Genomic DNA, 144,179 nt, shown 5'->3' with positions numbered 1-144,179 from the left:
CCCTACCTCCCCCCGTGCGGGGTACAATATTGATATGATATTAAAAAAATACCATTAATAAATAACATAATAAAAGACCACCACTTTCATACAGACATAACGCCACATAATTATAAAAAGTATAGTGTGTGGATCTAATCAACCACCACTGGCACCAGACCCTCAATGCCCTTAAATTTTATCTCGTTAAAATATTTAAAGTGTACTCATTCCGATTGCGAGACCTCGTAAGAGTCCCGTATCGTTATTTTTCGTCACTACCTACCCGTACCTCCCCCCTGTGCGGGGTACAATATTGATATGATATTAAAATAATACCATTAATAAATAACATAATAAAAGACCACCACTTTTATAGAGACATAACGCCACTGTGTGGCGCCGCCATCAGTCTCCTTAGACTCGGTACTTTGTCGTCGCCGTCGACTTCGCACCTTCGCCCCATATAGTAGTGGCGCGGCGCGACGGGCCTAATGTGTAATTGAAAAAAAAAAAAAAAAAAATTAAATGAATTGTTATTTTACAATATCTTCTAATATGAATTAGAGTACTTTGTATTGGTACGTTTTGTTTTTTGTTTTTTTTTTTAAACGGAACTGAACCTAAGCGACCGGCCTGCGGCCGGGCACCCGTCTTATTCATGTTCTAACCTAACCTAACCTATCCAAACCTTTTAAAACTAGTTTGGATTCCTTTAGACCTCAGCCCACCGGCAACTACGACTAACTAAACACTGATCTAGCTATCTGGCTTTCATCAGTGCATCAACAGCAGCATAACCAGTATTAAAATAGTAATGAGTTTTATTAATGCATATATTCACATTAAATCTTGAATCTAAAGTCTAAAGGTGTCAAAACTAGATTTAGGTTAGGTTAGGTTAGAACATGAATACGAGGGGTGCCCGGCTACAGGCCGGGCACTTGGGTTCAGTTCAGTCAAAAATTATATATTATTTACTATTATTTATATTTGAATGAGAATGAAAAATAGCAATTATTTTGAATAGTTTTCAGAATGAGACAGACGGGTGTGGTAGGGTAAAATCTCCAATTTAAAGTTCCCTTATTGAGTATATGTTATGTGTGTTTGCATAGTGGTTTACTATAATAGTAAGCGGTTCGTGTAACGATCTTGCACGTCTATATTTACAAGTGTGTGGGCAGTTCGTGTATTGATTATTCGATGACGAGACCTCGTAAGAGTCCCGTATCGTTATTTTTCGTCACTACCTACCCGTACCTCCCCCCTGTGCGGGGTACAATATTGATATGATATTAAAATAATACCATTAATAAATAACATAATAAAAGACCACCACTTTTATAGAGACATAACGCCACTGTGTGGCGCCGCCATCAGTCTCCTTAGACTCGGTACTTTGTCGTCGCCGTCGACTTCGCACCTTCGCCCCATATAGTAGTGGCGCGGCGCGACGGGCCTAATGTGTAAGTGAAAAAAAAAAAAAAAAATTAAATTAATTGTTATTTTACAATATCTTCTAATATGAATAAGAATACTTTGTATTGGTCCGTTTTGTTTTTTGTTTTTTTTTTTTTTAAACGGAACTGAACCTAAGTGACCGGCCTGCGGCCGGGCACCCGTCTTATTCATGTTCTAACCTAACCTAACCTATCCAAACCTTTTAAAACTAGTTTGGATTCCTTTAGACCTCAGCCCACCGGCAACTACGACTAACTAAACACTGATCTAGCTATCTGGCTTTCATCAGTGCATCAACAGCAGCATAACCAGTATTAAAATAGTAATGAGTTTTATTAATGCATATATTCACATTAAATCTTGAATCTAAAGTCTAAAGGTGTCAAAACTAGATTTAGGTTAGGTTAGGTTAGAACATGAATACGAGGGGTGCCCGGCTACAGGCCGGGCACTTGGTTTCAGTTCAGTCAAAAATTATATATTATTTACTATTATTTATATTTGAATGAGAATGAAAAATAGCAATTATTTTGAATAGTTTTCAGAATGAGACAGACGGGTGTGGTAGGGTAAAATCTCCAATTTAAAGTTCCCTTATTGCGTATATGTTATGTGTGTTTGCATAGTAGTTTACTATAATGGTAAGCGGTTCGTGTAACGATCTTGCGCGTTTATATTTACAAGTGACGATTTCGATGACGAGACCTCGTAAGAGTCCCGTATCGTTATTTTTCGTCACTACCTACCCGTACCTCCCCCCCCGTGCAGGGAGTGGGTAATTTGCGCGCCTGCTGCCTTCCTTGGATGTGGCAGCAGTTTCTCAGGCTCCAAAAATATTGATATGATATTAAAATAATACCATTAATAAATAACATAATAAAAGATCACCACTTTTATAGAGACATAACGCCACTGTGTGGCGCCGCCATCAGTCTCCTTAGACTCGGTACTTTGTCGTCGCCGTCGACTTCGCACCTTCGCCCCATACAGTAGTGGCGCGGCGCGACGGGCCTAATGTGTAAGTGAAAAAAAAAAAAAAATTAAATTAAATGTTATTTTACAATATCTTCTAATATGAATAAGAATACTTTGTATTGGTCCGTTTTGTTTTTTGTTTTTTTTTTTTTTAAACGGAACTGAACCTAAGTGACCGGCCTGCGGCCGGGCACCCGTCTTATTCATGTTCTAACCTAACCTAACCTATCCAAACCTTTTAAAACTAGTTTGGATTCCTTTAGACCTCAGCCCACCGGCAACTACGACTAACTAAACACTGATCTAGCTATCTGGCTTTCATCAGTGCATCAACAGCAGCATAACTAGTATTAAAATAGTAATGAGTTTTTATTAATGCATATATTCACATTAAATCTTGAATCTAAAGTCTAAAGGTGTCAAAACTAGATTTAGGTTAGGTTAGGTTAGAACATGAATACGAGGGGTGCCCGGCTACAGGCCGGGCACTTGGGTTCAGTTCAGTCAAAAATTATATATTATTTACTATTATTTATATTTGAATGAGAATGAAAAATAGCAATTATTTTGAATAGTCTTCAGAATGAGACAGACGGGTGTGGTAGGGTAAAATCTCCAATTTAAAGTTCCCTTATTGCGTATATGTTATGTGTGTTTGCATAGTAGTTTACTATAATGGTAAGCGGTTCGTGTAACGATCTTGCGCGTTTATATTTACAAGTGACGATTTCGATGACGAGACCTCGTAAGAGTCCCGTATCGTTATTTTTCGTCACTACCTACCCGTACCTCCCCCCCTGTGCAGGGAGTGGGTAATTTGCGCGCCTGCTGCCTTCTTTGGATGTGGTAGCAGTTTCTCAGGCTCCCTCACTGGAATCGAACCCTGATTCCCCGTTACCCGCGACAAACAATGGTAGTCGCAGAAACTCATTCCGATTACGAGACCTCGTAAGAGTCCCGTATCGTTATTTTTCGTCACTACCTACCCCCCTACCTCCCCCCGTGCGGGGTACAATATTGATATGATATTAAAAAAATACCATTAATAAATAACATAATAAAAGACCACCACTTTCATACAGACATAACGCCACATAATTATAAAAAGTATAGTGTGTGGATCTAATCAACCACCACTGGCACCAGACCCTCAATGCCCTTAAATTTTATCTCGTTAAAATATTTAAAGTGTACTCATTCCGATTGCGAGACCTCGTAAGAGTCCCGTATCGTTATTTTTCGTCACTACCTACCCGTACCTCCCCCCTGTGCGGGGTACAATATTGATATGATATTAAAATAATACCATTAATAAATAACATAATAAAAGACCACCACTTTTATAGAGACATAACGCCACTGTGTGGCGCCGCCATCAGTCTCCTTAGACTCGGTACTTTGTCATCGCCGTCGACTTCGCACCTTCGCCCCATATAGTAGTGGCGCGGCGCGACGGGCCTAATGTGTAAGTGAAAAAAAAAAAAAAAAAAATTAAATTAATTGTTATTTTACAATATCTTCTAATATGAATAAGAATACTTTGTATTGGTCCGTTTTGTTTTTTGTTTTTTTTTTTTTAAACGGAACTGAACCTAAGTGACCGGCCTGCGGCCGGGCACCCGTCTTATTCATGTTCTAACCTAACCTAACCTATCCAAACCTTTTAAAACTAGTTTGGATTCCTTTAGACCTCAGCCCACCGGCAACTACGACTAACTAAACACTGATCTAGCTATCTGGCTTTCATCAGTGCATCAACAGCAGCATAACTAGTATTAAAATAGTAATGAGTTTTTATTAATGCATATATTCACATTAAATCTTGAATCTAAAGTCTAAAGGTGTCAAAACTAGATTTAGGTTAGGTTAGGTTAGAACATGAATACGAGGGGTGCCCGGCTACAGGCCGGGCACTTGGGTTCAGTTCAGTCAAAAATTATATATTATTTACTATTATTTATATTTGAATGAGAATGAAAAATAGCAATTATTTTGAATAGTTTTCAGAATGAGACAGACGGGTGTGGTAGGGTAAAATCTCCAATTTAAAGTTCCCTTATTGCGTATATGTTATGTGTGTTTGCATAGTAGTTTACTATAATGGTAAGCGGTTCGTGTAACGATCTTGCGCGTTTATATTTACAAGTGACGATTTCGATGACGAGACCTCGTAAGAGTCCCGTATCGTTATTTTTCGTCACTACCTACCCGTACCTCCCCCCCCGTGCAGGGAGTGGGTAATTTGCGCGCCTGCTGCCTTCCTTGGATGTGGTAGCAGTTTCTCAGGCTCCCTCACCGGAATCGAACCCTGATTCCCCGTTACCCGCGACAAACAATGGTAGTCGCAGAAACTCATTCCGATTACGAGACCTCGTAAGAGTCCCGTATCGTTATTTTTCGTCACTACCTACCCCCCTACCTCCCCCCGTGCGGGGTACAATATTGATATGATATTAAAAAAATACCATTAATAAATAACATAATAAAAGACCACCACTTTCATACAGACATAACGCCACATAATTATAAAAAGTATAGTGTGTGGATCTAATCAACCACCACTGGCACCAGACCCTCAATGCCCTTAAATTTTATCTCGTTAAAATATTTAAAGTGTACTCATTCCGATTGCGAGACCTCGTAAGAGTCCCGTATCGTTATTTTTCGTCACTACCTACCCGTACCTCCCCCCTGTGCGGGGTACAATATTGATATGATATTAAAATAATACCATTAATAAATAACATAATAAAAGACCACCACTTTTATAGAGACATAACGCCACTGTGTGGCGCCGCCATCAGTCTCCTTAGACTCGGTACTTTGTCGTCGCCGTCGACTTCGCACCTTCGCCCCATATAGTAGTGGCGCGGCGCGACGGGCCTAATGTGTAAGTGAAAAAAAAAAAAAAAAATTAAATTAATTGTTATTTTACAATATCTTCTAATATGAATAAGAATACTTTGTATTGGTCCGTTTTGTTTTTTGTTTTTTTTTTTTTAAACGGAACTGAACCTAAGTGACCGGCCTGCGGCCGGGCACCCGTCTTATTCATGTTCTAACCTAACCTAACCTATCCAAACCTTTTAAAACTAGTTTGGATTCCTTTAGACCTCAGCCCACCGGCAACTACGACTAACTAAACACTGATCTAGCTATCTGGCTTTCATCAGTGCATCAACAGCAGCATAACTAGTATTAAAATAGTAATGAGTTTTTATTAATGCATATATTCACATTAAATCTTGAATCTAAAGTCTAAAGGTGTCAAAACTAGATTTAGGTGAAGTTAGGTTAGAACATGAATACGAGGGGTGCCCGGCTACAGGCCGGGCACTTGGGTTCAGTTCAGTCAAAAATTATATATTATTTACTATTATTTATATTTGAATGAGAATGAAAAATAGCAATTATTTTGAATAGTTTTCAGAATGAGACAGACGGGTGTGGTAGGGTAAAATCTCCAATTTAAAGTTCCCTTATTGAGTATATGTTATGTGTGTTTGCATAGTGGTTTACTATAATAGTAAGCGGTTCGTGTAACGATCTTGCACGTCTATATTTACAAGTGTGTGGGCAGTTCGTGTATTGATTATTCGATGACGAGACCTCGTAAGAGTCCCGTATCGTTATTTTTCGTCACTACCTACCCGTACCTCCCCCCCCGTGCAGGGAGTAGGTAATTTGCGCGCCTGCTGCCTTCCTTGGATGTGGCAGCAGTTTCTCAGGCTCCCTCACCGGAATCGAACCCTGATTCCCCGTTACCCACGACAAACAATGGTAGTCGCAGAAACTCATTCCGATTACGAGACCTCGTAAGAGTCCCGTATCGTTATTTTTCGTCACTACCTACCCCCCTACTTCCCCCCGTGCGGGGTACAATATTGATATGATATTAAAAAAATACCATTAATAAATAACATAATAAAAGACCACCACTTTCATACAGACATAACGCCACATAATTATAAAAAGTATAGTGGATCTAATCAACCACCACTGGCACCAGACCCTTAATGCCCTTAAATTTTACCTCGTTAAAATATTTAAAGTGTACTCATTCCGATTGCGAGACCTCGTAAGAGTCCCGTATCGTTATTTTTCGTCACTACCTACCCGTACCTCCCCCCTGTGCGGGGTACAATATTGATATGATATTAAAATAATACCATTAATAAATAACATAATAAAAGACCACCACTTTTATAGAGACATAACGCCACTGTGTGGTGCCGCCATCAGTCTCCTTAGACTCGGTACTTTGTCGTCGCCGTCGACTTCGCACCTTCGCCCCATATAGTAGTGGCGCGGCGCGACGGGCCTAATGTGTAAGTGAAAAAAAAAAAAAAAAAAATTAAATTAATTGTTATTTTACAATATCTTCTAATATGAATAAGAGTACTTCGTATTGGTACGTTTTGTTTTTTGTTTTTTTTTTTTTAATCGGAACTGAACCTAAGTGACCGGCCTGCGGCCGGGCACCCGTCTTATTCATGTTCTAACCTAACCTAACCTATCCAAACCTTTTAAAACTAGTTTGGATTCCCTTAGACCTCAGCCCACCGGCAACTACGACTAACTAAACACTGATCTAGCTATCTGGCTTTCATCGGTGCATCAACAGCAGCATAACTAGTATTAAAATAGTAATGACTTTTTATTAATGCATATATTCACATTAAATCTTGAATCTAAAGTCTAAAGGTGTCAAAACTAGATTTAGGTTAGGTTAGGTTAGAACATGAATACGAGGGGTGCCCGGCTACAGGCCGGGCACTTGGGTTCAGTTCAGTCAAAAATTATATATTATTTACTATTATTTATATTTGAATGAGAATGAAAAATAGCAATTATTTTGAATAGTCTTCAGAATGAGACAGACGGGTGTGGTAGGGTAAAATCTCCAATTTAAAGTTCCCTTATTGCGTATATGTTATGTGTGTTTGCATAGTAGTTTACTATAATGGTAAGCGGTTCGTGTAACGATCTTGCGCGTTTATATTTACAAGTGACGATTTCGATGACGAGACCTCGTAAGAGTCCCGTATCGTTATTTTTCGTCACTACCTACCCGTACCTCCCCCCCCGTGCAGGGAGTGGGTAATTTGCGCGCCTGCTGCCTTCCTTGGATGTGGTAGCAGTTTCTCAGGCTCCCTCACCGGAATCGAACCCTGATTCCCCGTTACCCGCGACAAACAATGGTAGTCGCAGAAACTCATTCCGATTACGAGACCTCGTAAGAGTCCCGTATCGTTATTTTTCGTCACTACCTACCCCCCTACCTCCCCCAGTGCGGGGTACAATATTGATATGATATTAAAAAAATACCATTAATAAATAACATAATAAAAGACCACCACTTTCATACAGACATAACGCCACATAATTATAAAAAGTATAGTGTGTGGATCTAATCAACCACCACTGGCACCAGACCCTCAATGCCCTTAAATTTTATCTCGTTAAAATATTTAAAGTGTACTCATTCCGATTGCGAGACCTCGTAAGAGTCCCGTATCGTTATTTTTCGTCACTACCTACCCGTACCTCCCCCCTGTGCGGGGTACAATATTGATATGATATTAAAATAATACCATTAATAAATAACATAATAAAAGACCACCACTTTTATAGAGACATAACGCCACTGTGTGGCGCCGCCATCAGTCTCCTTAGACTCGGTACTTTGTCGTCGCCGTCGACTTCGCACCTTCGCCCCATATAGTAGTGGCGCGGCGCGACGGGCCTAATGTGTAAGTGAAAAAAAAAAAAAAAAAATTAAATTAATTGTTATTTTACAATATCTTCTAATATGAATAAGAGTACTTCGTATTGGTACGTTTTGTTTTTTGTTTTTTTTTTTTTAAACGGAACTGAACCTAAGTGACCGGCCTGCGGCCGGGCACCCGTCTTATTCATGTTCTAACCTAACCTAACCTATCCAAACCTTTTAAAACTAGTTTGGATTCCTTTAGACCTCAGCCCACCGGCAACTACGACTAACTAAACACTGATCTAGCTATCTGGCTTTCATCAGTGCATCAACAGCAGCATAACTAGTATTAAAATAGTAATGAGTTTTTATTAATGCATATATTCACATTAAATCTTGAATCTAAAGTCTAAAGGTGTCAAAACTAGATTTAGGTTAGGTTAGGTTAGAACATGAATACGAGGGGTGCCCGGCTACAGGCCGGGCACTTGGGTTCAGTTCAGTCAAAAATTATATATTATTTACTATTATTTATATTTGAATGAGAATGAAAAATAGCAATTATTTTGAATAGTTTTCAGAATGAGACAGACGGGTGTGGTAGGGTAAAATCTCCAATTTAAAGTTCCCTTATTGCGTATATGTTATGTGTGTTTACATAGTAGTTTACTATAATGGTAAGCGGTTCGTGTAACGATCTTGCGCGTTTATATTTACAAGTGACGATTTCGATGACGAGACCTCGTAAGAGTCCCGTATCGTTATTTTTCGTCACTACCTACCCGTACCTCCCCCCCCGTGCAGGGAGTGGGTAATTTGCGCGCCTGCTGCCTTCCTTGGATGTGGTAGCAGTTTCTCAGGCTCCCTCACCGGAATCGAACCCTGATTCCCCGTTACCCGCGACAAACAATGGTAGTCGCAGAAACTCATTCCGATTACGAGACCTCGTAAGAGTCCCGTATCGTTATTTTTCGTCACTACCTACCCCCCTACCTCCCCCCGTGCGGGGTACAATATTGATATGATATTAAAAAAATACCATTAATAAATAACATAATAAAAGACCACCACTTTCATACAGACATAACGCCACATAATTATAAAAAGTATAGTGTGTGGATCTAATCAACCACCACTGGCACCAGACCCTCAATGCCCTTAAATTTTATCTCGTTAAAATATTTAAAGTGTACTCATTCCGATTGCGAGACCTCGTAAGAGTCCCGTATCGTTATTTTTCGTCACTACCTACCCGTACCTCCCCCCTGTGCGGGGTACAATATTGATATGATATTAAAATAATACCATTAATAAATAACATAATAAAAGACCACCACTTTTATAGAGACATAACGCCACTGTGTGGCGCCGCCATCAGTCTCCTTAGACTCGGTACTTTGTCGTCGCCGTCGACTTCGCACCTTCGCCCCATATAGTAGTGGCGCGGCGCGACGGGCCTAATGTGTAATTGAAAAAAAAAAAAAAAAAAATTAAATGAATTGTTATTTTACAATATCTTCTAATATGAATTAGAGTACTTTGTATTGGTACGTTTTGTTTTTTGTTTTTTTTTTTAAACGGAACTGAACCTAAGCGACCGGCCTGCGGCCGGGCACCCGTCTTATTCATGTTCTAACCTAACCTAACCTATCCAAACCTTTTAAAACTAGTTTGGATTCCTTTAGACCTCAGCCCACCGGCAACTACGACTAACTAAACACTGATCTAGCTATCTGGCTTTCATCAGTGCATCAACAGCAGCATAACTAGTATTAAAATAGTAATGAGTTTTTATTAATGCATATATTCACATTAAATCTTGAATCTAAAGTCTAAAGGTGTCAAAACTAGATTTAGGTTAGGTTAGGTTAGGTTAGAACATGAATACGAGGGGTGCCCGGCTACAGGCCGGGCACTTGGGTTCAGTTCAGTCAAAAATTATATATTATTTACTATTATTTATATTTGAATGAGAATGAAAAATAGCAATTATTTTGAATAGTTTTCAGAATGAGACAGACGGGTGTGGTAGGGTAAAATCTCCAATTTAAAGTTCCCTTATTGCGTATATGTTATGTGTGTTTGCATAGTAGTTTACTATAATGGTAAGCGGTTCGTGTAACGATCTTGCGCGTTTATATTTACAAGTGACGATTTCGATGACGAGACCTCGTAAGAGTCCCGTATCGTTATTTTTCGTCACTACCTACCCGTACCTCCCCCCCCGTGCAGGGAGTGGGTAATTTGCGCGCCTGCTGCCTTCCTTGGATGTGGTAGCAGTTTCTCAGGCTCCAAAAATATTGATATGATATTAAAATAATACCATTAATAAATAACATAATAAAAGATCACCACTTTTATAGAGACATAACGCCACTGTGTGGCGCCGCCATCAGTCTCCTTAGACTCGGTACTTTGTCGTCGCCGTCGACTTCGCACCTTCGCCCCATACAGTAGTGGCGCGGCGCGACGGGCCTAATGTGTAAGTGAAAAAAAAAAAAAAAAATTAAATTAAATGTTATTTTACAATATCTTCTAATATGAATAAGAATACTTTGTATTGGTCCGTTTTGTTTTTTGTTTTTTTTTTTTTTAAACGGAACTGAACCTAAGTGACCGGCCTGCGGCCGGGCACCCGTCTTATTCATGTTCTAACCTAACCTAACCTATCCAAACCTTTTAAAACTAGTTTGGATTCCTTTAGACCTCAGCCCACCGGCAACTACGACTAACTAAACACTGATCTAGCTATCTGGCTTTCATCAGTGCATCAACAGCAGCATAACTAGTATTAAAATAGTAATGAGTTTTATTAATGCATATATTCACATTAAATCTTGAATCTAAAGTCTAAAGGTGTCAAAACTAGATTTAGGTTAGGTTAGGTTAGAACATGAATACGAGGGGTGCCCGGCTACAGGCCGGGCACTTGGGTTCAGTTCAGTCAAAAATTATATATTATTTACTATTATTTATATTTGAATGAGAATGAAAAATAGCAATTATTTTGAATAGTCTTCAGAATGAGACAGACGGGTGTGGTAGGGTAAAATCTCCAATTTAAAGTTCCCTTATTGCGTATATGTTATGTGTGTTTGCATAGTAGTTTACTATAATGGTAAGCGGTTCGTGTAACGATCTTGCGCGTTTATATTTACAAGTGACGATTTCGATGACGAGACCTCGTAAGAGTCCCGTATCGTTATTTTTCGTCACTACCTACCCGTACCTCCCCCCCCGTGCAGGGAGTGGGTAATTTGCGCGCCTGCTGCCTTCCTTGGATGTGGTAGCAGTTTCTCAGGCTCCCTCACCGGAATCGAACCCTGATTCCCCGTTACCCGCGACAAACAATGGTAGTCGCAGAAACTCATTCCGATTACGAGACCTCGTAAGAGTCCCGTATCGTTATTTTTCGTCACTACCTACCCCCCTACCTCCCCCCGTGCGGGGTACAATATTGATATGATATTAAAAAAATACCATTAATAAATAACATAATAAAAGACCACCACTTTCATACAGACATAACGCCACATAATTATAAAAAGTATAGTGTGTGGATCTAATCAACCACCACTGGCACCAGACCCTCAATGCCCTTAAATTTTATCTCGTTAAAATATTTAAAGTGTACTCATTCCGATTGCGAGACCTCGTAAGAGTCCCGTATCGTTATTTTTCGTCACTACCTACCCGTACCTCCCCCCTGTGCGGGGTACAATATTGATATGATATTAAAATAATACCATTAATAAATAACATAATAAAAGACCACCACTTTTATAGAGACATAACGCCACTGTGTGGCGCCGCCATCAGTCTCCTTAGACTCGGTACTTTGTCGTCGCCGTCGACTTCGCACCTTCGCCCCATATAGTAGTGGCGCGGCGCGACGGGCCTAATGTGTAAGTGAAAAAAAAAAAAAAAAATTAAATTAATTGTTATTTTACAATATCTTCTAATATGAATAAAAATACTTTGTATTGGTCCGTTTTGTTTTTTGTTTTTTTTTTTTTAAACGGAACTGAACCTAAGTGACCGGCCTGCGGCCGGGCACCCGTCTTATTCATGTTCTAACCTAACCTAACCTATCCAAACCTTTTAAAACTAGTTTGGATTCCTTTAGACCTCAGCCCACCGGCAACTACGACTAACTAAACACTGATCTAGCTATCTGGCTTTCATCAGTGCATCAACAGCAGCATAACTAGTATTAAAATAGTAATGAGTTTTTATTAATGCATATATTCACATTAAATCTTGAATCTAAAGTCTAAAGGTGTCAAAACTAGATTTAGGTTAGGTTAGGTTAGAACATGAATACGAGGGGTGCCCGGCTACAGGCCGGGCACTTGGGTTCAGTTCAGTCAAAAATTATATATTATTTACTATTATTTATATTTGAATGAGAATGAAAAATAGCAATTATTTTGAATAGTTTTCAGAATGAGACAGACGGGTGTGGTAGGGTAAAATCTCCAATTTAAAGTTCCCTTATTGCGTATATGTTATGTGTGTTTGCATAGTAGTTTACTATAATGGTAAGCGGTTCGTGTAACGATCTTGCGCGTTTATATTTACAAGTGACGATTTCGATGACGAGACCTCGTAAGAGTCCCGTATCGTTATTTTTCGTCACTACCTACCCGTACCTCCCCCCCCGTGCAGGGAGTGGGTAATTTGCGCGCCTGCTGCCTTCCTTGGATGTGGCAGCAGTTTCTCAGGCTCCAAAAATATTGATATGATATTAAAATAATACCATTAATAAATAACATAATAAAAGATCACCACTTTTATAGAGACATAACGCCACTGTGTGGCGCCGCCATCAGTCTCCTTAGACTCGGTACTTTGTCGTCGCCGTCGACTTCGCACCTTCGCCCCATATAGTAGTGGCGCGGCGCGACGGGCCTAATGTGTAAGTGAAAAAAAAAAAAAAAAATTAAATTAATTGTTATTTTACAATATCTTCTAATATGAATAAGAATACTTTGTATTGGTCCGTTTTGTTTTTTGTTTTTTTTTTTTTAAACGGAACTGAACCTAAGTGACCGGCCTGCGGCCGGGCACCCGTCTTATTCATGTTCTAACCTAACCTAACCTATCCAAACCTTTTAAAACTAGTTTGGATTCCTTTAGACCTCAGCCCACCGGCAACTACGACTAACTAAACACTGATCTAGCTATCTGGCTTTCATCAGTGCATCAACAGCAGCATAACTAGTATTAAAATAGTAATGAGTTTTTATTAATGCATATATTCACATTAAATCTTGAATCTAAAGTCTAAAGGTGTCAAAACTAGATTTAGGTTAGGTTAGGTTAGAACATGAATACGAGGGGTGCCCGGCTACAGGCCGGGCACTTGGGTTCAGTTCAGTCAAAAATTATATATTATTTACTATTATTTATATTTGAATGAGAATGAAAAATAGCAATTATTTTGAATAGTTTTCAGAATGAGACAGACGGGTGTGGTAGGGTAAAATCTCCAATTTAAAGTTCCCTTATTGCGTATATGTTATGTGTGTTTGCATAGTAGTTTACTATAATGGTAAGCGGTTCGTGTAACGATCTTGCGCGTTTATATTTACAAGTGACGATTTCGATGACGAGACCTCGTAAGAGTCCCGTATCGTTATTTTTCGTCACTACCTACCCGTACCTCCCCCCCCGTGCAGGGAGTGGGTAATTTGCGCGCCTGCTGCCTTCCTTGGATGTGGCAGCAGTTTCTCAGGCTCCAAAAATATTGATATGATATTAAAATAATACCATTAATAAATAACATAATAAAAGATCACCACTTTTATAGAGACATAACGCCACTGTGTGGCGCCGCCATCAGTCTCCTTAGACTCGGTACTTTGTCGTCGCCGTCGACTTCGCACCTTCGCCCCATACAGTAGTGGCGCGGCGCGACGGGCCTAATGTGTAAGTGAAAAAAAAAAAAAAAAATTAAATTAAATGTTATTTTACAATATCTTCTAATATGAATAAGAATACTTTGTATTGGTCCGTTTTGTTTTTTGTTTTTTTTTTTTTTAAACGGAACTGAACCTAAGTGACCGGCCTGCGGCCGGGCACCCGTCTTATTCATGTTCTAACCTAACCTAACCTATCCAAACCTTTTAAAACTAGTTTGGATTCCTTTAGACCTCAGCCCACCGGCAACTACGACTAACTAAACACTGATCTAGCTATCTGGCTTTCATCAGTGCATCAACAGCAGCATAACCAGTATTAAAATAGTAATGAGTTTTATTAATGCATATATTCACATTAAATCTTGAATCTAAAGTCTAAAGGTGTCAAAACTAGATTTAGGTTAGGTTAGGTTAGAACATGAATACGAGGGGTGCCCGGCTACAGGCCGGGCACTTGGGTTCAGTTCAGTCAAAAATTATATATTATTTACTATTATTTATATTTGAATGAGAATGAAAAATAGCAATTATTTTGAATAGTTTTCAGAATGAGACAGACGGGTGTGGTAGGGTAAAATCTCCAATTTAAAGTTCCCTTATTGCGTATATGTTATGTGTGTTTGCATAGTAGTTTACTATAATGGTAAGCGGTTCGTGTAACGATCTTGCACGTCTATATTTACAAGTGTGTGGGCAGTTCGTGTATTGATTATTCGATGACGAGACCTCGTAAGAGTCCCGTATCGTTATTTTTCGTCACTACCTACCCGTACCTCCCCCCCCGTGCAGGGAGAGGGTAATTTGCGCGCCTGCTGCCTTCCTTGGATGTGGCAGCAGTTTCTCAGGCTCCCTCACCGGAATCGAACCCTGATTCCCCGTTACCCACGACAAACAATGGTAGTCGCAGAAATTCATTCCGATTACGAGACCTCGTAAGAGTCCCGTATCGTTATTTTTCGTCACTACCTACCCCCCTACTTCCCCCCGTGCGGGGTACAATATTGATATGATATTAAAAAAATACCATTAATAAATAACATAATAAAAGACCACCACTTTCATACAGACATAACGCCACATAATTATAAAAAGTATAGTGGATCTAATGAACCACCACTGGCACCAGACCCTCAATGCCCTTAAATTTTACCTCGTTAAAATATTTAAAGTGTACTCATTCCGATTGCGAGACCTCGTAAGAGTCCCGTATCGTTATTTTTCGTCACTACCTACCCGTACCTCCCCCCTGTGCGGGGTACAATATTGATATGATATTAAAATAATACCATTAATAAATAACATAATAAAAGACCACCACTTTTATAGAGACATAACGCCACTGTGTGGTGCCGCCATCAGTCTCCTTAGACTCGGTACTTTGTCGTCGCCGTCGACTTCGCACCTTCGCCCCATATAGTAGTGGCGCGGCGCGACGGGCCTAATGTGTAAGTGAAAAAAAAAAAAAAAAAATTAAATTAATTGTTATTTTACAATATCTTCTAATATGAATAAGAATACTTTGTATTGGTCCGTTTTGTTTTTTGTTTTTTTTTTTTTAAACGGAACTGAACCTAAGTGACCGGCCTGCGGCCGGGCACCCGTCTTATTCATGTTCTAACCTAACCTAACCTATCCAAACCTTTTAAAACTAGTTTGGATTCCTTTAGACCTCAGCCCACCGGCAACTACGACTAACTAAACACTGATCTAGCTATCTGGCTTTCATCAGTGCATCAACAGCAGCATAACTAGTATTAAAATAGTAATGAGTTTTTATTAATGCATATATTCACATTAAATCTTGAATCTAAAGTCTAAAGGTGTCAAAACTAGATTTAGGTTAGGTTAGGTTAGAACATGAATACGAGGGGTGCCCGGCTACAGGCCGGGCACTTGGGTTCAGTTCAGTCAAAAATTATATATTATTTACTATTATTTATATTTGAATGAGAATGAAAAATAGCAATTATTTTGAATAGTTTTCAGAATGAGACAGACGGGTGTGGTAGGGTAAAATCTCCAATTTAAAGTTCCCTTATTGCGTATATGTTATGTGTGTTTGCATAGTAGTTTACTATAATGGTAAGCGGTTCGTGTAACGATCTTGCGCGTTTATATTTACAAGTGACGATTTCGATGACGAGACCTCGTAAGAGTCCCGTATCGTTATTTTTCGTCACTACCTACCCGTACCTCCCCCCCGTGCAGGGAGTGGGTAATTTGCGCGCCTGCTGCCTTCCTTGGATGTGGCAGCAGTTTCTCAGGCTCCAAAAATATTGATATGATATTAAAATAATACCATTAATAAATAACATAATAAAAGATCACCACTTTTATAGAGACATAACGCCACTGTGTGGCGCCGCCATCAGTCTCCTTAGACTCGGTACTTTGTCGTCGCCGTCGACTTCGCACCTTCGCCCCATACAGTAGTGGCGCGGCGCGACGGGCCTAATGTGTAAGTGAAAAAAAAAAAAAAAAATTAAATTAAATGTTATTTTACAATATCTTCTAATATGAATAAGAATACTTTGTATTGGTCCGTTTTGTTTTTTGTTTTTTTTTTTTTTAAACGGAACTGAACCTAAGTGACCGGCCTGCGGCCGGGCACCCGTCTTATTCATGTTCTAACCTAACCTAACCTATCCAAACCTTTTAAAACTAGTTTGGATTCCTTTAGACCTCAGCCCACTGGCAACTACGACTAACTAAACACTGATCTAGCTATCTGGCTTTCATCAGTGCATCAACAGCAGCATAACTAGTATTAAAATAGTAATGAGTTTTATTAATGCATATATTCACATTAAATCTTGAATCTAAAGTCTAAAGGTGTCAAAACTAGATTTAGGTTAGGTTAGGTTAGAACATGAATACGAGGGGTGCCCGGCTACAGGCCGGGCACTTGGGTTCAGTTCAGTCAAAAATTATATATTATTTACTATTATTTATATTTGAATGAGAATGAAAAATAGCAATTATTTTGAATAGTTTTCAGAATGAGACAGACGGGTGTGGTAGGGTAAAATCTCCAATTTAAAGTTCCCTTATTGCGTATATGTTATGTGTGTTTGCATAGTAGTTTACTATAATGGTAAGCGGTTCGTGTAACGATCTTGCACGTCTATATTTACAAGTGTGTGGGCAGTTCGTGTATTGATTATTCGATGACGAGACCTCGTAAGAGTCCCGTATCGTTATTTTTCGTCACTACCTACCCGTACCTCCCCCCCCGTGCAGGGAGTGGGTAATTTGCGCGCCTGCTGCCTTCCTTGGATGTGGCAGCAGTTTCTCAGGCTCCCTCACCGGAATCGAACCCTGATTCCCCGTTACCCACGACAAACAATGGTAGTCGCAGAAATTCATTCCGATTACGAGACCTCGTAAGAGTCCCGTATCGTTATTTTTCGTCACTACCTACCCCCCTACTTCCCCCCGTGCGGGGTACAATATTGATATTATATTAAAAAAATACCATTAATAAATAACATAATAAAAGACCACCACTTTCATACAGACATAACGCCACATAATTATAAAAAGTATAGTGGATCTAATGAACCACCACTGGCACCAGACCCTCAATGCCCTTAAATTTTACCTCGTTAAAATATTTAAAGTGTACTCATTCCGATTGCGAGACCTCGTAAGAGTCCCGTATCGTTATTTTTCGTCACTACCTACCCGTACCTCCCCCCTGTGCGGGGTACAATATTGATATGATATTAAAATAATACCATTAATAAATAACATAATAAAAGACCACCACTTTTATAGAGACATAACGCCACTGTGTGGTGCCGCCATCAGTCTCCTTAGACTCGGTACTTTGTCGTCGCCGTCGACTTCGCACCTTCGCCCCATATAGTAGTGGCGCGGCGCGACGGGCCTAATGTGTAAGTGAAAAAAAAAAAAAAAATTAAATTAATTGTTATTTTACAATATCTTCTAATATGAATAAGAATACTTTGTATTGGTCCGTTTTGTTTTTTGTTTTTTTTTTTTTTAAACGGAACTGAACCTAAGTGACCGGCCTGCGGCCGGGCACCCGTCTTATTCATGTTCTAACCTAACCTAACCTATCCAAACCTTTTAAAACTAGTTTGGATTCCTTTAGACCTCAGCCCACCGGCAACTACGACTAACTAAACACTGATCTAGCTATCTGGCTTTCATCAGTGCATCAACAGCAGCATAACTAGTATTAAAATAGTAATGAGTTTTATTAATGCATATATTCACATTAAATCTTGAATCTAAAGTCTAAAGGTGTCAAAACTAGATTTAGGTTAGGTTAGGTTAGAACATGAATACGAGGGGTGCCCGGCTACAGGCCGGGCACTTGGGTTCAGTTCAGTCAAAAATTATATATTATTTACTATTATTTATATTTGAATGAGAATGAAAAATAGCAATTATTTTGAATAGTTTTCAGAATGAGACAGACGGGTGTGGTAGGGTAAAATCTCCAATTTAAAGTTCCCTTATTGCGTATATGTTATGTGTGTTTGCATAGTAGTTTACTATAATGGTAAGCGGTTCGTGTAACGATCTTGCACGTCTATATTTACAAGTGTGTGGGCAGTTCGTGTATTGATTATTCGATGACGAGACCTCGTAAGAGTCCCGTATCGTTATTTTTCGTCACTACCTACCCGTACCTCCCCCCCCGTGCAGGGAGTGGGTAATTTGCGCGCCTGCTGCCTTCCTTGGATGTGGTAGCAGTTTCTCAGGCTCCCTCACCGGAATCGAACCCTGATTCCCCGTTACCCGCGACAAACAATGGTAGTCGCAGAAACTCATTCCGATTACGAGACCTCGTAAGAGTCCCGTATCGTTATTTTTCGTCACTACCTACCCCCCTACCTCCCCCCGTGCGGGGTACAATATTGATATGATATTAAAAAAATACCATTAATAAATAACATAATAAAAGACCACCACTTTCATACAGACATAACGCCACATAATTATAAAAAGTATAGTGTGTGGATCTAATCAACCACCACTGGCACCAGACCCTCAATGCCCTTAAATTTTATCTCGTTAAAATATTTAAAGTGTACTCATTCCGATTGCGAGACCTCGTAAGAGTCCCGTATCGTTATTTTTCGTCACTACCTACCCGTACCTCCCCCCTGTGCGGGGTACAATATTGATATGATATTAAAATAATACCATTAATAAATAACATAATAAAAGACCACCACTTTTATAGAGACATAACGCCACTGTGTGGTGCCGCCATCAGTCTCCTTAGACTCGGTACTTTGTCGTCGCCGTCGACTTCGCACCTTCGCCCCATATAGTAGTGGCGCGGCGCGACGGGCCTAATGTGTAAGTGAAAAAAAAAAAAATTAAATTAATTGTTATTTTACAATATCTTCTAATATGAATAAGAATACTTTGTATTGGTCCGTTTTGTTTTTTGTTTTTTTTTTTTTTAAACGGAACTGAACCTAAGTGACCGGCCTGCGGCCGGGCACCCGTCTTATTCATGTTCTAACCTAACCTAACCTATCCAAACCTTTTAAAACTAGTTTGGATTCCTTTAGACCTCAGCCCACCGGCAACTACGACTAACTAAACACTGATCTAGCTATCTGGCTTTCATCAGTGCATCAACAGCAGCATAACTAGTATTAAAATAGTAATGAGTTTTATTAATGCATATATTCACATTAAATCTTGAATCTAAAGTCTAAAGGTGTCAAAACTAGATTTAGGTTAGGTTAGGTTAGAACATGAATACGAGGGGTGCCCGGCTACAGGCCGGGCACTTGGGTTCAGTTCAGTCAAAAATTATATATTATTTACTATTATTTATATTTGAATGAGAATGAAAAATAGCAATTATTTTGAATAGTTTTCAGAATGAGACAGACGGGTGTGGTAGGGTAAAATCTCCAATTTAAAGTTCCCTTATTGCGTATATGTTATGTGTGTTTGCATAGTAGTTTACTATAATGGTAAGCGGTTCGTGTAACGATCTTGCACGTCTATATTTACAAGTGTGTGGGCAGTTCGTGTATTGATTATTCGATGACGAGACCTCGTAAGAGTCCCGTATCGTTATTTTTCGTCACTACCTACCCGTACCTCCCCCCCCGTGCAGGGAGTGGGTAATTTGCGCGCCTGCTGCCTTCCTTGGATGTGGTAGCAGTTTCTCAGGCTCCCTCACCGGAATCGAACCCTGATTCCCCGTTACCCGCGACAAACAATGGTAGTCGCAGAAACTCATTCCGATTACGAGACCTCGTAAGAGTCCCGTATCGTTATTTTTCGTCACTACCTACCCCCCTACCTCCCCCCGTGCGGGGTACAATATTGATATGATATTAAAAAAATACCATTAATAAATAACATAATAAAAGACCACCACTTTCATACAGACATAACGCCACATAATTATAAAAAGTATAGTGTGTGGATCTAATCAACCACCACTGGCACCAGACCCTCAATGCCCTTAAATTTTATCTCGTTAAAATATTTAAAGTGTACTCATTCCGATTGCGAGACCTCGTAAGAGTCCCGTATCGTTATTTTTCGTCACTACCTACCCGTACCTCCCCCCTGTGCGGGGTATAATATTGATATGATATTAAAATAATACCATTAATAAATAACATAATAAAAGACCACCACTTTTATAGAGACATAACGCCACTGTGTGGCGCCGCCATCAGTCTCCTTAGACTCGGTACTTTGTCATCGCCGTCGACTTCGCACCTTCGCCCCATATAGTAGTGGCGCGGCGCGACGGGCCTAATGTGTAAGTGAAAAAAAAAAAAAAAAATTAAATTAATTGTTATTTTACAATATCTTCTAATATGAATAAGAGTACTTCGTATTGGTACGTTTTGTTTTTTGTTTTTTTTTTTTTACACGGAACTGAACCTAAGTGACCGGCCTGCGGCCGGGCACCCGTCTTATTCATGTTCTAACCTAACCTAACCTATCCAAACCTTTTAAAACTAGTTTGGATTCCTTTAGACCTCAGCCCACCGGCAACTACGACTAACTAAACACTGATCTAGCTATCTGGCTTTCATCAGTGCATCAACAGCAGCATAACTAGTATTAAAATAGTAATGAGTTTTTATTAATGCATATATTCACATTAAATCTTGAATCTAAAGTCTAAAGGTGTCAAAACTAGATTTAGGTTAGGTTAGGTTAGAACATGAATACGAGGGGTGCCCGGCTACAGGCCGGGCACTTGGGTTCAGTTCAGTCAAAAATTATATATTATTTACTATTATTTATATTTGAATGAGAATGAAAAATAGCAATTATTTTGAATAGTTTTCAGAATGAGACAGACGGGTGTGGTAGGGTAAAATCTCCAATTTAAAGTTCCCTTATTGCGTATATGTTATGTGTGTTTCCATAGTAGTTTACTATAATGGTAAGCGGTTCGTGTAACGATCTTGCGCGTTTATATTTACAAGTGACGATTTCGATGACGAGACCTCGTAAGAGTCCCGTATCGTTATTTTTCGTCACTACCTACCCGTACCTCCCCCCCCGTGCAGGGAGTGGGTAATTTGCGCGCCTGCTGCCTTCCTTGGATGTGGTAGCAGTTTCTCAGGCTCCCTCACCGGAATCGAACCCTGATTCCCCGTTACCCGCGACAAACAATGGTAGTCGCAGAAACTCATTCCGATTACGAGACCTCGTAAGAGTCCCGTATCGTTATTTTTCGTCACTACCTACCCCCCTACCTCCCCCCGTGCGGGGTACAATATTGATATGATATTAAAAAAATACCATTAATAAATAACATAATAAAAGACCACCACTTGTATACAGACATAACGCCACATGATTATAAAAAGTATAGTGTGTGGATCTAATCAACCACCACTGGCACCAGACCCTCAATGCCCTTAAATTTTACCTCGTTAAAATATTTAAAGTGTACTCATTCCGATTGCGAGACCTCGTAAGAGTCCCGTATCGTTATTTATCGTCACTACCTACCCGTACCTCCCCCCTGTGCGGGGTACAATATTGATATGATATTAAAATAATACCATTAATAAATAACATAATAAAAGACCACCACTTTTATAGAGACATAACGCCACTGTGTGGCGCCGCCATCAGTCTCCTTAGACTCGGTACTTTGTCGTCGCCGTCGACTTCGCACCTTCGCCCCATATAGTAGTGGCGCGGCGCGACGGGCTAAACACTGATCTAGCTATCTGGCTTTCATCAGTGCATCAACAGCAGCATAACTAGTATTAAAATAGTAATGAGTTTTTATTAATGCATATATTCACATTAAATCTTGAATCTAAAGTCTAAAGGTGTCAAAACTAGATTTAGGTTAGGTTAGGTTAGGTTAGAACATGAATACGAGGGGTGCCCGGCTACAGGCCGGGCACTTGGGTTCAGTTCAGTCAAAAATTATATATTATTTACTATTATTTATATTTGAATGAGAATGAAAAATAGCAATTATTTTGAATAGTTTTCAGAATGAGACAGACGGGTGTGGTAGGGTAAAATCTCCAATTTAAAGTTCCCTTATTGCGTATATGTTATGTGTGTTTGCATAGTAGTTTACTATAATGGTAAGCGGTTCGTGTAACGATCTTGCGCGTTTATATTTACAAGTGACGATTTCGATGACGAGACCTCGTAAGAGTCCCGTATCGTTATTTTTCGTCACTACCTACCCGTACCTCCCCCCCCGTGCAGGGAGTGGGTAATTTGCGCGCCTGCTGCCTTCCTTGGATGTGGTAGCAGTTTCTCAGGCTCCCTCACCGGAATCGAACCCTGATTCCCCGTTACCCGCGACAAACAATGGTAGTCGCAGAAACTCATTCCGATTACGAGACCTCGTAAGAGTCCCGTATCGTTATTTTTCGTCACTACCTACCCCCCTACCTCCCCCCGTGCGGGGTACAATATTGATATGATATTAAAAAAATACCATTAATAAATAACATAATAAAAGACCACCACTTTCATACAGACATAACGCCACATAATTATAAAAAGTATAGTGTGTGGATCTAATCAACCACCACTGGCACCAGACCCTCAATGCCCTTAAATTTTATCTCGTTAAAATATTTAAAGTGTACTCATTCCGATTGCGAGACCTCGTAAGAGTCCCGTATCGTTATTTTTCGTCACTACCTACCCGTACCTCCCCCCTGTGCGGGGTACAATATTGATATGATATTAAAATAATACCATTAATAAATAACATAATAAAAGACCACCACTTTTATAGAGACATAACGCCACTGTGTGGCGCCGCCATCAGTCTCCTTAGACTCGGTACTTTGTCGTCGCCGTCGACTTCGCACCTTCGCCCCATATAGTAGTGGCGCGGCGCGACGGGCCTAATGTGTAAGTGAAAAAAAAAAAAAAAAAAATTAAATTAATTGTTATTTTACAATATCTTCTAATATGAATAAGAGTACTTCGTATTGGTACGTTTTGTTTTTTGTTTTTTTTTTTTAAACGGAACTGAACCTAAGTGACCGGCCTGCGGCCGGGCACCCGTCTTATTCATGTTCTAACCTAACCTAACCTATCCAAACCTTTTAAAACTAGTTTGGATTCCTTTAGACCTCAGCCCACCGGCAACTACGACTAACTAAACACTGATCTAGCTATCTGGCTTTCATCAGTGCATCAACAGCAGCATAACTAGTATTAAAATAGTAATGAGTTTTTATTAATGCATATATTCACATTAAATCTTGAATCTAAAGTCTAAAGGTGTCAAAACTAGATTTAGGTTAGGTTAGGTTAGGTTAGAACATGAATACGAGGGGTGCCCGTCTACAGGCCGGGCACTTGGGTTCAGTTCAGTCAAAAATTATATATTATTTACTATTATTTATATTTGAATGAGAATGAAAAATAGCAATTATTTTGAATAGTTTTCAGAATGAGACAGACGGGTGTGGTAGGGTAAAATCTCCAATTTAAAGTTCCCTTATTGCGTATATGTTATGTGTGTTTGCATAGTAGTTTACTATAATGGTAAGCGGTTCGTGTAACGATCTTGCACGTCTATGTTTACAAGTGTGTGGGCAGTTCGTGTATTGATTATTCGATAACGAGACCTCGTAAGAGTCCCGTATCGTTATTTTTCGTCACTACCTACCCGTACCTCCCCCCCCGTGCAGGGAGTGGGTAATTTGCGCGCCTGCTGCCTTCCTTGGATGTGGTAGCAGTTTCTCAACCTCCCTCACCGGAATCGAACCCTGATTCCCCGTTACCCGCGACAAACAATGGTAGCCACATAATTATAAAAAGTATAGTGTGTGGATCTAATCAACCACCACTGGCACCAGACCCTCAATGCCCTTAAATTTTACCTCGTTAAAATATTTAAAGTGTACTCATTCCGATTGCGAGACCTCGTAAGAGTCCCGTATCGTTATTTTTCGTCACTACCTACCCGTACCTCCCCCCTGTGCGGGGTACAATATTGATATGATATTAAAATAATACCATTAATAAATAACATAATAAAAGACCACCACTTTTATAGAGACATAACGCCACTGTGTGGCGCCGCCATCAGTCTCCTTAGACTCGGTACTTTGTCGTCGCCGTCGACTTCGCACCTTCGCCCCATATAGTAGTGGCGCGGCGCGACGGGCCTAATGTGTAATTGAAAAAAAAAAAAAAAAAAATTAAATGAATTGTTATATTACAATATCTTCTAATATGAATAAGAGTACTTTGTATTGGTACGTTTTGTTTTTTGTTTTTTTTTTTTAAACGGAACTGAACCTAAGCGACCGGCCTGCGGCCGGGCACCCGTCTTATTCATGTTCTAACCTAAACACTGATCTAGCTATCTGGCTTTCATCAGTGCATCAACAGCAGCATAACTAGTATTAAAATAGTAATGAGTTTTTATTAATGCATATATTCACATTAAATCTTGAATCTAAAGTCTAAAGGTGTCAAAACTAGATTTAGGTTAGGTTAGGTTAGAACATGAATACGAGGGGTGCCCGGCTACAGGCCGGGCACTTGGGTTCAGTTCAGTCAAAAATTATATATTATTTACTATTATTTATATTTGAATGAGAATGAAAAATAGCAATTATTTTGAATAGTTTTCAGAATGAGACAGACGGGTGTGGTAGGGTAAAAGCTCCAATTTAAAGTTCCCTTATTGCGTATATGTTATGTGTGTTTGCATAGTAGTTTATTATAATGGTAAGCGGTTCGTGTAACGATCTTGCGCGTCTATATTTACAAGTGTGTGGGCAGTTCGTGTATTGATTATTCGATGACGAGACCTCGTAAGAGTCCCGTATCGTTATTTTTCGTCACTACCTACCTCCCTACCTCCCCCCGTGCGGGGTACAATATTGATATGATATTAAAAAAATACCATTAATAAATAACATAATAAAAGACCACCACTTTTATAGAGACATAACGCCACATAATTATAAAAAGTATAGTGTGTGGATCTAATCAACCACCACTGGCACCAGAACCTCAATGCCCTTAAATTTTACCTCGTTAAAATATTTAAAGTGTACTCATTCCGATTGCGAGACCTCGTAAGAGTCCCGTATCGTTATTTTTCGTCACTACCTACCCGTACCTCCCCCCCCGTGCAGGGAGTGGGTAATTTGCGCGCCTGCTGCCTTCCTTGGATGTGGCAGCAGTTTCTCAGGCTCCCTCACCGGAATCGAACCCTGATTCCCCGTTACCCGCGACAAACAATGGTAGTCGCAGAAACTCATTCCGATTACGAGACCTCGCAAGAGTCCCGTATCGTTATTTTTCGTTACTACCTACCCCCTACCTCCCCCCGTGCGGGGTACAATATTGATATGATATTAAAAAAATACCATTAATAAATAACATAATAAAAGACCACCACTTTCATACAGACATTACGCCACATAATTATAAAAAGTATAGTGTGTGGATCTAATCAACCACCACTGGCACCAGACCCTCAATGCCCTTAAATTTTACCTCGTTAAAATATTTAAAGTGTACTCATTCCGATTGCGAGACCTCGTAAGAGTCCCGTATCGTTATCGCCGTCGACTTCGCACCTTCGCCCCATACAGTAGTGGCGCGGCGCGACGGGCCTAATGTGTAAGTGAAAAAAAAAAAAAAAAATTAAATTAAATGTTATTTTACAATATCTTCTAATATGAATAAGAATACTTTGTATTGGTCCGTTTTGTTTTTTGTTTTTTTTTTTTTAAACGGAACTGAACCTAAGTGACCGGCCTGCGGCCGGGCACCCGTCTTATTCATGTTCTAACCTAACCTAACCTATCCAAACCTTTTAAAACTAGTTTGGATTCCTTTAGACCTCAGCCCACCGGCAACTACGACTAACTAAACACTGATCTAGCTATCTGGCTTTCATCAGTGCATCAACAGCAGCATAACTAGTATTAAAATAGTAATGAGTTTTATTAATGCATATATTCACATTAAATCTTGAATCTAAAGTCTAAAGGTGTCAAAACTAGATTTAGGTTAGGTTAGGTTAGAACATGAATACGAGGGGTGCCCGGCTACAGGCCGGGCACTTGGGTTCAGTTCAGTCAAAAATTATATATTATTTACTATTATTTATATTTGAATGAGAATGAAAAATAGCAATTATTTTGAATAGTTTTCAGAATGAGACAGACGGGTGTGGTAGGGTAAAATCTCCAATTTAAAGTTCCCTTATTGCGTATATGTTATGTGTGTTTGCATAGTAGTTTACTATAATGGTAAGCGGTTCGTGTAACGATCTTGCACGTCTATATTTACAAGTGTGTGGGCAGTTCGTGTATTGATTATTCGATGACGAGACCTCGTAAGAGTCCCGTATCGTTATTTTTCGTCACTACCTACCCGTACCTCCCCCCCCGTGCAGGGAGTGGGTAATTTGCGCGCCTGCTGCCTTCCTTGGATGTGGCAGCAGTTTCTCAGGCTCCCTCACCGGAATCGAACCCTGATTCCCCGTTACCCACGACAAACAATGGTAGTCGCAGAAACTCATTCCGATTACGAGACCTCGTAAGAGTCCCGTATCGTTATTTTTCGTCACTACCTACCCCCCTACTTCCCCCCGTGCGGGGTACAATATTGATATGATATTAAAAAAATACCATTAATAAATAACATAATAAAAGACCACCACTTTCATACAGACATAACGCCACATAATTATAAAAAGTATAGTGGATCTACTCAACCACCACTGGCACCAGACCCTCAATGCCCTTAAATTTTACCTCGTTAAAATATTTAAAGTGTACTCATTCCGATTGCGAGACCTCGTAAGAGTCCCGTATCGTTATTTTTCGTCACTACCTACCCGTACCTCCCCCCTGTGCGGGGTACAATATTGATATGATATTAAAATAATACCATTAATAAATAACATAATAAAAGACCACCACTTTTATAGAGACATAACGCCACTGTGTGGCGCCGCCATCAGTCTCCTTAGACTCGGTACTTTGTCGTCGCCGTCGACTTCGCACCTTCGCCCCATATAGTAGTGGCGCGGCGCGACGGGCCTAATGTGTAAGTGAAAAAAAAAAAAAAAAAATTAAATTAATTGTTATTTTACAATATCTTCTAATATGAATAAGAATACTTTGTATTGGTCCGTTTTGTTTTTTGTTTTTTTTTTTTTAAACGGAACTGAACCAAAGTGACCGGCCTGCGGCCGGGCACCCGTCTTATTCATGTTCTAACCTAACCTAACCTATCCAAACCTTTTAAAACTAGTTTGGATTCCTTTAGACCTCAGCCCACCGGCAACTACGACTAACTAAACACTGATCTAGCTATCTGGCTTTCATCAGTGCATCAACAGCAGCATAACTAGTATTAAAATAGTAATGAGTTTTTATTAATGCATATATTCACATTAAATCTTGAATCTAAAGTCTAAAGGTGTCAAAACTAGATTTAGGTTAGGTTAGGTTAGAACATGATTACGAGGGGTGCCCGGCTACAGGCCGGGCACTTGGGTTCAGTTCAGTCAAAAATTATATATTATTTACTATTATTTATATTTGAATGAGAATGAAAAATAGCAATTATTTTGAATAGTTTTCAGAATGAGACAGACGGGTGTGGTAGGGTAAAATCTCCAATTTAAAGTTCCCTTATTGCGTATATGTTATGTGTGTTTGCATAGTAGTTTACTATAATGGTAAGCGGTTCGTGTAACGATCTTGCGCGTTTATATTTACAAGTGACGATTTCGATGACGAGACCTCGTAAGAGTCCCGTATCGTTATTTTTCGTCACTACCTACCCGTACCTCCCCCCCCGTGCAGGGAGTGGGTAATTTGCGCGCCTGCTGCCTTCCTTGGATGTGGTAGCAGTTTCTCAGGCTCCCTCACCGGAATCGAACCCTGATTCCCCGTTACCCGCGACAAACAATGGTAGTCGCAGAAACTCATTCCGATTACGAGACCTCGTAAGAGTCCCGTATCGTTATTTTTCGTCACTACCTACCCCCCTACCTCCCCCCGTGCGGGGTACAATATTGATATGATATTAAAAAAATACCATTAATAAATAACATAATAAAAGACCACCACTTTCATACAGACATAACGCCACATAATTATAAAAAGTATAGTGTGTGGATCTAATCAACCACCACTGGCACCAGACCCTCAATGCCCTTAAATTTTATCTCGTTAAAATATTTAAAGTGTACTCATTCCGATTGCGAGACCTCGTAAGAGTCCCGTATCGTTATTTTTCGTCACTACCTACCCGTACCTCCCCCCTGTGCGGGGTACAATATTGATATGATATTAAAATAATACCATTAATAAATAACATAATAAAAGACCACCACTTTTATAGAGACATAACGCCACTGTGTGGCGCCGCCATCAGTCTCCTTAGACTCGGTACTTTGTCATCGCCGTCGACTTCGCACCTTCGCCCCATATAGTAGTGGCGCGGCGCGACGGGCCTAATGTGTAAGTGAAAAAAAAAAAAAAAAAATTAAATTAATTGTTATTTTACAATATCTTCTAATATGAATAAGAGTACTTCGTATTGGTACGTTTTATTTTTTGTTTTTTTTTTTTTAAACGGAACTGAACCTAAGTGACCGGCCAGCGGCCGGGCACCCGTCTTATTCATGTTCTAACCTAACCTAACCTATCCAAACCTTTTAAAACTAGTTTGGATTCCTGTAGACCTCAGCCCACCGGCAACTACGACTAACTAAACACTGATCTAGCTATCTGGCTTTCATCAGTGCATCAACAGCAGCATAACTAGTATTAAAATAGTAATGAGTTTTTATTAATGCATATATTCACATTAAATCTTGAATCTAAAGTCTAAAGGTGTCAAAACTAGATTTAGGTTAGGTTAGGTTAGAACATGAAAACGAGGGGTGCCCGGCTACAGGCCGGGCACTTGGGTTCAGTTCAGTCAAAAATTATATATTATTTACTATTATTTATATTTGAATGAGAATGAAAAATAGCAATTATTTTGAATAGTTTTCAGAATGAGACAGACGGGTGTGGTAGGGTAAAATCTCCAATTTCCCTGATTCCCCGTTACCCGCGACAAACAATGGTAGTCGCAGAAACTCATTCCGATTACGAGACCTCGTAAGAGTCCCGTATCGTTATTTTTCGTCACTACCTACCCCCCTACCTCCCCCCGTGCGGGGTACAATATTGATATGATATTAAAAAAATACCATTAATAAATAACATAATAAAAGACCACCACTTTCATACAGACATAACGCCACATAATTATAAAAAGTATAGTGTGTGGATCTAATCAACCACCACTGGCACCAGACCCTCAATGCCCTTAAATTTTATCTCGTTAAAATATTTAAAGTGTACTCATTCCGATTGCGAGACCTCGTAAGAGTCCCGTATCGTTATTTTTCGTCACTACCTACCCGTACCTCCCCCCTGTGCGGGGTACAATATTGATATGATATTAAAATAATACCATTAATAAATAACATAATAAAAGACCACCACTTTTATAGAGACATAACGCCACTGTGTGGCGCCGCCATCAGTCTCCTTAGACTCGGTACTTTGTCATCGCCGTCGACTTCGCACCTTCGCCCCATATAGTAGTGGCGCGGCGCGACGGGCCTAATGTGTAAGTGAAAAAAAAAAAAAAAAAATTAAATTAATTGTTATTTTACAATATCTTCTAATATGAATAAGAGTACTTCGTATTGGTACGTTTTATTTTTTGTTTTTTTTTTTTTAAACGGAACTGAACCTAAGTGACCGGCCAGCGGCCGGGCACCCGTCTTATTCATGTTCTAACCTAACCTAACCTATCCAAACCTTTTAAAACTAGTTTGGATTCCTGTAGACCTCAGCCCACCGGCAACTACGACTAACTAAACACTGATCTAGCTATCTGGCTTTCATCAGTGCATCAACAGCAGCATAACTAGTATTAAAATAGTAATGAGTTTTTATTAATGCATATATTCACATTAAATCTTGAATCTAAAGTCTAAAGGTGTCAAAACTAGATTTAGGTTAGGTTAGGTTAGAACATGAAAACGAGGGGTGCCCGGCTACAGGCCGGGCACTTGGGTTCAGTTCAGTCAAAAATTATATATTATTTACTATTATTTATATTTGAATGAGAATGAAAAATAGCAATTATTTTGAATAGTTTTCAGAATGAGACAGACGGGTGTGGTAGGGTAAAATCTCCAATTTAAAGTTCCCTTATTGAGTATATGTCATGTGTGTTTGCATAGTGGTTTACTATAATAGTAAGCGGTTCGTGTAACGATCTTGCACGTCTATATTTACAAGTGTGTGGGCAGTTCGTGTATTGATTATTCGATGACGAGAACTCGTAAGAGTCCCGTATCGTTATTTTTCGTCACTACCTACCCGTACCTCCCCCCCCGTGCAGGGAGTAGGTAATTTGCGCGCCTGCTGCCTTCCTTGGATGTGGCAGCAGTTTCTCAGGCTCCCTCACCGGAATCGAACCCTGATTCCCCGTTACCCACGACAAACAATGGTAGTCGCAGAAACTCATTCCGATTACGAGACCTCGTAAGAGTCCCGTATCGTTATTTTTCGTCACTACCTACCCCCCTACTTCCCCCCGTGCGGGGTACAATATTGATATGATATTAAAAAAATACCATTAATAAATAACATAATAAAAGACCACCACTTTCATACAGACATAACGCCACATAATTATAAAAAGTATAGTGGATCTAATCAACCACCACTGGCACCAGACCCTCAATGCCCTTAAATTTTACCTCGTTAAAATATTTAAAGTGTACTCATTCCGATTGCGAGACCTCGTAAGAGTCCCGTATCGTTATTTTTCGTCACTACCTACCCGTACCTCCCCCCTGTGCGGGGTACAATATTGATATGATATTAAAATAATACCATTAATAAATAACATAATAAAAGACCACCACTTTTATAGAGATATAACGCCACTGTGTGGCGCCGCCATCAGTCTCCTTAGACTCGGTACTTTGTCGTCGCCGTCGACTTCGCACCTTCGCCCCATATAGTAGTGGCGCGGCGCGACGGGCCTAATGTGTAAGTGAAAAAAAAAAAAAAAAAAATTAAATGAATTGTTATTTTACAATATCTTCTAATATGAATAAGAGTACTTTGTATTGGTACGTTTTGTTTTTTGTTTTTTTTTTTTAAACGGAACTGAACCTAAGCGACCGGCCTGCGGCCGGGCACCCGTCTTATTCATGTTCTAACCTAACCTAACCTATCCAAACCTTTTAAAACTAGTTTGGATTCCTTTAGACCTCAGCCCACCGGCAACTACGACTAACTAAACACTGATCTAGCTATCTGGCTTTCATCAGTGCATCAACAGCAGCATAACTAGTATTAAAATAGTAATGAGTTTTTATTAATGCATATATTCACATTAAATCTTGAATCTAAAGTCTAAAGGTGTCAAAACTAGATTTAGGTTAGGTTAGGTTAGGTTAGAACATGAATACGAGGGGTGCCCGGCTACAGGCCGGGCACTTGGGTTCAGTTCAGTCAAAAATTATATATTATTTACTATTATTTATATTTGAATGAGAATGAAAAATAGCAATTATTTTGAATAGTTTTCAGAATGAGACAGACGGGTGTGGTAGGGTAAAATCTCCAATTTAAAGTTCCCTTATTGCGTATATGTTATGTGTGTTTGCATAGTAGTTTACAATAATGGTAAGCGGTTCGTGTAACGATCTTGCGCGTTTATATTTACAAGTGACGATTTCGATGACGAGACCTCGTAAGAGTCCCGTATCGTTATTTTTCGTCACTACCTACCCGTACCTCCCCCCCCGTGCAGGGAGTGGGTAATTTGCGCGCCTGCTGCCTTCCTTGGATGTGGTAGCAGTTTCTCAGGCTCCCTCACCGGAATCGAACCCTGATTCCCCGTTACCCGCGACAAACAATGGTAGTCGCAGAAACTCATTCCGATTACGAGACCTCGTAAAAGTCCCGTATCGTTATTTTTCGTCACTACCTACCCCCCTACCTCCCCCCGTGCGGGGTACAATATTGATATGATATTAAAAAAATACCATTAATAAATAACATAATAAAAGACCACCACTTTCATACAGACATAACGCCACATAATTATAAAAAGTATAGTGTGTGGATCTAATCAACCACCACTGGCACCAGACCCTCAATGCCCTTAAATTTTATCTCGTTAAAATATTTAAAGTGTACTCATTCCGATTGTGAGACCTCGTAAGAGTCCCGTATCGTTATTTTTCGTCACTACCTACCCGTACCTCCCCCCTGTGCGGGGTACAATATTGATATGATATTAAAATAATACCATTAATAAATAACATAATAAAAGACCACCACTTTTATAGAGACATAACGCCACTGTGTGGCGCCGCCATCAGTCTCCTTAGACTCGGTACTTTGTCGTCGCCGTCGACTTCGCACCTTCGCCCCATATAGTAGTGGCGCGGCGCGACGGGCCTAATGTGTAAGTGAAAAAAAAAAAAAAAAAATTAAATTAATTGTTATTTTACAATATCTTCTAATATGAATAAGAATACTTTGTATTGGTCCGTTTTGTTTTTTGTTTTTTTTTTTTTAAACGGAACTGAACCTAAGTGACCGGCCTGCGGCCGGGCACCCGTCTTATTCATGTTCTAACCTAACCTAACCTATCCAAACCTTTTAAAACTAGTTTGGATTCCTTTAGACCTCAGCCCACCGGCAACTACGACTAACTAAACACTGATCTAGCTATCTGGCTTTCATCAGTGCATCAACAGCAGCATAACTAGTATTAAAATAGTAATGAGTTTTTATTAATGCATATATTCACATTAAATCTTGAATCTAAAGTCTAAAGGTGTCAAAACTAGATTTAGGTTAGGTTAGGTTAGAACATGAATACGAGGGGTGCCCGGCTACAGGCCGGGCACTTGGGTTCAGTTCAGTCAAAAATTATATATTATTTACTATTATTTATATTTGAATGAGAATGAAAAATAGCAATTATTTTGAATAGTTTTCAGAATGAGACAGACGGGTGTGGTAGGGTAAAATCTCCAATTTAAAGTTCCCTTATTGCGTATATGTTATGTGTGTTTGCATAGTAGTTTACTATAATGGTAAGCGGTTCGTGTAACGATCTTGCGCGTTTATATTTACAAGTGACGATTTCGATGACGAGACCTCGTAAGAGTCCCGTATCGTTATTTTTCGTCACTACCTACCCGTACCTCCCCCCCCGTGCAGGGAGTGGGTAATTTGCGCGCCTGCTGCCTTCCTTGGATGTGGCAGCAGTTTCTCAGGCTCCAAAAATATTGATATGATATTAAAATAATACCATTAATAAATAACATAATAAAAGATCACCACTTTTATAGAGACATAACGCCACTGTGTGGCGCCGCCATCAGTCTCCTTAGACTCAGTACTTTGTCGTCGCCGTCGACTTCGCACCTTCGCCCCATACAGTAGTGGCGCGGCGCGACGGGCCTAATGTGTAAGTGAAAAAAAAAAAAAAAAATTAAATTAAATGTTATTTTACAATATCTTCTAATATGAATAAGAATACTTTGTATTGGTCCGTTTTGTTTTTTGTTTTTTTTTTTTTTAAACGGAACTGAACCTAAGTGACCGGCCTGCGGCCGGGCACCCGACTTATTCATGTTCTAACCTAACCTAACCTATCCAAACCTTTTAAAACTAGTTTGGATTCCTTTAGACCTCAGCCCACCGGCAACTACGACTAACTAAACACTGATCTAGCTATCTGGCTTTCATCAGTGCATCAACAGCAGCATAACTAGTATTAAAATAGTAATGAGTTTTATTAATGCATATATTCACATTAAATCTTGAATCTAAAGTCTAAAGGTGTCAAAACTAGATTTAGGTTAGGTTAGGTTAGGTTAGAACATGAATACGAGGGGTGCCCGGCTACAGGCCGGGCACTTGGGTTCAGTTCAGTCAAAAATTATATATTATTTACTATTATTTATATTTGAATGAGAATGAAAAATAGCAATTATTTTGAATAGTTTTCAGAATGAGACAGACGGGTGTGGTAGGGTAAAATCTCCAATTTAAAGTTCCCTTATTGCGTATATGTTATGTGTGTTTGCATAGTAGTTTACTATAATGGTAAGCGGTTCGTGTAACGATCTTGCACGTCTATATTTACAAGTGTGTGGGCAGTTCGTGTATTGATTATTCGATGACGAGACCTCGTAAGAGTCCCGTATCGTTATTTTTCGTCACTACCTACCCGTACCTCCCCCCCCGTGCAGGGAGTGGGTAATTTGCGCGCCTGCTGCCTTCCTTGGATGTGGCAGCAGTTTCTCAGGCTCCCTCACCGGAATCGAACCCTGATTCCCCGTTACCCACGACAAACAATGGTAGTCGCAGAAACTCATTCCGATTACGAGACCTCGTAAGAGTCCCGTATCGTTATTTTTCGTCACTACCTACCCCCCTACTTCCCCCCGTGTGGGGTACAATATTGATATGATATTAAAAAAATACCATTAATAAATAACATAATAAAAGACCACCACTTTCATACAGACATAACGCCACATAATTATAAAAAGTATAGTGGATCTAATGAACCACCACTGGCACCAGACCCTCAATGCCCTTAAATTTTACCTCGTTAAAATATTTAAAGTGTACTCATTCCGATTGCGAGACCTCGTAAGAGTCCCGTATCGTTATTTTTCGTCACTACCTACCCGTACCTCCCCCCTGTGCGGGGTACAATATTGATATGATATTAAAATAATACCATTAATAAATAACATAACATAACATACCACTTTTATAGAGACATAACGCCACTGTGTGGTGCCGCCATCAGTCTCCTTAGACTCGGTACTTTGTCGTCGCCGTCGACTTCGCACCTTCGCCCCATATAGTAGTGGCGCGGCGCGACGGGCCTAATGTGTAAGTGAAAAAAAAAAAAAAAAAATTAAATTAATTGTTATTTTACAATATCTTCTAATATGAATAAGAATACTTTGTATTGGTCCGTTTTGTTTTTTGTTTTTTTTTTTTTAAACGGAACTGAACCTAAGTGACCGGCCTGCGGCCGGGCACCCGTCTTATTCATGTTCTAACCTAACCTAACCTATCCAAACCTTTTAAAACTAGTTTGGATTCCTTTAGACCTCAGCCCACCGGCAACTACGACTAACTAAACACTGATCTAGCTATCTGGCTTTCATCAGTGCATCAACAGCAGCATAACTAGTATTAAAATAGTAATGAGTTTTTATTAATGCATATATTCACATTAAATCTTGAATCTAAAGTCTAAAGGTGTCAAAACTAGATTTAGGTTAGGTTAGGTTAGAACATGAATACGAGGGGTGCCCGGCTACAGGCCGGGCACTTGGGTTCAGTTCAGTCAAAAATTATATATTATTTACTATTATTTATATTTGAATGAGAATGAAAAATAGCAATTATTTTGAATAGTTTTCAGAATGAGACAGACGGGTGTGGTAGGGTAAAATCTCCAATTTAAAGTTCCCTTATTGCGTATATGTTATGTGTGTTTGCATAGTAGTTTACTATAATGGTAAGCGGGTCGTGTAACGATCTTGCACGTCTATATTTACAAGTGTGTGGGCAGTTCGTGTATTGATTATTCGATGACGAGACCTCGTAAGAGTCCCGTATCGTTATTTTTCGTCACTACCTACCCGTACCTCCCCCCCCGTGCAGGGAGTGGGTAATTTGCGCGCCTGCTGCCTTCCTTGGATGTGGCAGCAGTTTCTCAGGCTCCCTCACCGGAATCGAACCCTGATTCCCCGTTACCCACGACAAACAATGGTAGTCGCAGAAACTCATTCCGATTACGAGACCTCGTAAGAGTCCCGTATCGTTATTTTTCGTCACTACCTACCCCCCTACTTCCCCCCGTGTGGGGTACAATATTGATATGATATTAAAAAAATACCATTAATAAATAACATAATAACAGACCACCACTTTCATACAGACATAACGCCACATAATTATAAAAAGTATAGTGGATCTAATGAACCACCACTGGCACCAGACCCTCAATGCCCTTAAATTTTACCTCGTTAAAATATTTAAAGTGTACTCATTCCGATTGCGAGACCTCGTAAGAGTCCCGTATCGTTATTTTTCGTCACTACCTACCCGTACCTCCCCCCTGTGCGGGGTACAATATTGATATGATATTAAAATAATACCATTAATAAATAACATAACATAACATACCACTTTTATAGAGACATAACGCCACTGTGTGGTGCCGCCATCAGTCTCCTTAGACTCGGTACTTTGTCGTCGCCGTCGACTTCGCACCTTCGCCCCATATAGTAGTGGCGCGGCGCGACGGGCCTAATGTGTAAGTGAAAAAAAAAAAAAAAAAATTAAATTAATTGTTATTTTACAATATCTTCTAATATGAATAAGAATACTTTGTATTGGTCCGTTTTGTTTTTTGTTTTTTTTTTTTTAAACGGAACTGAACCTAAGTGACCGGCCTGCGGCCGGGCACCCGTCTTATTCATGTTCTAACCTAACCTAACCTATCCAAACCTTTTAAAACTAGTTTGGATTCCTTTAGACCTCAGCCCACCGGCAACTACGACTAACTAAACACTGATCTAGCTATCTGGCTTTCATCAGTGCATCAACAGCAGCATAACTAGTATTAAAATAGTAATGAGTTTTTATTAATGCATATATTCACATTAAATCTTGAATCTAAAGTCTAAAGGTGTCAAAACTAGATTTAGGTTAGGTTAGGTTAGAACATGAATACGAGGGGTGCCCGGCTACAGGCCGGGCACTTGGGTTCAGTTCAGTCAAAAATTATATATTATTTACTATTATTTATATTTGAATGAGAATGAAAAATAGCAATTATTTTGAATAGTTTTCAGAATGAGACAGACGGGTGTGGTAGGGTAAAATCTCCAATTTAAAGTTCCCTTATTGCGTATATGTTATGTGTGTTTGCATAGTAGTTTACTATAATGGTAAGCGGTTCGTGTAACGATCTTGCGCGTTTATATTTACAAGTGACGATTTCGATGACGAGACCTCGTAAGAGTCCCGTATCGTTATTTTTCGTCACTACCTACCCGTACCTCCCCCCCCGTGCAGGGAGCGGGTAATTTGCGCGCCTGCTGCCTTCCTTGGATGTGGTAGCAGTTTCTCAGGCTCCCTCACCGGAATCGAACCCTGATTCCCCGTTACCCGCGACAAACAATGGTAGTCGCAGAAACTCATTCCGATTACGAGACCTCGTAAGAGTCCCGTATCGTTATTTTTCGTCACTACCTACCCCCCTACCTCCCCCCGTGCGGGGTACAATATTGATATGATATTAAAAAAATACCATTAATAAATAACATAATAAAAGACCACCACTTTCATACAGACATAACGCCACATAATTATAAAAAGTATAGGGTGTGGATCTAATCAACCACCACTGGCACCAGACCCTCAATGCCCTTAAATTTTATCTCGTTAAAATATTTAAAGTGTACTCATTCCGATTGCGAGACCTCGTAAGAGTCCCGTATCGTTATTTTTCGTCACTACCTACCCGTACCTCCCCCCTGTGCGGGGTACAATATTGATATGATATTAAAATAATACCATTAATAAATAACATAATAAAAGACCACCACTTTTATAGAGACATAACGCCACTGTGTGGCGCCGCCATCAGTCTCCTTAGACTCGGTACTTTGTCATCGCCGTCGACTTCGCACCTTCGCCCCATATAGTAGTGGCGCGGCGCGACGGGCCTAATGTGTAAGTGAAAAAAAAAAAAAAAATTAAATTAATTGTTATTTTACAATATCTTCTAATATGAATAAGAGTACTTCGTATTGGTACGTTTTGTTTTTTGTTTTTTTTTTTTTAAACGGAACTGAACCTAAGTGACCGGCCTGCGGCCGGGCACCCGTCTTATTCATGTTCTAACCTAACCTAACCTATCCAAACCTTTTAAAACTAGTTTGGATTCCTTTAGACCTCAGCCCACCGGCAACTACGACTAACTAAACACTGATCTAGCTATCTGGCTTTCATCAGTGCATCAACAGCAGCATAACTAGTATTAAAATAGTAATGAGTTTTTATTAATGCATATATTCACATTAAATCTTGAATCTAAAGTCTAAAGGTGTCAAAACTAGATTTAGGTTAGGTTAGGTTAGGTTAGAACATGAATACGAGGGGTGCCCGGCTACAGGCCGGGCACTTGGGTTCAGTTCAGTCAAAAATTATATATTATTTACTATTATTTATATTTGAATGAGAATGAAAAATAGCAATTATTTTGAATAGTTTTCAGAATGAGACAGACGGGTGTGGTAGGGTAAAATCTCCAATTTAAAGTTCCCTTATTGCGTATATGTTATGTGTGTTTGCATAGTAGTTTACTATAATGGTAAGCGGTTCGTGTAACGATCTTGCACGTCTATATTTACAAGTGTGTGGGCAGTTCGTGTATTGATTATTCGATGACGAGACCTCGTAAGAGTCCCGTATCGTTATTTTTCGTCACTACCTACCCGTCCCTCCCCCCCCGTGCAGGGAGTGGGTAATTTGCGCGCCTGCTGCCTTCCTTGGATGTGGCAGCAGTTTCTCAGGCTCCCTCACCGGAATCGAACCCTGATTCCCCGTTACCCACGACAAACAATGGTAGTCGCAGAAACTCATTCCGATTACGAGACCTCGTAAGAGTCCCGTATCGTTATTTTTCGTCACTACCTACCCCCCTACTTCCCCCCGTGCGGGGTACAATATTGATATGATATTAAAAAAATACCATTAATAAATAACATAATAAAAGACCACCACTTTCATACAGACATAACGCCACATAATTATAAAAAGTATAGTGGATCTAATGAACCACCACTGGCACCAGACCCTCAATGCCCTTAAATTTTACCTCGTTAAAATATTTAAAGTGTACTCATTCCGATTGCGAGACCTCGTAAGAGTCCCGTATCGTTATTTTTCGTCACTACCTACCCGTACCTCCCCCCTGTGCGGGGTACAATATTGATATGATATTAAAATAATACCATTAATAAATAACATAACATAACATACCACTTTTATAGAGACATAACGCCACTGTGTGGTGCCGCCATCAGTCTCCTTAGACTCGGTACTTTGTCGTCGCCGTCGACTTCGCACCTTCGCCCCATATAGTAGTGGCGCGGCGCGACGGGCCTAATGTGTAAGTGAAAAAAAAAAAAAAAAAATTAAATTAATTGTTATTTTACAATATCTTCTAATATGAATAAGAATACTTTGTATTGGTCCGTTTTGTTTTTTGTTTTTTTTTTTTTAAACGGAACTGAACCTAAGTGACCGGCCTGCGGCCGGGCACCCGTTTTATTCATGTTCTAACCTAACCTAACCTATCCAAACCTTTTAAAACTAGTTTGGATTCCTTTAGACCTCAGCCCACCGGCAACTACGACTAACTAAACACTGATCTAGCTATCTGGCTTTCATCAGTGCATCAACAGCAGCATAACTAGTATTAAAATAGTAATGAGTTTTTATTAATGCATATATTCACATTAAATCTTGAATCTAAAGTCTAAAGGTGTCAAAACTAGATTTAGGTTAGGTTAGGTTAGAACATGAATACGAGGGGTGCCCGGCTACAGGCCGGGCACTTGGGTTCAGTTCAGTCAAAAATTATATATTATTTACTATTATTTATATTTGAATGAGAATGAAAAATAGCAATTATTTTGAATAGTTTTCAGAAAGAGACAGACGGGTGTGGTAGGGTAAAATCTCCAATTTAAAGTTCCCTTATTGCGTATATGTTATGTGTGTTTGCATAGTAGTTTACTATAATGGTAAGCGGTTCGTGTAACGATCTTGCGCGTTTATATTTACAAGTGACGATTTCGATGACGAGACCTCGTAAGAGTCCCGTATCGTTATTTTTCGTCACTACCTACCCGTACCTCCCCCCCCGTGCAGGGAGTGGGTAATTTGCGCGCCTGCTGCCTTCCTTGGATGTGGTAGCAGTTTCTCAGGCTCCCTCACCGGAATCGAACCCTGATTCCCCGTTACCCGCGACAAACAATGGTAGTCGCAGAAACTCATTCCGATTACGAGACCTCGTAAGAGTCCCGTATCATTATTTTTCGTCACTACCTACCCCCCTACTTCCCCCCGTGCGGGGTACAATATTGATATGATATTAAAAAAATACCATTAATAAATAACATAATAAAAGACCACCACTTTCATACAGACATAACGCCACATAATTATAAAAAGTATAGTGGATCTAATGAACCACCACTGGCACCAGACCCTCAATGCCCTTAAATTTTATCTCGTTAAAATATTTAAAGTGTACTCATTCCGATTGTGAGACCTCGTAAGAGTCCCGTATCGTTATTTTTCGTCACTACCTACCCGTACCTCCCCCCTGTGCGGGGTACAATATTGATATGATATTAAAATAATACCATTAATAAATAACATAATAAAAGACCACCACTTTTATAGAGACATAACGCCACTGTGTGGCGCCGCCATCAGTCTCCTTAGACTCGGTACTTTGTCGTCGCCGTCGACTTCGCACCTTCGCCCCATATAGTAGTGGCGCGGCGCGACGGGCCTAATGTGTAAGTGAAAAAAAAAAAAAAAAAATTAAATTAATTGTTATTTTACAATATCTTCTAATATGAATAAGAATACTTTGTATTGGTCCGTTTTGTTTTTTGTTTTTTTTTTTTTAAACGGAACTGAACCTAAGTGACCGGCCTGCGGCCGGGCACCCGTCTTATTCATGTTCTTACCTAACCTAACCTATCCAAACCTTTTAAAACTAGTTTGGATTCCTTTAGACCTCAGCCCACCGGCAACTACGACTAACTAAACACTGATCTAGCTATCTGGCTTTCATCAGTGCATCAACAGCAGCATAACTAGTATTAAAATAGTAATGAGTTTTTATTAATGCATATATTCACATTAAATCTTGAATCTAAAGTCTAAAGGTGTCAAAACTAGATTTAGGTTAGGTTAGGTTAGAACATGAATACGAGGGGTGCCCGGCTACAGGCCGGGCACTTGGGTTCAGTTCAGTCAAAAATTATATATTATTTACTATTATTTATATTTGAATGAGAATGAAAAATAGCAATTATTTTGAATAGTTTTCAGAATGAGACAGACGGGTGTGGTAGGGTAAAATCTCCAATTTAAAGTTCCCTTATTGCGTATATGTTATGTGTGTTTGCATAGTAGTTTACTATAATGGTAAGCGGTTCGTGTAACGATCTTGCGCGTTTATATTTACAAGTGACGATTTCGATGACGAGACCTCGTAAGAGTCCCGTATCGTTATTTTTCGTCACTACCTACCCGTACCTCCCCCCCCGTGCAGGGAGTGGGTAATTTGCGCGCCTGCTGCCTTCCTTGGATGTGGTAGCAGTTTCTCAGGCTCCCTCACCGGAATCGAACCCTGATTCCCCGTTACCCGCGACAAACAATGGTAGTCGCAGAAACTCATTCCGATTACGAGACCTCGTAAGAGTCCCGTATCGTTATTTTTCGTCACTACCTACCCCCCTACCTCCCCCCGTGCGGGGTACAATATTGATATGATATTAAAAAAATACCATTAATAAATAACATAATAAAAGACCACCACTTTCATACAGACATAACGCCACATAATTATAAAAAGTATAGTGTGTTGATCTAATCAACCACCACTGGCACCAGACCCTCAATGCCCTTAAATTTTATCTCGTTAAAATATTTAAAGTGTACTCATTCCGATTGTGAGACCTCGTAAGAGTCCCGTATCGTTATTTTTCGTCACTACCTACCCGTACCTCCCCCCTGTGCGGGGTACAATATTGATATGATATTAAAATAATACCATTAATAAATAACATAATAAAAGACCACCACTTTTATAGAGACATAACGCCACTGTGTGGCGCCGCCATCAGTCTCCTTAGACTCGGTACTTTGTCGTCGCCGTCGACTTCGCACCTTCGCCCCATATAGTAGTGGCGCGGCGCGACGGGCCTAATGTGTAAGTGAAAAAAAAAAAAAAAAAATTAAATTAATTGTTATTTTACAATATCTTCTAATATGAATAAGAATACTTTGTATTGGTCCGTTTTGTTTTTTGTTTTTTTTTTTTTAAACGGAACTGAACCTAAGTGACCGGCCTGCGGCCGGGCACCCGTCTTATTCATGTTCTAACCTAACCTAACCTATCCAAACCTTTTAAAACTAGTTTGGATTCCTTTAGACCTCAGCCCACCGGCAACTACGACTAACTAAACACTGATCTAGCTATCTGGCTTTCATCAGTGCATCAACAGCAGCATAACTAGTATTAAAATAGTAATGAGTTTTTATTAATGCATATATTCACATTAAATCTTGAATCTAAAGTCTAAAGGTGTCAAAACTAGATTTAGGTTAGGTTAGGTTAGAACATGAATACGAGGGGTGCCCGGCTACAGGCCGGGCACTTGGGTTCAGTTCAGTCAAAAATTATATATTATTTACTATTATTTATATTTGAATGAGAATGAAAAATAGCAATTATTTTGAATAGTTTTCAGAATGAGACAGACGGGTGTGGTAGGGTAAAATCTCCAATTTAAAGTTCCCTTATTGCGTATATGTTATGTGTGTTTGCATAGTAGTTTACTATAATGGTAAGCGGTTCGTGTAACGATCTTGCGCGTTTATATTTACAAGTGACGATTTCGATGACGAGACCTCGTAAGAGTCCCGTATCGTTATTTTTCGTCACTACCTACCCGTACCTCCCCCCCCGTGCAGGGAGTGGGTAATTTGCGCGCCTGCTGCCTTCCTTGGATGTGGCAGCAGTTTCTCAGGCTCCAAAAATATTGATATGATATTAAAATAATACCATTAATAAATAACATAATAAAAGATCACCACTTTTATAGAGACATAACGCCACTGTGTGGCGCCGCCATCAGTCTCCTTAGACTCGGTACTTTGTCGTCGCCGTCGACTTCGCACCTTCGCCCCATACAGTAGTGGCGCGGCGCGACGGGCCTAATGTGTAAGTGAAAAAAAAAAAAAAAAATTAAATTAAATGTTATTTTACAATATCTTCTAATATGAATAAGAATACTTTGTATTGGTCCGTTTTGTTTTTTGTTTTTTTTTTTTTAAAACGGAACTGAACCTAAGTGACCGGCCTGCGGCCGGGCACCCGTCTTATTCATGTTCTAACCTAACCTAACCTATCCAAACCTTTTAAAACTAGTTTGGATTCCTTTAGACCTCAGCCCACCGGCAACTACGACTAACTAAACACTGATCTAGCTATCTGGCTTTCATCAGTGCATCAACAGCAGCATAACTAGTATTAAAATAGTAATGAGTTTTATTAATGCATATATTCACATTAAATCTTGAATCTAAAGTCTAAAGGTGTCAAAACTAGATTTAGGTTAGGTTAGGTTAGAACATGAATACGAGGGGTGCCCGGCTACAGGCCGGGCACTTGGGTTCAGTTCAGTCAAAAATTATATATTATTTACTATTATTTATATTTGAATGAGAATGAAAAATAGCAATTATTTTGAATAGTTTTCAGAATGAGACAGACGGGTGTGGTAGGGTAAAATCTCCAATTTAAAGTTCCCTTATTGCGTATATGTTATGTGTGTTTGCATAGTAGTTTACTATAATGGTAAGCGGTTCGTGTAACGATCTTGCGCGTTTATATTTACAAGTGACGATTTCGATGACGAGACCTCGTAAGAGTCCCGTATCGTTATTTTTCGTCACTACCTACCCGTACCTCCCCCCCCGTGCAGGGAGTGGGTAATTTGCGCGCCTGCTGCCTTCCTTGGATGTGGTAGCAGTTTCTCAGGCTCCCTCACCGGAATCGAACCCTGATTCCCCGTTACCCGCGACAAACAATGGTAGTCGCAGAAACTCATTCCGATTACGAGACCTCGTAAGAGTCCTGTATCGTTATTTTTCGTCACTACCTACCCCCTACCTCCCCCCGTGCGGGGTACAATATTGATATGATATTAAAAAAATACCATTAATAAATAACATAATAAAAGACCACCACTTTCATACAGACATAACGCCACATAATTATAAAAAGTATAGTGTGTGGATCTAATCAACCACCACTGGCACCAGACCCTCAATGCCCTTAAATTTTATCTCGTTAAAATATTTAAAGTGTACTCATTCCGATTGCGAGACCTCGTAAGAGTCCCGTATCGTTATTTTTCGTCACTACCTACCCGTACCTCCCCCCTGTGCGGGGTACAATATTGATATGATATTAAAATAATACCATTAATAAATAACATAATAAAAGACCACCACTTTTATAGAGACATAACGCCACTGTGTGGCGCCGCCATCAGTCTCCTTAGACTCGGTACTTTGTCATCGCCGTCGACTTCGCACCTTCGCCCCATATAGTAGTGGCGCGGCGCGACGGGCCTAATGTGTAAGTGAAAAAAAAAAAAAAAAAAATTAAATTAATTGTTATTTTACAATATCTTCTAATATGAATAAGAGTACTTCGTATTGGTACGTTTTGTTTTTTGTTTTTTTTTTTTTAAACGGAACTGAACCTAAGTGACCGGCCTGCGGCCGGGCACCCGTCTTATTCATGTTCTAACCTAACCTAACCTATCCAAACCTTTTAAAACTAGTTTGGATTCCTTTAGACCTCAGCCCACCGGCAACTACGACTAACTAAACACTGATCTAGCTATCTGGCTTTCATCAGTGCATCAACAGCAGCATAACTAGTATTAAAATAGTAATGAGTTTTTATTAATGCATATATTCACATTAAATCTTGAATCTAAAGTCTAAAGGTGTCAAAACTAGATTTAGGTTAGGTTAGGTTAGAACATGAATACGAGGGGTGCCCGGCTACAGGCCGGGCACTTGGGTTCAGTTCAGTCAAAAATTATATATTATTTACTATTATTTATATTTGAATGAGAATGAAAAATAGCAATTATTTTGAATAGTTTTCAGAATGAGACAGACGGGTGTGGTAGGGTAAAATCTCCAATTTAAAGTTCCCTTATTGCGTATATGTTATGTGTGTTTGCATAGTAGTTTACTATAATGGTAAGCGGTTCGTGTAACGATCTTGCGCGTTTATATTTACAAGTGACGATTTCGATGACGAGACCTCGTAAGAGTCCCGTATCGTTATTTTTCGTCACTACCTACCCGTACCTCCCCCCCCGTGCAGGGAGTGGGTAATTTGCGCGCCTGCTGCCTTCCTTGGATGTGGTAGCAGTTTCTCAGGCTCCCTCACCGGAATCGAACCCTGATTCCCCGTTACCCGCGACAAACAATGGTAGTCGCAGAAACTCATTCCGATTACGAGACCTCGTAAGAGTCCCGTATCGTTATTTTTCGTCACTACCTACCCCCCTACCTCCCCCCGTGCGGGGTACAATATTGATATGATATTAAAAAAATACCATTAATAAATAACATAATAAAAGACCACCACTTTCATACAGACATAACGCCACATAATTATAAAAAGTATAGTGTGTGGATCTAATCAACCACCACTGGCACCAGACCCTCAATGCCCTTAAATTTTATCTCGTTAAAATATTTAAAGTGTACTCATTCCGATTGCGAGACCTCGTAAGAGTCCCGTATCGTTATTTTTCGTCACTACCTACCCGTACCTCCCCCCTGTGCGGGGTACAATATTGATATGATATTAAAATAATACCATTAATAAATAACATAATAAAAGACCACCACTTTCATACAGACATAACGCCACATAATTATAAAAAGTATAGTGGATCTAATCAACCACCACTGGCACCAGACCCTCAATGCCCTTAAATTTTACCTCGTTAAAATATTTAAAGTGTACTCATTCCGATTGCGAGACCTCGTAAGAGTCCCGTATCGTTATTTTTCGTCACTACCTACCCGTACCTCCCCCCTGTGCGGGGTACAATATTGATATGATATTAAAATAATACCATTAATAAATAACATAATAAAAGACCACCACTTTTATAGAGATATAACGCCACTGTGTGGCGCCGCCATCAGTCTCCTTAGACTCGGTACTTTGTCGTCGCCGTCGACTTCGCACCTTCGCCCCATACAGTAGTGGCGCGGCGCGACGGGCCTAATGTGTAAGTGAAAAAAAAAAAAAAATTAAATTAAATGTTATTTTACAATATCTTCTAATATGAATAAGAATACTTTGTATTGGTCCGTTTTGTTTTTTGTTTTTTTTTTTTTTAAACGGAACTGAACCTAAGTGACCGGCCTGCGGCCGGGCACCCGTCTTATTCATGTTCTAACCTAACCTAACCTATCCAAACCTTTTAAAACTAGTTTGGATTCCTTTAGACCTCAGCCCACCGGCAACTACGACTAACTAAACACTGATCTAGCTATCTGGCTTTCATCAGTGCATCAACAGCAGCATAACTAGTATTAAAATAGTAATGAGTTTTTATTAATGCATATATTCACATTAAATCTTGAATCTAAAGTCTAAAGGTGTCAAAACTAGATTTAGGTTAGGTTAGGTTAGAACATGAATACGAGGGGTGCCCGGCTACAGGCCGGGCACTTGGGTTCAGTTCAGTCAAAAATTATATATTATTTACTATTATTTATATTTGAATGAGAATGAAAAATAGCAATTATTTTGAATAGTTTTCAGAATGAGACAGACGGGTGTGGTAGGGTAAAATCTCCAATTTAAAGTTCCCTTATTGCGTATATGTTATGTGTGTTTGCATAGTAGTTTACTATAATGGTAAGCGGTTCGTGTAACGATCTTGCGCGTTTATATTTACAAGTGACGATTTCGATGACGAGACCTCGTAAGAGTCCCGTATCGTTATTTTTCGTCACTACCTACCCGTACCTCCCCCCCTGTGCAGGGAGTGGGTAATTTGCGCGCCTGCTGCCTTCTTTGGATGTGGTAGCAGTTTCTCAGGCTCCCTCACTGGAATCGAACCCTGATTCCCCGTTACCCGCGACAAACAATGGTAGTCGCAGAAACTCATTCCGATTACGAGACCTCGTAAGAGTCCCGTATCGTTATTTTTCGTCACTACCTACCCCCCTACCTCCCCCCGTGCGGGGTACAATATTGATATGATATTAAAAAAATACCATTAATAAATAACATAATAAAAGACCACCACTTTCATACAGACATAACGCCACATAATTATAAAAAGTATAGTGTGTGGATCTAATCAACCACCACTGGCACCAGACCCTCAATGCCCTTAAATTTTATCTCGTTAAAATATTTAAAGTGTACTCATTCCGATTGCGAGACCTCGTAAGAGTCCCGTATCGTTATTTTTCGTCACTACCTACCCGTACCTCCCCCCTGTGCGGGGTACAATATTGATATGATATTAAAATAATACCATTAATAAATAACATAATAAAAGACCACCACTTTTATAGAGACATAACGCCACTGTGTGGCGCCGCCATCAGTCTCCTTAGACTCTGTACTTTGTCATCGCCGTCGACTTCGCACCTTCGCCCCATATAGTAGTGGCGCGGCGCGACGGGCCTAATGTGTAAGTGAAAAAAAAAAAAAAAAAATTAAATTAATTGTTATTTTACAATATCTTCTAATATGAATAAGAATACTTTGTATTGGTCCGTTTTGTTTTTTGTTTTTTTTTTTTTAAACGGAACTGAACCTAAGTGACCGGCCTGCGGCCGGGCACCCGTCTTATTCATGTTCTAACCTAACCTAACCTATCCAAACCTTTTAAAACTAGTTTGGATTCCTTTAGACCTCAGCCCACCGGCAACTACGACTAACTAAACACTGATCTAGCTATCTGGCTTTCATCAGTGCATCAACAGCAGCATAACTAGTATTAAAATAGTAATGAGTTTTTATTAATGCATATATTCACATTAAATCTTGAATCTAAAGTCTAAAGGTGTCAAAACTAGATTTAGGTTAGGTTAGGTTAGAACATGAATACGAGGGGTGCCCGGCTACAGGCCGGGCACTTGGGTTCAGTTCAGTCAAAAATTATATATTATTTACTATTATTTATATTTGAATGAGAATGAAAAATAGCAATTATTTTGAATAGTTTTCAGAATGAGACAGACGGGTGTGGTAGGGTAAAATCTCCAATTTAAAGTTCCCTTATTGCGTATATGTTATGTGTGTTTGCATAGTAGTTTACTATAATGGTAAGCGGTTCGTGTAACGATCTTGCGCGTTTATATTTACAAGTGACGATTTCGATGACGAGACCTCGTAAGAGTCCCGTATCGTTATTTTTCGTCACTACCTACCCGTACCTCCCCCCCCGTGCAGGGAGTGGGTAATTTGCGCGCCTGCTGCCTTCCTTGGATGTGGTAGCAGTTTCTCAGGCTCCCTCACCGGAATCGAACCCTGATTCCCCGTTACCCGCGACAAACAATGGTAGTCGCAGAAACTCATTCCGATTACGAGACCTCGTAAGAGTCCTGTATCGTTATTTTTCGTCACTACCTACCCCCTACCTCCCCCCGTGCGGGGTACAATATTGATATGATATTAAAAAAATACCATTAATAAATAACATAATAAAAGACCACCACTTTCATACAGACATAACGCCACATAATTATAAAAAGTATAGTGTGTGTATCTAATCAACCACCACTGGCACCAGACCCTCAATGCCCTTAAATTTTATCTCGTTAAAATATTTAAAGTGTACTCATTCCGATTGCGAGACCTCGTAAGAGTCCCGTATCGTTATTTTTCGTCACTACCTACCCGTACCTCCCCCCTGTGCGGGGTATAATATTGATATGATATTAAAATAATACCATTAATAAATAACATAATAAAAGACCACCACTTTTATAGAGACATAACGCCACTGTGTGGCGCCGCCATCAGTCTCCTTAGACTCGGTACTTTGTCATCGCCGTCGACTTCGCACCTTCGCCCCATATAGTAGTGGCGCGGCGCGACGGGCCTAATGTGTAAGTGAAAAAAAAAAAAAAAAATTAAATTAATTGTTATTTTACAATATCTTCTAATATGAATAAGAGTACTTCGTATTGGTACGTTTTGTTTTTTGTTTTTTTTTTTTTACACGGAACTGAACCTAAGTGACCGGCCTGCGGCCGGGCACCCGTCTTATTCATGTTCTAACCTAACCTAACCTATCCAAACCTTTTAAAACTAGTTTGGATTCCTTTAGACCTCAGCCCACCGGCAACTACGACTAACTAAACACTGATCTAGCTATCTGGCTTTCATCAGTGCATCAACAGCAGCATAACTAGTATTAAAATAGTAATGAGTTTTTATTAATGCATATATTCACATTAAATCTTGAATCTAAAGTCTAAAGGTGTCAAAACTAGATTTAGGTTAGGTTAGGTTAGAACATGAATACGAGGGGTGCCCGGCTACAGGCCGGGCACTTGGGTTCAGTTCAGTCAAAAATTATATATTATTTACTATTATTTATATTTGAATGAGAATGAAAAATAGCAATTATTTTGAATAGTTTTCAGAATGAGACAGACGGGTGTGGTAGGGTAAAATCTCCAATTTAAAGTTCCCTTATTGCGTATATGTTATGTGTGTTTGCATAGTAGTTTACTATAATGGTAAGCGGTTCGTGTAACGATCTTGCGCGTTTATATTTACAAGTGACGATTTCGATGACGAGACCTCGTAAGAGTCCCGTATCGTTATTTTTCGTCACTACCTACCCGTACCTCCCCCCCCGTGCAGGGAGTGGGTAATTTGCGCGCCTGCTGCCTTCCTTGGATGTGGTAGCAGTTTCTCAGGCTCCCTCACCGGAATCGAACCCTGATTCCCCGTTACCCGCGACAAACAATGGTAGTCGCAGAAACTCATTCCGATTACGAGACCTCGTAAGAGTCCCGTATCGTTATTTTTCGTCACTACCTACCCCCCTACCTCCCCCCGTGCGGGGTACAATATTGATATGATATTAAAAAAATACCATTAATAAATAACATAATAAAAGACCACCACTTTCATACAGACATAACGCCACATAATTATAAAAAGTATAGTGTGTGGATCTAATCAACCACCACTGGCACCAGACCCTCAATGCCCTTAAATTTTATCTCGTTAAAATATTTAAAGTGTACTCATTCCGATTGCGAGACCTCGTAAGAGTCCCGTATCGTTATTTTTCGTCACTACCTACCCGTACCTCCCCCCTGTGCGGGGTACAATATTGATATGATATTAAAATAATACCATTAATAAATAACATAATAAAAGACCACCACTTTTATAGAGACATAACGCCACTGTGTGGCGCCGCCATCAGTCTCCTTAGACTCGGTACTTTGTCGTCGCCGTCGACTTCGCACCTTCGCCCCATATAGTAGTGGCGCGGCGCGACGGGCCTAATGTGTAAGTGAAAAAAAAAAAAAAAAATTAAATTAATTGTTATTTTACAATATCTTCTAATATGAATAAGAATACTTTGTATTGGTCCGTTTTGTTTTTTGTTTTTTTTTTTTTAAACGGAACTGAACCTAAGTGACCGGCCTGCGGCCGGGCACCCGTCTTATTCATGTTCTAACCTAACCTAACCTATCCAAACCTTTTAAAACTAGTTTGGATTCCTTTAGACCTCAGCCCACCGGCAACTACGACTAACTAAACACTGATCTAGCTATCTGGCTTTCATCAGTGCATCAACAGCAGCATAACTAGTATTAAAATAGTAATGAGTTTTTATTAATGCATATATTCACATTAAATCTTGAATCTAAAGTCTAAAGGTGTCAAAACTAGATTTAGGTGAAGTTAGGTTAGAACATGAATACGAGGGGTGCCCGGCTACAGGCCGGGCACTTGGGTTCAGTTCAGTCAAAAATTATATATTATTTACTATTATTTATATTTGAATGAGAATGAAAAATAGCAATTATTTTGAATAGTCTTCAGAATGAGACAGACGGGTGTGGTAGGGTAAAATCTCCAATTTAAAGTTCCCTTATTGAGTATATGTTATGTGTGTTTGCATAGTGGTTTACTATAATAGTAAGCGGTTCGTGTAACGATCTTGCACGTCTATATTTACAAGTGTGTGGGCAGTTCGTGTATTGATTATTCGATGACGAGACCTCGTAAGAGTCCCGTATCGTTATTTTTCGTCACTACCTACCCGTACCTCCCCCCCCGTGCAGGGAGTAGGTAATTTGCGCGCCTGCTGCCTTCCTTGGATGTGGCAGCAGTTTCTCAGGCTCCCTCACCGGAATCGAACCCTGATTCCCCGTTACCCACGACAAACAATGGTAGTCGCAGAAACTCATTCCGATTACGAGACCTCGTAAGAGTCCCGTATCGTTATTTTTCGTCACTACCTACCCCCCTACTTCCCCCCGTGCGGGGTACAATATTGATATGATATTAAAAAAATACCATTAATAAATAACATAATAAAAGACCACCACTTTCATACAGACATAACGCCACATAATTATAAAAAGTATAGTGGATCTAATCAACCACCACTGGCACCAGACCCTCAATGCCCTTAAATTTTACCTCGTTAAAATATTTAAAGTGTACTCATTCCGATTGCGAGACCTCGTAAGAGTCCCGTATCGTTATTTTTCGTCACTACCTACCCGTACCTCCCCCCTGTGCGGGGTACAATATTGATATGATATTAAAATAATACCATTAATAAATAACATAATAAAAGACCACCACTTTTATAGAGACATAACGCCACTGTGTGGTGCCGCCATCAGTCTCCTTAGACTCGGTACTTTGTCGTCGCCGTCGACTTCGCACCTTCGCCCCATATAGTAGTGGCGCGGCGCGACGGGCCTAATGTGTAAGTGAAAAAAAAAAAAAAAAAATTAAATTAATTGTTATTTTACAATATCTTCTAATATGAATAAGAGTACTTCGTATTGGTACGTTTTGTTTTTTGTTTTTTTTTTTTTAAACGGAACTGAACCTAAGTGACCGGCCTGCGGCCGGGCACCCGTCTTATTCATGTTCTAACCTAACCTAACCTATCCAAACCTTTTAAAACTAGTTTGGATTCCCTTAGACCTCAGCCCACCGGCAACTACGACTAACTAAACACTGATCTAGCTATCTGGCTTTCATCGGTGCATCAACAGCAGCATAACTAGTATTAAAATAGTAATGAGTTTTTATTAATGCATATATTCACATTAAATCTTGAATCTAAAGTCTAAAGGTGTCAAAACTAGATTTAGGTTAGGTTAGGTTAGAACATGAATACGAGGGGTGCCCGGCTACAGGCCGGGCACTTGGGTTCAGTTCAGTCAAAAATTATATATTATTTACTATTATTTATATTTGAATGAGAATGAAAAATAGCAATTATTTTGAATAGTCTTCAGAATGAGACAGACGGGTGTGGTAGGGTAAAATCTCCAATTTAAAGTTCCCTTATTGCGTATATGTTATGTGTGTTTGCATAGTAGTTTACTATAATGGTAAGCGGTTCGTGTAACGATCTTGCGCGTTTATATTTACAAGTGACGATTTCGATGACGAGACCTCGTAAGAGTCCCGTATCGTTATTTTTCGTCACTACCTACCCGTACCTCCCCCCCCGTGCAGGGAGTGGGTAATTTGCGCGCCTGCTGCCTTCCTTGGATGTGGTAGCAGTTTCTCAGGCTCCCTCACCGGAATCGAACCCTGATTCCCCGTTACCCGCGACAAACAATGGTAGTCGCAGAAACTCATTCCGATTACGAGACCTCGTAAGAGTCCCGTATCGTTATTTTTCGTCACTACCTACCCCCCTACCTCCCCCCGTGCGGGGTACAATATTGATATGATATTAAAAAAATACCATTAATAAATAACATAATAAAAGACCACCACTTTCATACAGACATAACGCCACATAATTATAAAAAGTATAGTGTGTGGATCTAATCAACCACCACTGGCACCAGACCCTCAATGCCCTTAAATTTTACCTCGTTAAAATATTTAAAGTGTACTCATTCCGATTGCGAGACCTCGTAAGAGTCCCGTATCGTTATTTTTCGTCACTACCTACCCGTACCTCCCCCCTGTGCGGGGTACAATATTGATATGATATTAAAATAATACCATTAATAAATAACATAATAAAAGACCACCACTTTTATAGAGACATAACGCCACTGTGTGGCGCCGCCATCAGTCTCCTTAGACTCGGTACTTTGTCGTCGCCGTCGACTTCGCACCTTCGCCCCATATAGTAGTGGCGCGGCGCGACGGGCCTAATGTGTAATTGAAAAAAAAAAAAAAAAAAATTAAATGAATTGTTATTTTACAATATCTTCTAATATGAATAAGAGTACTTTGTATTGGTACGTTTTGTTTTTTGTTTTTTTTTTTAAACGGAACTGAACCTAAGCGACCGGCCTGCGGCCGGGCACCCGTCTTATTCATGTTCTAACCTAACCTAACCTATCCAAACCTTTTAAAACTAGTTTGGATTCCTTTAGACCTCAGCCCACCGGCAACTACGACTAACTAAACACTGATCTAGCTATCTGGCTTTCATCAGTGCATCAACAGCAGCATAACTAGTATTAAAATAGTAATGAGTTTTTATTAATGCATATATTCACATTAAATCTTGAATCTAAAGTCTAAAGGTGTCAAAACTAGATTTAGGTTAGGTTAGGTTAGGTTAGAACATGAATACGAGGGGTGCCCGGCTACAGGCCGGGCACTTGGGTTCAGTTCAGTCAAAAATTATATATTATTTACTATTATTTATATTTGAATGAGAATGAAAAATAGCAATTATTTTGAATAGTTTTCAGAATGAGACAGACGGGTGTGGTAGGGTAAAATCTCCAATTTAAAGTTCCCTTATTGCGTATATGTTATGTGTGTTTGCATAGTAGTTTACTATAATGGTAAGCGGTTCGTGTAACGATCTTGCGCGTTTATATTTACAAGTGACGATTTCGATGACGAGACCTCGTAAGAGTCCCGTATCGTTATTTTTCGTCACTACCTACCCGTACCTCCCCCCCCGTGCAGGGAGTGGGTAATTTGCGCGCCTGCTGCCTTCCTTGGATGTGGTAGCAGTTTCTCAGGCTCCCTCACCGGAATCGAACCCTGATTCCCCGTTACCCGCGACAAACAATGGTAGTCGCAGAAACTCATTCCGATTACGAGACCTCGTAAGAGTCCCGTATCGTTATTTTTCGTCACTACCTACCCCCCTACCTCCCCCCGTGCGGGGTACAATATTGATATGATATTAAAAAAATACCATTAATAAATAACATAATAAAAGACCACCACTTTCATACAGACATAACGCCACATAATTATAAAAAGTATAGTGTGTGGATCTAATCAACCACCACTGGCACCAGACCCTCAATGCCCTTAAATTTTATCTCGTTAAAATATTTAAAGTGTACTCATTCCGATTGTGAGACCTCGTAAGAGTCCCGTATCGTTATTTTTCGTCACTACCTACCCGTACCTCCCCCCTGTGCGGGGTACAATATTGATATGATATTAAAATAATACCATTAATAAATAACATAATAAAAGACCACCACTTTTATAGAGACATAACGCCACTGTGTGGCGCCGCCATCAGTCTCCTTAGACTCGGTACTTTGTCGTCGCCGTCGACTTCGCACCTTCGCCCCATATAGTAGTGGCGCGGCGCGACGGGCCTAATGTGTAAGTGAAAAAAAAAAAAAAAATGAAATTAATTGTTATTTTACAATATCTTCTAATATGAATAAGAATACTTTGTATTGGTCCGTTTTGTTTTTTGTTTTTTTTTTTTTAAACGGAACTGAACCTAAGTGACCGGCCTGCGGCCGGGCACCCGTCTTATTCATGTTCTAACCTAACCTAACCTATCCAAACCTTTTAAAACTAGTTTGGATTCCTTTAGACCTCAGCCCACCGGCAACTACGACTAACTAAACACTGATCTAGCTATCTGGCTTTCATCAGTGCATCAACAGCAGCATAACTAGTATTAAAATAGTAATGAGTTTTTATTAATGCATATATTCACATTAAATCTTGAATCTAAAGTCTAAAGGTGTCAAAACTAGATTTAGGTTAGGTTAGGTTAGAACATGAATACGAGGGGTGCCCGGCTACAGGCCGGGCACTTGGTTTCAGTTCAGTCAAAAATTATATATTATTTACTATTATTTATATTTGAATGAGAATGAAAAATAGCAATTATTTTGAATAGTTTTCAGAATGAGACAGACGGGTGTGGTAGGGTAAAATCTCCAATTAAAAGTTCCCTTATTGCGTATATGTTATGTGTGTTTGCATAGTAGTTTACTATAATGGTAAGCGGTTCGTGTAACGATCTTGCGCGTTTATATTTACAAGTGACGATTTCGATGACGAGACCTCGTAAGAGTCCCGTATCGTTATTTTTCGTCACTACCTACCCGTACCTCCCCCCCCGTGCAGGGAGTGGGTAATTTGCGCGCCTGCTGCCTTCCTTGGATGTGGCAGCAGTTTCTCAGGCTCCAAAAATATTGATATGATATTAAAATAATACCATTAATAAATAACATAATAAAAGATCACCACTTTTATAGAGACATAACGCCACTGTGTGGCGCCGCCATCAGTCTCCTTAGACTCGGTACTTTGTCGTCGCCGTCGACTTCGCACCTTCGCCCCATACAGTAGTGGCGCGGCGCGACGGGCCTAATGTGTAAGTGAAAAAAAAAAAAAAAAATTAAATTAAATGTTATTTTACAATATCTTCTAATATGAATAAGAATACTTTGTATTGGTCCGTTTTGTTTTTTGTTTTTTTTTTTTTTAAACGGAACTGAACCTAAGTGACCGGCCTGCGGCCGGGCACCCGTCTTATTCATGTTCTAACCTAACCTAACCTATCCAAACCTTTTAAAACTAGTTTGGATTCCTTTAGACCTCAGCCCACCGGCAACTACGACTAACTAAACACTGATCTAGCTATCTGGCTTTCATCAGTGCATCAACAGCAGCATAACTAGTATTAAAATAGTAATGAGTTTTATTAATGCATATATTCACATTAAATCTTGAATCTAAAGTCTAAAGGTGTCAAAACTAGATTTAGGTTAGGTTAGGTTAGAACATGAATACGAGGGGTGCCCGGCTACAGGCCGGGCACTTGGGTTCAGTTCAGTCAAAAATTATATATTATTTACTATTATTTATATTTGAATGAGAATGAAAAATAGCAATTATTTTGAATAGTCTTCAGAATGAGACAGACGGGTGTGGTAGGGTAAAATCTCCAATTTAAAGTTCCCTTATTGCGTATATGTTATGTGTGTTTGCATAGTAGTTTACTATAATGGTAAGCGGTTCGTGTAACGATCTTGCGCGTTTATATTTACAAGTGACGATTTCGATGACGAGACCTCGTAAGAGTCCCGTATCGTTATTTTTCGTCACTACCTACCCGTACCTCCCCCCCCGTGCAGGGAGTGGGTAATTTGCGCGCCTGCTGCCTTCCTTGGATGTGGTAGCAGTTTCTCAGGCTCCCTCACCGGAATCGAACCCTGATTCCCCGTTACCCGCGACAAACAATGGTAGTCGCAGAAACTCATTCCGATAACGAGACCTCGTAAGAGTCCCGTATCGTTATTTTTCGTCACTACCTACCCCCCTACCTCCCCCCGTGCGGGGTACAATATTGATATGATATTAAAAAAATACCATTAATAAATAACATAATAAAAGACCACCACTTTCATACAGACATAACGCCACATAATTATAAAAAGTATAGTGTGTGGATCTAATCAACCACCACTGGCACCAGACCCTCAATGCCCTTAAATTTTATCTCGTTAAAATATTTAAAGTGTACTCATTCCGATTGCGAGACCTCGTAAGAGTCCCGTATCGTTATTTTTCGTCACTACCTACCCGTACCTCCCCCCTGTGCGGGGTACAATATTGATATGATATTAAAATAATACCATTAATAAATAACATAATAAAAGACCACCACTTTTATAGAGACATAACGCCACTGTGTGGCGCCGCCATCAGTCTCCTTAGACTCGGTACTTTGTCATCGCCGTCGACTTCGCACCTTCGCCCCATATAGTAGTGGCGCGGCGCGACGGGCCTAATGTGTAAGTAAAAAAAAAATAAAAAAAATTAAATTAATTGTTATTTTACAATATCTTCTAATATGAATAAGAGTACTTCGTATTGGTACGTTTTGTTTTTTGTTTTTTTTTTTTTAAACGGAACTGAACCTAAGTGACCGGCCTGCGGCCGGGCACCCGTCTTATTCATGTTCTAACCTAACCTAACCTATCCAAACCTTTTAAAACTAGTTTGGATTCCTTTAGACCTCAGCCCACCGGCAACTACGACTAACTAAACACTGATCTAGCTATCTGGCTTTCATCAGTGCATCAACAGCAGCATAACTAGTATTAAAATAGTAATGAGTTTTTATTAATGCATATATTCACATTAAATCTTGAATCTAAAGTCTAAAGGTGTCAAAACTAGATTTAGGTTAGGTTAGGTTAGAACATGAATACGAGGGGTGCCCGGCTACAGGCCGGGCACTTGGGTTCAGTTCAGTCAAAAATTATATATTATTTACTATTATTTATATTTGAATGAGAATGAAAAATAGCAATTATTTTGAATAGTTTTCAGAATGAGACAGACGGGTGTGGTAGGGTAAAATCTCCAATTTAAAGTTCCCTTATTGCGTATATGTTATGTGTGTTTGCATAGTAGTTTACTATAATGGTAAGCGGTTCGTGTAACGATCTTGCGCGTTTATATTTACAAGTGACGATTTCGATGACGAGACCTCGTAAGAGTCCCGTATCGTTATTTTTCGTCACTACCTACCCGTACCTCCCCCCCCGTGCAGGGAGTGGGTAATTTGCGCGCCTGCTGCCTTCCTTGGATGTGGCAGCAGTTTCTCAGGCTCCAAAAATATTGATATGATATTAAAATAATACCATTAATAAATAACATAATAAAAGATCACCACTTTTATAGAGACATAACGCCACTGTGTGGCGCCGCCATCAGTCTCCTTAGACTCGGTACTTTGTCGTCGCCGTCGACTTCGCACCTTCGCCCCATATAGTAGTGGCGCGGCGCGACGGGCCTAATGTGTAAGTGAAAAAAAAAAAAAAAAATTAAATTAATTGTTATTTTACAATATCTTCTAATATGAATAAGAATACTTTGTATTGGTCCGTTTTGTTTTTTGTTTTTTTTTTTTTAAACGGAACTGAACCTAAGTGACCGGCCTGCGGCCGGGCACCCGTCTTATTCATGTTCTAACCTAACCTAACCTATCCAAACCTTTTAAAACTAGTTTGGATTCCTTTAGACCTCAGCCCACCGGCAACTACGACTAACTAAACACTGATCTAGCTATCTGGCTTTCATCAGTGCATCAACAGCAGCATAACTAGTATTAAAATAGTAATGAGTTTTTATTAATGCATATATTCACATTAAATCTTGAATCTAAAGTCTAAAGGTGTCAAAACTAGATTTAGGTTAGGTTAGGTTAGAACATGAATACGAGGGGTGCCCGGCTACAGGCCGGGCACTTGGGTTCAGTTCAGTCAAAAATTATATATTATTTACTATTATTTATATTTGAATGAGAATGAAAAATAGCAATTATTTTGAATAGTTTTCAGAATGAGACAGACGGGTGTGGTAGGGTAAAATCTCCAATTTAAAGTTCCCTTATTGCGTATATGTTATGTGTGTTTGCATAGTAGTTTACTATAATGGTAAGCGGTTCGTGTAACGATCTTGCGCGTTTATATTTACAAGTGACGATTTCGATGACGAGACCTCGTAAGAGTCCCGTATCGTTATTTTTCGTCACTACCTACCCGTACCTCCCCCCCCGTGCAGGGAGTGGGTAATTTGCGCGCCTGCTGCCTTCCTTGGATGTGGCAGCAGTTTCTCAGGCTCCAAAAATATTGATATGATATTAAAATAATACCATTAATAAATAACATAATAAAAGATCACCACTTTTATAGAGACATAACGCCACTGTGTGGCGCCGCCATCAGTCTCCTTAGACTCGGTACTTTGTCGTCGCCGTCGACTTCGCACCTTCGCCCCATACAGTAGTGGCGCGGCGCGACGGGCCTAATGTGTAAGTGAAAAAAAAAAAAAAAAATTAAATTAAATGTTATTTTACAATATCTTCTAATATGAATAAGAATACTTTGTATTGGTCCGTTTTGTTTTTTGTTTTTTTTTTTTTTAAACGGAACTGAACCTAAGTGACCGGCCTGCGGCCGGGCACCCGTCTTATTCATGTTCTAACCTAACCTAACCTATCCAAACCTTTTAAAACTAGTTTGGATTCCTTTAGACCTCAGCCCACCGGCAACTACGACTAACTAAACACTGATCTAGCTATCTGGCTTTCATCAGTGCATCAACAGCAGCATAACCAGTATTAAAATAGTAATGAGTTTTATTAATGCATATATTCACATTAAATCTTGAATCTAAAGTCTAAAGGTGTCAAAACTAGATTTAGGTTAGGTTAGGTTAGAACATGAATACGAGGGGTGCCCGGCTACAGGCCGGGCACTTGGGTTCAGTTCAGTCAAAAATTATATATTATTTACTATTATTTATATTTGAATGAGAATGAAAAATAGCAATTATTTTGAATAGTTTTCAGAATGAGACAGACGGGTGTGGTAGGGTAAAATCTCCAATTTAAAGTTCCCTTATTGCGTATATGTTATGTGTGTTTGCATAGTAGTTTACTATAATGGTAAGCGGTTCGTGTAACGATCTTGCACGTCTATATTTACAAGTGTGTGGGCAGTTCGTGTATTGATTATTCGATGACGAGACCTCGTAAGAGTCCCGTATCGTTATTTTTCGTCACTACCTACCCGTACCTCCCCCGCCGTGCAGGGAGTGGGTAATTTGCGCGCCTGCTGCCTTCCTTGGATGTGGCAGCAGTTTCTCAGGCTCCCTCACCGGAATCGAACCCTGATTCCCCGTTACCCACGACAAACAATGGTAGTCGCAGAAATTCATTCCGATTACGAGACCTCGTAAGAGTCCCGTATCGTTATTTTTCGTCACTACCTACCCCCCTACTTCCCCCCGTGCGGGGTACAATATTGATATGATATTAAAAAAATACCATTAATAAATAACATAATAAAAGACCACCACTTTCATACAGACATAACGCCACATAATTATAAAAAGTATAGTGGATCTAATGAACCACCACTGGCACCAGACCCTCAATGCCCTTAAATTTTACCTCGTTAAAATATTTAAAGTGTACTCATTCCGATTGCGAGACCTCGTAAGAGTCCCGTATCGTTATTTTTCGTCACTACCTACCCGTACCTCCCCCCTGTGCGGGGTACAATATTGATATGATATTAAAATAATACCATTAATAAATAACATAATAAAAGACCACCACTTTTATAGAGACATAACGCCACTGTGTGGTGCCGCCATCAGTCTCCTTAGACTCGGTACTTTGTCGTCGCCGTCGACTTCGCACCTTCGCCCCATATAGTAGTGGCGCGGCGCGACGGGCCTAATGTGTAAGTGAAAAAAAAAAAAAAAAAATTAAATTAATTGTTATTTTACAATATCTTCTAATATGAATAAGAATACTTTGTATTGGTCCGTTTTGTTTTTTGTTTTTTTTTTTTTTAACGGAACTGAACCTAAGTGACCGGCCTGCGGCCGGGCACCCGTCTTATTCATGTTCTAACCTAACCTAACCTATCCAAACCTTTTAAAACTAGTTTGGATTCCTTTAGACCTCAGCCCACCGGCAACTACGACTAACTAAACACTGATCTAGCTATCTGGCTTTCATCAGTGCATCAACAGCAGCATAACTAGTATTAAAATAGTAATGAGTTTTTATTAATGCATATATTCACATTAAATCTTGAATCTAAAGTCTAAAGGTGTCAAAACTAGATTTAGGTTAGGTTAGGTTAGAACATGAATACGAGGGGTGCCCGGCTACAGGCCGGGCACTTGGGTTCAGTTCAGTCAAAAATTATATATTATTTACTATTATTTATATTTGAATGAGAATGAAAAATAGCAATTATTTTGAATAGTTTTCAGAATGAGACAGACGGGTGTGGTAGGGTAAAATCTCCAATTTAAAGTTCCCTTATTGCGTATATGTTATGTGTGTTTGCATAGTAGTTTACTATAATGGTAAGCGGTTCGTGTAACGATCTTGCGCGTTTATATTTACAAGTGACGATTTCGATGACGAGACCTCGTAAGAGTCCCGTATCGTTATTTTTCGTCACTACCTACCCGTACCTCCCCCCCGTGCAGGGAGTGGGTAATTTGCGCGCCTGCTGCCTTCCTTGGATGTGGCAGCAGTTTCTCAGGCTCCAAAAATATTGATATGATATTAAAATAATACCATTAATAAATAACATAATAAAAGATCACCACTTTTATAGAGACATAACGCCACTGTGTGGCGCCGCCATCAGTCTCCTTAGACTCGGTACTTTGTCGTCGCCGTCGACTTCGCACCTTCGCCCCATACAGTAGTGGCGCGGCGCGACGGGCCTAATGTGTAAGTGAAAAAAAAAAAAAAAAAAATTAAATTAATTGTTATTTTACAATATCTTCTAATATGAATAAGAATACTTTGTATTGGTCCGTTTTGTTTTTTGTTTTTTTTTTTTTTAAACGGAACTGAACCTAAGTGACCGGCCTGCGGCCGGGCACCCGTCTTATTCATGTTCTAACCTAACCTAACCTATCCAAACCTTTTAAAACTAGTTTGGATTCCTTTAGACCTCAGCCCACTGGCAACTACGACTAACTAAACACTGATCTAGCTATCTGGCTTTCATCAGTGCATCAACAGCAGCATAACTAGTATTAAAATAGTAATGAGTTTTATTAATGCATATATTCACATTAAATCTTGAATCTAAAGTCTAAAGGTGTCAAAACTAGATTTAGGTTAGGTTAGGTTAGAACATGAATACGAGGGGTGCCCGGCTACAGGCCGGGCACTTGGGTTCAGTTCAGTCAAAAATTATATATTATTTACTATTATTTATATTTGAATGAGAATGAAAAATAGCAATTATTTTGAATAGTTTTCAGAATGAGACAGACGGGTGTGGTAGGGTAAAATCTCCAATTTAAAGTTCCCTTATTGCGTATATGTTATGTGTGTTTGCATAGTAGTTTACTATAATGGTAAGCGGTTCGTGTAACGATCTTGCACGTCTATAATTACAAGTGTGTGGGCAGTTCGTGTATTGATTATTCGATGACGAGACCTCGTAAGAGTCCCGTATCGTTATTTTTCGTCACTACCTACCCGTACCTCCCCCCCCGTGCAGGGAGTGGGTAATTTGCGCGCCTGCTGCCTTCCTTGGATGTGGCAGCAGTTTCTCAGGCTCCCTCACCGGAATCGAACCCTGATTCCCCGTTACCCACGACAAACAATGGTAGTCGCAGAAATTCATTCCGATTACGAGACCTCGTAAGAGTCCCGTATCGTTATTTTTCGTCACTACCTACCCCCCTACTTCCCCCCGTGCGGGGTACAATATTGATATGATATTAAAAAAATACCATTAATAAATAACATAATAAAAGACCACCACTTTCATACAGACATAACGCCACATAATTATAAAAAGTATAGTGGATCTAATGAACCACCACTGGCACCAGACCCTCAATGCCCTTAAATTTTACCTCGTTAAAATATTTAAAGTGTACTCATTCCGATTGCGAGACCTCGTAAGAGTCCCGTATCGTTATTTTTCGTCACTACCTACCCGTACCTCCCCCCTGTGCGGGGTACAATATTGATATGATATTAAAATAATACCATTAATAAATAACATAATAAAAGACCACCACTTTTATAGAGACATAACGCCACTGTGTGGTGCCGCCATCAGTCTCCTTAGACTCGGTACTTTGTCGTCGCCGTCGACTTCGCACCTTCGCCCCATATAGTAGTGGCGCGGCGCGACGGGCCTAATGTGTAAGTGAAAAAAAAAAAAAAAAATTAAATTAATTGTTATTTTACAATATCTTCTAATATGAATAAGAATACTTTGTATTGGTCCGTTTTGTTTTTTGTTTTTTTTTTTTTTAAACGGAACTCAACCTAAGTGACCGGCCTGCGGCCGGGCACCCGTCTTATTCATGTTCTAACCTAACCTAACCTATCCAAACCTTTTAAAACTAGTTTGGATTCCTTTAGACCTCAGCCCACCGGCAACTACGACTAACTAAACACTGATCTAGCTATCTGGCTTTCATCAGTGCATCAACAGCAGCATAACTAGTATTAAAATAGTAATGAGTTTTATTAATGCATATATTCACATTAAATCTTGAATCTAAAGTCTAAAGGTGTCAAAACTAGATTTAGGTTAGGTTAGGTTAGAACATGAATACGAGGGGTGCCCGGCTACAGGCCGGGCACTTGGGTTCAGTTCAGTCAAAAATTATATATTATTTACTATTATTTATATTTGAATGAGAATGAAAAATAGCAATTATTTTGAATAGTTTTCAGAATGAGACAGACGGGTGTGGTAGGGTAAAATCTCCAATTTAAAGTTCCCTTATTGCGTATATGTTATGTGTGTTTGCATAGTAGTTTACTATAATGGTAAGCGGTTCGTGTAACGATCTTGCACGTCTATAATTACAAGTGTGTGGGCAGTTCGTGTATTGATTATTCGATGACGAGACCTCGTAAGAGTCCCGTATCGTTATTTTTCGTCACTACCTACCCGTACCTCCCCCCCCGTGCAGGGAGTGGGTAATTTGCGCGCCTGCTGCCTTCCTTGGATGTGGTAGCAGTTTCTCAGGCTCCCTCACCGGAATCGAACCCTGATTCCCCGTTACCCGCGACAAACAATGGTAGTCGCAGAAACTCATTCCGATTACGAGACCTCGTAAGAGTCCCGTATCGTTATTTTTCGTCACTACCTACCCCCCTACCTCCCCCCGTGCGGGGTACAATATTGATATGATATTAAAAAAATACCATTAATAAATAACATAATAAAAGACCACCACTTTCATACAGACATAACGCCACATAATTAGAAAAAAGTATAGTGTGTGGATCTAATCAACCACCACTGGCACCAGACCCTCAATGCCCTTAAATTTTATCTCGTTAAAATATTTAAAGTGTACTCATTCCGATTGCGAGACCTCGTAAGAGTCCCGTATCGTTATTTTTCGTCACTACCTACCCGTACCTCCCCCCTGTGCGGGGTACAATATTGATATGATATTAAAATAATACCATTAATAAATAACATAATAAAAGACCACCACTTTTATAGAGACATAACGCCACTGTGTGGCGCCGCCATCAGTCTCCTTAGACTCGGTACTTTGTCATCGCCGTCGACTTCGCACCTTCGCCCCATATAGTAGTGGCGCGGCGCGACGGGCCTAATGTGTAAGTGAAAAAAAAAAAAAAAATTAAATTAATTGTTTTTTACAATATCTTCTAATATGAATAAGAATACTTTGTATTGGTCCGTTTTGTTTTTTGTTTTTTTTTTTTAAACGGAACTGAACCTAAGTGACCGGCCTGCGGCCGGGCACCCGTCTTATTCATGTTCTAACCTAACCTAACCTATCCAAACCTTTTAAAACTAGTTTGGATTCCTTTAGACCTCAGCCCACTGGCAACTACGACTAACTAAACACTGATCTAGCTATCTGGCTTTCATCAGTGCATCAACAGCAGCATAACTAGTATTAAAATAGTAATGAGTTTTATTAATGCATATATTCACATTAAATCTTGAATCTAAAGTCTAAAGGTGTCAAAACTAGATTTAGGTTAGGTTAGGTTAGAACATGAATACGAGGGGTGCCCGGCTACAGGCCGGGCACTTGGGTTCAGTTCAGTCAAAAATTATATATTATTTACTATTATTTATATTTGAATGAGAATGAAAAATAGCAATTATTTTGAATAGTTTTCAGAATGAGACAGACGGGTGTGGTAGGGTAAAATCTCCAATTTAAAGTTCCCTTATTGCGTATATGTTATGTGTGTTTGCATAGTAGTTTACTATAATGGTAAGCGGTTCGTGTAACGATCTTGCACGTCTATATTTACAAGTGTGTGGGCAGTTCGTGTATTGATTATTCGATGACGAGACCTCGTAAGAGTCCCGTATCGTTATTTTTCGTCACTACCTACCCGTACCTCCCCCCCCGTGCAGGGAGTGGGTAATTTGCGCGCCTGCTGCCTTCCTTGGATGTGGTAGCAGTTTCTCAGGCTCCCTCACCGGAATCGAACCCTGATTCCCCGTTACCCGCGACAAACAATGGTAGTCGCAGAAACTCATTCCGATTACGAGACCTCGTAAGAGTCCCGTATCGTTATTTTTCGTCACTACCTACCCCCCTACCTCCCCCCGTGCGGGGTACAATATTGATATGATATTAAAAAAATACCATTAATAAATAACATAATAAAAGACCACCACTTTCATACAGACATAACGCCACATAATTATAAAAAGTATAGTGTGTGGATCTAATCAACCACCACTGGCACCAGACCCTCAATGCCCTTAAATTTTATCTCGTTAAAATATTTAAAGTGTACTCATTCCGATTGCGAGACCTCGTAAGAGTCCCGTATCGTTATTTTTCGTCACTACCTACCCGTACCTCCCCCCTGTGCGGGGTATAATATTGATATGATATTAAAATAATACCATTAATAAATAACATAATAAAAGACCACCACTTTTATAGAGACATAACGCCACTGTGTGGCGCCGCCATCAGTCTCCTTAGACTCGGTACTTTGTCATCGCCGTCGACTTCGCACCTTCGCCCCATATAGTAGTGGCGCGGCGCGACGGGCCTAATGTGTAAGTGAAAAAAAAAAAAAAAAATTAAATTAATTGTTATTTTACAATATCTTCTAATATGAATAAGAATACTTTGTATTGGTCCGTTTTGTTTTTTGTTTTTTTTTTTTTTAAACGGAACTGAACCTAAGTGACCGGCCTGCGGCCGGGCACCCGTCTTATTCATGTTCTAACCTAACCTAACCTATCCAAACCTTTTAAAACTAGTTTGGATTCCTTTAGACCTCAGCCCACCGGCAACTACGACTAACTAAACACTGATCTAGCTATCTGGCTTTCATCAGTGCATCAACAGCAGCATAACTAGTATTAAAATAGTAATGAGTTTTATTAATGCATATATTCACATTAAATCTTGAATCTAAAGTCTAAAGGTGTCAAAACTAGATTTAGGTTAGGTTAGGTTAGAACATGAATACGAGGGGTGCCCGGCTACAGGCCGGGCACTTGGGTTCAGTTCAGTCAAAAATTATATATTATTTACTATTATTTATATTTGAATGAGAATGAAAAATAGCAATTATTTTGAATAGTTTTCAGAATGAGACAGACGGGTGTGGTAGGGTAAAATCTCCAATTTAAAGTTCCCTTATTGCGTATATGTTATGTGTGTTTGCATAGTAGTTTACTATAATGGTAAGCGGTTCGTGTAACGATCTTGCACGTCTATAATTACAAGTGTGTGGGCAGTTCGTGTATTGATTATTCGATGACGAGACCTCGTAAGAGTCCCGTATCGTTATTTTTCGTCACTACCTACCCGTACCTCCCCCCCCGTGCAGGGAGTGGGTAATTTGCGCGCCTGCTGCCTTCCTTGGATGTGGTAGCAGTTTCTCAGGCTCCCTCACCGGAATCGAACCCTGATTCCCCGTTACCCGCGACAAACAATGGTAGTCGCAGAAACTCATTCCGATTACGAGACCTCGTAAGAGTCCCGTATCGTTATTTTTCGTCACTACCTACCCCCCTACCTCCCCCCGTGCGGGGTACAATATTGATATGATATTAAAAAAATACCATTAATAAATAACATAATAAAAGACCACCACTTTCATACAGACATAACGCCACATAATTAGAAAAAAGTATAGTGTGTGGATCTAATCAACCACCACTGGCACCAGACCCTCAATGCCCTTAAATTTTATCTCGTTAAAATATTTAAAGTGTACTCATTCCGATTGCGAGACCTCGTAAGAGTCCCGTATCGTTATTTTTCGTCACTACCTACCCGTACCTCCCCCCTGTGCGGGGTACAATATTGATATGATATTAAAATAATACCATTAATAAATAACATAATAAAAGACCACCACTTTTATAGAGACATAACGCCACTGTGTGGCGCCGCCATCAGTCTCCTTAGACTCGGTACTTTGTCATCGCCGTCGACTTCGCACCTTCGCCCCATATAGTAGTGGCGCGGCGCGACGGGCCTAATGTGTAAGTGAAAAAAAAAAAAAAAATTAAATTAATTGTTTTTTACAATATCTTCTAATATGAATAAGAATACTTTGTATTGGTCCGTTTTGTTTTTTGTTTTTTTTTTTTAAACGGAACTGAACCTAAGTGACCGGCCTGCGGCCGGGCACCCGTCTTATTCATGTTCTAACCTAACCTAACCTATCCAAACCTTTTAAAACTAGTTTGGATTCCTTTAGACCTCAGCCCACTGGCAACTACGACTAACTAAACACTGATCTAGCTATCTGGCTTTCATCAGTGCATCAACAGCAGCATAACTAGTATTAAAATAGTAATGAGTTTTATTAATGCATATATTCACATTAAATCTTGAATCTAAAGTCTAAAGGTGTCAAAACTAGATTTAGGTTAGGTTAGGTTAGAACATGAATACGAGGGGTGCCCGGCTACAGGCCGGGCACTTGGGTTCAGTTCAGTCAAAAATTATATATTATTTACTATTATTTATATTTGAATGAGAATGAAAAATAGCAATTATTTTGAATAGTTTTCAGAATGAGACAGACGGGTGTGGTAGGGTAAAATCTCCAATTTAAAGTTCCCTTATTGCGTATATGTTATGTGTGTTTGCATAGTAGTTTACTATAATGGTAAGCGGTTCGTGTAACGATCTTGCACGTCTATATTTACAAGTGTGTGGGCAGTTCGTGTATTGATTATTCGATGACGAGACCTCGTAAGAGTCCCGTATCGTTATTTTTCGTCACTACCTACCCGTACCTCCCCCCCCGTGCAGGGAGTGGGTAATTTGCGCGCCTGCTGCCTTCCTTGGATGTGGTAGCAGTTTCTCAGGCTCCCTCACCGGAATCGAACCCTGATTCCCCGTTACCCGCGACAAACAATGGTAGTCGCAGAAACTCATTCCGATTACGAGACCTCGTAAGAGTCCCGTATCGTTATTTTTCGTCACTACCTACCCCCCTACCTCCCCCCGTGCGGGGTACAATATTGATATGATATTAAAAAAATACCATTAATAAATAACATAATAAAAGACCACCACTTTCATACAGACATAACGCCACATAATTATAAAAAGTATAGTGTGTGGATCTAATCAACCACCACTGGCACCAGACCCTCAATGCCCTTAAATTTTATCTCGTTAAAATATTTAAAGTGTACTCATTCCGATTGCGAGACCTCGTAAGAGTCCCGTATCGTTATTTTTCGTCACTACCTACCCGTACCTCCCCCCTGTGCGGGGTATAATATTGATATGATATTAAAATAATACCATTAATAAATAACATAATAAAAGACCACCACTTTTATAGAGACATAACGCCACTGTGTGGCGCCGCCATCAGTCTCCTTAGACTCGGTACTTTGTCATCGCCGTCGACTTCGCACCTTCGCCCCATATAGTAGTGGCGCGGCGCGACGGGCCTAATGTGTAAGTGAAAAAAAAAAAAAAAAATTAAATTAATTGTTATTTTACAATATCTTCTAATATGAATAAGAGTACTTCGTATTGGTACGTTTTGTTTTTTGTTTTTTTTTTTTTACACGGAACTGAACCTAAGTGACCGGCCTGCGGCCGGGCACCCGTCTTATTCATGTTCTAACCTAACCTAACCTATCCAAACCTTTTAAAACTAGTTTGGATTCCTTTAGACCTCAGCCCACCGGCAACTACGACTAACTAAACACTGATCTAGCTATCTGGCTTTCATCAGTGCATCAACAGCAGCATAACTAGTATTAAAATAGTAATGAGTTTTTATTAATGCATATATTCACATTAAATCTTGAATCTAAAGTCTAAAGGTGTCAAAACTAGATTTAGGTTAGGTTAGGTTAGAACATGAATACGAGGGGTGCCCGGCTACAGGCCGGGCACTTGGGTTCAGTTCAGTCAAAAATTATATATTATTTACTATTATTTATATTTGAATGAGAATGAAAAATAGCAATTATTTTGAATAGTTTTCAGAATGAGACAGACGGGTGTGGTAGGGTAAAATCTCCAATTTAAAGTTCCCTTATTGCGTATATGTTATGTGTGTTTGCATAGTAGTTTACTATAATGGTAAGCGGTTCGTGTAACGATCTTGCGCGTTTATATTTACAAGTGACGATTTCGATGACGAGACCTCGTAAGAGTCCCGTATCGTTATTTTTCGTCACTACCTACCCGTACCTCCCCCCCCGTGCAGGGAGTGGGTAATTTGCGCGCCTGCTGCCTTCGTTGGATGTGGTAGCAGTTTCTCAGGCTCCCTCACCGGAATCGAACCCTGATTCCCCGTTACCCGCGACAAACAATGGTAGTCGCAGAAACTCATTCCGATTACGAGACCTCGTAAGAGTCCCGTATCGTTATTTTTCGTCACTACCTACCCCCCTACCTCCCCCCGTGCGGGGTACAATATTGATATGATATTAAAAAAATACCATTAATAAATAACATAATAAAAGACCACCACTTGTATACAGACATAACGCCACATGATTATAAAAAGTATAGTGTGTGGATCTAATCAACCACCACTGGCACCAGACCCTCAATGCCCTTAAATTTTACCTCGTTAAAATATTTAAAGTGTACTCATTCCGATTGCGAGACCTCGTAAGAGTCCCGTATCGTTATTTATCGTCACTACCTACCCGTACCTCCCCCCTGTGCGGGGTACAATATTGATATGATATTAAAATAATACCATTAATAAATAACATAATAAAAGACCACCACTTTTATAGAGACATAACGCCACTGTGTGGCGCCGCCATCAGTCTCCTTAGACTCGGTACTTTGTCGTCGCCGTCGACTTCGCACCTTCGCCCCATATAGTAGTGGCGCGGCGCGACGGGCTAAACACTGATCTAGCTATCTGGCTTTCATCAGTGCATCAACAGCAGCATAACTAGTATTAAAATAGTAATGAGTTTTTATTAATGCATATATTCACATTAAATCTTGAATCTAAAGTCTAAAGGTGTCAAAACTAGATTTAGGTTAGGTTAGGTTAGGTTAGAACATGAATACGAGGGGTGCCCGGCTACAGGCCGGGCACTTGGGTTCAGTTCAGTCAAAAATTATATATTATTTACTATTATTTATATTTGAATGAGAATGAAAAATAGCAATTATTTTGAATAGTTTTCAGAATGAGACAGACGGGTGTGGTAGGGTAAAATCTCCAATTTAAAGTTCCCTTATTGCGTATATGTTATGTGTGTTTGCATAGTAGTTTACTATAATGGTAAGCGGTTCGTGTAACGATCTTGCGCGTTTATATTTACAAGTGACGATTTCGATGACGAGACCTCGTAAGAGTCCCGTATCGTTATTTTTCGTCACTACCTACCCGTACCTCCCCCCCCGTGCAGGGAGTGGGTAATTTGCGCGCCTGCTGCCTTCCTTGGATGTGGTAGCAGTTTCTCAGGCTCCCTCACCGGAATCGAACCCTGATTCCCCGTTACCCGCGACAAACAATGGTAGTCGCAGAAACTCATTCCGATTACGAGACCTCGTAAGAGTCCCGTATCGTTATTTTTCGTCACTACCTACCCCCCTACCTCCCCCCGTGCGGGGTACAATATTGATATGATATTAAAAAAATACCATTAATAAATAACATAATAAAAGACCACCACTTTCATACAGACATAACGCCACATAATTATAAAAAGTATAGTGTGTGGATCTAATCAACCACCACTGGCACCAGACCCTCAATGCCCTTAAATTTTATCTCGTTAAAATATTTAAAGTGTACTCATTCCGATTGCGAGACCTCGTAAGGGTCCCGTATCGTTATTTTTCGTCACTACCTACCCGTACCTCCCCCCTGTGCGGGGTACAATATTGATATGATATTAAAATAATACCATTAATAAATAACATAATAAAAGACCACCACTTTTATAGAGACATAACGCCACTGTGTGGCGCCGCCATCAGTCTCCTTAGACTCGGTACTTTGTCGTCGCCGTCGACTTCGCACCTTCGCCCCATATAGTAGTGGCGCGGCGCGACGGGCCTAATGTGTAAGTGAAAAAAAAAAAAAAAAAAATTAAATTAATTGTTATTTTACAATATCTTCTAATATGAATAAGAGTACTTCGTATTGGTACGTTTTGTTTTTTGTTTTTTTTTTTTAAACGGAACTGAACCTAAGTGACCGGCCTGCGGCCGGGCACCCGTCTTATTCATGTTCTAACCTAACCTAACCTATCCAAACCTTTTAAAACTAGTTTGGATTCCTTTAGACCTCAGCCCACCGGCAACTACGACTAACTAAACACTGATCTAGCTATCTGGCTTTCATCAGTGCATCAACAGCAGCATAACTAGTATTAAAATAGTAATGAGTTTTATTAATGCATATATTCACATTAAATCTTGAATCTAAAGTCTAAAGGTGTCAAAACTAGATTTAGGTTAGGTTAGGTTAGAACATGAATACGAGGGGTGCCCGGCTACAGGCCGGGCACTTGGGTTCAGTTCAGTCAAAAATTATATATTATTTACTATTATTTATATTTGAATGAGAATGAAAAATAGCAATTATTTTGAATAGTTTTCAGAATGAGACAGACGGGTGTGGTAGGGTAAAATCTCCAATTTAAAGTTCCCTTATTGCGTATATGTTATGTGTGTTTGCATAGTAGTTTACTATAATGGTAAGCGGTTCGTGTAACGATCTTGCGCGTTTATATTTACAAGTGACGATTTCGATGACGAGACCTCGTAAGAGTCCCGTATCGTTATTTTTCGTCACTACCTACCCGTACCTCCCCCCCCATGCAGGGAGTGGGTAATTTGCGCGCCTGCTGCCTTCCTTGGATGTGGTAGCAGTTTCTCAGGCTCCCTCACCGGAATCGAACCCTGATTCCCCGTTACCCGCGACAAACAATGGTAGTCGCAGAAACTCATTCCGATTACGAGACCTCGTAAGAGTCCCGTATCGTTATTTTTCGTCACTACCTACCCCCCTACCTCCCCCCGTGCGGGGTACAATATTGATATGATATTAAAAAAATACCATTAATAAATAACATAATAAAAGACCACCACTTTCATACAGACATAACGCCACATAATTATAAAAAGTATAGTGTGTGGATCTAATCAACCACCACTGGCACCAGACCCTCAATGCCCTTAAATTTTATCTCGTTAAAATATTTAAAGTGTACTCATTCCGATTGCGAGACCTCGTAAGAGTCCCGTATCGTTATTTTTCGTCACTACCTACCCGTACCTCCCCCCTGTGCGGGGTACAATATTGATATGATATTAAAATAATACCATTAATAAATAACATAATAAAAGACCACCACTTTTATAGAGACATAACGCCACTGTGTGGCGCCGCCATCAGTCTCCTTAGACTCGGTACTTTGTCGTCGCCGTCGACTTCGCACCTTCGCCCCATATAGTAGTGGCGCGGCGCGACGGGCCTAATGTGTAAGTGAAAAAAAAAAAAAAAAAATTAAATTAATTGTTATTTTACAATATCTTCTAATATGAATAAGAGTACTTCGTATTGGTACGTTTTGTTTTTTGTTTTTTTTTTTTAAACGGAACTGAACCTAAGTGACCGGCCTGCGGCCGGGCACCCGTCTTATTCATGTTCTAACCTAACCTAACCTATCCAAACCTTTTAAAACTAGTTTGGATTCCTTTAGACCTCAGCCCACCGGCAACTACGACTAACTAAACACTGATCTAGCTATCTGGCTTTCATCAGTGCATCAACAGCAGCATAACTAGTATTAAAATAGTAATGAGTTTTATTAATGCATATATTCACATTAAATCTTGAATCTAAAGTCTAAAGGTGTCAAAACTAGATTTAGGTTAGGTTAGGTTAGAACATGAATACGAGGGGTGCCCGGCTACAGGCCGGGCACTTGGGTTCAGTTCAGTCAAAAATTATATATTATTTACTATTATTTATATTTGAATGAGAATGAAAAATAGCAATTATTTTGAATAGTTTTCAGAATGAGACAGACGGGTGTGGTAGGGTAAAATCTCCAATTTAAAGTTCCCTTATTGCGTATATGTTATGTGTGTTTGCATAGTAGTTTACTATAATGGTAAGCGGTTCGTGTAACGATCTTGCGCGTTTATATTTACAAGTGACGATTTCGATGACGAGACCTCGTAAGAGTCCCGTATCGTTATTTTTCGTCACTACCTACCCGTACCTCCCCCCCCATGCAGGGAGTGGGTAATTTGCGCGCCTGCTGCCTTCCTTGGTTTTGGTAGCAGTTTCTCAGGCTCCCTCACCGGAATCGAACCCTGATTCCCCGTTACCCGCGACAAACAATGGTAGTCGCAGAAACTCATTCCGATTACGAGACCTCGTAAGAGTCCCGTATCGTTATTTTTCGTCACTACCTACCCCCCTACCTCCCCCCGTGCGGGGTACAATATTGATATGATATTAAAAAAATACCATTAATAAATAACATAATAAAAGACCACCACTTTCATACAGACATAACGCCACATAATTATAAAAAGTATAGTGTGTGGATCTAATCAACCACCACTGGCACCAGACCCTCAATGCCCTTAAATTTTATCTCGTTAAAATATTTAAAGTGTACTCATTCCGATTGCGAGACCTCGTAAGAGTCCCGTATCGTTATTTTTCGTCACTACCTACCCGTACCTCCCCCCTGTGCAGGGAGTGGGTAATTTGCGCGCCTGCTGCCTTCCTTGGATGTGGTAGCAGTTTCTCAGGCTCCCTCACCGGAATCGAACCCTGATTCCCCGTTACCCGCGACAAACAATGGTAGTCGCAGAAACTCATTCCGATTACGAGACCTCGTAAGAGTCCCGTATCGTTATTTTTCGTCACTACCTACCCCCCTACCTCCCCCCGTGCGGGGTACAATATTGATATGATATTAAAAAAATACCATTAATAAATAACATAATAAAAGACCACCACTTTCATACAGACATAACGCCACATAATTATAAAAAGTATAGTGTGTGGATCTAATCAACCACCACTGGCACCAGACCCTCAATGCCCTTAAATTTTATCTCGTTAAAATATTTAAAGTGTACTCATTCCGATTGCGAGACCTCGTAAGAGTCCCGTATCGTTATTTTTCGTCACTACCTACCCGTACCTCCCCCCCCATGCAGGGAGTGGGTAATTTGCGCGCCTGCTGCCTTCCTTGGTTTTGGTAGCAGTTTCTCAGGCTCCCTCACCGGAATCGAACCCTGATTCCCCGTTACCCGCGACAAACAATGGTAGTCGCAGAAACTCATTCCGATTACGAGACCTCGTAAGAGTCCCGTATCGTTATTTTTCGTCACTACCTACCCCCCTACCTCCCCCCGTGCGGGGTACAATATTGATATGATATTAAAAAAATACCATTAATAAATAACATAATAAAAGACCACCACTTTCATACAGACATAACGCCACATAATTATAAAAAGTATAGTGTGTGGATCTAATCAACCACCACTGGCACCAGACCCTCAATGCCCTTAAATTTTATCTCGTTAAAATATTTAAAGTGTACTCATTCCGATTGCGAGACCTCGTAAGAGTCCCGTATCGTTATTTTTCGTCACTACCTACCCGTACCTCCCCCCTGTGCAGGGAGTGGGTAATTTGCGCGCCTGCTGCCTTCCTTGGATGTGGTAGCAGTTTCTCAGGCTCCCTCACCGGAATCGAACCCTGATTCCCCGTTACCCGCGACAAACAATGGTAGTCGCAGAAACTCATTCCGATTACGAGACCTCGTAAGAGTCCCGTATCGTTATTTTTCGTCACTACCTACCCCCCTACCTCCCCCCGTGCGGGGTACAATATTGATATGATATTAAAAAAATACCATTAATAAATAACATAATAAAAGACCACCACTTTCATACAGACATAACGCCACATAATTATAAAAAGTATAGTGTGTGGATCTAATCAACCACCACTGGCACCAGACCCTCAATGCCCTTAAATTTTATCTCGTTAAAATATTTAAAGTGTACTCATTCCGATTGCGAGACCTCGTAAGAGTCCCGTATCGTTATTTTTCGTCACTACCTACCCGTACCTCCCCCCTGTGCGGGGTACAATATTGATATGATATTAAAATAATACCATTAATAAATAACATAATAAAAGACCACCACTTTTATAGAGACATAACGCCACTGTGTGGCGCCGCCATCAGTCTCCTTAGACTCGGTACTTTGTCATCGCCGTCGACTTCGCACCTTCGCCCCATATAGTAGTGGCGCGGCGCGACGGGCCTAATGTGTAAGTGAAAAAAAAAAAAAAAAAATTAAATTAATTGTTATTTTACAATATCTTCTAATATGAATAAGAATACTTTGTATTGGTCCGTTTTGTTTTTTGTTTTTTTTTTTTAAACGGAACTGAACCTAAGTGACCGGCCTGCGGCCGGGCACCCGTCTTATTCATGTTCTAACCTAACCTAACCTATCCAAACCTTTTAAAACTAGTTTGGATTCCTTTAGACCTCAGCCCACCGGCAACTACGACTAACTAAACACTGATCTAGCTATCTGGCTTTCATCAGTGCATCAACAGCAGCATAACTAGTATTAAAATAGTAATGAGTTTTATTAATGCATATATTCACATTAAATCTTGAATCTAAAGTCTAAAGGTGTCAAAACTAGATTTAGGTTAGGTTAGGTTAGAACATGAATACGAGGGGTGCCCGGCTACAGGCCGGGCACTTGGGTTCAGTTCAGTCAAAAATTATATATTATTTACTATTATTTATATTTGAATGAGAATGAAAAATAGCAATTATTTTGAATAGTTTTCAGAATGAGACAGACGGGTGTGGTAGGGTAAAATCTCCAATTTAAAGTTCCCTTATTGCGTATATGTTATGTGTGTTTGCATAGTAGTTTACTATAATGGTAAGCGGTTCGTGTAACGATCTTGCGCGTTTATATTTACAAGTGACGATTTCGATGACGAGACCTCGTAAGAGTCCCGTATCGTTATTTTTCGTCACTACCTACCCGTACCTCCCCCCCCGTGCAGGGAGTGGGTAATTTGCGCGCCTGCTGCCTTCCTTGGATGTGGTAGCAGTTTCTCAGGCTCCCTCACCGGAATCGAACCCTGATTCCCCGTTACCCGCGACAAACAATGGTAGTCGCAGAAACTCATTCCGATTACGAGACCTCGTAAGAGTCCCGTATCGTTATTTTTCGTCACTACCTACCCCCCTACCTCCCCCCGTGCGGGGTACAATATTGATATGATATTAAAAAAATACCATTAATAAATAACATAATAAAAGACCACCACTTTCATACAGACATAACGCCACATAATTATAAAAAGTATAGTGTGTGGATCTAATCAACCACCACTGGCACCAGACCCTCAATGCCCTTAAATTTTATCTCGTTAAAATATTTAAAGTGTACTCATTCCGATTGCGAGACCTCGTAAGAGTCCCGTATCGTTATTTTTCGTCACTACCTACCCGTACCTCCCCCCTGTGCGGGGTACAATATTGATATGATATTAAAATAATACCATTAATAAATAACATAATAAAAGACCACCACTTTTATAGAGACATAACGCCACTGTGTGGCGCCGCCATCAGTCTCCTTAGACTCGGTACTTTGTCATCGCCGTCGACTTCGCACCTTCGCCCCATATAGTAGTGGCGCGGCGCGACGGGCCTAATGTGTAAGTGAAAAAAAAAAAAAAAAAATTAAATTAATTGTTATTTTACAATATCTTTTAATATGAATAAGAGTACTTCGTATTGGTACGTTTTGTTTTTTGTTTTTTTTTTTTTAAACGGAACTGAACCTAAGTGACCGGCCTGTGGCCGGGCACCCGTCTTATTCATGTTCTAACCTAACCTAACCTATCCAAACCTTTTAAAACTAGTTTGGATTCCTTTAGACCTCAGCCCACCGGCAACTACGACTAACTAAACACTGATCTAGCTATCTGGCTTTCATCAGTGCATCAACAGCAGCATAACTAGTATTAAAATAGTAATGAGTTTTTATTAATGCATATATTCACATTAAATCTTGAATCTAAAGTCTAAAGGTGTCAAAACTAGATTTAGGTTAGGTTAGGTTAGAACATGAATACGAGGGGTGCCCGGCTACAGGCCGGGCACTTGGGTTCAGTTCAGTCAAAAATTATATATTATTTACTATTATTTATATTTGAATGAGAATGAAAAATAGCAATTATTTTGAATAGTTTTCAGAATGAGACAGACGGGTGTGGTAGGGTAAAATCTCCAATTTAAAGTTCCCTTATTGAGTATATGTTATGTGTGTTTGCATAGTAGTTTACTATAATAGTAAGCGGTTCGTGTAACGATCTTGCACGTCTATATTTACAAGTGTGTGGGCAGTTCGTGTATTGATTATTCGATGACGAGACCTCGTAAGAGTCCCGTATCGTTATTTTTCGTCACTACCTACCCGTACCTCCCCCCCCGTGCAGGGAGTAGGTAATTTGCGCGCCTGCTGCCTTCCTTGGATGTGGCAGCAGTTTCTCAGGCTCCCTCACCGGAATCGAACCCTGATTCCCCGTTACCCACGACAAACAATGGTAGTCGCAGAAACTCATTCCGATTACGAGACCTCGTAAGAGTCCCGTATCGTTATTTTTCGTCACTACCTACCCCCCTACTTCCCCCCGTGCGGGGTACAATATTGATATGATATTAAAAAAATACCATTAATAAATAACATAATAAAAGACCACCACTTTCATACAGACATAACGCCACATAATTATAAAAAGTATAGTGGATGTAATCAACCACCACTGGCACCAGACCCTCAATGCCCTTAAATTTTACCTCGTTAAAACATTTAAAGTGTACTCATTCCGATTGCGAGACCTCGTAAGAGTCCCGTATCGTTATTTTTCGTCACTACCTACCCGTACCTCCCCCCTGTGCGGGGTACAATATTGATATGATATTAAAATAATACCATTAATAAATAACATAATAAAAGACCACCACTTTTATAGAGACATAACGCCACTGTGTGGCGCCGCCATCAGTCTCCTTAGACTCGGTACTTTGTCGTCGCCGTCGACTTCGCACCTTCGCCCCATATAGTAGTGGCGCGGCGCGACGGGCCTAATGTGTAAGTGAAAAAAAAAAAAAAAAAATTAAATTAATTGTTATTTTACAATATCTTCTAATATGAATAAGAGTACTTCGTATTGGTACGTTTTGTTTTTTGTTTTTTTTTTTTAAACGGAACTGAACCTAAGTGACCGGCCTGCGGCCGGGCACCCGTCTTATTCATGTTCTAACCTAACCTAACCTATCCAAACCTTTTAAAACTAGTTTGGATTCCTTTAGACCTCAGCCCACCGGCAACTACGACTAACTAAACACTGATCTAGCTATCTGGCTTTCATCAGTGTATCAACAGCAGCATAACTAGTATTAAAATAGTAATGAGTTTTTATTAATGCATATATTCACATTAAATCTTGAATCTAAAGTCTAAAGGTGTCAAAACTAGATTTAGGTTAGGTTAGGTTAGGTTAGAACATGAATACGAGGGGTGCCCGGCTACAGGCCGGGCACTTGGGTTCAGTTCAGTCAAAAATTATATATTATTTACTATTATTTATATTTGAATGGGAATGAAAAATAGCAATTATTTTGAATAGTTTTCAGAATGAGACAGACGGGTGTGGTAGGGTAAAATCTCCAATTTAAAGTTCCCTTATTGCGTATATGTTATGTGTGTTTGCATAGTAGTTTACTATAATGGTAAGCGGTTCGTGTAACGATCTTGCGCGTTTATATTTACAAGTGACGATTTCGATGACGAGACCTCGTAAGAGTCCCGTATCGTTATTTTTCGTCACTACCTACCCGTACCTCCCCCCCCGTGCAGGGAGTGGGTAATTTGCGCGCCTGCTGCCTTCCTTGGATGTGGTAGCAGTTTCTCAGGCTCCCTCACCGGAATCGAACCCTGATTCCCCGTTACCCGCGACAAACAATGGTAGTCGCAGAAACTCATTCCGATTACGAGACCTCGTAAGAGTCCCGTATCGTTATTTTTCGTCACTACCTACCCCCCTACCTCCCCCCGTGCGGGGTACAATATTGATATGATATTAAAAAAATACCATTAATAAATAACATAATAAAAGACCACCACTTTCATACAGACATAACGCCACATAATTATAAAAAGTATAGTGTGTGGATCTAATCAACCACCACTGGCACCAGACCCTCAATGCCCTTAAATTTTATCTCGTTAAAATATTTAAAGTGTACTCATTCCGATTGCGAGACCTCGTAAGAGTCCCGTATCGTTATTTTTCGTCACTACCTACCCGTACCTCCCCCCTGTGCGGGGTACAATATTGATATGATATTAAAATAATACCATTAATAAATAACATAATAAAAGACCACCACTTTTATAGAGACATAACGCCACTGTGTGGCGCCGCCATCAGTCTCCTTAGACTCGGTACTTTGTCGTCGCCGTCGACTTCGCACCTTCGCCCCATATAGTAGTGGCGCGGCGCGACGGGCCTAATGTGTAAGTGAAAAAAAAAAAAAAATAATTAAATGAATTGTTATTTTACAATATCTTCTAATATGAATAAGAATACTTTGTATTGGTCCGTTTTGTTTTTTGTTTTTTTTTTTTTAAACGGAACTGAACCTAAGTGACCGGCCTGCGGCCGGGCACCCGTCTTATTCGTTCTAACCTAACCTAACCTATCCAAACCTTTTAAAACTAGTTTGGATTCCTTTAGACCTCAGCCCACCGGCAACTACGACTAACTAAACACTGATCTAGCTATCTGGCTTTCATCAGTGCATCAACAGCAGCATAACTAGTATTAAAATAGTAATGAGTTTTATTAATGCATATATTCACATTAAATCTTTAATCTAAAGTCTAAAGGTGTCAAAACTAGATTTAGGTTAGGTTAGGTTAGAACATGAATACGAGGGGTGCCCGGCTACAGGCCGGGCACTTCGGTTCAGTTCAGTCAAAAATTATATATTATTTACTATTATTTACTAGCTGACCCGGCGAACTTTGTTCCGCCTTAATGTCAATAAATAAGCAGATTTTTTTTTTATTGGAAAAAATACAAAAAAAATTAAATTTCTACATCAATCATTCATAATTATTTCTGTATTTTAGTACATAGGTTGCTCTTCATTTAAGTACCTTGTGATACACGACATTTTTTGTTTTATTATCAGGCGCAAAAACAAACAACGCAGATGGTCTTCCGACCCGTGAACATGCCACGTATAATTGACCATGGGAAAAACATGAATGTTCTAGATTTAAACCACAAACTTTTAAGGATTGGCCTTGTGATTTGTTGATGGTCATGGCAAATGCAAGACGTATCGGAAATTGAAGTCTTTTAAATTCAAACGGCATATCGGTTGGGATCATCGGTATCCTCGGAATGAGAACTTGCTCACCTTTGAATTTTCCTATCATTATCGTAGCGTAAATTACATTGTTCATCAATTTTCTAACCACCAAACGCGTACCGTTGCACAGTTTTGGTTGGTTTATGTTTCGAAGCATGATTACTACGGAGCCAACCTTTAGGCGTAAATTGTGCGGTGGTAAGCCAGGCACGTCCAAAGAGTTTAAAAATTCAATTGGATAGTTGGTGGCTTCATCTTCATTTGTGACGCAGTCAATAGATTTGAATGAATGCATTGTTCCAATGATCTTATTTTGAATTATGTTGTTTAGGTCATCTACATCTTTATTCTTAGCCGCTAAAATTGCTCGCTCACTCATCCATTCATAATTTTTGTAGTTAGAAATAATTTCTGGAAATACATTGTTGATAAGTTCGTCTTTTGATGAGACAAAATTACAGAAATTATTTGGAAATGATATTAATCCGCTCGATTCATCGACAGGTACTTGACCATTACCGATAGTCAGCAATTGCTCCGAGAAATCTTCAGCAGATGTATCATTAAGCAATGCAACTCTCATGTTTGTTGTCAGTTGCAGTTTCTTCACATGGCGCCATAGATTTGACGATTTGAGGCAAGCGTTTATTTCGTCGGCAGCCGTAGATCTTGGAATTACTGGCAGTATTTGGCGGAAATCACCAGAAAGTAAAATCATTGCTCCTCCAAAACATCTCGAGTCATTGCGTAAATCTTTTAATGTTCGGTTAAGTGCTTCTAATGCACGTTTATGCGCCATTGTGCATTCGTCCCAGATGATGATTTTCGATACCGCTAAAACTTTGGCCATTGCTGAGTGTTTTGCAATATTACACGTTGGTTCTTCAATAGTTTGAAGATTTAACGGTAATTTGAATGCTGAATGAGCCGTACGGCATCCTTCTAACAATGTGGCTGCTATTCCAGAAGAAGCAACTGCAACCGCTATGTTAGATCTCGCCCGAACAGTTGCTAAAACTAATGACATGAGGAATGTCTTGCCAGTTCCACCAGGGGCATCTAGGAAATATAAACCACCATTTTCATCATCGATTGCCTTCATTAAAGTATCATAAACTTTCTTTTGTTGGTAATTCAACAGGGGTACATTCGTTTGAACTACTAAATCTAATTCCTGGTGATCATATTCACGTTCCCGTTCCAATTCTCGATTAAATGCGTCATTCATTTCACGATATGGTGCTGGCATTCCTAACCTGATTAATAAATTACCGCACATGAGGTAACACATATCTTCGATCAAGAGTAAAGCACGATTATGTATCTCCTCATTCATCTCAATATCGTGATTTCTGGAACTGACACGAATTTGATGTAAAATATCTTCTGACATATTATCCTTGTATTTGTGCCACAGGTTACATGGGTTTGATGGAAAACATGTCGAAATTATGATAGCGAATAATGTGCGTATCTGACTTGGAGATGCACAGATAATGGCTTCAGCGATTGTCGTATCCCAATGACTATCGTTTTCTAATAACTTCAATTCTTCACATGCAGCACGATATGTTGGGAATATTACACCATTAACAGTTCGTAGTGACTCAAATGACGTTGGCCCACGCACATTTACCAGCAACAACCGCAAATAGAAACATTCATTATTCTTTGGATGAACTGTATACATACGACCAAGAGCATCAGTAGAACGCACATCTGGATACCCAGGAACCGCATCGCCTTCCTTCCGTCTTTGAAAATTCTTCGATGAAGCATTCCAAGTATAATAACGTGGCATCTCCGAGTAAAGCAAAGTTCGTGCAAACTGATCGCTTTGGCAGATTGCAAAAAAACTGGTCAATGTAGTTGCTGGAGGTGTTTCAGCACGTTGCGTAGCATTCGAAGCCGTGAAATATACTCGTTGACCATTCTCCAGATGCACCGCCAAATGCGTAACAGTAGGATGACGTTCGTGAATGGGAAATGCGAATATACGCCAAATCGCTTCATTACAGTTCACATAACGACCAACTTGATAGCGTGAAATTTCATCGTTGGTATTCGAGGATTGCAATCCAAAAACCGCCATATCACTGCCTTTCGTGACATATTTGCAAATATATTTTATGGACTTAACTGAATTGCAGTATTCAACGTTGCAATGTGTCTTGAACGATTTAGAAATAAGTGGCGAATATGGAACAATCCAACTGTTGTCGACAACGAAATCCATTCTTTTCACTTTCGTTGTGACAGTTCGACCGTTGTCATCTGGTGATCGACGCCGATACAGCGGATAACCATCATTGCCAGTGACAGTCTCCGCCGTTAATTTCCGTGGATATCGTTTAGAGCACTTTCCATCGACCATGCAAGGTGATTGGGGATTGATGGCACCACACGGTCCATGAATCATATTAGTAGTAACAACATCATGTAGGTCTGGATCGACTTCATAATCAGGAATCTCAGCACATATGATATCATCTATTTGGTCAGGCTGAATTCTTTCCACTAACCAAATAAGAATGTGTGCGTGCGGCAGGCCTCGCTTTTGCCATTCGATTGAATACATCCAGCATCGAGTATCTCCAAAGACGCGTTGTTTAACAATAAAGTTCATCAGGGACCGAATTTTTTGCCTGAATATACGTGCTGTGATGTCGTGTCTATCACTTGATGTTTGTCCGGGAAGCAGCAATTGAGTAATTTCTATCCATTTTGGATTACAGGTAAAAGTAATAAAGAGATCGGGCCGACCGTAATGACGAACATATGTCATTGCATCTTGTGCATATTCATGCATATGACGTGGACTACCAATGTATGTCGCCGGCAGAATAGTTAATCGACCAATATTAGCTGCATTTCCTTCAGTATTAACTGCATCACGTAAATGGATGTACTCCTCAGAACGCAGTTTGGCTTGGTTCAACCTAATGAATGTTAAACGTTCCGTTTCTATTTTTACATACATGTCAACGCAATACTGCTGAAACAATCGACGAAACCGCAGCAAATAGTTGTCAGCATTTTGACGAATCATCAAACGATATGCGTAATAATTCATTGAGCTAACTTTCTTTGTAGTTTCTTCACCTGAAATTAAAAATTTGATAATTAACCATTTCAAAGGCAAATTTTAAAGGCAAACAATACAGACATTAACCATTTTTTTAATAAGCATTATTTTAAATCAGTGTCTTTCACAAATAAATGAAATAAATTATGATACTGATACTCACCATTCAATGGATTTTTCATTTTAATATTAAAATAATATCCATCTTCTCCTTGCCAAAACATCAGCGGGTATTGCAATGTGTCATATGATCGATGAGTTTCAGATATTTGTTGCAGTTGCCCAGTATCGCGACGTGTAAGCACAATATCGCGTTTTTCCAATTGTTCACCAACAATCAGGATGGCAACTTCGTCTACTGTTGGAGCATTAAATGTCCTTTCGTGTGTTCCAGATGGTCGTTTATCTGCTTTGATAACAACTTTATAGTCATCACTTGGCATGCGCTCTAAAGCACTCTTAAACAACCTGACCAACGCATGATGTTCATGAAGCAGACACTGCAAGTCTTGAAGAATTGCTCGCTTCATTCCTGCATTGATCTCTAGGCGTCGATCAAGTTGTTCTTCCATGTTGCCCATGAAATATATTTGTAAAAATTTATTCTGTGTATCTTCGAAAGGTAGTAATGATCCAATTCGATGATGAATCTGTCCTTGTATCTACAAAATAAAAACCAGACAGTATTAACTGGGTTATAAACACTTTTTTCGGTGGGAGAGTAGAGTTCAGAATTAGCAAATATACTACATAGGTACCAATAGATAAAGTAAGTTATTCTTTAACTACATTCTATATAAGTACAAAAATAAATACCTTAAATGTCGGATTAAATCCCCGTTCTTCGATAATATCTGCCCCAAATGACGTCATCTGGAAACAACCATTGTATTTTTGAGTATTTGCAAGAAAGTGGCGTGATTCTTGTGTTTCGCCACAAAGCAATGAATACAATGGCTCAGGTGGCGGAGTCAACAATGGCAATTTCACTTTACCATTAAGGCAGCATAATCCAGGCGTTTCTCCGGAAAACTTTAATGCACCACAATACTCGCAAACTACGTCCATTTGCCCAATGCAAACGCTAGGATGCAAGCTGTAATCATTGCTGCAATCGTATTGAAACGCTGCTCGATTCAAATCAGCACTTGATAAATATCTTGTTCTGCGTCGCAAATTATCTATTTGTTGACCTCTGTTGTTCGCTCGACGATTCTGCATTGCCAACCGAGCTGTTTCACGGGCTGCTTCACTTTGCTCTCGTGATTGAGAAGCACGAAGTCGAGCCATACTATCGCGGCGCTGTTCACGTGCAATTTCTTGTTCTTCTTCAGTCCTTTCATTTGCAGTATTTCGTATTCTTCTTGCATCACGGCTTTGTCGGGAAAGATTCGATCGTCTTGGTCGCGGCATTATTAATTAAACTTCACTTCACCTAAAAACTTAAATTTTTAACCATACCGAGTTTTATAGTTCACTTCACTGTTTATACGAATGGGCAATTGGGCAATAATGTTAATTATTTATTTAATAGAAATAGTTATATTATTGATTTCTTACAAATATCAAATAGTCATCCATACGTCATTACATAGCTGTCATTATACGTCAATTTTGTTATTCCAAGTCTGATTCTTTTTTGTTATACCACGTTTTATAGTGACTGACGTTACATGTCAAGTCACACGGGAATGATGTCGAACGGGATAAAAAGTATCCTATGTCCTTCTCCTGGCTCTAAACTACCTCCCTGCCAATTTTCAGCTAAATCGGTTCAGCCGTTCTTGAGTTATAAGTGAAGTAACTAACACGACTTTCTTTTATATATATAAGATATTTGAATGAGAATGAAAAATAGCAATTATTTTTAATAGTTTTCAGAATGAGACAGACGGGTGTGGTAGGGTAAAATCTCCAATTTAAAGTTCCCTTATTGCGTATATGTTATGTGTGTTTGCATAGTAGTTTACTATAATGGTAAGCGGTTCGTGTAACGATCTTGCGCGTTTATATTTACAAGTGACGATTTCGATGACGAGACCTCGTAAGAGTCCCGTATCGTTAATTTTCGTCAATACCTACCCGTACCTCCCCCCCCGTGCAGGGAGTGGGTAATTTGCGCGCCTGCTGCCTTCCTTGGATGTGGTAGCAGTTTCTCAGGCTCCCTCACCGGAATCGAACCCTGATTCCCCGTTACCCGCGACAAACAATGGTAGTCGCAGAAACTCATTCCGATTACGAGACCTCGTAAGAGTCCCGTATCGTTATTTTTCGTCACTACCTACCCCCCTACCTCCCCCCGTGCGGGGTACAATATTGATATGATATTAAAAAAATACCAATAATAAATAACATAATAAAAGACCACCACTTTCATACAGACATAACGCCACATAATTATAAAAAGTATAGTGTGTGGATCTAATCAACCACCACTGGCACCAGACCCTCAATGCCCTTAAATTTTATCTCGTTAAAATATTTAAAGTGTACTCATTCCGATTGCGAGACCTCGTAAGAGTCCCGTATCGTTATCGCCGTCGACTTCGCACCTTCGCCCCATATAGTAGTGGCGCGGCGCGACGGGCCTAATGTGTAAGTGAAAAAAAAAAAAAAATTAAATTAAATGTTATTTTACAATATCTTCTAATATGAATAAGAATACTTTGTATTGGTCCGTTTTGTTTTTTGTTTTTTTTTTTTTTAAACGGAACTGAACCTAAGTGACCGGCCTGCGGCCGGGCACCCGTCTTATTCATGTTCTAACCTAACCTAACCTATCCAAACCTTTTAAAACTAGTTTGGATTCCTTTAGACCTCAGCCCACCGGCAACTACGACTAACTAAACACTGATCTAGCTATCTGGCTTTCATCAGTGCATCAACAGCAGCATAACTAGTATTAAAATAGTAATGAGTTTTATTAATGCATATATTCACATTAAATCTTGAATCTAAAGTCTAAAGGTGTCAAAACTAGATTTAGGTTAGGTTAGGTTAGAACATGAATACGAGGGGTGCCCGGCTACAGGCCGGGCACTTAGGTTCAGTTCAGTCAAAAATTATATATTATTTACTATTATTTATATTTGAATGAGAATGAAAAATAGCAATTATTTTGAATAGTTTTCAGAATGAGACAGACGGGTGTGGTAGGGTAAAATCTCCAATTTAAAGTTCCCTTATTGCGTATATGTTATGTGTGTTTGCATAGTAGTTTACTATAATGGTAAGCGGTTCGTGTAACGATCTTGCGCGTTTATATTTACAAGTGACGATTTCGATGACGAGACCTCGTAAGAGTCCCGTATCGTTATTTTTCGTCACTACCTACCCGTACCTCCCCCCCCGTGCAGGGAGTGGGTAATTTGCGCGCCTGCTGCCTTCCTTGGATGTGGTAGCAGTTTCTCAGGCTCCCTCACCGGAATCGAACCCTGATTCCCCGTTACCCGCGACAAACAATGGTAGTCGCAGAAACTCATTCCGATTACGAGACCTCGTAAGAGTCCCGTATCGTTATTTTTCGTCACTACCTACCCCCCCCTACCTCCCCCCGTGCGGGGTACAATATTGATATGATATTAAAAAAATACCATTAATAAATAACATAATAAAAGACCACCACTTGTATACAGACATAACGCCACATAATTATAAAAAGTATAGTGTGTGGATCTAATCAACCACCACTGGCACCAGACCCTCAATGCCCTTAAATTTTACCTCGTTAAAATATTTAAAGTGTACTCATTCCGATTGCGAGACCTCGTAAGAGTCCCGTATCGTTATTTATCGTCACTACCTACCCGTACCTCCCCCCTGTGCGGGGTACAATATTGATATGATATTAAAATAATACCATTAATAAATAACATAATAAAAGACCACCACTTTTATAGAGACATAACGCCACTGTGTGGCGCCGCCATCAGTCTCCTTAGACTCGGTACTTTGTCGTCGCCGTCGACTTCGCACCTTCGCCCCATATAGTAGTGGCGCGGCGCGACGGGCCTAATGTGTAAGTGAAAAAAAAAAAAAAAAAAATTAAATTAATTGTTATTTTACAATATCTTCTAATATGAATAAGAATACTTTGTATTGGTCCGTTTTGTTTTTTGTTTTTTTTTTTTTAAACGGAACTGAACCTAAGTGACCGGCCTGCGGCCGGGCACCCGTCTTATTCGTTCTAACCTAACCTAACCTATCCAAACCTTTTAAAACTAGTTTGGATTCCTTTAGACCTCAGCCCACCGGCAACTACGACTAACTAAACACTGATCTAGCTATCTGGCTTTCATCAGTGCATCAACAGCAGCATAACTAGTATTAAAATAGTAATGAGTTTTTATTAATGCATATATTCACATTAAATCTTGAATCTAAAGTCTAAAGGTGTCAAAACTAGATTTAAAAGGTTAGGTTAGGTTAGGTTAGAACATGAATAAGACGGGTGCCCGGCTACAGGCCGGGCACTTGGGTTCAGTTCAGTCAAAAATTATATATTATTTACTATTATTTATATTTGAATGAGAATGAAAAATAGCAATTATTTTGAATAGTTTTCAGAATGAGACAGACGGGTGTGGTAGGGTAAAATCTCCAATTTAAAGTTCCCTTATTGCGTATATGTTATGTGTGTTTGCATAGTAGTTTACTATAATGGTAAGCGGTTCGTGTAACGATCTTGCGCGTCTATATTTACAAGTGTGTGGGCAGTTCGTGTATTGATTATTCGATGACGAGACCTCGTAAGAGTCCCGTATCGTTATTTTTCGTCACTACCTACCCGTACCTCCCCCCCCGTGCAGGGAGTGGGTAATTTGCGCGCCTGCTGCCTTCCTTGGATGTGGTAGCAGTTTCTCAGGCTCCCTCACCGGAATCGAACCCTGATTCCCCGTTACCCGCGACAAACAATGGTAGTCGCAGAAACTCATTCCGATTACGAGACCTCGTAAGAGTCCCGTATCGTTATTTTTCGTCACTACCTACCCCCCCCTACCTCCCCCCGTGCGGGGTACAATATTGATATGATATTAAAAAAATACCATTAATAAATAACATAATAAAAGACCACCACTTTTATAGAGACATAACGCCACTGTGTGGCGCCGCCATCAGTCTCCTTAGACTCGGTACTTTGTCGTCGCCGTCGACTTCGCACCTTCGCCCCATATAGTAGTGGCGCGGCGCGACGGGCCTAATGTGTAAGTGGAAAAAAAAAAAAAAAAAATTAAATTAATTGTTATTTTACAATATCTTCTAATATGAATAAGAATACTTTGTATTGGTCCGTTTTGTTTTTTGTTTTTTTTTTTTTAAACGGAACTGAACCTAAGTGACCGGCCTGCGGCCGGGCACCCGTCTTATTCGTTCTAACCTAACCTAACCTATCCAAACCTTTTAAAACTAGTTTGGATTCCTTTAGACCTCAGCCCACCGGCAACTACGACTAACTAAACACTGATCTAGCTATCTGGCTTTCATCAGTGCATCAACAGCAGCATAACTAGTATTAAAATAGTAATGAGTTTTTATTAATGCATATATTCACATTAAATCTTGAATCTAAAGTCTAAAGGTGTCAAAACTAGATTTAGGTTAGGTTAGGTTAGGTTAGAACATGAATACGAGGGGTGCCCGGCTACAGGCCGGGCACTTGGGTTCAGTTCAGTCAAAAATTATATATTATTTACTATTATTTATATTTGAATGAGAATGAAAAATAGCAATTATTTTGAATAGTTTTCAGAATGAGACAGACGGGTGTGGTAGGGTAAAATCTCCAATTTAAAGTTCCCTTATTGCGTATATGTTATGTGTGTTTGCATAGTAGTTTACTATAATGGTAAGCGGTTCGTGTAACGATCTTGCGCGTCTATATTTACAAGTGTGTGGGCAGTTCGTGTATTGATTATTCGATGACGAGACCTCGTAAGAGTCCCGTATCGTTATTTTTCGTCACTACCTACCCGTACCTCCCCCCCCGTGCAGGGAGTGGGTAATTTGCGCGCCTGCTGCCTTCCTTGGATGTGGTAGCAGTTTCTCAGGCTCCCTCACCGGAATCGAACCCTGATTCCCCGTTACCCGCGACAAACAATGGTAGTCGCAGAAACTCATTCCGATTACGAGACCTCGTAAGAGTCCCGTATCGTTATTTTTCGTCACTACCTACCCCCCCCTACCTCCCCCCGTACGGGGTACAATATTGATATGATATTAAAAAAATACCATTAATAAATAACATAATAAAAGACCACCACTTTTATAGAGACATAACGCCACTGTGTGGCGCCGCCATCAGTCTCCTTAGACTCGGTACTTTGTCGTCGCCGTCGACTTCGCACCTTCGCCCCATATAGTAGTGGCGCGGCGCGACGGGCCTAATGTGTAAGTGAAAAAAAAAAAAAAAAAAATTAAATTAATTGTTATTTTACAATATCTTCTAATATGAATAAGAATACTTTGTATTGGTCCGTTTTGTTTTTTGTTTTTTTTTTTTTTAAACGGAACTGAACCTAAGCGACCGGCCTGCGGCCGGGCACCCGTCTTATTCGTTCTAACCTAACCTAACCTATCCAAACCTTTTAAAACTAGTTTGGATTCCTTTAGACCTCAGCCCACCGGCAACTACGACTAACTAAACACTGATCTAGCTATCTGGCTTTCATCAGTGCATCAACAGCAGCATAACTAGTATTAAAATAGTAATGAGTTTTTATTAATGCATATATTCACATTAAATCTTGAATCTAAAGTCTAAAGGTGTCAAAACTAGATTTAGGTTAGGTTAGGTTAGGTTAGAACATGAATACGAGGGGTGCCCGGCTACAGGCCGGGCACTTGGGTTCAGTTCAGTCAAAAATTATATATTATTTACTATTATTTATATTTGAATGAGAATGAAAAATAGCAATTATTTTGAATAGTTTTCAGAATGAGACAGACGGGTGTGGTAGGGTAAAATCTCCAATTTAAAGTTCCCTTATTGCGTATATGTTATGTGTGTTTGCATAGTAGTTTACTATAATGGTAAGCGGTTCGTGTAACGATCTTGCGCGTCTATATTTACAAGTGTGTGGGCAGTTCGTGTATTGATTATTCGATGACGAGACCTCGTAAGAGTCCCGTATCGTTATTTTTCGTCACTACCTACCCGTACCTCCCCCCCCGTGCAGGGAGTGGGTAATTTGCGCGCCTGCTGCCTTCCTTGGATGTGGTAGCAGTTTCTCAGGCTCCCTCACCGGAATCGAACCCTGATTCCCCGTTACCCGCGACAAACAATGGTAGTCGCAGAAACTCATTCCGATTACGAGACCTCGTAAGAGTCCCGTATCGTTATTTTTCGTCACTACCTACCCCCCCCTACCTCCCCCCGTGCGGGGTACAATATTGATATGATATTAAAAAAATACCATTAATAAATAACATAATAAAAGACCACCACTTTTATAGAGACATAACGCCACTGTGTGGCGCCGCCATCAGTCTCCTTAGACTCGGTACTTTGTCGTCGCCGTCGACTTCGCACCTTCGCCCCATATAGTAGTGGCGCGGCGCGACGGGCCTAATGTGTAAGTGAAAAAAAAAAAAAAAAAAATTAAATTAATTGTTATTTTACAATATCTTCTAATATGAATAAGAATACTTTGTATTGGTCCGTTTTGTTTTTTGTTTTTTTTTTTTTTAAACGGAACTGAACCTAAGCGACCGGCCTGCGGCCGGGCACCCGTCTTATTCGTTCTAACCTAACCTAACCTATCCAAACCTTTTAAAACTAGTTTGGATTCCTTTAGACCTCAGCCCACCGGCAACTACGACTAACTAAACACTGATCTAGCTATCTGGCTTTCATCAGTGCATCAACAGCAGCATAACTAGTATTAAAATAGTAATGAGTTTTTATTAATGCATATATTCACATTAAATCTTGAATCTAAAGTCTAAAGGTGTCAAAACTAGATTTAGGTTAGGTTAGGTTAGGTTAGAACATGAATACGAGGGGTGCCCGGCTACAGGCCGGGCACTTGGGTTCAGTTCAGTCAAAAATTATATATTATTTACTATTATTTATATTTGAATGAGAATGAAAAATAGCAATTATTTTGAATAGTTTTCAGAATGAGACAGACGGGTGTGGTAGGGTAAAATCTCCAATTTAAAGTTCCCTTATTGCGTATATGTTATGTGTGTTTGCATAGTAGTTTACTATAATGGTAAGCGGTTCGTGTAACGATCTTGCGCGTCTATATTTACAAGTGTGTGGGCAGTTCGTGTATTGATTATTCGATGACGAGACCTCGTAAGAGTCCCGTATCGTTATTTTTCGTCACTACCTACCCGTACCTCCCCCCCCGTGCAGGGAGTGGGTAATTTGCGCGCCTGCTGCCTTCCTTGGATGTGGTAGCAGTTTCTCAGGCTCCCTCACCGGAATCGAACCCTGATTCCCCGTTACCCGCGACAAACAATGGTAGTCGCAGAAACTCATTCCGATTACGAGACCTCGTAAGAGTCCCGTATCGTTATTTTTCGTCACTACCTACCCCCCCCTACCTCCCCCCGTGCGGGGTACAATATTGATATGATATTAAAAAAATACCATTAATAAATAACATAATAAAAGACCACCACTTTTATAGAGACATAACGCCACTGTGTGGCGCCGCCATCAGTCTCCTTAGACTCGGTACTTTGTCGTCGCCGTCGACTTCGCACCTTCGCCCCATATAGTAGTGGCGCGGCGCGACGGGCCTAATGTGTAAGTGAAAAAAAAAAAAAAAAAAATTAAATTAATTGTTATTTTACAATATCTTCTAATATGAATAAGAATACTTTGTATTGGTCCGTTTTGTTTTTTGTTTTTTTTTTTTTTAAACGGAACTGAACCTAAGTGACCGGCCTGCGGCCGGGCACCCGTCTTATTCGTTCTAACCTAACCTAACCTATCCAAACCTTTTAAAACTAGTTTGGATTCCTTTAGACCTCAGCCCACCGGCAACTACGACTAACTAAACACTGATCTAGCTATCTGGCTTTCATCAGTGCATCAACAGCAGCATAACTAGTATTAAAATAGTAATGAGTTTTTATTAATGCATATATTCACATTAAATCTTGAATCTAAAGTCTAAAGGTGTCAAAACTAGATTTAGGTTAGGTTAGGTTAGGTTAGAACATGAATACGAGGGGTGCCCGGCTACAGGCCGGGCACTTGGGTTCAGTTCAGTCAAAAATTATATATTATTTACTATTATTTATATTTGAATGAGAATGAAAAATAGCAATTATTTTGAATAGTTTTCAGAATGAGACAGACGGGTGTGGTAGGGTAAAATCTCCAATTTAAAGTTCCCTTATTGCGTATATGTTATGTGTGTTTGCATAGTAGTTTACTATAATGGTAAGCGGTTCGTGTAACGATCTTGCGCGTCTATATTTACAAGTGTGTGGGCAGTTCGTGTATTGATTATTCGATGACGAGACCTCGTAAGAGTCCCGTATCGTTATTTTTCGTCACTACCTACCCGTACCTCCCCCCCCGTGCAGGGAGTGGGTAATTTGCGCGCCTGCTGCCTTCCTTGGATGTGGTAGCAGTTTCTCAGGCTCCCTCACCGGAATCGAACCCTGATTCCCCGTTACCCGCGACAAACAATGGTAGTCGCAGAAACTCATTCCGATTACGAGACCTCGTAAGAGTCCCGTATCGTTATTTTTCGTCACTACCTACCCCCCCCCTACCTCCCCCCGTGCGGGGTACAATATTGATATGATATTAAAAAAATACCATTAATAAATAACATAATAAAAGACCACCACTTTTATAGAGACATAACGCCACTGTGTGGCGCCGCCATCAGTCTCCTTAGACTCGGTACTTTGTCGTCGCCGTCGACTTCGCACCTTCGCCCCATATAGTAGTGGCGCGGCGCGACGGGCCTAATGTGTAAGTGAAAAAAAAAAAAAAAAAAATTAAATTAATTGTTATTTTACAATATCTTCTAATATGAATAAGAATACTTTGTATTGGTCCGTTTTGTTTTTTGTTTTTTTTTTTTTTAAACGGAACTGAACCTAAGTGACCGGCCTGCGGCCGAGCACCCGTCTTATTCATGTTCTAACCTAACCTAACCTATCCAAACCTTTCAAACTAGTTTGGATTCCTTTAGACCTCAGCCCACCGGCAACTACGACTAACTAAACACTGATCTAGCTATCTGGCTTTCATCAGTGCATCAACAGCAGCATAACTAGTATTAAAATAGTAATGAGTTTTTATTAATGCATATATTCACATTAAATCTTGAATCTAAAGTCTAAAGGTGTCAAAACTAGATTTAGGTTAGGTTAGGTTAGGTTAGAACATGAATACGAGGGGTGCCCGGCTACAGGCCGGGCACTTGGGTTCAGTTCAGTCAAAAATTATATATTATTTACTATTATTTATATTTGAATGAGAATGAAAAATAGCAATTATTTTGAATAGTTTTCAGAATGAGACAGACGGGTGTGGTAGGGTAAAATCTCCAATTTCAAGTTCCCTTATTGCGTATATGTTATGTGTGTTTGCATAGTAGTTTACTATAATGGTTAGCGGTTCGTGTAACGATCTTGCACGTCTATATTTATAAGTGTGTGGGCAGTTCGTGTATTGATTATTCGATGACGAGACCTCGTAAGAGTCCCGTATCGTTATTTTTCGTCACTACCTACCCGTACCTCCCCCCCCGTGCAGGGAGTGGGTAATTTGCGCGCCTGCTGCCTTCCTTGGATGTGGTAGCAGTTTCTCAGGCTCCCTCACCGGAATCGAACCCTGATTCCCCGTTACCCGCGACAAACAATGGTAGTCGCAGAAACTCATTCCGATTACGAGACCTCGTAAGAGTCCCGTATCGTTATTTTTCGTCACTACCTACCCCCCTACCTCCCCCCGTGCGGGGTACAATATTGATATGATATTAAAAAAATACCATTAATAAATAACATAATAAAAGACCACCACTTTTATACAGACATAACGCCACATAATTATAAAAAGTATAGTGTGTGGATCTAATCAACCACCACTGGCACCAGACCCTCAATGCCCTTAAATTTTACCTCGTTAAAATATTTAAAGTGTACTCATTCCGATTGCGAGACCTCGTAAGAGTCCCGTATCGTTATTTTTCGTCACTACCTACCCGTACCTCCCCCCTGTGCGGGGTACAATATTGATATGATATTAAAATAATACCATTAATAAATAACATAATAAAAGACCACCACTTTTATAGAGACATAACGCCACTGTGTGGCGCCGCCATCAGTCTCCTTAGACTCGGTACTTTGTCGTCGCCGTCGACTTCGCACCTTCGCCCCATATAGTAGTGGCGCGGCGCGACGGGCCTAATGTGTAAGTGAAAAAAAAAAAAAAAAAAATTAAATGAATTGTTATTTTACAATATCTTCTAATATGAATAAGAATACTTTGTATTGGTCCGTTTTGTTTTTTGTTTTTTTTTTTTTAAACGGAACTGAACCTAAGTGACCGGCCTGCGGCCGGGCACCCGTCTTATTCATGTTCTAACCTAACCTAACCTATCCAAACCTTTTAAAACTAGTTTGGATTCCTTTAGACCTCAGCCCACCGGCAACTACGACTAACTAAACACTGATCTAGCTATCTGGCTTTCATCAGTGCATCAACAGCAGCATAACTAGTATTAAAATAGTAATGAGTTTTTATTAATGCATATATTCACATTAAATCTTGAATCTAAAGTCTAAAGGTGTCAAAACTAGATTTAGGTTAGGTTAGGTTAGAACATGAATACGAGGGGTGCCCGGCTACAGGCCGGGCACTTGGGTTCAGTTCAGTCAAAAATTATATATTATTTACTATTATTTATATTTGAATGAGAATGAAAAATAGCAATTATTTTGAATAGTTTTCAGAATGAGACAGACGGGTGTGGTAGGGTAAAATCTCCAATTTAAAGTTCCCTTATTGCGTATATGTTATGTGTGTTTGCATAGTAGTTTACTATAATGGTAAGCGGTTCGTGTAACGATCTTGCACGTCTGTTTACAAGTGTGTGGGCAGTTCGTGTATTGATTATTCGATAACGAGACCTCGTAAGAGTCCCGTATCGTTATTTTTCGTCACTACCTACCCGTACCTCCCCCCCCCGTGCAGGGAGTGGGTAATTTGCGCGCCTGCTGCCTTCCTTGGATGTGGTAGCAGTTTCTCAACCTCCCTCACCGGAATCGAACCCTGATTCCCCGTTACCCGCGACAAACAATGGTAGCCACATAATTATAAAAAGTATAGTGTGTGGATCTAATCAACCACCACTGGCACCAGACCCTCAATGCCCTTAAATTTTACCTCGTTAAAATATTTAAAGTGTACTCATTCCGATTGCGAGACCTCGTAAGAGTCCCGTATCGTTATTTTTCGTCACTACCTACCCGTACCTCCCCCCTGTGCGGGGTACAATATTGATATGATATTAAAATAATATCATTAATAAATAACATAATAAAAGACCACCACTTTTATAGAGACATAACGCCACTGTGTGGCGCCGCCATCAGTCTCCTTAGACTCGGTACTTTGTCGTCGCCGTCGACTTCGCACCTTCGCCCCATATAGTAGTGGCGCGGCGCGACGGGCCTAATGTGTAATTGAAAAAAAAAAAAAAAAAAATTAAATGAATTGTTATTTTACAATATCTTCTAATATGAATAAGAGTACTTTGTATTGGTACGTTTTGTTTTTTGTTTTTTTTTTTTAAACGGAACTGAACCGAAGCGACCGGCCTGCGGCCGGGCACCCGTCTTATTCATGTTCTAACCTAACCTAACCTATCCAAACCTTTTAAAACTAGTTTGGATTCCTTTAGACCTCAGCCCACCGGCAACTACGACTAACTAAACACTGATCTAGCTATCTGGCTTTCATCAGTGCATCAACAGCAGCATAACTAGTATTAAAATAGTAATGAGTTTTTATTAATGCATATATTCACATTAAATCTTGAATCTAAAGTCTAAAGGTGTCAAAACTAGATTTAGGTTAGGTTAGGTTAGGTTAGAACATGAATACGAGGGTTGCCCGGCTACAGGCCGGGCACTTGGGTTCAGTTCAGTCAAAAATTATATATTATTTACTATTATTTATATTTGAATGAGAATGAAAAATAGCAATTATTTCGAATAGTTTTCAGAATGAGACAGACGGGTGTGGTAGGGTAAAATCTCCAATTTAAAGTTCCCTTATTGCGTATATGTTATGTGTGTTTGCATAGTAGTTTACTATAATGGTAAGCGGTTCGTGTAACGATCTTGCACGTCTATATTTACAAGTGTGTTGGCAGTTCGTGTATTGATTATTCGATGACGAGACCTCGTAAGAGTCCCGTATCGTTATTTTTCGTCACTACCTACCCGTACCTCCCCCCCCGTGCAGGGAGTGGGTAATTTGCGCGCCTGCTGCCTTCCTTGGATGTGGTAGCAGTTTCTCAGGCTCCCTCACCGGAATCGAACCCTGATTCCCCGTTACCCGCGACAAACAATGGTAGTCGCAGAAACTCATTCCGATTACGAGACCTCGTAAGAGTCCCGTATCGTTATTTTTCGTCACTACCTACCCCCCTACCTCCCCCCGTGCGGGGTACAATATTGATATGATATTAAAAAAATACCATTAATAAATAACATAATAAAAGACCACCACTTGTATACAGACATAACGCCACATGATTATAAAAAGTATAGTGTGTGGATCTAATCAACCACCACTGGCACCAGACCCTCAATGCCCTTAAATTTTACCTCGTTAAAATATTTAAAGTGTACTCATTCCGATTGCGAGACCTCGTAAGAGTCCCGTATCGTTATTTATCGTCACTACCTACCCGTACCTCCCCCCTGTGCGGGGTACAATATTGATATGATATTAAAATAATACCATTAATAAATAACATAATAAAAGACCACCACTTTTATAGAGACATAACGCCACTGTGTGGCGCCGCCATCAGTCTTCTTAGACTCGGTACTTTGTCGTCGCCGTCGACTTCGCACCTTCGCCCCATATAGTAGTGGCGCGGCGCGACGGGCTAAACACTGATCTAGCTATCTGGCTTTCATCAGTGCATCAACAGCAGCATAACTAGTATTAAAATAGTAATGAGTTTTTATTAATGCATATATTCACATTAAATCTTGAATCTAAAGTCTAAAGGTGTCAAAACTAGATTTAGGTTAGGTTAGGTTAGAACATGAATACGAGGGGTGCCCGGCTACAGGCCGGGCACTTGGGTTCAGTTCAGTCAAAAATTATATATTATTTACTATTATTTATATTTGAATGAGAATGAAAAATAGCAATTATTTTGAATAGTTTTCAGAATGAGACAGACGGGTGTGGTAGGGTAAAAGCTCCAATTTAAAGTTCCCTTATTGCGTATATGTTATGTGTGTTTGCATAGTAGTTTATTATAATGGTAAGCGGTTCGTGTAACGATCTTGCGCGTCTATATTTACAAGTGTGTGGGCAGTTCGTGTATTGATTATTCGATGACGAGACCTCGTAAGAGTCCCGTATCGTTATTTTTCGTCACTACCTACCCGTACCTCCCCCCCCGTGCAGGGAGTGGGTAATTTGCGCGCCTGCTGCCTTCATTGGATGTGGTAGCAGTTTCTCAGGCTCCCTCACCGGAATCGAACCCTGATTCCCCGTTACCCGCGACAAACAATGGTAGTCGCAGAAACTCATTCCGATATTAAAAAAATACCATTAATAAATAACATAATAAAAGACCACCACTTTTATAGAGACATAACGCCACTGTGTGGCGCCGCCATCAGTCTCCTTAGACTCGGTACTTTGTCGTCGCCGTCGACTTCGCACCTTCGCCCCATATAGTAGTGGCGCGGCGCGACGGGCCTAATGTGTAAGTGAAAAAAAAAAAAAAAAAAATTAAATTAATTGTTATTTTACAATATCTTCTAATATGAATAAGAATACTTTGTATTGGTCCGTTTTGTTTTTTGTTTTTTTTTTTTTTAAACGGAACTGAACCTAAGCGACCGGCCTGCGGCCGGGCACCCGTCTTATTCGTTCTAACCTAACCTAACCTATCCAAACCTTTTAAAACTAGTTTGGATTCCTTTAGACCTCAGCCCACCGGCAACTACGACTAACTAAACACTGATCTAGCTATCTGGCTTTCATCAGTGCATCAACAGCAGCATAACTAGTATTAAAATAGTAATGAGTTTTTATTAATGCATATATTCACATTAAATCTTGAATCTAAAGTCTAAAGGTGTCAAAACTAGATTTAGGTTAGGTTAGGTTAGGTTAGAACATGAATACGAGGGGTGCCCGGCTACAGGCCGGGCACTTGGGTTCAGTTCAGTCAAAAATTATATATTATTTACTATTATTTATATTTGAATGAGAATGAAAAATAGCAATTATTTTGAATAGTTTTCAGAATGAGACAGACGGGTGTGGTAGGGTAAAATCTCCAATTTAAAGTTCCCTTATTGCGTATATGTTATGTGTGTTTGCATAGTAGTTTACTATAATGGTAAGCGGTTCGTGTAACGATCTTGCGCGTCTATATTTACAAGTGTGTGGGCAGTTCGTGTATTGATTATTCGATGACGAGACCTCGTAAGAGTCCCGTATCGTTATTTTTCGTCACTACCTACCCGTACCTCCCCCCCCGTGCAGGGAGTGGGTAATTTGCGCGCCTGCTGCCTTCCTTGGATGTGGTAGCAGTTTCTCAGGCTCCCTCACCGGAATCGAACCCTGATTCCCCGTTACCCGCGACAAACAATGGTAGTCGCAGAAACTCATTCCGATTACGAGACCTCGTAAGAGTCCCGTATCGTTATTTTTCGTCACTACCTACCCCCCCCTACCTCCCCCCGTGCGGGGTACAATATTGATATGATATTAAAAAAATACCATTAATAAATAACATAATAAAAGACCACCACTTTTATAGAGACATAACGCCACTGTGTGGCGCCGCCATCAGTCTCCTTAGACTCGGTACTTTGTCGTCGCCGTCGACTTCGCACCTTCGCCCCATATAGTAGTGGCGCGGCGCGACGGGCCTAATGTGTAAGTGAAAAAAAAAAAAAAAAAAATTAAATTAATTGTTATTTTACAATATCTTCTAATATGAATAAGAATACTTTGTATTGGTCCGTTTTGTTTTTTGTTTTTTTTTTTTTTAAACGGAACTGAACCTAAGCGACCGGCCTGCGGCCGGGCACCCGTCTTATTCGTTCTAACCTAACCTAACCTATCCAAACCTTTTAAAACTAGTTTGGATTCCTTTAGACCTCAGCCCACCGGCAACTACGACTAACTAAACACTGATCTAGCTATCTGGCTTTCATCAGTGCATCAACAGCAGCATAACTAGTATTAAAATAGTAATGAGTTTTTATTAATGCATATATTCACATTAAATCTTGAATCTAAAGTCTAAAGGTGTCAAAACTAGATTTAGGTTAGGTTAGGTTAGGTTAGAACATGAATACGAGGGGTGCCCGGCTACAGGCCGGGCACTTGGGTTCAGTTCAGTCAAAAATTATATATTATTTACTATTATTTATATTTGAATGAGAATGAAAAATAGCAATTATTTTGAATAGTTTTCAGAATGAGACAGACGGGTGTGGTAGGGTAAAATCTCCAATTTAAAGTTCCCTTATTGCGTATATGTTATGTGTGTTTGCATAGTAGTTTACTATAATGGTAAGCGGTTCGTGTAACGATCTTGCGCGTCTATATTTACAAGTGTGTGGGCAGTTCGTGTATTGATTATTCGATGACGAGACCTCGTAAGAGTCCCGTATCGTTATTTTTCGTCACTACCTACCCGTACCTCCCCCCCCGTGCAGGGAGTGGGTAATTTGCGCGCCTGCTGCCTTCCTTGGATGTGGTAGCAGTTTCTCAGGCTCCCTCACCGGAATCGAACCCTGATTCCCCGTTACCCGCGACAAACAATGGTAGTCGCAGAAACTCATTCCGATTACGAGACCTCGTAAGAGTCCCGTATCGTTATTTTTCGTCACTACCTACCCCCCCCTACCTCCCCCCGTGCGGGGTACAATATTGATATGATATTAAAAAAATACCATTAATAAATAACATAATAAAAGACCACCACTTTTATAGAGACATAACGCCACTGTGTGGCGCCGCCATCAGTCTCCTTAGACTCGGTACTTTGTCGTCGCCGTCGACTTCGCACCTTCGCCCCATATAGTAGTGGCGCGGCGCGACGGGCCTAATGTGTAAGTGAAAAAAAAAAAAAAAAAAATTAAATTAATTGTTATTTTACAATATCTTCTAATATGAATAAGAATACTTTGTATTGGTCCGTTTTGTTTTTTGTTTTTTTTTTTTTTAAACGGAACTGAACCTAAGTGACCGGCCTGCGGCCGGGCACCCGTCTTATTCGTTCTAACCTAACCTAACCTATCCAAACCTTTTAAAACTAGTTTGGATTCCTTTAGACCTCAGCCCACCGGCAACTACGACTAACTAAACACTGATCTAGCTATCTGGCTTTCATCAGTGCATCAACAGCAGCATAACTAGTATTAAAATAGTAATGAGTTTTTATTAATGCATATATTCACATTAAATCTTGAATCTAAAGTCTAAAGGTGTCAAAACTAGATTTAGGTTAGGTTAGGTTAGGTTAGAACATGAATACGAGGGGTGCCCGGCTACAGGCCGGGCACTTGGGTTCAGTTCAGTCAAAAATTATATATTATTTACTATTATTTATATTTGAATGAGAATGAAAAATAGCAATTATTTTGAATAGTTTTCAGAATGAGACAGACGGGTGTGGTAGGGTAAAATCTCCAATTTAAAGTTCCCTTATTGCGTATATGTTATGTGTGTTTGCATAGTAGTTTACTATAATGGTAAGCGGTTCGTGTAACGATCTTGCGCGTCTATATTTACAAGTGTGTGGGCAGTTCGTGTATTGATTATTCGATGACGAGACCTCGTAAGAGTCCCGTATCGTTATTTTTCGTCACTACCTACCCGTACCTCCCCCCCCGTGCAGGGAGTGGGTAATTTGCGCGCCTGCTGCCTTCCTTGGATGTGGTAGCAGTTTCTCAGGCTCCCTCACCGGAATCGAACCCTGATTCCCCGTTACCCGCGACAAACAATGGTAGTCGCAGAAACTCATTCCGATTACGAGACCTCGTAAGAGTCCCGTATCGTTATTTTTCGTCACTACCTACCCCCCCCCTACCTCCCCCCGTGCGGGGTACAATATTGATATGATATTAAAAAAATACCATTAATAAATAACATAATAAAAGACCACCACTTTTATAGAGACATAACGCCACTGTGTGGCGCCGCCATCAGTCTCCTTAGACTCGGTACTTTGTCGTCGCCGTCGACTTCGCACCTTCGCCCCATATAGTAGTGGCGCGGCGCGACGGGCCTAATGTGTAAGTGAAAAAAAAAAAAAAAAAAATTAAATTAATTGTTATTTTACAATATCTTCTAATATGAATAAGAATACTTTGTATTGGTCCGTTTTGTTTTTTGTTTTTTTTTTTTTTAAACGGAACTGAACCTAAGTGACCGGCCTGCGGCCGAGCACCCGTCTTATTCATGTTCTAACCTAACCTAACCTATCCAAACCTTTCAAACTAGTTTGGATTCCTTTAGACCTCAGCCCACCGGCAACTACGACTAACTAAACACTGATCTAGCTATCTGGCTTTCATCAGTGCATCAACAGCAGCATAACTAGTATTAAAATAGTAATGAGTTTTTATTAATGCATATATTCACATTAAATCTTGAATCTAAAGTCTAAAGGTGTCAAAACTAGATTTAGGTTAGGTTAGGTTAGGTTAGAACATGAATACGAGGGGTGCCCGGCTACAGGCCGGGCACTTGGGTTCAGTTCAGTCAAAAATTATATATTATTTACTATTATTTATATTTGAATGAGAATGAAAAATAGCAATTATTTTGAATAGTTTTCAGAATGAGACAGACGGGTGTGGTAGGGTAAAATCTCCAATTTCAAGTTCCCTTATTGCGTATATGTTATGTGTGTTTGCATAGTAGTTTACTATAATGGTTAGCGGTTCGTGTAACGATCTTGCACGTCTATATTTATAAGTGTGTGGGCAGTTCGTGTATTGATTATTCGATGACGAGACCTCGTAAGAGTCCCGTATCGTTATTTTTCGTCACTACCTACCCGTACCTCCCCCCCCGTGCAGGGAGTGGGTAATTTGCGCGCCTGCTGCCTTCCTTGGATGTGGTAGCAGTTTCTCAGGCTCCCTCACCGGAATCGAACCCTGATTCCCCGTTACCCGCGACAAACAATGGTAGTCGCAGAAACTCATTCCGATTACGAGACCTCGTAAGAGTCCCGTATCGTTATTTTTCGTCACTACCTACCCCCCTACCTCCCCCCGTGCGGGGTACAATATTGATATGATATTAAAAAAATACCATTAATAAATAACATAATAAAAGACCACCACTTTTATACAGACATAACGCCACATAATTATAAAAAGTATAGTGTGTGGATCTAATCAACCACCACTGGCACCAGACCCTCAATGCCCTTAAATTTTACCTCGTTAAAATATTTAAAGTGTACTCATTCCGATTGCGAGACCTCGTAAGAGTCCCGTATCGTTATTTTTCGTCACTACCTACCCGTACCTCCCCCCTGTGCGGGGTACAATATTGATATGATATTAAAATAATACCATTAATAAATAACATAATAAAAGACCACCACTTTTATAGAGACATAACGCCACTGTGTGGCGCCGCCATCAGTCTCCTTAGACTCGGTACTTTGTCGTCGCCGTCGACTTCGCACCTTCGCCCCATATAGTAGTGGCGCGGCGCGACGGGCCTAATGTGTAAGTGAAAAAAAAAAAAAAAAAAATTAAATGAATTGTTATTTTACAATATCTTCTAATATGAATAAGAATACTTTGTATTGGTCCGTTTTGTTTTTTGTTTTTTTTTTTTTAAACGGAACTGAACCTAAGTGACCGGCCTGCGGCCGGGCACCCGTCTTATTCATGTTCTAACCTAACCTAACCTATCCAAACCTTTTAAAACTAGTTTGGATTCCTTTAGACCTCAGCCCACCGGCAACTACGACTAACTAAACACTGATCTAGCTATCTGGCTTTCATCAGTGCATCAACAGCAGCATAACTAGTATTAAAATAGTAATGAGTTTTTATTAATGCATATATTCACATTAAATCTTGAATCTAAAGTCTAAAGGTGTCAAAACTAGATTTAGGTTAGGTTAGGTTAGAACATGAATACGAGGGGTGCCCGGCTACAGGCCGGGCACTTGGGTTCAGTTCAGTCAAAAATTATATATTATTTACTATTATTTATATTTGAATGAGAATGAAAAATAGCAATTATTTTGAATAGTTTTCAGAATGAGACAGACGGGTGTGGTAGGGTAAAATCTCCAATTTAAAGTTCCCTTATTGCGTATATGTTATGTGTGTTTGCATAGTAGTTTACTATAATGGTAAGCGGTTCGTGTAACGATCTTGCACGTCTGTTTACAAGTGTGTGGGCAGTTCGTGTATTGATTATTCGATAACGAGACCTCGTAAGAGTCCCGTATCGTTATTTTTCGTCACTACCTACCCGTACCTCCCCCCCCCGTGCAGGGAGTGGGTAATTTGCGCGCCTGCTGCCTTCCTTGGATGTGGTAGCAGTTTCTCAACCTCCCTCACCGGAATCGAACCCTGATTCCCCGTTACCCGCGACAAACAATGGTAGCCACATAATTATAAAAAGTATAGTGTGTGGATCTAATCAACCACCACTGGCACCAGACCCTCAATGCCCTTAAATTTTACCTCGTTAAAATATTTAAAGTGTACTCATTCCGATTGCGAGACCTCGTAAGAGTCCCGTATCGTTATTTTTCGTCACTACCTACCCGTACCTCCCCCCTGTGCGGGGTACAATATTGATATGATATTAAAATAATATCATTAATAAATAACATAATAAAAGACCACCACTTTTATAGAGACATAACGCCACTGTGTGGCGCCGCCATCAGTCTCCTTAGACTCGGTACTTTGTCGTCGCCGTCGACTTCGCACCTTCGCCCCATATAGTAGTGGCGCGGCGCGACGGGCCTAATGTGTAATTGAAAAAAAAAAAAAAAAAAATTAAATGAATTGTTATTTTACAATATCTTCTAATATGAATAAGAGTACTTTGTATTGGTACGTTTTGTTTTTTGTTTTTTTTTTTTAAACGGAACTGAACCGAAGCGACCGGCCTGCGGCCGGGCACCCGTCTTATTCATGTTCTAACCTAACCTAACCTATCCAAACCTTTTAAAACTAGTTTGGATTCCTTTAGACCTCAGCCCACCGGCAACTACGACTAACTAAACACTGATCTAGCTATCTGGCTTTCATCAGTGCATCAACAGCAGCATAACTAGTATTAAAATAGTAATGAGTTTTTATTAATGCATATATTCACATTAAATCTTGAATCTAAAGTCTAAAGGTGTCAAAACTAGATTTAGGTTAGGTTAGGTTAGGTTAGAACATGAATACGAGGGTTGCCCGGCTACAGGCCGGGCACTTGGGTTCAGTTCAGTCAAAAATTATATATTATTTACTATTATTTATATTTGAATGAGAATGAAAAATAGCAATTATTTCGAATAGTTTTCAGAATGAGACAGACGGGTGTGGTAGGGTAAAATCTCCAATTTAAAGTTCCCTTATTGCGTATATGTTATGTGTGTTTGCATAGTAGTTTACTATAATGGTAAGCGGTTCGTGTAACGATCTTGCACGTCTATATTTACAAGTGTGTTGGCAGTTCGTGTATTGATTATTCGATGACGAGACCTCGTAAGAGTCCCGTATCGTTATTTTTCGTCACTACCTACCCGTACCTCCCCCCCCGTGCAGGGAGTGGGTAATTTGCGCGCCTGCTGCCTTCCTTGGATGTGGTAGCAGTTTCTCAGGCTCCCTCACCGGAATCGAACCCTGATTCCCCGTTACCCGCGACAAACAATGGTAGTCGCAGAAACTCATTCCGATTACGAGACCTCGTAAGAGTCCCGTATCGTTATTTTTCGTCACTACCTACCCCCCTACCTCCCCCCGTGCGGGGTACAATATTGATATGATATTAAAAAAATACCATTAATAAATAACATAATAAAAGACCACCACTTGTATACAGACATAACGCCACATGATTATAAAAAGTATAGTGTGTGGATCTAATCAACCACCACTGGCACCAGACCCTCAATGCCCTTAAATTTTACCTCGTTAAAATATTTAAAGTGTACTCATTCCGATTGCGAGACCTCGTAAGAGTCCCGTATCGTTATTTATCGTCACTACCTACCCGTACCTCCCCCCTGTGCGGGGTACAATATTGATATGATATTAAAATAATACCATTAATAAATAACATAATAAAAGACCACCACTTTTATAGAGACATAACGCCACTGTGTGGCGCCGCCATCAGTCTTCTTAGACTCGGTACTTTGTCGTCGCCGTCGACTTCGCACCTTCGCCCCATATAGTAGTGGCGCGGCGCGACGGGCTAAACACTGATCTAGCTATCTGGCTTTCATCAGTGCATCAACAGCAGCATAACTAGTATTAAAATAGTAATGAGTTTTTATTAATGCATATATTCACATTAAATCTTGAATCTAAAGTCTAAAGGTGTCAAAACTAGATTTAGGTTAGGTTAGGTTAGAACATGAATACGAGGGGTGCCCGGCTACAGGCCGGGCACTTGGGTTCAGTTCAGTCAAAAATTATATATTATTTACTATTATTTATATTTGAATGAGAATGAAAAATAGCAATTATTTTGAATAGTTTTCAGAATGAGACAGACGGGTGTGGTAGGGTAAAAGCTCCAATTTAAAGTTCCCTTATTGCGTATATGTTATGTGTGTTTGCATAGTAGTTTATTATAATGGTAAGCGGTTCGTGTAACGATCTTGCGCGTCTATATTTACAAGTGTGTGGGCAGTTCGTGTATTGATTATTCGATGACGAGACCTCGTAAGAGTCCCGTATCGTTATTTTTCGTCACTACCTACCCGTACCTCCCCCCCCGTGCAGGGAGTGGGTAATTTGCGCGCCTGCTGCCTTCATTGGATGTGGTAGCAGTTTCTCAGGCTCCCTCACCGGAATCGAACCCTGATTCCCCGTTACCCGCGACAAACAATGGTAGTCGCAGAAACTCATTCCGATTACGAGACCTCGCAAGAGTCCCGTATCGTTATTTTTCGTCACTACCTACCTCCCTACCTCCCCCCGTGCGGGGTACAATATTGATATGATATTAAAAAAATACCATTAATAAATAACATAATAAAAGACCACCACTTTTATAGAGACATAACGCCACATAATTATAAAAAGTATAGTGTGTGGATCTAATCAACCACCACTGGCACCAGAACCTCAATGCCCTTAAATTTTACCTCGTTAAAATATTTAAAGTGTACTCATTCCGATTGCGAGACCTCGTAAGAGTCCCGTATCGTTATTTTTCGTCACTACCTACCCGTACCTCCCCCCCCCGTGCAGGGAGTGGGTAATTTGCGCGCCTGCTGCCTTCCTTGGATGTGGCAGCAGTTTCTCAGGCTCCCTCACCGGAATCGAACCCTGATTCCCCGTTACCCGCGACAAACAATGGTAGTCGCAGAAACTCATTCCGATTACGAGACCTCGCAAGAGTCCCGTATCGTTATTTTTCGTTACTACCTACCCCCTACCTCCCCCCGTGCGGGGTACAATATTGATATGATATTAAAAAAATACCATTAATAAATAACATAATAAAAGACCACCACTTTTATAGAGACATAACGCCACATAATTATAAAAAGTATAGTGTGTGGATCTAATCAACCACCACTGGCACCAGAACCTCAATGCCCTTAAATTTTACCTCGTTAAAATATTTAAAGTGTACTCATTCCGATTGCGAGACCTCGTAAGAGTCCCGTATCGTTATTTTTCGTCACTACCTACCCGTACCTACCCCCCCGTGCAGGGAGTGGGTAATTTGCGCGCCTGCTGCCTTCCTTGGATGTGGTAGCAGTTTCTCAGGCTCCCTCACCGGAATCGAACCCTGATTCCCCGTTACCCGCGACAAACAATGTTAGTCGCAGAAACTCATTCCGATTACGAGACCTCGTAAGAGTCCCGTATCGTTATTTTTCGTCACTACCTACCCCCCTACCTCCCCCCGTGCGGGGTACAATATTGATATGATATTAAAAAAATACCATTAATAAATAACATAATAAAAGACCACCACTTTCATACAGACATAACGCCACATAATTATAAAAAGTATAGTGTGTGGATCTAATCAACCACCACTGGCACCAGACCCTCAATGCCCTTAAATTTTACCTCGTTAAAATATTTAAAGTGTACTCATTCCGATTGCGAGACCTCGTAAGAGTCCCGTATCGTTATTTTTCGTCACTACCTACCCGTACCTCCCCCCTGTGCGGGGTACAATATTGATATGATATTAAAATAATACCATTAATAAATAACATAATAAAAGATCACCACTTTTATAGAGACATAACGCCACTGTGTGGCGCCGCCATCAGTCTCCTTAGACTCGGTACTTTGTCGTCGCCGTCGACTTCGCACCTTCGCCCCATACAGTAGTGGCGCGGCGCGACGGGCCTAATGTGTAAGTGAAAAAAAAAAAAAAAATTAAATTAAATGTTATTTTACAATATCTTCTAATATGAATAAGAATACTTTGTATTGGTCCGTTTTGTTTTTTGTTTTTTTTTTTTTTAAACGGAACTGAACCTAAGTGACCGGCCTGCGGCCGGGCACCCGTCTTATTCATGTTCTAACCTAACCTAACCTATCCAAACCTTTTAAAACTAGTTTGGATTCCTTTAGACCTCAGCCCACCGGCAACTACGACTAACTAAACACTGATCTAGCTATCTGGCTTTCATCAGTGCATCAACAGCAGCATAACTAGTATTAAAATAGTAATGAGTTTTATTAATGCATATATTCACATTAAATCTTGAATCTAAAGTCTAAAGGTGTCAAAACTAGATTTAGGTTAGGTTAGGTTAGAACATGAATACGAGGGGTGCCCGGCTACAGGCCGGGCACTTGGGTTCAGTTCAGTCAAAAATTATATATTATTTACTATTATTTATATTTGAATGAGAATGAAAAATAGCAATTATTTTGAATAGTTTTCAGAATGAGACAGACAGGTGTGGTAGGGTAAAATCTCCAATTTAAAGTTCCCTTATTGCGTATATGTTATGTGTGTTTGCATAGTAGTTTACTATAATGGTAAGCGGTTCGTGTAACGATCTTGCGCGTTTATATTTACAAGTGACGATTTCGATGACGAGACCTCGTAAGAGTCCCGTATCGTTATTTTTCGTCACTACCTACCCGTACCTCCCCCCCCGTGCAGGGAGTGGGTAATTTGCGCGCCTGCTGCCTTCCTTGGATGTGGTAGCAGTTTCTCAGGCTCCCTCACCGGAATCGAACCCTGATTCCCCGTTACCCGCGACAAACAATGGTAGTCGCAGATACTCATTCCGATTACGAGACCTCGTAAGAGTCCCGTATCGTTATTTTTCGTCACTACCTACCCCCCTACCTCCCCCCGTGCGGGGTACCATATTGATATGATATTAAAAAAATACCATTAATAAATAACATAATAAAAGACCACCACTTTCATACAGACATAACGCCACATAATTATAAAAAGTATAGTGTGTGGATCTAATCAACCACCACTGGCACCAGACCCTCAATGCCCTTAAATTTTACCTCGTTAAAATATTTAAAGTGTACTCATTCCGATTGCGAGACCTCGTAAGAGTCCCGTATCGTTATTTTTCGTCACTACCTACCCGTACCTCCCCCCCCGTGCAGGGAGTGGGTAATTTGCGCGCCTGCTGCCTTCCTTGGATGTGGCAGCAGTTTCTCAGGCTCCCTCACCGGAATCGAACCCTGATTCCCCGTTACCCACGACAAACAATGGTAGTCGCAGAAACTCATTCCGATTACGAGACCTCGTAAGAGTCCCGTATCGTTATTTTTCGTCACTACCTACCCCCCTACTTCCCCCCGTGCGGGGTACAATATTGATATGATATTAAAAAAATACCATTAATAAATAACATAATAAAAGACCACCACTTTCATACAGACATAACGCCACATAATTATAAAAAGTATAGTGTGTGGATCTAATCAACCACCACTGGCACCAGACCCTCAATGCCCTTAAATTTTGTCTCGTTAAAATATTTAAAGTGTACTCATTCCGATTGCGAGACCTCGTAAGAGTCCCGTATCGTTATTTTTCGTCACTACCTACCCGTACCTCCCCCCTGTGCGGGGTACAATATTGATATGATATTAAAATAATACCATTAATAAATAACATAATAAAAGACCACCACTTTTATAGAGACATAACGCCACTGTGTGGCGCCGCCATCAGTCTCCTTAGACTCGGTACTTTGTCGTCGCCGTCGACTTCGCACCTTCGCCCCATATAGTAGTGGCGCGGCGCGACGGGCCTAATGTGTAAGTGAAAAAAAAAAAAAAAAAATTAAATTAATTGTTATTTTACAATATCTTCTAATATGTATTGTATACTATACTTTGTATTGGTCCGTTTTGTTTTTTGTTTTTTTTTTTTTAAACGGAACTGAACCTAAGTGACCGGCCTGCGGCCGGGCACCCGTCTTATTCATGTTCTAACCTAACCTAACCTATCCAAACCTTTTAAAACTAGTTTGGATTCCTTTAGACCTCAGCCCACCGGCAACTACGACTAACTAAACACTGATCTAGCTATCTGGCTTTCATCAGTGCATCAACAGCAGCATAACTAGTATTAAAATAGTAATGAGTTTTTATTAATGCATATATTCACATTAAATCTTGAATCTAAAGTCTAAAGGTGTCAAAACTAGATTTAGGTTAGGTTAGGTTAGAACATGAATACGAGGGGTGCCCGGCTACAGGCCGGGCACTTGGGTTCAGTTCAGTCAAAAATTATATATTATTTACTATTATTTATATTTGAATGAGAATGAAAAATAGCAATTATTTTGAATAGTTTTCAGAATGAGACAGACGGGTGTGGTAGGGTAAAATCTCCAATTTAAAGTTCCCTTATTGCGTATATGTTATGTGTGTTTGCATAGTAGTTTACTATAATGGTAAGCGGTTCGTGTAACGATCTTGCGCGTTTATATTTACAAGTGACGATTTCGATGACGAGACCTCGTAAGAGTCCCGTATCGTTATTTTTCGTCACTACCTACCCGTACCTCCCCCCCCGTGCAGGGAGTGGGTAATTTGCGCGCCTGCTGCCTTCCTTGGATGTGGTAGCAGTTTCTCAGGCTCCCTCACCGGAATCGAACCCTGATTCCCCGTTACCCGCGACAAACAATGGTAGTCGCAGAAACTCATTCCGATTACGAGACCTCGTAAGAGTCCCGTATCGTTATTTTTCGTCACTACCTACCCCCCTACCTCCCCCCGTGCGGGGTACAATATTGATATGATATTAAAAAAATACCATTAATAAATAACATAATAAAAGACCACCACTTTCATACAGACATAACGCCACATAATTATAAAAAGTATAGTGTGTGGATCTAATCAACCACCACTGGCACCAGACCCTCAATGCCCTTAAATTTTATCTCGTTAAAATATTTAAAGTGTACTCATTCCGATTGTGAGACCTCGTAAGAGTCCCGTATCGTTATTTTTCGTCACTACCTACCCGTACCTCCCCCCTGTGCGGGGTACAATATTGATATGATATTAAAATAATACCATTAATAAATAACATAATAAAAGACCACCACTTTTATAGAGACATAACGCCACTGTGTGGCGCCGCCATCAGTCTCCTTAGACTCGGTACTTTGTCGTCGCCGTCGACTTCGCACCTTCGCCCCATATAGTAGTGGCGCGGCGCGACGGGCCTAATGTGTAAGTGAAAAAAAAAAAAAAAAATTAACTTAATTGTTATTTTACAATATCTTCTAATATGTATTGTATACTATACTTTGTATTGGTCCGTTTTGTTTTTTGTTTTTTTTTTTTTAAACGGAACTGAACCTAAGTGACCGGCCTGCGGCCGGGCACCCGTCTTATTCATGTTCTAACCTAACCTAACCTATCCAAACCTTTTAAAACTAGTTTGGATTCCTTTAGACCTCAGCCCACCGGCAACTACGACTAACTAAACACTGATCTAGCTATCTGGCTTTCATCAGTGCATCAACAGCAGCATAACTAGTATTAAAATAGTAATGAGTTTTTATTAATGCATATATTCACATTAAATCTTGAATCTAAAGTCTAAAGGTGTCAAAACTAGATTTAGGTTAGGTTAGGTTAGAACATGAATACGAGGGGTGCCCGGCTACAGGCCGGGCACTTGGGTTCAGTTCAGTCAAAAATTATATATTATTTACTATTATTTATATTTGAATGAGAATGAAAAATAGCAATTATTTTGAATAGTTTTCAGAATGAGACAGACGGGTGTGGTAGGGTAAAATCTCCAATTTAAAGTTCCCTTATTGCGTATATGTTATGTGTGTTTGCATAGTAGTTTACTATAATGGTAAGCGGTTCGTGTAACGATCTTGCGCGTTTATATTTACAAGTGACGATTTCGATGACGAGACCTCGTAAGAGTCCCGTATCGTTATTTTTCGTCACTACCTACCCGTACCTCCCCCCCCGTGCAGGGAGTGGGTAATTTGCGCGCCTGCTGCCTTCCTTGGATGTGGTAGCAGTTTCTCAGGCTCCCTCACCGGAATCGATCCCTGATTCCCCGTTACCCGCGACAAACAATGGTAGTCGCAGAAACTCATTCCGATTACGAGACCTCGTAAGAGTCCCGTATCGTTATTTTTCGTCACTACCTACCCCCCTACCTCCCCCCGTGCGGGGTACAATATTGATATGATATTAAAAAAATACCATAAATAAATAACATAATAAAAGACCACCACTTTCATACAGACATAACGCCACATAATTATAAAAAGTATAGTGTGTGGATCTAATCAACCACCACTGGCACCAGACCCTCAATGCCCTTAAATTTTATCTCGTTAAAATATTTAAAGTGTACTCATTCCGATTGCGAGACCTCGTAAGAGTCCCGTATCGTTATTTTTCGTCACTACCTACCCGTACCTCCCCCCTGTGCGGGGTACAATATTGATATGATATTAAAATAATACCATTAATAAATAACATAATAAAAGACCACCACTTTTATAGAGACATAACGCCACTGTGTGGCGCCGCCATCAGTCTCCTTAGACTCGGTACTTTGTCATCGCCGTCGACTTCGCACCTTCGCCCCATATAGTAGTGGCGCGGCGCGACGGGCCTAATGTGTAAGTGAAAAAAAAAAAAAAAAATTAAATTAATTGTTATTTTACAATATCTTCTAATATGAATAAGAGTACTTCGTATTGGTACGTTTTGTTTTTTGTTTTTTTTTTTTTAAACGGAACTGAACCTAAGTGACCGGCCTGCGGCCGGGCACCCGTCTTATTCATGTTCTAACCTAACCTAACCTATCCAAACCTTTTAAAACTAGTTTGGATTCCTTTAGACCTCAGCCCACCGGCAACTACGACTAAATAAACACTGATCTAGCTATCTGGCTTTCATCAGTGCATCAACAGCAGCATAACTAGTATTAAAATAGTAATGAGTTTTTATTAATGCATATATTCACATTAAATCTTGAATCTAAAGTCTAAAGGTGTCAAAACTAGATTTAGGTTAGGTTAGGTTAGGTTAGAACATGAATACGAGGGGTGCCCGGCTACAGGCCGGGCACTTGGGTTCAGTTCAGTCAAAAATTATATATTATTTACTATTATTTATATTTGAATGAGAATGAAAAATAGCAATTATTTTGAATAGTTTTCAGAATGAGACAGACGGGTGTGGTAGGGTAAAATCTCCAATTTCAAGTTCCCTTATTGCGTATATGTTATGTGTGTTTGCATAGTAGTTTACTATAATGGTTAGCGGTTCGTGTAACGATCTTGCACGTCTATATTTATAAGTGTGTGGGCAGTTCGTGTATTGATTATTCGATGACGAGACCTCGTAAGAGTCCCGTATCGTTATTTTTCGTCACTACCTACCCGTACCTCCCCCCCCGTGCAGGGAGTGGGTAATTTGCGCGCCTGCTGCCTTCCTTGGATGTGGTAGCAGTTTCTCAGGCTCCCTCACCGGAATCGATCCCTGATTCCCCGTTACCCGCGACAAACAATGGTAGTCGCAGAAACTCATTCCGATTACGAGACCTCGTAAGAGTCCCGTATCGTTATTTTTCGTCACTACCTACCCCCCTACCTCCCCCCGTGCGGGGTACAATATTGATATGATATTAAAAAAATACCATTAATAAATAACATAATAAAAGACCACCACTTTCATACAGACATAACGCCACATAATTATAAAAAGTATAGTGTGTGGATCTAATCAACCACCACTGGCACCAGACCCTCAATGCCCTTAAATTTTATCTCGTTAAAATATTTAAAGTGTACTCATTCCGATTGCGAGACCTCGTAAGAGTCCCGTATCGTTATTTTTCGTCACTACCTACCCGTACCTCCCCCCTGTGCGGGGTACAATATTGATATGATATTAAAATAATACCATTAATAAATAACATAATAAAAGACCACCACTTTTATAGAGACATAACGCCACTGTGTGGCGCCGCCATCAGTCTCCTTAGACTCGGTACTTTGTCATCGCCGTCGACTTCGCACCTTCGCCCCATATAGTAGTGGCGCGGCGCGACGGGCCTAATGTGTAAGTGAAAAAAAAAAAAAAAAATTAAATTAATTGTTATTTTACAATATCTTCTAATATGAATAAGAGTACTTCGTATTGGTACGTTTTGTTTTTTGTTTTTTTTTTTTTAAACGGAACTGAACCTAAGTGACCGGCCTGCGGCCGGGCACCCGTCTTATTCATGTTCTAACCTAACCTATCCAAACCTTTTAAAACTAGTTTGGATTCCTTTAGACCTCAGCCCACCGGCAACTACGACTAAATAAACACTGATCTAGCTATCTGGCTTTCATCAGTGCATCAACAGCAGCATAACTAGTATTAAAATAGTAATGAGTTTTTATTAATGCATATATTCACATTAAATCTTGAATCTAAAGTCTAAAGGTGTCAAAACTAGATTTAGGTTAGGTTAGGTTAGAACATGAATACGAGGGGTGCCCGGCTACAGGCCGGGCACTTGGGTTCAGTTCAGTCAAAAATTATATATTATTTACTATTATTTATATTTGAATGAGAATGAAAAATAGCAATTATTTTGAATAGTTTTCAGAATGAGACAGACGGGTGTGGTAGGGTAAAATCTCCAATTTAAAGTTCCCTTATTGCGTATATGTTATGTGTGTTTGCATAGTAGTTTACTATAATGGTAAGCGGTTCGTGTAACGATCTTGCGCGTTTATATTTACAAGTGACGATTTCGATGACGAGACCTCGTAAGAGTCCCGTATCGTTATTTTTCGTCACTACCTACCCGTACCTCCCCCCCCGTGCAGGGAGTGGGTAATTTGCGCGCCTGCTGCCTTCCTTGGATGTGGTAGCAGTTTCTCAGGCTCCCTCACCGGAATCGAACCCTGATTCCCCGTTACCCGCGACAAACAATGGTAGTCGCAGAAACTCATTCCGATTACGAGACCTCGTAAGAGTCCCGTATCGTTATTTTTCGTCACTACCTACCCCCCTACCTCCCCCCGTGCGGGGTACAATATTGATATGATATTAAAAAAATACCATTAATAAATAACATAATAAAAGACCACCACTTTCATACAGACATAACGCCACATAATTATAAAAAGTATAGTGTGTGGATCTAATCAACCACCACTGGCACCAGACCCTCAATGCCCTTAAATTTTATCTCGTTAAAATATTTAAAGTGTACTCATTCCGATTGCGAGACCTCGTAAGAGTCCCGTATCGTTATTTTTCGTCACTACCTACCCGTACCTCCCCCCTGTGCGGGGTACAATATTGATATGATATTAAAATAATACCATTAATAAATAACATAATAAAAGACCACCACTTTTATAGAGACATAACGCCACTGTGTGGCGCCGCCATCAGTCTCCTTAGACTCGGTACTTTGTCATCGCCGTCGACTTCGCACCTTCGCCCCATATAGTAGTGGCGCGGCGCGACGGGCCTAATGTGTAAGTAAAAAAAAAATAAAAAAAATTAAATTAATTGTTATTTTACAATATCTTCTAATATGAATAAGAGTACTTCGTATTGGTACGTTTTGTTTTTTGTTTTTTTTTTTTTAAACGGAACTGAACCTAAGTGACCGGCCTGCGGCCGGGCACCCGTCTTATTCATGTTCTAACCTAACCTAACCTATCCAAACCTTTTAAAACTAGTTTGGATTCCTTTAGACCTCAGCCCACCGGCAACTACGACTAACTAAACACTGATCTAGCTATCTGGCTTTCATCAGTGCATCAACAGCAGCATAACTAGTATTAAAATAGTAATGAGTTTTTATTAATGCATATATTCACATTAAATCTTGAATCTAAAGTCTAAAGGTGTCAAAACTAGATTTAGGTTAGGTTAGGTTAGAACATGAATACGAGGGGTGCCCGGCTACAGGCCGGGCACTTGGGTTCAGTTCAGTCAAAAATTATATATTATTTACTATTATTTATATTTGAATGAGAATGAAAAATAGCAATTATTTTGAATAGTTTTCAGAATGAGACAGACGGGTGTGGTAGGGTAAAATCTCCAATTTAAAGTTCCCTTATTGCGTATATGTTATGTGTGTTTGCATAGTAGTTTACTATAATGGTAAGCGGTTCGTGTAACGATCTTGCGCGTTTATATTTACAAGTGACGATTTCGATGACGAGACCTCGTAAGAGTCCCGTATCGTTATTTTTCGTCACTACCTACCCGTACCTCCCCCCCCGTGCAGGGAGTGGGTAATTTGCGCGCCTGCTGCCTTCCTTGGATGTGGCAGCAGTTTCTCAGGCTCCAAAAATATTGATATGATATTAAAATAATACCATTAATAAATAACATAATAAAAGATCACCACTTTTATAGAGACATAACGCCACTGTGTGGCGCCGCCATCAGTCTCCTTAGACTCGGTACTTTGTCGTCGCCGTCGACTTCGCACCTTCGCCCCATATAGTAGTGGCGCGGCGCGACGGGCCTAATGTGTAAGTGAAAAAAAAAAAAAAAAAATTAAATTAATTGTTATTTTACAATATCTTCTAATATGAATAAGAATACTTTGTATTGGTCCGTTTTGTTTTTTGTTTTTTTTTTTTTAAACGGAACTGAACCTAAGTGACCGGCCTGCGGCCGGGCACCCGTCTTATTCATGTTCTAACCTAACCTAACCTATCCAAACCTTTTAAAACTAGTTTGGATTCCTTTAGACCTCAGCCCACCGGCAACTACGACTAACTAAACACTGATCTAGCTATCTGGCTTTCATCAGTGCATCAACAGCAGCATAACTAGTATTAAAATAGTAATGAGTTTTTATTAATGCATATATTCACATTAAATCTTGAATCTAAAGTCTAAAGGTGTCAAAACTAGATTTAGGTTAGGTTAGGTTAGAACATGAATACGAGGGGTGCCCGGCCACAGGCCGGGCACTTGGGTTCAGTTCAGTCAAAAATTATATATTATTTACTATTATTTATATTTGAATGAGAATGAAAAATAGCAATTATTTTGAATAGTTTTCAGAATGAGACAGACGGGTGTGGTAGGGTAAAATCTCCAATTTAAAGTTCCCTTATTGCGTATATGTTATGTGTGTTTGCATAGTAGTTTACTATAATGGTAAGCGGTTCGTGTAACGATCTTGCGCGTTTATATTTACAAGTGACGATTTCGATGACGAGACCTCGTAAGAGTCCCGTATCGTTATTTTTCGTCACTACCTACCCGTACCTCCCCCCCCGTGCAGGGAGTGGGTAATTTGCGCGCCTGCTGCCTTCCTTGGATGTGGCAGCAGTTTCTCAGGCTCCAAAAATATTGATATGATATTAAAATAATACCATTAATAAATAACATAATAAAAGATCACCACTTTTATAGAGACATAACGCCACTGTGTGGCGCCGCCATCAGTCTCCTTAGACTCGGTACTTTGTCGTCGCCGTCGACTTCGCACCTTCGCCCCATACAGTAGTGGCGCGGCGCGACGGGCCTAATGTGTAAGTGAAAAAAAAAAAAAAAAATTAAATTAAATGTTATTTTACAATATCTTCTAATATGAATAAGAATACTTTGTATTGGTCCGTTTTGTTTTTTGTTTTTTTTTTTTTTAAACGGAACTGAACCTAAGTGACCGGCCTGCGGCCGGGCACCCGTCTTATTCATGTTCTAACCTAACCTAACCTATCCAAACCTTTTAAAACTAGTTTGGATTCCTTTAGACCTCAGCCCACCGGCAACTACGACTAACTAAACACTGATCTAGCTATCTGGCTTTCATCAGTGCATCAACAGCAGCATAACCAGTATTAAAATAGTAATGAGTTTTATTAATGCATATATTCACATTAAATCTTGAATCTAAAGTCTAAAGGTGTCAAAACTAGATTTAGGTTAGGTTAGGTTAGAACATGAATACGAGGGGTGCCCGGCTACAGGCCGGGCACTTGGGTTCAGTTCAGTCAAAAATTATATATTATTTACTATTATTTATATTTGAATGAGAATGAAAAATAGCAATTATTTTGAATAGTTTTCAGAATGAGACAGACGGGTGTGGTAGGGTAAAATCTCCAATTTAAAGTTCCCTTATTGCGTATATGTTATGTGTGTTTGCATAGTAGTTTACTATAATGGTAAGCGGTTCGTGTAACGATCTTGCACGTCTATATTTACAAGTGTGTGGGCAGTTCGTGTATTGATTATTCGATGACGAGACCTCGTAAGAGTCCCGTATCGTTATTTTTCGTCACTACCTACCCGTACCTCCCCCCCCGTGCAGGGAGTGGGTAATTTGCGCGCCTGCTGCCTTCCTTGGATGTGGCAGCAGTTTCTCAGGCTCCCTCACCGGAATCGAACCCTGATTCCCCGTTACCCACGACAAACAATGGTAGTCGCAGAAATTCATTCCGATTACGAGACCTCGTAAGAGTCCCGTATCGTTATTTTTCGTCACTACCTACCCCCCTACTTCCCCCCGTGCGGGGTACAATATTGATATGATATTAAAAAAATACCATTAATAAATAACATAATAAAAGACCACCACTTTCATACAGACATAACGCCACATAATTATAAAAAGTATAGTGGATCTAATGAACCACCACTGGCACCAGACCCTCAATGCCCTTAAATTTTACCTCGTTAAAATATTTAAAGTGTACTCATTCCGATTGCGAGACCTCGTAAGAGTCCCGTATCGTTATTTTTCGTCACTACCTACCCGTACCTCCCCCCTGTGCGGGGTACAATATTGATATGATATTAAAATAATACCATTAATAAATAACATAATAAAAGACCACCACTTTTATAGAGACATAACGCCACTGTGTGGTGCCGCCATCAGTCTCCTTAGACTCGGTACTTTGTCGTCGCCGTCGACTTCGCACCTTCGCCCCATATAGTAGTGGCGCGGCGCGACGGGCCTAATGTGTAAGTGAAAAAAAAAAAAAAAAATTAAATTAATTGTTATTTTACAATATCTTCTAATATGAATAAGAATACTTTGTATTGGTCCGTTTTGTTTTTTGTTTTTTTTTTTTTTAAACGGAACTGAACCTAAGTGACCGGCCTGCGGCCGGGCACCCGTCTTATTCATGTTCTAACCTAACCTAACCTATCCAAACCTTTTAAAACTAGTTTGGATTCCTTTAGACCTCAGCCCACCGGCAACTACGACTAACTAAACACTGATCTAGCTATCTGGCTTTCATCAGTGCATCAACAGCAGCATAACTAGTATTAAAATAGTAATGAGTTTTATTAATGCATATATTCACATTAAATCTTGAATCTAAAGTCTAAAGGTGTCAAAACTAGATTTAGGTTAGGTTAGGTTAGAACATGAATACGAGGGGTGCCCGGCTACAGGCCGGGCACTTGGGTTCAGTTCAGTCAAAAATTATATATTATTTACTATTATTTATATTTGAATGAGAATGAAAAATAGCAATTATTTTGAATAGTTTTCAGAATGAGACAGACGGGTGTGGTAGGGTAAAATCTCCAATTTAAAGTTCCCTTATTGCGTATATGTTATGTGTGTTTGCATAGTAGTTTACTATAATGGTAAGCGGTTCGTGTAACGATCTTGCACGTCTATAATTACAAGTGTGTGGGCAGTTCGTGTATTGATTATTCGATGACGAGACCTCGTAAGAGTCCCGTATCGTTATTTTTCGTCACTACCTACCCGTACCTCCCCCCCCGTGCAGGGAGTGGGTAATTTGCGCGCCTGCTGCCTTCCTTGGATGTGGTAGCAGTTTCTCAGGCTCCCTCACCGGAATCGAACCCTGATTCCCCGTTACCCGCGACAAACAATGGTAGTCGCAGAAACTCATTCCGATTACGAGACCTCGTAAGAGTCCCGTATCGTTATTTTTCGTCACTACCTACCCCCCTACCTCCCCCCGTGCGGGGTACAATATTGATATGATATTAAAAAAATACCATTAATAAATAACATAATAAAAGACCACCACTTTCATACAGACATAACGCCACATAATTAGAAAAAAGTATAGTGTGTGGATCTAATCAACCACCACTGGCACCAGACCCTCAATGCCCTTAAATTTTATCTCGTTAAAATATTTAAAGTGTACTCATTCCGATTGCGAGACCTCGTAAGAGTCCCGTATCGTTATTTTTCGTCACTACCTACCCGTACCTCCCCCCTGTGCGGGGTACAATATTGATATGATATTAAAATAATACCATTAATAAATAACATAATAAAAGACCACCACTTTTATAGAGACATAACGCCACTGTGTGGCGCCGCCATCAGTCTCCTTAGACTCGGTACTTTGTCATCGCCGTCGACTTCGCACCTTCGCCCCATATAGTAGTGGCGCGGCGCGACGGGCCTAATGTGTAAGTGAAAAAAAAAAAAAAAAATTAAATTAATTGTTTTTTACAATATCTTCTAATATGAATAAGAATACTTTGTATTGGTCCGTTTTGTTTTTTGTTTTTTTTTTTTAAACGGAACTGAACCTAAGTGACCGGCCTGCGGCCGGGCACCCGTCTTATTCATGTTCTAACCTAACCTAACCTATCCAAACCTTTTAAAACTAGTTTGGATTCCTTTAGACCTCAGCCCACCGGCAACTACGACTAACTAAACACTGATCTAGCTATCTGGCTTTCATCAGTGCATCAACAGCAGCATAACTAGTATTAAAATAGTAATGAGTTTTTATTAATGCATATATTCACATTAAATCTTGAATCTAAAGTCTAAAGGTGTCAAAACTAGATTTAGGTTAGGTTAGGTTAGGTTAGAACATGAATACGAGGGGTGCCCGGCTACAGGCCGGGCACTTGGGTTCAGTTCAGTCAAAAATTATATATTATTTACTATTATTTATATTTGAATGAGAATGAAAAATAGCAATTATTTTGAATAGTTTTCAGAATGAGACAGACGGGTGTGGTAGGGTAAAATCTCCAATTTAAAGTTCCCTTATTGCGTATATGTTATGTGTGTTTGCATAGTAGTTTACTATAATGGTAAGCGGTTCGTGTAACGATCTTGCGCGTTTATATTTACAAGTGACGATTTCGATGACGAGACCTCGTAAGAGTCCCGTATCGTTATTTTTCGTCACTACCTACCCGTACCTCCCCCCCCGTGCAGGGAGTGGGTAATTTGCGCGCCTGCTGCCTTCCTTGGATGTGGCAGCAGTTTCTCAGGCTCCAAAAATATTGATATGATATTAAAATAATACCATTAATAAATAACATAATAAAAGATCACCACTTTTATAGAGACATAACGCCACTGTGTGGCGCCGCCATCAGTCTCCTTAGACTCGGTACTTTGTCGTCGCCGTCGACTTCGCACCTTCGCCCCATATAGTAGTGGCGCGGCGCGACGGGCCTAATGTGTAAGTGAAAAAAAAAAAAAAAAAATTAAATTAATTGTTATTTTACAATATCTTCTAATATGAATAAGAATACTTTGTATTGGTCCGTTTTGTTTTTTGTTTTTTTTTTTTTAAACGGAACTGAACCTAAGTGACCGGCCTGCGGCCGGGCACCCGTCTTATTCATGTTCTAACCTAACCTAACCTATCCAAACCTTTTAAAACTAGTTTGGATTCCTTTAGACCTCAGCCCACCGGCAACTACGACTAACTAAACACTGATCTAGCTATCTGGCTTTCATCAGTGCATCAACAGCAGCATAACTAGTATTAAAATAGTAATGAGTTTTTATTAATGCATATATTCACATTAAATCTTGAATCTAAAGTCTAAAGGTGTCAAAACTAGATTTAGGTTAGGTTAGGTTAGAACATGAATACGAGGGGTGCCCGGCTACAGGCCGGGCACTTGGGTTCAGTTCAGTCAAAAATTATATATTATTTACTATTATTTATATTTGAATGAGAATGAAAAATAGCAATTATTTTGAATAGTTTTCAGAATGAGACAGACGGGTGTGGTAGGGTAAAATCTCCAATTTAAAGTTCCCTTATTGCGTATATGTTATGTGTGTTTGCATAGTAGTTTACTATAATGGTAAGCGGTTCGTGTAACGATCTTGCGCGTTTATATTTACAAGTGACGATTTCGATGACGAGACCTCGTAAGAGTCCCGTATCGTTATTTTTCGTCACTACCTACCCGTACCTCCCCCCCCGTGCAGGGAGTGGGTAATTTGCGCGCCTGCTGCCTTCCTTGGATGTGGCAGCAGTTTCTCAGGCTCCAAAAATATTGATATGATATTAAAATAATACCATTAATAAATAACATAATAAAAGATCACCACTTTTATAGAGACATAACGCCACTGTGTGGCGCCGCCATCAGTCTCCTTAGACTCGGTACTTTGTCGTCGCCGTCGACTTCGCACCTTCGCCCCATACAGTAGTGGCGCGGCGCGACGGGCCTAATGTGTAAGTGAAAAAAAAAAAAAAAAATTAAATTAAATGTTATTTTACAATATCTTCTAATATGAATAAGAATACTTTGTATTGGTCCGTTTTGTTTTTTGTTTTTTTTTTTTTTAAACGGAACTGAACCTAAGTGACCGGCCTGCGGCCGGGCACCCGTCTTATTCATGTTCTAACCTAACCTAACCTATCCAAACCTTTTAAAACTAGTTTGGATTCCTTTAGACCTCAGCCCACCGGCAACTACGACTAACTAAACACTGATCTAGCTATCTGGCTTTCATCAGTGCATCAACAGCAGCATAACCAGTATTAAAATAGTAATGAGTTTTATTAATGCATATATTCACATTAAATCTTGAATCTAAAGTCTAAAGGTGTCAAAACTAGATTTAGGTTAGGTTAGGTTAGAACATGAATACGAGGGGTGCCCGGCTACAGGCCGGGCACTTGGGTTCAGTTCAGTCAAAAATTATATATTATTTACTATTATTTATATTTGAATGAGAATGAAAAATAGCAATTATTTTGAATAGTTTTCAGAATGAGACAGACGGGTGTGGTAGGGTAAAATCTCCAATTTAAAGTTCCCTTATTGCGTATATGTTATGTGTGTTTGCATAGTAGTTTACTATAATGGTAAGCGGTTCGTGTAACGATCTTGCACGTCTATATTTACAAGTGTGTGGGCAGTTCGTGTATTGATTATTCGATGACGAGACCTCGTAAGAGTCCCGTATCGTTATTTTTCGTCACTACCTACCCGTACCTCCCCCCCCCGTGCAGGGAGTGGGTAATTTGCGCGCCTGCTGCCTTCCTTGGATGTGGCAGCAGTTTCTCAGGCTCCCTCACCGGAATCGAACCCTGATTCCCCGTTACCCACGACAAACAATGGTAGTCGCAGAAATTCATTCCGATTACGAGACCTCGTAAGAGTCCCGTATCGTTATTTTTCGTCACTACCTACCCCCCTACTTCCCCCCGTGCGGGGTACAATATTGATATGATATTAAAAAAATACCATTAATAAATAACATAATAAAAGACCACCACTTTCATACAGACATAACGCCACATAATTATAAAAAGTATAGTGGATCTAATGAACCACCACTGGCACCAGACCCTCAATGCCCTTAAATTTTACCTCGTTAAAATATTTAAAGTGTACTCATTCCGATTGCGAGACCTCGTAAGAGTCCCGTATCGTTATTTTTCGTCACTACCTACCCGTACCTCCCCCCTGTGCGGGGTACAATATTGATATGATATTAAAATAATACCATTAATAAATAACATAATAAAAGACCACCACTTTTATAGAGACATAACGCCACTGTGTGGTGCCGCCATCAGTCTCCTTAGACTCGGTACTTTGTCGTCGCCGTCGACTTCGCACCTTCGCCCCATATAGTAGTGGCGCGGCGCGACGGGCCTAATGTGTAAGTGAAAAAAAAAAAAAAAAATTAAATTAATTGTTATTTTACAATATCTTCTAATATGAATAAGAATACTTTGTATTGGTCCGTTTTGTTTTTTGTTTTTTTTTTTTTTAAACGGAACTGAACCTAAGTGACCGGCCTGCGGCCGGGCACCCGTCTTATTCATGTTCTAACCTAACCTAACCTATCCAAACCTTTTAAAACTAGTTTGGATTCCTTTAGACCTCAGCCCACCGGCAACTACGACTAACTAAACACTGATCTAGCTATCTGGCTTTCATCAGTGCATCAACAGCAGCATAACTAGTATTAAAATAGTAATGAGTTTTATTAATGCATATATTCACATTAAATCTTGAATCTAAAGTCTAAAGGTGTCAAAACTAGATTTAGGTTAGGTTAGGTTAGAACATGAATACGAGGGGTGCCCGGCTACAGGCCGGGCACTTGGGTTCAGTTCAGTCAAAAATTATATATTATTTACTATTATTTATATTTGAATGAGAATGAAAAATAGCAATTATTTTGAATAGTTTTCAGAATGAGACAGACGGGTGTGGTAGGGTAAAATCTCCAATTTAAAGTTCCCTTATTGCGTATATGTTATGTGTGTTTGCATAGTAGTTTACTATAATGGTAAGCGGTTCGTGTAACGATCTTGCACGTCTATAATTACAAGTGTGTGGGCAGTTCGTGTATTGATTATTCGATGACGAGACCTCGTAAGAGTCCCGTATCGTTATTTTTCGTCACTACCTACCCGTACCTCCCCCCCCGTGCAGGGAGTGGGTAATTTGCGCGCCTGCTGCCTTCCTTGGATGTGGTAGCAGTTTCTCAGGCTCCCTCACCGGAATCGAACCCTGATTCCCCGTTACCCGCGACAAACAATGGTAGTCGCAGAAACTCATTCCGATTACGAGACCTCGTAAGAGTCCCGTATCGTTATTTTTCGTCACTACCTACCCCCCTACCTCCCCCCGTGCGGGGTACAATATTGATATGATATTAAAAAAATACCATTAATAAATAACATAATAAAAGACCACCACTTTCATACAGACATAACGCCACATAATTAGAAAAAAGTATAGTGTGTGGATCTAATCAACCACCACTGGCACCAGACCCTCAATGCCCTTAAATTTTATCTCGTTAAAATATTTAAAGTGTACTCATTCCGATTGCGAGACCTCGTAAGAGTCCCGTATCGTTATTTTTCGTCACTACCTACCCGTACCTCCCCCCTGTGCGGGGTACAATATTGATATGATATTAAAATAATACCATTAATAAATAACATAATAAAAGACCACCACTTTTATAGAGACATAACGCCACTGTGTGGCGCCGCCATCAGTCTCCTTAGACTCGGTACTTTGTCATCGCCGTCGACTTCGCACCTTCGCCCCATATAGTAGTGGCGCGGCGCGACGGGCCTAATGTGTAAGTGAAAAAAAAAAAAAAAAATTAAATTAATTGTTTTTTACAATATCTTCTAATATGAATAAGAATACTTTGTATTGGTCCGTTTTGTTTTTTGTTTTTTTTTTTTAAACGGAACTGAACCTAAGTGACCGGCCTGCGGCCGGGCACCCGTCTTATTCATGTTCTAACCTAACCTAACCTATCCAAACCTTTTAAAACTAGTTTGGATTCCTTTAGACCTCAGCCCACCGGCAACTACGACTAACTAAACACTGATCTAGCTATCTGGCTTTCATCAGTGCATCAACAGCAGCATAACTAGTATTAAAATAGTAATGAGTTTTTATTAATGCATATATTCACATTAAATCTTGAATCTAAAGTCTAAAGGTGTCAAAACTAGATTTAGGTTAGGTTAGGTTAGGTTAGAACATGAATACGAGGGGTGCCCGGCTACAGGCCGGGCACTTGGGTTCAGTTCAGTCAAAAATTATATATTATTTACTATTATTTATATTTGAATGAGAATGAAAAATAGCAATTATTTTGAATAGTTTTCAGAATGAGACAGACGGGTGTGGTAGGGTAAAATCTCCAATTTAAAGTTCCCTTATTGCGTATATGTTATGTGTGTTTGCATAGTAGTTTACTATAATGGTAAGCGGTTCGTGTAACGATCTTGCGCGTTTATATTTACAAGTGACGATTTCGATGACGAGACCTCGTAAGAGTCCCGTATCGTTATTTTTCGTCACTACCTACCCGTACCTCCCCCCCCGTGCAGGGAGTGGGTAATTTGCGCGCCTGCTGCCTTCCTTGGATGTGGTAGCAGTTTCTCAGGCTCCCTCACCGGAATCGAACCCTGATTCCCCGTTACCCGCGACAAACAATGGTAGTCGCAGAAACTCATTCCGATTACGAGACCTCGTAAGAGTCCCGTATCGTTATTTTTCGTCACTACCTACCCCCCTACCTCCCCCCGTGCGGGGTACAATATTGATATGATATTAAAAAAATACCATTAATAAATAACATAATAAAAGACCACCACTTTCATACAGACATAACGCCACATAATTATAAAAAGTATAGTGTGTGGATCTAATCAACCACCACTGGCACCAGACCCTCAATGCCCTTAAATTTTATCTCGTTAAAATATTTAAAGTGTACTCATTCCGATTGCGAGACCTCGTAAGAGTCCCGTATCGTTATTTTTCGTCACTACCTACCCGTACCTCCCCCCTGTGCGGGGTATAATATTGATATGATATTAAAATAATACCATTAATAAATAACATAATAAAAGACCACCACTTTTATAGAGACATAACGCCACTGTGTGGCGCCGCCATCAGTCTCCTTAGACTCGGTACTTTGTCATCGCCGTCGACTTCGCACCTTCGCCCCATATAGTAGTGGCGCGGCGCGACGGGCCTAATGTGTAAGTGAAAAAAAAAAAAAAAAATTAAATTAATTGTTATTTTACAATATCTTCTAATATGAATAAGAGTACTTCGTATTGGTACGTTTTGTTTTTTGTTTTTTTTTTTTTACACGGAACTGAACCTAAGTGACCGGCCTGCGGCCGGGCACCCGTCTTATTCATGTTCTAACCTAACCTAACCTATCCAAACCTTTTAAAACTAGTTTGGATTCCTTTAGACCTCAGCCCACCGGCAACTACGACTAACTAAACACTGATCTAGCTATCTGGCTTTCATCAGTGCATCAACAGCAGCATAACTAGTATTAAAATAGTAATGAGTTTTATTAATGCATATATTCACATTAAATCTTGAATCTAAAGTCTAAAGGTGTCAAAACTAGATTTAGGTTAGGTTAGGTTAGAACATGAATACGAGGGGTGCCCGGCTACAGGCCGGGCACTTGGGTTCAGTTCAGTCAAAAATTATATATTATTTACTATTATTTATATTTGAATGAGAATGAAAAATAGCAATTATTTTGAATAGTTTTCAGAATGAGACAGACGGGTGTGGTAGGGTAAAATCTCCAATTTAAAGTTCCCTTATTGCGTATATGTTATGTGTGTTTGCATAGTAGTTTACTATAATGGTAAGCGGTTCGTGTAACGATCTTGCGCGTTTATATTTACAAGTGACGATTTCGATGACGAGACCTCGTAAGAGTCCCGTATCGTTATTTTTCGTCACTACCTACCCGTACCTCCCCCCCCGTGCAGGGAGTGGGTAATTTGCGCGCCTGCTGCCTTCCTTGGATGTGGTAGCAGTTTCTCAGGCTCCCTCACCGGAATCGAACCCTGATTCCCCGTTACCCGCGACAAACAATGGTAGTCGCAGAAACTCATTCCGATTACGAGACCTCGTAAGAGTCCCGTATCGTTATTTTTCGTCACTACCTACCCCCCTACCTCCCCCCGTGCGGGGTACAATATTGATATGATATTAAAAAAATACCATTAATAAATAACATAATAAAAGACCACCACTTGTATACAGACATAACGCCACATGATTATAAAAAGTATAGTGTGTGGATCTAATCAACCACCACTGGCACCAGACCCTCAATGCCCTTAAATTTTACCTCGTTAAAATATTTAAAGTGTACTCATTCCGATTGCGAGACCTCGTAAGAGTCCCGTATCGTTATTTATCGTCACTACCTACCCGTACCTCCCCCCTGTGCGGGGTACAATATTGATATGATATTAAAATAATACCATTAATAAATAACATAATAAAAGACCACCACTTTTATAGAGACATAACGCCACTGTGTGGCGCCGCCATCAGTCTCCTTAGACTCGGTACTTTGTCGTCGCCGTCGACTTCGCACCTTCGCCCCATATAGTAGTGGCGCGGCGCGACGGGCTAAACACTGATCTAGCTATCTGGCTTTCATCAGTGCATCAACAGCAGCATAACTAGTATTAAAATAGTAATGAGTTTTTATTAATGCATATATTCACATTAAATCTTGAATCTAAAGTCTAAAGGTGTCAAAACTAGATTTAGGTTAGGTTAGGTTAGGTTAGAACATGAATACGAGGGGTGCCCGGCTACAGGCCGGGCACTTGGGTTCAGTTCAGTCAAAAATTATATATTATTTACTATTATTTATATTTGAATGAGAATGAAAAATAGCAATTATTTTGAATAGTTTTCAGAATGAGACAGACGGGTGTGGTAGGGTAAAATCTCCAATTTAAAGTTCCCTTATTGCGTATATGTTATGTGTGTTTGCATAGTAGTTTACTATAATGGTAAGCGGTTCGTGTAACGATCTTGCGCGTTTATATTTACAAGTGACGATTTCGATGACGAGACCTCGTAAGAGTCCCGTATCGTTATTTTTCGTCACTACCTACCCGTACCTCCCCCCCCGTGCAGGGAGTGGGTAATTTGCGCGCCTGCTGCCTTCCTTGGATGTGGTAGCAGTTTCTCAGGCTCCCTCACCGGAATCGAACCCTGATTCCCCGTTACCCGCGACAAACAATGGTAGTCGCAGAAACTCATTCCGATTACGAGACCTCGTAAGAGTCCCGTATCGTTATTTTTCGTCACTACCTACCCCCCTACCTCCCCCCGTGCGGGGTACAATATTGATATGATATTAAAAAAATACCATTAATAAATAACATAATAAAAGACCACCACTTTCATACAGACATAACGCCACATAATTATAAAAAGTATAGTGTGTGGATCTAATCAACCACCACTGGCACCAGACCCTCAATGCCCTTAAATTTTACCTCGTTAAAATATTTAAAGTGTACTCATTCCGATTGCGAGACCTCGTAAGAGTCCCGTATCGTTATTTTTCGTCACTACCTACCCGTACCTCCCCCCTGTGCGGGGTACAATATTGATATGATATTAAAATAATACCATTAATAAATAACATAATAAAAGACCACCACTTTTATAGAGACATAACGCCACTGTGTGGCGCCGCCATCAGTCTCCTTAGACTCGGTACTTTGTCGTCGCCGTCGACTTCGCACCTTCGCCCCATATAGTAGTGGCGCGGCGCGACGGGCCTAATGTGTAAGTGAAAAAAAAAAAAAAAAAAATTAAATTAATTGTTATTTTACAATATCTTCTAATATGAATAAGAGTACTTCGTATTGGTACGTTTTGTTTTTTGTTTTTTTTTTTTAAACGGAACTGAACCTAAGTGACCGGCCTGCGGCCGGGCACCCGTCTTATTCATGTTCTAACCTAACCTAACCTATCCAAACCTTTTAAAACTAGTTTGGATTCCTTTAGACCTCAGCCCACCGGCAACTACGACTAACTAAACACTGATCTAGCTATCTGGCTTTCATCAGTGCATCAACAGCAGCATAACTAGTATTAAAATAGTAATGAGTTTTATTAATGCATATATTCACATTAAATCTTGAATCTAAAGTCTAAAGGTGTCAAAACTAGATTTAGGTTAGGTTAGGTTAGAACATGAATACGAGGGGTGCCCGGCTACAGGCCGGGCACTTGGGTTCAGTTCAGTCAAAAATTATATATTACTAGCTGTCCCGGCGAACTTCGTACCGCGCATCATATTTTTTTTGATGAATGTTATTATTTTAATACTTATTATCCTATTCCGGTCTAAGAGGAATCCAAAAAATCAAATATCATAAAAATTCGTCCAGCCGTTCTTGAGTTATAAATGGTGTAACTCACTTTTTATGTCAACTCAGACGGGAATGCTGTCGAACGGGATAAACAGTATCCTATGTCCGCCCCCTGGCTCTAAGCCACCCACCTACCAATTTTCAGCCATATCGGTACAGCCGTTCTTGAGTTATAAGTAGTGTAACTAACACGACTTTCTTTTATATATATAGATTTACTATTATTTATATTTGAATGAGAATGAAAAATAGCAATTATTTTGAATAGTTTTCAGAATGAGACAGACGGGTGTGGTAGGGTAAAATCTCCAATTTAAAGTTCCCTTATTGCGTATATGTTATGTGTGTTTGCATAGTAGTTTACTATAATGGTAAGCGGTTCGTGTAACGATCTTGCGCGTTTATATTTACAAGTGACGATTTCGATGACGAGACCTCGTAAGAGTCCCGTATCGTTATTTTTCGTCACTACCTACCCGTACCTCCCCCCCCATGCAGGGAGTGGGTAATTTGCGCGCCTGCTGCCTTCCTTGGATGTGGTAGCAGTTTCTCAGGCTCCCTCACCGGAATCGAACCCTGATTCCCCGTTACCCGCGACAAACAATGGTAGTCGCAGAAACTCATTCCGATTACGAGACCTCGTAAGAGTCCCGTATCGTTATTTTTCGTCACTACCTACCCCCCTACCTCCCCCCGTGCGGGGTACAATATTGATATGATATTAAAAAAATACCATTAATAAATAACATAATAAAAGACCACCACTTTCATACAGACATAACGCCACATAATTATAAAAAGTATAGTGTGTGGATCTAATCAACCACCACTGGCACCAGACCCTCAATGCCCTTAAATTTTACCTCGTTAAAATATTTAAAGTGTACTCATTCCGATTGCGAGACCTCGTAAGAGTCCCGTATCGTTATTTTTCGTCACTACCTACCCGTACCTCCCCCCTGTGCAGGGAGTGGGTAATTTGCGCGCCTGCTGCCTTCCTTGGATGTGGTAGCAGTTTCTCAGGCTCCCTCACCGGAATCGAACCCTGATTCCCCGTTACCCGCGACAAACAATGGTAGTCGCAGAAACTCATTCCGATTACGAGACCTCGTAAGAGTCCCGTATCGTTATTTTTCGTCACTACCTACCCCCCTACCTCCCCCCGTGCGGGGTACAATATTGATATGATATTAAAAAAATACCATTAATAAATAACATAATAAAAGACCACCACTTTCATACAGACATAACGCCACATAATTATAAAAAGTATAGTGTGTGGATCTAATCAACCACCACTGGCACCAGACCCTCAATGCCCTTAAATTTTATCTCGTTAAAATATTTAAAGTGTACTCATTCCGATTGCGAGACCTCGTAAGAGTCCCGTATCGTTATTTTTCGTCACTACCTACCCGTACCTCCCCCCTGTGCGGGGTACAATATTGATATGATATTAAAATAATACCATTAATAAATAACATAATAAAAGACCACCACTTTTATAGAGACATAACGCCACTGTGTGGCGCCGCCATCAGTCTCCTTAGACTCGGTACTTTGTCATCGCCGTCGACTTCGCACCTTCGCCCCATATAGTAGTGGCGCGGCGCGACGGGCCTAATGTGTAAGTGAAAAAAAAAAAAAAAAAATTAAATTAATTGTTATTTTACAATATCTTCTAATATGAATAAGAATACTTTGTATTGGTCCGTTTTGTTTTTTGTTTTTTTTTTTTAAACGGAACTGAACCTAAGTGACCGGCCTGCGGCCGGGCACCCGTCTTATTCATGTTCTAACCTAACCTAACATATCCAAACCTTTTAAAACTAGTTTAAATTCCTTTAGACCTCAGCCCACCGGCAACTACGACTAACTAAACACTGATCTAGCTATCTGGCTTTCATCAGTGCATCAACAGCAGCATAACTAGTATTAAAATAGTAATGAGTTTTATTAATGCATATATTCACATTAAATCTTGAATCTAAAGTCTAAAGGTGTCAAAACTAGATTTAGGTTAGGTTAGGTTAGAACATGAATACGAGGGGTGCCCGGCTACAGGCCGGGCACTTGGGTTCAGTTCAGTCAAAAATTATATATTATTTACTATTATTTATATTTGAATGAGAATGAAAAATAGCAATTATTTTGAATAGTTTTCAGAATGAGACAGACGGGTGTGGTAGGGTAAAATCTCCAATTTAAAGTTCCCTTATTGCGTATATGTTATGTGTGTTTGCATAGTAGTTTACTATAATGGTAAGCGGTTCGTGTAACGATCTTGCGCGTTTATATTTACAAGTGACGATTTCGATGACGAGACCTCGTAAGAGTCCCGTATCGTTATTTTTCGTCACTACCTACCCGTACCTCCCCCCCCATGCAGGGAGTGGGTAATTTGCGCGCCTGCTGCCTTCCTTGGATGTGGTAGCAGTTTCTCAGGCTCCCTCACCGGAATCGAACCCTGATTCCCCGTTACCCGCGACAAACAATGGTAGTCGCAGAAACTCATTCCGATTACGAGACCTCGTAAGAGTCCCGTATCGTTATTTTTCGTCACTACCTACCCCCCTACCTCCCCCCGTGCGGGGTACAATATTGATATGATATTAAAAAAATACCATTAATAAATAACATAATAAAAGACCACCACTTTCATACAGACATAACGCCACATAATTATAAAAAGTATAGTGTGTGGATCTAATCAACCACCACTGGCACCAGACCCTCAATGCCCTTAAATTTTACCTCGTTAAAATATTTAAAGTGTACTCATTCCGATTGCGAGACCTCGTAAGAGTCCCGTATCGTTATTTTTCGTCACTACCTACCCGTACCTCCCCCCTGTGCAGGGAGTGGGTAATTTGCGCGCCTGCTGCCTTCCTTGGATGTGGTAGCAGTTTCTCAGGCTCCCTCACCGGAATCGAACCCTGATTCCCCGTTACCCGCGACAAACAATGGTAGTCGCAGAAACTCATTCCGATTACGAGACCTCGTAAGAGTCCCGTATCGTTATTTTTCGTCACTACCTACCCCCCTACCTCCCCCCGTGCGGGGTACAATATTGATATGATATTAAAAAAATACCATTAATAAATAACATAATAAAAGACCACCACTTTCATACAGACATAACGCCACATAATTATAAAAAGTATAGTGTGTGGATCTAATCAACCACCACTGGCACCAGACCCTCAATGCCCTTAAATTTTATCTCGTTAAAATATTTAAAGTGTACTCATTCCGATTGCGAGACCTCGTAAGAGTCCCGTATCGTTATCGCCGTCGACTTCGCACCTTCGCCCCATATAGTAGTGGCGCGGCGCGACGGGCCTAATGTGTAAGTGAAAAAAAAAAAAAAATTAAATTAAATGTTATTTTACAATATCTTCTAATATGAATAAGAATACTTTGTATTGGTCCGTTTTGTTTTTTGTTTTTTTTTTTTTTAAACGGAACTGAACCTAAGTGACCGGCCTGCGGCCGGGCACCCGTCTTATTCATGTTCTAACCTAACCTAACCTATCCAAACCTTTTAAAACTAGTTTGGATTCCTTTAGACCTCAGCCCACCGGCAACTACGACTAACTAAACACTGATCTAGCTATCTGGCTTTCATCAGTGCATCAACAGCAGCATAACTAGTATTAAAATAGTAATGAGTTTTATTAATGCATATATTCACATTAAATCTTGAATCTAAAGTCTAAAGGTGTCAAAACTAGATTTAGGTTAGGTTAGGTTAGAACATGAATACGAGGGGTGCCCGGCTACAGGCCGGGCACTTAGGTTCAGTTCAGTCAAAAATTATATATTATTTACTATTATTTATATTTGAATGAGAATGAAAAATAGCAATTATTTTGAATAGTTTTCAGAATGAGACAGACGGGTGTGGTAGGGTAAAATCTCCAATTTAAAGTTCCCTTATTGCGTATATGTTATGTGTGTTTGCATAGTAGTTTACTATAATGGTAAGCGGTTCGTGTAACGATCTTGCGCGTTTATATTTACAAGTGACGATTTCGATGACGAGACCTCGTAAGAGTCCCGTATCGTTATTTTTCGTCACTACCTACCCGTACCTCCCCCCCCGTGCAGGGAGTGGGTAATTTGCGCGCCTGCTGCCTTCCTTGGATGTGGTAGCAGTTTCTCAGGCTCCCTCACCGGAATCGAACCCTGATTCCCCGTTACCCGCGACAAACAATGGTAGTCGCAGAAACTCATTCCGATTACGAGACCTCGTAAGAGTCCCGTATCGTTATTTTTCGTCACTACCTACCCCCCTACCTCCCCCCGTGCGGGGTACAATATTGATATGATATTAAAAAAATACCATTAATAAATAACATAATAAAAGACCACCACTTTCATACAGACATAACGCCACATAATTATAAAAAGTATAGTGTGTTGATCTAATCAACCACCACTGGCACCAGACCCTCAATGCCCTTAAATTTTATCTCGTTAAAATATTTAAAGTGTACTCATTCCGATTGTGAGACCTCGTAAGAGTCCCGTATCGTTATTTTTCGTCACTACCTACCCGTACCTCCCCCCTGTGCGGGGTACAATATTGATATGATATTAAAATAATACCATTAATAAATAACATAATAAAAGACCACCACTTTTATAGAGACATAACGCCACTGTGTGGCGCCGCCATCAGTCTCCTTAGACTCGGTACTTTGTCGTCGCCGTCGACTTCGCACCTTCGCCCCATATAGTAGTGGCGCGGCGCGACGGGCCTAATGTGTAAGTGAAAAAAAAAAAAAAAAAATTAAATTAATTGTTATTTTACAATATCTTCTAATATGAATAAGAATACTTTGTATTGGTCCGTTTTGTTTTTTGTTTTTTTTTTTTTAAACGGAACTGAACCTAAGTGACCGGCCTGCGGCCGGGCACCCGTCTTATTCATGTTCTAACCTAACCTAACCTATCCAAACCTTTTAAAACTAGTTTGGATTCCTTTAGACCTCAGCCCACCGGCAACTACGACTAACTAAACACTGATCTAGCTATCTGGCTTTCATCAGTGCATCAACAGCAGCATAACTAGTATTAAAATAGTAATGAGTTTTTATTAATGCATATATTCACATTAAATCTTGAATCTAAAGTCTAAAGGTGTCAAAACTAGATTTAGGTTAGGTTAGGTTAGAACATGAATACGAGGGGTGCCCGGCTACAGGCCGGGCACTTGGGTTCAGTTCAGTCAAAAATTATATATTATTTACTATTATTTATATTTGAATGAGAATGAAAAATAGCAATTATTTTGAATAGTTTTCAGAATGAGACAGACGGGTGTGGTAGGGTAAAATCTCCAATTTAAAGTTCCCTTATTGCGTATATGTTATGTGTGTTTGCATAGTAGTTTACTATAATGGTAAGCGGTTCGTGTAACGATCTTGCGCGTTTATATTTACAAGTGACGATTTCGATGACGAGACCTCGTAAGAGTCCCGTATCGTTATTTTTCGTCACTACCTACCCGTACCTCCCCCCCCGTGCAGGGAGTGGGTAATTTGCGCGCCTGCTGCCTTCCTTGGATGTGGTAGCAGTTTCTCAGGCTCCCTCACCGGAATCGAACCCTGATTCCCCGTTACCCGCGACAAACAATGGTAGTCGCAGAAACTCATTCCGATTACGAGACCTCGTAAGAGTCCCGTATCGTTATTTTTCGTCACTACCTACCCCCCCCTACCTCCCCCCGTGCGGGGTACAATATTGATATGATATTAAAAAAATACCATTAATAAATAACATAATAAAAGACCACCACTTGTATACAGACATAACGCCACATAATTATAAAAAGTATAGTGTGTGGATCTAATCAACCACCACTGGCACCAGACCCTCAATGCCCTTAAATTTTACCTCGTTAAAATATTTAAAGTGTACTCATTCCGATTGCGAGACCTCGTAAGAGTCCCGTATCGTTATTTTTCGTCACTACCTACCCGTACCTCCCCCCTGTGCGGGGTACAATATTGATATGATATTAAAATAATACCATTAATAAATAACATAATAAAAGACCACCACTTTTATAGAGACATAACGCCACTGTGTGGCGCCGCCATCAGTCTCCTTAGACTCGGTACTTTGTCGTCGCCGTCGACTTCGCACCTTCGCCCCATATAGTAGTGGCGCGGCGCGACGGGCCTAATGTGTAAGTGAAAAAAAAAAAAAAAAAAATTAAATGAATTGTTATTTTACAATATCTTCTAATATGAATAAGAATACTTTGTATTGGTCCGTTTTGTTTTTTGTTTTTTTTTTTTTAAACGGAACTGAACCTAAGTGACCGGCCTGCGGCCGGGCACCCGTCTTATTCGTTCTAACCTAACCTAACCTATCCAAACCTTTTAAAACTAGTTTGGATTCCTTTAGACCTCAGCCCACCGGCAACTACGACTAACTAAACACTGATCTAGCTATCTGGCTTTCATCAGTGCATCAACAGCAGCATAACTAGTATTAAAATAGTAATGAGTTTTTATTAATGCATATATTCACATTAAATCTTGAATCTAAAGTCTAAAGGTGTCAAAACTAGATTTAGGTTAGGTTAGGTTAGGTTAGAACATGAATACGAGGGGTGCCCGGCTACAGGCCGGGCACTTGGGTTCAGTTCAGTCAAAAATTATATATTATTTACTATTATTTATATTTGAATGAGAATGAAAAATAGCAATTATTTTGAATAGTTTTCAGAATGAGACAGACGGGTGTGGTAGGGTAAAATCTCCAATTTAAAGTTCCCTTATTGCGTATATGTTATGTGTGTTTGCATAGTAGTTTACTATAATGGTAAGCGGTTCGTGTAACGATCTTGCGCGTCTATATTTACAAGTGTGTGGGCAGTTCGTGTATTGATTATTCGATGACGAGACCTCGTAAGAGTCCCGTATCGTTATTTTTCGTCACTACCTACCCGTACCTCCCCCCCCGTGCAGGGAGTGGGTAATTTGCGCGCCTGCTGCCTTCCTTGGATGTGGTAGCAGTTTCTCAGGCTCCCTCACCGGAATCGAACCCTGATTCCCCGTTACCCGCGACAAACAATGGTAGTCGCAGAAACTCATTCCGATTACGAGACCTCGTAAGAGTCCCGTATCGTTATTTTTCGTCACTACCTACCCCCCCCTACCTCCCCCCGTGCGGGGTACAATATTGATATGATATTAAAAAAATACCATTAATAAATAACATAATAAAAGACCACCACTTTTATAGAGACATAACGCCACTGTGTGGCGCCGCCATCAGTCTCCTTAGACTCGGTACTTTGTCGTCGCCGTCGACTTCGCACCTTCGCCCCATATAGTAGTGGCGCGGCGCGACGGGCCTAATGTGTAAGTGAAAAAAAAAAAAAAAAAAATTAAATTAATTGTTATTTTACAATATCTTCTAATATGAATAAGAATACTTTGTATTGGTCCGTTTTGTTTTTTGTTTTTTTTTTTTTAAACGGAACTGAACCTAAGTGACCGGCCTGCGGCCGGGCACCCGTCTTATTCGTTCTAACCTAACCTAACCTATCCAAACCTTTTAAAACTAGTTTGGATTCCTTTAGACCTCAGCCCACCGGCAACTACGACTAACTAAACACTGATCTAGCTATCTGGCTTTCATCAGTGCATCAACAGCAGCATAACTAGTATTAAAATAGTAATGAGTTTTTATTAATGCATATATTCACATTAAATCTTGAATCTAAAGTCTAAAGGTGTCAAAACTAGATTTAGGTTAGGTTAGGTTAGGTTAGAACATGAATACGAGGGGTGCCCGGCTACAGGCCGGGCACTTGGGTTCAGTTCAGTCAAAAATTATATATTATTTACTATTATTTATATTTGAATGAGAATGAAAAATAGCAATTATTTTGAATAGTTTTCAGAATGAGACAGACGGGTGTGGTAGGGTAAAATCTCCAATTTAAAGTTCCCTTATTGCGTATATGTTATGTGTGTTTGCATAGTAGTTTACTATAATGGTAAGCGGTTCGTGTAACGATCTTGCGCGTCTATATTTACAAGTGTGTGGGCAGTTCGTGTATTGATTATTCGATGACGAGACCTCGTAAGAGTCCCGTATCGTTATTTTTCGTCACTACCTACCCGTACCTCCCCCCCCGTGCAGGGAGTGGGTAATTTGCGCGCCTGCTGCCTTCCTTGGATGTGGTAGCAGTTTCTCAGGCTCCCTCACCGGAATCGAACCCTGATTCCCCGTTACCCGCGACAAACAATGGTAGTCGCAGAAACTCATTCCGATTACGAGACCTCGTAAGAGTCCCGTATCGTTATTTTTCGTCACTACCTACCCCCCCCTACCTCCCCCCGTACGGGGTACAATATTGATATGATATTAAAAAAATACCATTAATAAATAACATAATAAAAGACCACCACTTTTATAGAGACATAACGCCACTGTGTGGCGCCGCCATCAGTCTCCTTAGACTCGGTACTTTGTCGTCGCCGTCGACTTCGCACCTTCGCCCCATATAGTAGTGGCGCGGCGCGACGGGCCTAATGTGTAAGTGAAAAAAAAAAAAAAAAAAATTAAATTAATTGTTATTTTACAATATCTTCTAATATGAATAAGAATACTTTGTATTGGTCCGTTTTGTTTTTTGTTTTTTTTTTTTTTAAACGGAACTGAACCTAAGCGACCGGCCTGCGGCCGGGCACCCGTCTTATTCGTTCTAACCTAACCTAACCTATCCAAACCTTTTAAAACTAGTTTGGATTCCTTTAGACCTCAGCCCACCGGCAACTACGACTAACTAAACACTGATCTAGCTATCTGGCTTTCATCAGTGCATCAACAGCAGCATAACTAGTATTAAAATAGTAATGAGTTTTTATTAATGCATATATTCACATTAAATCTTGAATCTAAAGTCTAAAGGTGTCAAAACTAGATTTAGGTTAGGTTAGGTTAGGTTAGAACATGAATACGAGGGGTGCCCGGCTACAGGCCGGGCACTTGGGTTCAGTTCAGTCAAAAATTATATATTATTTACTATTATTTATATTTGAATGAGAATGAAAAATAGCAATTATTTTGAATAGTTTTCAGAATGAGACAGACGGGTGTGGTAGGGTAAAATCTCCAATTTAAAGTTCCCTTATTGCGTATATGTTATGTGTGTTTGCATAGTAGTTTACTATAATGGTAAGCGGTTCGTGTAACGATCTTGCGCGTCTATATTTACAAGTGTGTGGGCAGTTCGTGTATTGATTATTCGATGACGAGACCTCGTAAGAGTCCCGTATCGTTATTTTTCGTCACTACCTACCCGTACCTCCCCCCCCGTGCAGGGAGTGGGTAATTTGCGCGCCTGCTGCCTTCCTTGGATGTGGTAGCAGTTTCTCAGGCTCCCTCACCGGAATCGAACCCTGATTCCCCGTTACCCGCGACAAACAATGGTAGTCGCAGAAACTCATTCCGATTACGAGACCTCGTAAGAGTCCCGTATCGTTATTTTTCGTCACTACCTACCCCCCCCTACCTCCCCCCGTGCGGGGTACAATATTGATATGATATTAAAAAAATACCATTAATAAATAACATAATAAAAGACCACCACTTTTATAGAGACATAACGCCACTGTGTGGCGCCGCCATCAGTCTCCTTAGACTCGGTACTTTGTCGTCGCCGTCGACTTCGCACCTTCGCCCCATATAGTAGTGGCGCGGCGCGACGGGCCTAATGTGTAAGTGAAAAAAAAAAAAAAAAAAATTAAATTAATTGTTATTTTACAATATCTTCTAATATGAATAAGAATACTTTGTATTGGTCCGTTTTGTTTTTTGTTTTTTTTTTTTTTAAACGGAACTGAACCTAAGCGACCGGCCTGCGGCCGGGCACCCGTCTTATTCGTTCTAACCTAACCTAACCTATCCAAACCTTTTAAAACTAGTTTGGATTCCTTTAGACCTCAGCCCACCGGCAACTACGACTAACTAAACACTGATCTAGCTATCTGGCTTTCATCAGTGCATCAACAGCAGCATAACTAGTATTAAAATAGTAATGAGTTTTTATTAATGCATATATTCACATTAAATCTTGAATCTAAAGTCTAAAGGTGTCAAAACTAGATTTAGGTTAGGTTAGGTTAGGTTAGAACATGAATACGAGGGGTGCCCGGCTACAGGCCGGGCACTTGGGTTCAGTTCAGTCAAAAATTATATATTATTTACTATTATTTATATTTGAATGAGAATGAAAAATAGCAATTATTTTGAATAGTTTTCAGAATGAGACAGACGGGTGTGGTAGGGTAAAATCTCCAATTTAAAGTTCCCTTATTGCGTATATGTTATGTGTGTTTGCATAGTAGTTTACTATAATGGTAAGCGGTTCGTGTAACGATCTTGCGCGTCTATATTTACAAGTGTGTGGGCAGTTCGTGTATTGATTATTCGATGACGAGACCTCGTAAGAGTCCCGTATCGTTATTTTTCGTCACTACCTACCCGTACCTCCCCCCCCGTGCAGGGAGTGGGTAATTTGCGCGCCTGCTGCCTTCCTTGGATGTGGTAGCAGTTTCTCAGGCTCCCTCACCGGAATCGAACCCTGATTCCCCGTTACCCGCGACAAACAATGGTAGTCGCAGAAACTCATTCCGATTACGAGACCTCGTAAGAGTCCCGTATCGTTATTTTTCGTCACTACCTACCCCCCCCTACCTCCCCCCGTGCGGGGTACAATATTGATATGATATTAAAAAAATACCATTAATAAATAACATAATAAAAGACCACCACTTTTATAGAGACATAACGCCACTGTGTGGCGCCGCCATCAGTCTCCTTAGACTCGGTACTTTGTCGTCGCCGTCGACTTCGCACCTTCGCCCCATATAGTAGTGGCGCGGCGCGACGGGCCTAATGTGTAAGTGAAAAAAAAAAAAAAAAAAATTAAATTAATTGTTATTTTACAATATCTTCTAATATGAATAAGAATACTTTGTATTGGTCCGTTTTGTTTTTTGTTTTTTTTTTTTTTAAACGGAACTGAACCTAAGTGACCGGCCTGCGGCCGAGCACCCGTCTTATTCATGTTCTAACCTAACCTAACCTATCCAAACCTTTCAAACTAGTTTGGATTCCTTTAGACCTCAGCCCACCGGCAACTACGACTAACTAAACACTGATCTAGCAATCTGGCTTTCATCAGTGCATCAACAGCAGCATAACTAGTATTAAAATAGTAATGAGTTTTTATTAATGCATATATTCACATTAAATCTTGAATCTAAAGTCTAAAGGTGTCAAAACTAGATTTAGGTTAGGTTAGGTTAGGTTAGAACATGAATACGAGGGGTGCCCGGCTACAGGCCGGGCACTTGGGTTCAGTTCAGTCAAAAATTATATATTATTTACTATTATTTATATTTGAATGAGAATGAAAAATAGCAATTATTTTGAATAGTTTTCAGAATGAGACAGACGGGTGTGGTAGGGTAAAATCTCCAATTTCAAGTTCCCTTATTGCGTATATGTTATGTGTGTTTGCATAGTAGTTTACTATAATGGTTAGCGGTTCGTGTAACGATCTTGCACGTCTATATTTATAAGTGTGTGGGCAGTTCGCGTATTGATTATTCGATGACGAGACCTCGTAAGAGTCCCGTATCGTTATTTTTCGTCACTACCTACCCGTACCTCCCCCCCCGTGCAGGGAGTGGGTAATTTGCGCGCCTGCTGCCTTCCTTGGATGTGGTAGCAGTTTCTCAGGCTCCCTCACCGGAATCGAACCCTGATTCCCCGTTACCCGCGACAAACAATGGTAGTCGCAGAAACTCATTCCGATTACGAGACCTCGTAAGAGTCCCGTATCGTTATTTTTCGTCACTACCTACCCCCCTACCTCCCCCCGTGCGGGGTACAATATTGATATGATATTAAAAAAATACCATTAATAAATAACATAATAAAAGACCACCACTTTTATACAGACATAACGCCACATAATTATAAAAAGTATAGTGTGTGGATCTAATCAACCACCACTGGCACCAGACCCTCAATGCCCTTAAATTTTACCTCGTTAAAATATTTAAAGTGTACTCATTCCGATTGCGAGACCTCGTAAGAGTCCCGTATCGTTATTTTTCGTCACTACCTACCCGTACCTCCCCCCTGTGCGGGGTACAATATTGATATGATATTAAAATAATACCATTAATAAATAACATAATAAAAGACCACCACTTTTATAGAGACATAACGCCACTGTGTGGCGCCGCCATCAGTCTCCTTAGACTCGGTACTTTGTCGTCGCCGTCGACTTCGCACCTTCGCCCCATATAGTAGTGGCGCGGCGCGACGGGCCTAATGTGTAAGTGAAAAAAAAAAAAAAAAAATTAAATTAATTGTTATTTTACAATATCTTCTAATATGAATAAGAATACTTTGTATTGGTCCGTTTTGTTTTTTGTTTTTTTTTTTTTAAACGGAACTGAACCTAAGTGACCGGCCTGCGGCCGGGCACCCGTCTTATTCATGTTCTAACCTAACCTAACCTATCCAAACCTTTTAAAACTAGTTTGGATTCCTTTAGACCTCAGCCCACCGGCAACTACGACTAACTAAACACTGATCTAGCTATCTGGCTTTCATCAGTGCATCAACAGCAGCATAACTAGTATTAAAATAGTAATGAGTTTTTATTAATGCATATATTCACATTAAATCTTGAATCTAAAGTCTAAAGGTGTCAAAACTAGATTTAGGTTAGGTTAGGTTAGAACATGAATACGAGGGGTGCCCGGCTAC

This window comes from Pararge aegeria, chromosome 8, assembly GCF_905163445.1.
Source record: "Pararge aegeria chromosome 8, ilParAegt1.1, whole genome shotgun sequence".
In the NCBI taxonomy this organism is placed as follows: domain Eukaryota; kingdom Metazoa; phylum Arthropoda; class Insecta; order Lepidoptera; family Nymphalidae; genus Pararge; species Pararge aegeria.
This window is presented reverse-complemented; position numbering follows the sequence as displayed.